This window comes from Medicago truncatula, chromosome 6 (assembly GCF_003473485.1).
Source record: "Medicago truncatula cultivar Jemalong A17 chromosome 6, MtrunA17r5.0-ANR, whole genome shotgun sequence".
Taxonomy (NCBI): domain Eukaryota; kingdom Viridiplantae; phylum Streptophyta; class Magnoliopsida; order Fabales; family Fabaceae; genus Medicago; species Medicago truncatula.
In genome coordinates, this window is record NC_053047.1 from 15,993,925 (window position 1) to 16,138,103 (window position 144,179).

Here is a 144,179-nt window from a genome sequence, read left to right on the forward strand (position 1 = left end):
TCGTTGCGACTCGACCGTTTCTATTGTACATGAATTAAAAGATGTGATACTCACATTGAGGGGGAGATGACGGCGCGCGCACGATCATAGTAAGTCTTCAAACCAAAAGGAACCAGGCGCCGCATGAAACAAAATGCATCAACACGATAAGGCGCCAGGAATTTACACTTACCAGTGCATGAAACAAAATGCATCGGGGCGTACAAAGCGAGCTGGGCGCCAGATGAAATAAAATGCATCAATGCGACCCAGACGAAACACCCGAGCAATCCTTCCCAATGTATCTTGAAATCAAAATGCATACAATCCAAAACGTAGCATGAAATAAAATGCGCAAACACAAAAGGAAAGGAGACGCTCGGGAGGTACAACATTTACTTGGGAAGATTTAATTCTAAATTGCAAATGCAGTAGGTAGATTGAGTAGATATACACATAATCCTAATCAGGATCACTGGAAGGCACTTGCTAGAGTAATGAAATATTTAAGAGGTGCCGTGAATTATGGTATTGAGTATAGTGGATTCCCCACTGTGTTAGAAGGATGCACCGATTCTAACTAGATCTCTGATTCAGATGAGACAAAATCTACTAGCTAGTGGTTATGTATTTACACTTGTTGGAGGTGCGGTTGTGTGGAGTTCATCCAAACAATCCATAATTGCTAGATCAACTATGGAATCAGAGTTCATAGCTCTAGAATTGGCTGGTACTGAGGCTGAGTGGTTAAGAAATCTCTTAGCTAATATTCCTTTAGGAATAAAACCAACTCCATCAGTGTCAATGCATTGTGATTGTAAATCGGCAATAGCCAATGCAAAGAACAAATCGTTCAATGGTAAGAATAGACATATTCAATTGAGACATAATGTGGTAAAACAACTGTTAAAAGAGGGAACAATATTGATCGATTATGTGAGGTCAGAAGTGAACTTAGCTGACCCTTTTAAAAAACCCTTGGGGAGGAAAATAATTTGTGACACATCAAGGGGAATGGGACTTAAAGCCACTCGAAATTAATAAGTGATAGGAACCCAACCTCTCTGATTAGAGATCCCATTAATAATGTTCATATGGGTAAAAACAAGTCACTTATTAGTTCTGCTAGCACTATACTATAAATTAGTTAATTAATTTTTAATTTTTTCCCTTCCCTATGGTGTGAGTGAGAAGTGCTATACACTATTATTGAGCAGATAAGCATTTGTACCTTTTAATGAGTTTCATATCTCTTATAAGTGGTGTATGATTTGCAGCATACACTTGATGAAATCACCTATGTGAGTGTCAAGTGGGGCCGCTTGTATGAGATCTTGGCAAAATCTCTAGAGCACTCATGAAATAATAAGGCACGCGCACGGCCTATTAGTGCACCACCGCGTTAATGACAAGAATTGTGGGGGTGTGATGCGAGTGGTAGACCGCTAACATACATAAGTGTCTTTGGTTCATATAGTTTGCTACACCAATTTCACTGTGTGTTAAGTACTATCATTCTAGCACTGGTTCATATATCTTGCTACACACCAGTTTGATGCATTACATCCAAGATGTAAACCCAAAAAGTGTTTTCTAAACTAATTTTTGAACTTTTGAAATATGTGGAGGATTGTTGTATTTTTATACTATTTGTTATATTTCAAAAGTTATAATTTTCATACTTTGTTTCATATTGATATGACCACAGATTAATTATGTCTTGCTTGGTCAATGAGTGAGTTAATTGCAAACGTCTATATGCCTATATTATTCCATTCCATCAGTTTTGTAAAATGGTTTTAATTTTTAACTTAGTTGTATTAATGGGCAACGTCTCCTTTTGGCATATATAGAAAAGCTCTTAACTATTCTTGGCTGATCAGTATTGAAACAAAACAATTAGAATTCTCCCTCACGTGTTTTCCATAGCAAAAAATATTCTCACTTTCATGCTTTTAGACATATACATACATAACCAATACAAAATCAATTTTCATCAAGCTAATGCACATCTTGGGTTTCATCTTCCTGATTAAATTATATTCTTGCTAGTTCTGTATCCTTGATTACTATCAAGAAGAGTATGTTAAATCATGGTGGGTTAGCGTATTATACGTGGAAAATCTTTGAGGACAGCGCGATCAGCGCGTCTCAGACTTTCTCCCCAATCTTGTTTTGCAGGTATTTGTAGCAGCATTTTCAATATCTACAACGTTTTGATAGTGCAAAAATCTGCTGAAATTGTTGAGCATCATACACTTATAATTTTTTATACACTTTCATATCCTAGAAATTCTAAATTCTTAAGAGTCTGATTTTGATTTGTATTGTGAACACCACTGATAGTATATCAAGTGTTCGAACCAAACATCTTTATGTGTAATTTTGTTTGTTTAGAAGTCTCTTGCTTTTGTGCTTAAGCATAGGAAATCTATTGCTTGTGTGCTTGAATATTTGAAGTCTCTTTCTTGTGTGATTGAGCATTTGTAATCAGATATTGATTTTAGTGAACTCTCCTTGGAAGTGCAAGGGAGGAATGACTACTTCCGGATTGTGGAAGGAACATGTATAATTGTTTGTGTCTTTCTATTCTCCTCTCTCTCTCTCTCTCTCTCTCTCTCTCTCTATATATATATATATATATATATATATATATATATATATATATATATATATACTTTATCCGTTGCATTAGACTTTGAACATTGCTTCAAGATCTGAACTCTATCAGACTCTGAACTCTGGACATAGTTTAAAAAGAAGAAAAAACTAACATAATTCAACCTTCACCAGCGACCACTCGTCGCCCTCGTCAATCTTGGGTGTTACATGAGGCACTGCCTCTGGTGGGAATTTTGCAGTTTTCGTCCTAATTTTGATCGTTCTTCCGTCTTGCAATGCCTTCGAACCTGAAATGAATTTTTCATCTTGTATTGTCTTCAAAAACATTCCATGAACCATTGATCTTCAATTTTCATATCTCTGGTTCTTCATTTGATGTCTTGTTTAGCTGGTTTACATGATTTCTCACTTAAAAGACTCAAAACCCCTATATAATTGCATGATTTAGAATAAAAGTGAGGTACAACGACTCGAATGAATAAGATATAAATTGTTCCTCAAACCATTGACAACTCCTCTAAATTACATATTATTTGCCTTCAAATGCAAAGAAAATAACTAAAAACATAGCCTAATATATCATATGGTGCTCTATCACCATTTCGAATCATGACCTGAACCAATAATGGGATCTAACTGTTGAGAATTTCGTTCAACATGTCCTTATTAGACAAGGAAAGAGGTTTACGTCTTGTTTTGTTGGTGACGATCATGGTGCTTCAATCCGTCGACATCACCATTTCTCTTAGCTTTCGTTTGAGGGTTTAGGAGTAAAGAACGATAGAGACACTCTCTCCATTTGACACTCATTCTTTTATTGGATGAAACTATTATATGATCCACCACTTTGAATGAAACATAGTTTTAAAGTGTAAAACTTATTTAAACTAATAAAAAATTGAGTGTTAAAAACATAATACTGCTCACAATACTCTCGTTGGAGGTAGAGTGTCAGATTTTATACGGTTAATGGTGTTTTACCCCCTGTAATATAGGTCATTTCGATTTTCTCCCTGTAAAATAATTTTTTTATTAACCCCCTGTAAAATATATTTTTTTGGAATACCCCCTAATAAGTAATAAAAAAACGAAAAAATTCTGCAAAAAAAAAAAAAAAATTTACAAGGAAAAACAGGGGTGCGTTTGATTTGCTAAAAAATGAAGGACAGGACATGACAACTTCAGTTGTCCAGTGTTTGATTTGTAAAATTGTTTTACCCCCCTTAATATAGGTCATTTCGATTTTCTCCCTGTAAAATAATTTTTTTATTAACCCCTTGTAAAATATTTTTTTTTTGGAATACACCCTAATAAGTAATAAAAAAAACGAAAAAATTATGCAAAAAAAATAAAAAATTTTACAAGGAATAACAGGGGTGCGTTTGATTCGTTAAAAAATGAAGGACAGGACATGACAACTTCAGTTGTCCAGTGTTTGATTTGTAAAACTGTTTCAGGTACAGGACAAACTAGATGTAAGGGACAGGACAAAAACTCATATTTTTGTCCCTCACCAAACCACAGTACAACTTTTTGTCCCACTTACAAGTTGTCTAAAATACCAAAATAGCATTCCGTCCCCTAAAAATCGTATAAAACATAAAATTATTCAATGTCATACAAATTTGTCCTGTGCTGTTATGCCTTGTGTTGTGTTGTTCTATCTTTTACTGTTATGTCCCGTACTTACTTCTTTGCAAACCAAACACACCCGAAATGACCTATATTATATGATAAAACACGTTTAACCCAGTTTTATATGGAGATTAAAAACCTGTTAAAAATGAAATTTGATTTATTACAAACATAAAAAATTTATTTTACCAAAAAAAAAAATCATCTCATAGATTAACAATTTTAGGGTGAATTCGTCATTTCCCTCACTCATCCGAAAACCCTAATAATAAATAAGTAGACTAACTCCCCTCCTTCAACTCAAACATCACACAAGAAAGCAGAAGAGTTCAGATCTTCGCCGCCGCCTACCTCCCTCTCCCTCCCATCTCCCCGCAAAATCAACAAACATGGTACATCTCCATTTTCTTCAACAATCTCATAATCTCTATCCTCCAATTCAAATCCATTTTTTTCAAATTTTTTAATGTTTTTTTGGATTTTTGTTTGAATTTTTGTGATGAATTTTGCAGTCTTTGGTAGCGAACGAAGAGTTTCAACACATTCTGCGTGTGTTGAATACCAACGTTGATGGAAAGCAGAAGATACAGTTTGCTATGACTTCAATCAAAGGTATTGGAAGAAGATTTGCTAACATTTGTTGCAAGAAAGCTGATGTTGACATGAACAAGAGGTATTATTTCATTAATCCTTTTGTTTTTCTGCTTTGATTATTTATTTTTGTTATTGTTATTGTTTATGAAATGGGTATTTTTAATTTTTTAATTTTATGATTTATACTGTAATGGGTTTTAATTTTTTAGTGTGATTTTTGCATTTGTTAGTATTTTTTTTTATTGTTTGGAGTTTCTTATTTCTAGTGAAATTGGAGTTCTTTTAACCTCATGATTTATACTGAAATGGATTTTAAATTTTAATTTTTTAGTATGATTTTAATTTTCATTTTAGGATTCATATCTTAATGAAATTGGAATTGGTTTTAAATTCTTCAAGTTTAATTAGTTTAGTGATTATTTGTATGTTGTGCAGAACTTCATGTTTGATTAGGTTTATACTGCCAAGGGATTTTTGTTGTTCAATTAGTTTTAAGGTTTATGGTCTACTGGCATTAATTTTGTTAAGTTGTTTAGGAGAATTTTTATGAAATCAACTTATGACAGTTTCATAAACTTATTTAAACTTATTTTTATAAGCTGTCCAAGATAGCTTTTGGAAACAGCTTATAACATATACAAAAACAACTTACCTTTATTCTATCATTTCCTGTGGAAATAGCTTATCATTATGATAAGCACTTGTACTATAAGCTTCAAATTAGCTGATTATCCACACAGGGCCTTATACTGCAATTAGGTTTATACTGCCATGTGTATTTTTTTTTCTTTTTAATTTGGATTTCATGATTAATGCTGAAACGGGTTTTAACAATTTTCAAGTTAAGTGATTATTTGTTGAATTGTTTTGATTTTCAGAGCTGGTGAGTTGACTGCTGCTGAATTGGAGAACATTATGACTGTGGTTGCCAACCCTAGGCAATTCAAGGTCCCTGATTGGTTTTTGAACAGAAAGAAGGATTACAAGGATGGCAAGTTTTCTCAAGTTGTTTCAAATCAACTGGACATGAAGTTGAGGGATGATTTGGAGCGCTTGAAGAAGATCAGGTGATTATATTTGTACATTCAATATTATATGATTGAATTGTTATTGTTAATTGATTAATATAATTAAATACAGAACTTTGATTGATCAGATATTCTTATCAGAAAGAGTTAATAGTCATTCTATACAGTTTGGAATTGTTGTTTTCGTTAGAATTTTGCATGTTTGTCATGTTTGTTCAGTAGTTTTGTGGTACTCATTAGTAATTAGTAATGAATTGCATTCATTTTTTATTTTCGTTGGCACAATCAGTTTTCTATTTTGATTTTCATATATTGTGCAAGAGGTTTTGTTATTAATCGATACAATCTGTTTTCTATTTTGATTTTCATTGTGTTTCTATACTTGCCTTCTCACCTAATATGAAAGAGCTTTTGTTATTTGTTTACGTCTTTGGAAAGCTTTTGTTGCTGCGATTGGTTGTTTATGTCCTTTTCATATTATAATAACGAATGAATTGTTTGGCTAACTGGTGCGTATATCATCATGTGGAATGGTACTTCTCAATCATGAACCATACTAAGTAAAATGTGTCTATCCGACATAGGTTGTTTTTTTGTTAAAGTTATCGAAACATGATTTTTTGATTGTTAAGGACACACTGTCCCTCCCTCGACTTTCTTTCCTCAATCAACTTTTTTCTGTTTCATTAGACAGATAGTTTATGTTTTGATTACACATGTGCACATAATTATTTGAGAAAATGGAAGGTATTGGATGTTTCTGCTACCACATCTGTTGATTATGTTTTGCATTTACTGAATCAACATTTCTCATTCTCATTAGACAGATAGTTTATATTTTGATTACACCACAAAAAAAAATGGTTTGTTGCCACTTCTGTAGTTTATGTTTTGCCAATAGCGATCGGATGTTAATACATTTGTCGTTGTTGAAGTTGTGTCGGTGCTACATAGATATATATGCTATCTTCCCAATTATGTTTGTTTTCAACCTGCACGACAACAATATCATTAGACCTTTTTTCATGTTTGATATTTTTTTCTGTTTTTGTTCTTTTCCACCATTATATTATCGATCATTTTGAGTTTTCTATTTGGGCGGTTCGACTTGATCCCGTAAGTGTCCAAGACAGGTTTTATTGATCAATTAAAATTTGATGTTTCTTTTAAAGATAAAAAATGTAAAATGAAATGAATAGTAAAAGACAATAAAAGAATAGACAATCCAAAAGAAAAAATAAGAAACAGATTTTATGTTTTCTTCTCAATTCTGTTATATGTGACATGTACACAAGAATAAACTCACTGTTTCAGTGATGCCAATGTTTTGCTGGGTAAATGGGAATATTAGACGAGTTAGGATTATGCATGATAACACTAGAGAGATTTTAAGATTTCGAATTAAAAGATGGTAAAGTCCAGACTTAGTTCGTTTGGTCATGTGTGTAGAAGAGACCTATAGATCCAGAATTAAGGAGGGTATAGATCAAATGAAAGGTGGTCCAATCGCTCGAGGAATATTTAGAAAAACTGTTGGCAGAACTAGTAAAAGTGATTTAGAGGCCAATGATTTTGCTCTATGCATGTCCCATTCTGTAAACTCCACCATGTGGAGTAAGTTATGTTGGTATATTTTGTGTTTTGACCCATGTAGCGAATCCCACCCTCTGAGATATTTTATGTTGGAGTGTTTTTGTTTTTGTTTTAATAACTATAAGCATATTCAAATTAGCGTCGGTTTAAATCTCAAGCAGCAATTCTTCAAGTTGGTTGGTAGTTTGTTTTGTAAATTTTCTGTTGGGATGGCATGAATGCGACTTCCTTTTTTTTTTTTTTTTTTTGTGTATACTTTTTTTGAGAATATGTTCCTGTCATTGTGTTTTATTGTCAGTATATCATAGATGTTAATAGTTCAATTTGAATTGTGCAGGAATCACCGAGGTTTGAGACATTACTGGGGTCTTCGTGTTCGTGGACAGCATACCAAGACTACTGGACGCAGAGGAAAGACCGTTGGTGTCTCTAAGAAGCGTTAAAGTGTTTCTGTTTTTGTTTGCAGAAGAGAAGTTATCAGGGAAAGAAAGTTTAAATTTCGTTTAGACATGTTTGCAATGTTTCATGTTTGTTATTTTCTGTTACAAAATTTTGTTGTTTCCATGACCTGGTGATGAGTTACATGGTTTTATAAGTTGCCAAGATGTTTAATAGGGATGTTGAAATTATTTATGTGCTTTTTAGTAGTGAGTTTTTGGAAGGAGATAATTGAAGTTTATCTATTATATTCAGATGCACTTAATATTTTTATAGCCTAAATGCTTGTCATAGCATATATTTGCTACTTAGGGCTGTTTGGACAAACAACTCATTTGCAGCTTATAGCACAAGTGCTTATCATTGCTTATGTATAACCTTTCATATGCCGTGTTTCTGGCAAAGGATAAATTATCGGTAGTTGTTAAGTTTTTATAAGCTATAATGGCGAGCTTGTGAAAATAACTTTAAAAAAGCTTATGAAAATTGTCATAAAGTTATTTAAATAAGTTGTTTTTGTATTTCTCAAATGAGACAATCCAAATAGGTCCTTAATTTAAGCTGTTTATGTAACCATATGGTTTTTTCAAGGAAAATTGCTACTTCTACAAACACGGTTTTTGAAGAATGTAGTTTTTCTTATACCTTGTCTCCAAAGTTGTGTTTCTAAAGGGAGCAAATTACATTGAGCCAATAAATTTTTTAATGTATATATATAGAAATATTTAAAAAATTCTGTTTTCAAACTATTCAAATTGTACATTTAAAACTTTGTTCCGGAAAAGTTGTGGGACTAGTGCTAATGACTCATTTCATGTTTAACTTATTTAGCTTTCAATAATATGAAAATGAATTTATATCTGTGGGCATCAATTTTTGGTAATTGGAAACAAAAGATGGAAGATAAGAGTTGAATGAGATTAGATAAAATGAGTTTTATAATTTTCCTACTTTTATTGTTTTGATGTGTAATTGTATTTTTTTTTTTTTTTGAAAGTATTGATTTAAATAAAGGTGGCAATAAGTCAAAAGCCACGACGTTGCAGCTATACAAGGAGGAGTTTCTCTAACCCACATAAAACTAGTACAAGATAGTAATGCAAATTTAGCTAAATAGTGAGCAGCTTGATTCATCTCTCGACGAACATGGCAAAATTAACCTTTGAAAACTTGAAATGAACCTTTTGCGGTCTTCAACGATTGATCCCAAATAAGAGAGTTGGCGTTGATTTTCATTGATGAAGTGCAAACGGAATTTTTATTTCCTTATCCTTAAGAAACAAACACTTGCATTGACAATTCTTTTAGCTCCATTAGAGAATAGTTTGGTTCGGTTTTTCAGTTTGGATGCCTCATGTCAACTTTCTTTCCACCAAGGTTGCTCAGCTGCAGAAAAGCTGATCGGGAGATAGCTCCTAATGGATTTGTGTCGTAATTGAGGGGGTCTTGAGCAAACAAGAGGGTTCTATTGTTCTAAAATCCGAAAGAGTCCGCTTACAATATGAGAACTCGCTCTCACTTATGCGTCTACCTGTCTTTGATGGTTTAATGGGGTTGGAAAAAGACAATAGTTTGCATCTTAACTCCTAGATTTCATGATCAATATTAGATGTCAAAGGACCTAACTTTATCAATAATCCAATCTCCATTGTGAGTAACTAACCTACTTGAAAAGCTTCAAGTACACAAAACAACGAAACACAAGAGCACCTCCAATTATGAACTTCAATTAATATTATCTTGTATGTTTCATTATAGTCACATCATTTGGGTCCCACTCAATGTAGTTTAAATTTAATTTTTTTTTGTTGAAGTAACTAAGCCGTATTGTATCTTGAATTTTAAAATATTCCTGTATCGATATATCGGTGCCGTATCGTATTATGTATCTAGGCTTCATAGCTCTCAGTGCATTTGATGTGCTAAAAAAATAAAGGACATAGCAAGACAACTTCATATATTCAATTACTACTTCCGGTCCTATTTATAAGAGACAATTTACTTTTTAGATACATTAAATAATTTATGTATTTGGTTTAGGTTTTTGATACATACATTATTCAATGTATCTAAAAAGTCAATTGTCTCTTGTAAATATGACCGGAGGGAGTATAAAACAGTTTCAAAGACATAACAAACTAAAAAGAATAAGTGACAAAACAAACAAACTAGAATTCATATCTCTCACTACACCACATCACAAATTTTTATCTCACATTCAAATTATTTAAAATATCGAAATAACATTTTATTCATAAAATATCGTATAAAACCAAAAATATTCAATACTATAAAAATTTATTTTTCTTGCGTTGTTTTACTATTTACAAATCAATTCCACCATTCATGAATCTAGGACTGTCCATATGTCAGTTTTCAATTTGAAAATACTAGCCGAAAAAGGAAGTTATCATCATAATCTCAATCATCACAATCCAGCAATTATAACCTATCTCTCACACAAAACATACCCACCATGAGTCCCTCTCTTTCCATAATCTCCCCCTTAAAAGCCGAATCAACAACAACCCTCATTCCACCACCACCGATCTCCGCCGATTCCAATGGCCAAGAAACGCAAGTCCGCCGCTTCAAGTCTCGACGAAGTCGATCGGACTATGTATGCTTCCTTCTCCACCGCTGCTAATTCTCTTTCTCAGCTTTACTCTCATGCCATGAATCATCAGAAGCTTTCATTTCATGCTGGTGAACGTAACGCTCTTGTATGGATACACCAAATCTCTCTTCTTTTGAATTGTTTTTATTTTTTAAATTATTATTATTTTTTAAATGTAATTTTTATTTAGTTGTGTTTGGTTTTATTTGTTTTGTTGAAATGATGTTTTTTTTTTTTTAAGGTTGTAATGTTGTTGGTCGAATAAAATGTTATGATTTCTGTAAGACTTTGTAAAAACCTAGTTCAAGCTGTGAAGCACGGGCACTCCTTGTATTAGATGACCCGGTGTCACCCACACATATAATTACACTTATAAAATGTGATTTTGATTTAGTTGTATCTGTTTTTATTATGTTTTTGTTTTCTGTAATGTTTTTTTTTTTGTTTGTTTGTTGTTTTTAAGTTTAATTTTGTTTTTTGTTTGTAATGTTAGCGCGTGTTTGTAAGACTTAGCTCAACTGACAATATCAAAATTGACAGGTAAGATGTTTTTTTCGTGGTTTATTCGGATTCAAACTCAACACCCCCTTGGTTGTATTTGGTTTTATGCAGGTTTTTGTTTTGTTTAAATGTTTTTTTTTTGTTTGTCATTTTTATGTTTGATTTTGGTGTTGTTGGCTTGGAACCTTGAAGTGTGCTCCTCTCAATGTCTTAGGTTCCCCGGTGCTAATTTTGGTGGGTTATTTTAGTTTCTTCAAAAAATAAAAAAGTTTGATTTTAGTGTTTATGGTTGTAATGTTGTTGCTCTAATAAAATGTTGTTAAGACCTAGCTCAATTGACAATACTGAAATTGTTAGGCCAAATATGTCTCATGATTAACCGGGTTCGAATTTCGGGATTCCCGCTCAGGTGTGAGTTTAAGGTGGTACCTGTTTGTCACTTGATCAAACATTATTTTGATGTTGTTGAATTTTCTCATGTAGTAGAGAAGAGTTGGTGGGTTGTGTTATTTTTTTGTGATTTATTTATGTTGATGGTAGTGTGTCGATGCTTGATTTTTTTTGTTCGGAAGTGTTGTTAAATAGTAGCTATAGCGGCGCCATACAGTATGGCTCTGCTATCTGACAACATTTTGTACTAAATAGTGTATTGCAGAACAATAGCGGTTTGTCCCATTAACATTGTGAAACACTATTTTGTTCTGCGCCCATACTTCTACAACATAGCAGCTATTGTTCTGCGATACACTCTTTAGTACAAATTGTTGTCAGATAGCGGATATAGTGGCGCTATAACACTATTGCATTGCAGAATTTTGATAATCCACTATTTTCTGATATCTGTGATTGTTAAATACCCATGTTACTCTTATTCTGTTCATGGTTACTCAATGCTTAGTCTTTCTCACCTTTTGTGTAGCTTAATTGGTTTTGTGATAGGTTCAAGTGATTATTGTAATTTTTTTTCTATCCTATTTTGCTTGTTTGAGCTCAAATACTTTGGCATTTGTCATTTTTAAGGGATTTTGAATTTTAGGCTTTGTTTGGGAGTTTGGAAAGGAGAAAAGGGATTTGGGAGGAGGGAAGGAGAGGGAAAGAGAGAAATTTTCACTTTATTTGAAAGAGTATTTTTGTAGAGAATGAGAAGGGAATGCCGATGATTTTTAATTTTGATAGTATTATAACAACATGAAAAGGATTTGAAGAATTTTTCCAAACCCTCCAAAAGAGAGCCTTAGTTTATAACTTGCTATCTCATTATTCTTTGCCATTGGCTCATGGATTGCTCGTGTTCTGGTTGATTCAGTATATTTATGTATCTAATCCAGGACTTGCTTTTAATATTGCTGTTTCAACATTCTATTGATAATTTATTAATGTTGAATGTTCTAATGATATCAGGAAAAACTTTATCAGTGGATTTGGAAACAAGAAGAAGGAGGGTCGAGGGTTGCAACAGTTGATGTAGTTAACTACATTCAGGTTAGTTTTCTATAGTATTATTCTTGTATCATTTATTTATGCATGCTTCTGCTGATTGGAAGTGGGGAACTATGTAAAAAACAAACATACAATACAAAACATATACGTATAGTACTGGTGGGCTGTACATAAACTTACAAGCCCTTGTGCACAATCGATGAAACATTTGCGTTTTGAGAGAGGTAGACTGCAACAAATGATCGAAATTATGGCAAGAAAGGGCATTATTGCAAATGTATCGTATTTGAACATGAAGCAGCTTCGCAGAGCTGGTTTAGTTCAAACTATGCATTAGTGTAATGTAATGGTCAGTTGTTTCAAAGGACAGCTGCAATTTCATGGAATAGCTTATATTTGTAAATTTGTTGGGAATATTTGGCTGATACAGCCACAAAAGTGGTTGTCGATGCCTACCATATGGTAATAGACTATTGACGTGATTATGGGCATGGTTTTCCCTTTTTGGTTGTCAAGTGGTTGTGGTTTGCCCTAATGTTACCTGTTATTCTGTGTAGTATTTTGATTGATGTTGAAAGGTTTTTATATTGGGAAGGCCCGGTGAATGAATCGGCTAAAACTTGAAGTGGGAAATGCATCTTGTTTTTTCTCATGCATAAAATATGTCCTGTTCCATGTTTCATTTTTGCAAACATGATTATTTGGAATGTGTTATCCTTTCGTGTGGGCTTGAGATGGTATAAATTGCCCGAGGGACTGGTGAACAGTAAATCATATATGGTAGAGAATACAATAACAATCTCCTTTCTCATACGACCCCGCCTGAAAACACTAGGATTTTAAAAGTTGTAAAAGATGCAACCTCTTGTTTCTCATTTCTGTTCCGTATCTTCAACTTTCAAATGCATGCCATTGCTGTCATTTTTTTCTCAGCCAACCATCTTCTGGCAACTTTCTCCGGTGAGAATCCTCTGATGGCTGCATCTGGTCAACTATGTTATCTTTTCTGTCTATTCGTTTCAATTTTTTTTTTCAGATTTGACACATGTTTAACAATTACATCTGATGAAAATCTACATTACATCTGATGAAAATCTACTATTTTACAAGTTCACCCTACTTTTATATTTGCATTTTAAAATTGATGGTATGAAGGGAAAAATGGAGGCATCCCATTGGATGCAAGTGTAAAACGAATTTATATTGACAACGTATGTTAAACCTTTTATTTACCTCTTTATTTTTAATTTAGATGTTAACCTTTTCTCTCCGTTGCTTCTTATTTTTCAGGATAACATATGCTTTTGTTGATTAAAATTCACTTTTTTTTTTTTAATCTTTTAACAAATTGATTTGTTCCCTATTTTCGAAATGTTATACCAATTCATCATTTTACCAGTTGCTGTTGAATGTGAGTTAAGCTGACCGTTAGCTATCTCGCATGGTGGCTGTTAAATGTCAAAAATGAATTTGAGTTGGGGTTCATCACACTAATTTTAATATTTTTTTAATGCTATTATTTTTTTCTTCATTTTTATTCCCTCATTGCTTCTTTTTAAATTGTTTTCCATCTCCTTCCTTTTCCAGCTCCTTTTGTATTTTCTTTTTGTCTCCTTCAAATTCTATTCTGTATTACTGTTGTGTGGCCGCTTTACTAAATAGAGAATAAAATGATTATATTTGGGGTTTAGGAAGACATTGACTCTGTATGTTTCATTTTAAATTTTTTTTTTTTTGTAGTATATTTGGCGCACATGTATGCTGTATTTTTATTCTACCTGCCAAATGAGGCCACACTATTCGCCATATTTTTAGACGGCGGTTGTTTGGCTGGCATCTTCCTTCGGCAATGGTGATTGTGATTGAAAATTCTCGGAAAATAGAACTATGGGATTGTTACTATTGTTTTCATTTTTCCATTTATCCGTATGGCTTAGGTTTTCCAAAATTGATGGAGTAAATCATATCCTATACTGGTGTGCATATGATACCCATTGATCCGCGTCCTAGGAGTATCTTCCAAATTTTTAAAACAGATTATTGACCGATACATTTAGGATACTTCATTATTTTGGGGTATAACTAAAAGATCTTGTAATTAAGCTTCATACAGCCTTGTTCTTCATCTTGTTGTGAGCATAAGTGAAGTACAAATTTCTCCATTTACTCTGAGAAGATCTAAAAAATGAGTCATGGTTGTGGGATATTGATGGATGTACATGATCTCTTGTTGATGGCAGTGATCATTTTCTAGAATTGCTAGAGTTGTCTTGTGGTGTTTCATTCGGGCTTTTTGGTCATCCCCCAAGAGTTGACGTCTCGACGACTGCATTCTCTGCGGTTTTTCATTTGGGCTTTTTGGTCATCCCATTTGTTGGTAGCCGTTTCTTAGACACCAACAGCCAGGATTTGATAACATTTGATAAGTATCTATGCACTTGAGGAATCCTCTCGTAGAAAATAACTATTAAGGGGGAAGATCATAATACACAAGCCCTTATCTATATTTTATATTTGATAAGAGAGAGAAAATATGCATTTAGGCTTATTGTTATGATTATGAATATGCTTTTGTATGATATGATAACCATCTGCATATATAGTTATATACTCCCTCTGGTCCTATATAGAAGAAACATTTAGGTCAACAAAAGGTGATGTATCTAGTTAAGAATTTGTTCCAAATACATCAACTATTGTTGACCCAAATATCTCTTATAAATAGGACCAGAGGGATTATTAATATAAAAAGTCATATCAAGTATCTAGGCGTTGTAGTTATTTTGTTATCTTTCAGTTATGCATTGTTAAACAAATAAGAGGGTGGTAACATAGAAGATGTAGCGTGACATTTGGGATGCCTAAGTAAATATATGATTAAAATTTTACTTCACCATTTGCAGAATGAGTTAGATTATTGTGGAGAAGAGCCATCCATGTCACCCAGAGCACCACTGCAAAACCAGCAGCCGCAACCAATGATGCCTGTCACCAGTTCAGGCTTTCCAGTCACTTCAGGATCTTCTGGCCAAACAATAGCTGGGGCCGGGCAAGGACTCCGCTCCGATTATTGTGAAAATCAGCCAAAGAACTCGGTGTTTTCAAATGCATTATCAAGCCCTGTTCGTCGAAATCTTCAGCTTTATCAAATTGGTGAGGGTGGAAATCGCAGCTTTCTGCACAATCAAAGCAGCGAATCAAATGCAGTTAGTTCCAATAATGATTCTGCCATGGATATGCATGCAGACTAGTCCTATTCTTGTCTATTGGTTTATCCATTAAATTTTTTATCTGATCTATCTTCTGCAAAAACTGCAAATGAAGCCAACAACCATCACAATTCCTTGTCCGGATTATCTTGCTCTTTGGATCGTGCAAGAAATGATAAGAGGGTGGAGCTAATTCTTGTTACATTTTTGGTATGCTTATGTCGACCGAGCGATTGGTTTGGAGTCTTAAATGTCCACTGTAAAGTTTTTCAATGCATTTATTTTATTTTGAAACTTTAGATTTCAGGGGTTGCTTCTCTAAGAAGTTTCCCTTGTAAATCTGTAATTTGTCCACAGATTCTATCCATATGGCAATTTACGGTTGTTGATGCCGGTTTTGCTCTTTGCTTTTTTATATATTTTTTTTTTTGTATTCTAAATTTCTTCAAGGGGGTTGATTTTATTTTGCCTGTACTTTTTAACATTAAGGGTTAATTTTGTTTTGATTTTTATATGTATTTAAATTGTATATATTTTTAATCTATGTATTAACGAAAATAGTGTTGTACTAGACCCTTGAAATAGCGGCAAATTAGGATTGAATATCAGTTGGATGAGCTATCCACATTTAGTGTCCGATATGTGTCCGATATGTCTTGAATATGATTACCTCAAATGAAAGTGGAAGGAACTTTGGTGACCTATGCGAAACTAAAAAGAAACCTATAGCTTGAATATCATATTTTTAAAAGTTTAAGTGATAAAATTGATATTTCAACTAGATTTGCCTCTTTGATTGCTGGGTTATTGTATTTTTTTTATTTTTTATTTTTTATGGTTAGCGTGGTTGAAATGCTGAAAAAATAAAAATAGAATAAAACCATGCACACTCAAATGACAACATCCAAGTTCAAACCCCGGAACCGGTGTCCCAGGTCGAGTTGGCTCTCTGAACTCGTTTTATGTGAAACACCTATTGATGTTATTTCACAATTTTGTCTGGAAAGATATGAGTTCGGGGTATTTGCGAGTCTAGTTATTTTGGTAGTGGCTCAAACTTTGCATATATTATACATTATCCTTAACCAATTGAGCTAAGGTCACGACATATTGCACAACTAAAAAACAAAACCATTTAATATGACATGAAGCAAAGAAAACAAAACTGCATTGCAATTATTATGAAATTAACATAATTAGAGACAAAAGTAGGACTATTTTGTTTCTTGCCATTGCTACCCTTTTATGAGTTTGAAAATAAAACAAAAACACACAGATTAAGTTCCATTTCTGGTTTTTGGGAGTGTGATGGCATGTAATAACTTCTACTTTGTATGTATTCTTACCATGCTATGTTTATAAATACGTAACATTTTTTGGTTCCACTTAAGAATATCAGAATATATCGAAGGAAGTAATGAAGTATATTAAAGCATATATGCTAGTTCAATTCTGGGTCTAGTAAAAGCCATCATTTTTTATTTTATTTTTTATAATTCATCAGAAATAAAGACATGAAGCAAGGACAATCAAGAAAAATAGTACTTCTAATAGCATTCTTAGTTCTATGCTGCTTTTCATCATTTCTTCTGGGAGGTATACTTATTTTTCTTTAATTTTATTCTTATTTTATGAAGTTTTGTATATTAGTTTGTCATCTTTACAAAAACAGTTTGTAAGGTATGCAAGTTCACTATTACATTATTTTTGTATAATTCTATTTTAAATAATTTTTACACACACATATATATTCAGTGACGGAGTCAGAAATTTTATAGAGCTTGGGCAAAAAAATTATCGCAAAATGTTACTTTCTTCCTGGGAATAATTTCACATTTCCTGCAGATAATTTCACATTTCCTACAGAATCTGCAGGAAATCCTAAGCAAAATCTGCAGGAAATGTGTTTCCTGCGGAATTTACATAAAAATCAGCATAAAAAACTAAAAGTTCTAGTAATGGCTAGGTTTGCTACAAAGAAAATTGGAGCTGAGCCTGAGCTAGTGTCCAGGCTAGCTGGGGGGTGGCTCCGCCCTTGTATATATTGTGTTTGTTGTTTTCTTCATTTTATATAAAAAAAACAAACATTTGTCTAGAAGTCCTAACTCAACTGGCAAATGCCGAAATTGCAAGACCTCGCATTGTGTGTGAGTTTATTTTTAAAAAAAGAAAAAACAACATTTTGGCAGTTTTGTAATTAACGTTCAAATATTGCAGAAGTGGAAATTATTTTTAAGCTTGTGTAACCTAGTTTTATTTATTTTTATTTGTAGCATATGCACGAAATTTGAGGATAGACTCATTTGAATTTCATGCAAGACATACGGGTAATGGAGGAGTTAAGCATGAAGATTATGTTGTCTCCACTATGGATTATGCAGCAGTTAAGAGAAAACCACCTATTCATAACTAGTGTATGTTTGATAAGAATGTTCGATTTTATATTTTTTTCCATTTGTAATTATTGTCTTTCAATAATAATTTGTTAAAATCAATGTTTATTACTATTTTGTATTATTATTTACGTAGAGAATAAACGTTACTTACATTGTATATATCCTTTTGATAATAATGATTAAAAAAAAATGATGAGGTTAAAATGTAAATTGGTTTAATTGTTATTATCTTGTTGGCTAAGTGTAGCCTTTAGGCTTCAGGCACTTTTGGTCAAAAAGTTTTATTTTATAATAAAAAAAATTACACTCGTGACATCCAGATAAACTTTGACTTAGTCAAAATTGATCTAGGGGGTCAAAATTGGAAAATGGACAATACTTAGGGGGCGCTTTTTTATTTTATTTTGTTAGGGGGTCAAAATGACAACTTCTTGAAATAAGGGGGGCCAAAACTGTTATTAAACCTTATAAGGTGAGGTTCGAACATGCAATACTCTTGCTCTTGATATATATTGTTTGTGCATTGAAATCTTTATATATTTTGTTTTTGTTGTTTCATCGAGGGGTGTTCAAAATCAAACCAATTCAATAGAAAAACCAAAAACCGAACCAACCTAAACCGAAACTGTAAAAGACTGTATTTGATTTGGATGTATTCAGATCACTTTTTTATTCAACAGTATTGTTTGGTTCGGTTTAAGGTTTTTATTTTACAACCCAAATCAAATCGAGCCAAACCGCAACTTAAGAAAAATGTTAATTGAACCTATGTAAAATAAACCAAGACTCATAGAAACTTTTAAAAATTGATATTTTTTTTTTTTATCTGGTTAAGTTTCTTCTTTGTATTTTATTTGAAAAATATATTTACGTATTACTTGAAATATTATAGAAAGATAAAATCTTAGTGTTTTACATTTCTTACATAATATAATTACTTTTTGTTCACGTTTTTAATTTTATTTATACGATTTGGTGAAAATAAAATTGTAATTTTTGTTGAAATTTAAAATATTGTCGGAAACATTGCTTGAAAATATGTTTTGTCATTGATTTTCAACTCGATTTTAATGTGGGAAACAAAATAATTATTGTCTCGAAAAAACCGCACCAACCAATCCAACCCAAACCGCGTTGGTTTGGTTCGGATTTTATTTAAAAAGTCAACCGAACCAAACCAAACTGCATGTTTTTTTATCTTGCGGTTCGGATAACCTTTAACCTTAAAACCGAATCAAACCGAACCAAACCGCACTACGAACACTCATGATTTCACCAATATAAAATGTCGTGTAGATATAGTTAAATTTAACTTAATTACTTTAAACTACTTTAATATTAAATTTAACTATTCTTGATATATAATGATTGTGTAAACTTAACTTAGAAAAGAAGGATATATACGGGAAAGAATTTTCATTCATTAACGACTTGTGGACATTAATTTAGTTCATCTAGTCCATAAAGTATATGAATGAAAATAAGAAGAATGTGATCTTCTTTTTTCTCCTCTAATCATTAGAATGTAATCTCTAAAATATATGAAATTTCTTTCTGTTAATGATTGTTTTTGAGGTGCTAGGGACTAATAAGACACATTTTTTCTTTGAATATAGTTGTATATTCGCGCAAGTATTTCGAACATTTGAATATAGTTGTATTTGTAGATTTATGTACTTGTTGTTTTATTATATTAACATAGATGTTGTGAGTTTGTTTGCATAATAATTTTTTCATTTTTAGTAAATTTGTTTTGCATCCATGTACTCTATCAATTTATTATACAAATATCAATTATTTTTAGTAAAAAAATACCCTGTGAAATTGTATTTCACGGGCTAAACAACAACCATATAGCACATTGGTTTTTGTTTTAAATATCATTTCCAAGCATACGTAATATTTGTCATGATACAAATTATCGTTGTCAACGAGTAACTTACATAATTTAGGACACATCTCTTGATATTATCACTAATACAATGAGCTGTGTATGTTAAAACTACCTCAGTCAAAGGTTTTTAAATCCATGGTATATCAATTCTTAATAATTCCTATGTTTTCAAGATTGTTAAGTATATATTTTGTCATTAAAAATGATAAAATATATATTTACTTCGTAAAAAAAAGTATATATATATTTCTCTTAAAAATAAATTAATTGTATATATTAACCGCTTTTAAAAAATAAAAAATAAAAAATAAAAAATTCAAAAAACATACACACATATATTAATTAATCTTGAGTCTTTTTTAACTATTTATTTGTTTCGATTATATAATAATATGAACACTTTTTTTTTTTTTTTTTTGAGGATTTTCGGTTTATATAACCTGGAACATTGTTTTGCTCAAAATTTCAAAACAGTTGTAGCATACATTATTTATAATAACATAATTGGAAATGACAAAAAAGTAAAATAAATGTAAATAGATAGACATGATACGAATTCTCGTTTTATTAATTGATCAATACTTTCATAGTACATATTCATTAACATAATACTTATTACAAGAAATTACTAGACAACTAAAACTAAAATTTTAGTGGAAGAAGATGGAAGGGAAACAAAGCTAGGTAAGGTTTGTTTCCTCTCGAATCCTAAAAATGGAGATGGGGAGGGTAAAGTAAAATCTGGTAGGAGAAGGAGCCTCTGATGAGAAACCTTACACACATGCAGAGCAAACTTACACCCAAACAAAACAAACTTACACTCAGGCAGTGGGTGCAAATTTACAAAGTGGGTCATTGCCCTTTGACCCGTTCATACTATCTCTAGATGATAATAAGGCCAAATACCTCTTTGGGTCCTTTAAGTTTCACGTTTGTTTTAGATAGATCCTTTAAATTTCTAAGGTTTCAGATAGGTCCTTTAAGATTCGAGTTTGTTTCGTATATGTCCTTTAAGTTTCTAAGGTTTCAGATAGATCATTTAATTTTCGAGTTGGTTTCAGATAAGTCATTTACATGCTGTAAAAGAGAACAAATAACTATGAACACTTATCTGGTAGATCTAAACATCAAGATAGATGTAATTTACTACAATGGGGAAAACCCAATCTCTTCAGGTTCCGAGTTATTGTTAGACTGTCTAGGTAGAAAGATCAACCCGACCAAATCAACCGCTGAGACACGTGGATAGTGGACGATGTTAAGTATCATCGTCCAATGACCGAATTAGATGGAAGCGTCTAATTCACCCAAATGAAGCTCAAGAGCGACGATGATGTGAGAATCATGTTCTCCTTATTTTACCAGTATAGTTCTAAATGATTGATCGAGTTGGACGCTTCCTTGGTCAGATCTTTTGAAGATATTTGAATTTTTTTCCGACCCAAGAACTACGAAGAAACCAGGGCTTTTATTAATAGACCATATAAAGATTTAATTTTGGCCGATCCATGACCCTTTGTGTGTGTGTGTGTGTGAGCGGGCGCGCGCGTGTGTGTTTTACTATGTTGTTTTACATTTTTGTATTATGTTGTTTAATTTATTACGTTGTTGTAATTGTTATTTTTAAGATATATCGTTGAAATTAAATTTTGTGTTTTAAGCCCCGTCAAACTCTCTAAGTCTCAAGTTTCAACATAATCTAGGCATGACTCAGATTATATAATCTGAATTTTCTTATAAGACTTTAAATTATATAATCCGAACCATCCAAGAATGTGGATTGTGGCATTACAAGGAATGTTTGGACGATTTGTGGTGTGTTAAAGGCATTATTGGTCGGTCTACACATTCTAAACGTTTCTTTTGATTGTAGTTACAGTCTAGGAACATTTTATGGCCATAAATAGCCTTCAAAATTTTCACTCATTCTTCACTTTTCTTTCATTCTAAAATATTCTTTCTTAGTTTTCAGTTGGGAGTGATTCTTGATACCATGTCCACCGTTGACCATTCATACGATCCTTGAAGTTGCTATGCAGTTTTTGTGGGGATCGTACATTTGTTAGTAGAGACCTTCATCTCAATTACAACACCATTTTGTGTTTCAGGATGTTTTAAATTATATAATCCGAACATCCTTCTATAAGAGTTTAGATTATATACTCTGAACGAAGAGTATTTTGGAGAAAAAAGTAGGACGCACGAGAAACACAAGGAGTGGAAAAAGTAAAGATCAAATTTTATAACATAGGAAGTTGAATCTGGGCCTAAATAAGCCCAAAAGAGAGTTCTGTAAGTCTGTTTGACTCTAGGATTTTGTTCCGAAATTTAGGGGCTTTGTTTAGTAATGGACCTTATTTTAATTTTAGTTGTTTTTCTTGACGATTGCTCAATAGGCCCCTCAAAATTGCTCTCATTTCTACAAAAATGTCGATCAAGAGTTACGATCCGATCGAAGTTTATACACCAAAAAAGATGATCGAGTGTGATGACCTAATTGATTGAACAATTTAAGAGATCTATTGAACAAACATTACTTTCCTTAAGTGGTGGCAAGTGGCCCAAATTCTATTTATGATCTATAGTCTTGTCATCACCTCTTTTGACGTCGCACAATGCACAATGCACAATTTTCCTGAAGCTATCTTCATCTACACATTGATGAATTCACAAAAGGGCTTTGTTGTCTTTCCTTTCTAATCAAGCATATATTTATACGTGGAAATCACCTTCATTTGCACTATCAAACGTTCGTAATTTTTTTCCCTTTATCACTGGTAGTCGCAAGGAAATTTCCATTGATGCTAGTTGAAGCAACCATGAATCTTGCAAAACCTTGGTTCTGTTATACCACTTTGTTGGAGATAACTGTTACATTTAGCTATCTCACATACACTTTGTGAAGATTCTTTAGGGAGAGTTAATTGATGAGAGATCAATTATTTTTTATTATGACTTATTATGCAAGTAACACTGATTATTTGAATTACATCACATTAATACAGTCCAAATTACAACAATACCTAAATCATTTGAGTGTGTTTTTGTGGATGGGGCGGTTATAGGATGTGTCGTAAGTGCAAGTGCTACAAGGCACTTGGCATAGGGCCTCAAACTTAGAGGATCTTCAAATTTTAAAAAAAAAAACTTGTACTTACGACAAAAATTTGTCACTTAATATCATTTTTTCTTAGATAAAAGTCTGAAAGACATCAATTTAATTTTGCTGTTAATTATGTATTGTACATTGATAAATGTTTATTTGTCTTTAGGTTAAAGTAATGTTTGAACCATTGCTCTTATATTTAACTACAACTTAGGTATCTGTCACTATAAACGGCGTTAGATTTTTTTTCTTTTAATTTTTATTAAATAAAAATTTGTCAAAATTATAACGGGGCCTCCGAATTCTCGGGGACGACCCTGATGAAGAGCATGAGTCGGAATCACATATTTACATTACACGTGGCTTTGCAAGTGCAATTTGGTATGGAGTATTTAAGTGGATAGGGGTGACGGTGGTGCTTCTCGGAAATCCTCAATTAGGCAAATGTAAGTATCTCTCACCGTTAGGCAAATGTAATATAATAAGGACCTAATAACAAAAAAATATATTAGTTGACAAACCCAAATAAATTATTTTTTCTTTATTTTAGTACATATTTAAAAATCTATCCAAATAATTTAGATAAGTAATTATAGTTGCTAAAGATTGCAAACTTAGATTAAAAGTATAATTAAGTAACGGATATACACAGAAGAAAATTAGCTTTGAGGTATAGTTTTTGTTTGATGGTTAAATCTTTGGTCCAATGGCTTTGTTGTTGTTAGCTTCTGTCCTATGATGCTTAATTAGTTAAGCTTTGTTGCTTCCTTCAAGTGGTTAAATCTTCCGTTATAGTTTTTTTTGTCAAATCTTGAGTTATAATTTACTCTTGATAGTTAAGTTTTTGCTGTCTAATTTGAACTTAGGTTGCTTACTTTCAAGAGTGGAGTTTTTTGGTTCATTTGAAGTGAATGTTGTGGAGACACTCCAAGATGTTTGAAGGGCTTAAAAGACGCTGTTTAAATACAAGTAGTTAGACTCATTATTTAGTTAGTATATAAGGTAGATAATTACTCATTTTGTTACAAACTTAACCATTTTTTTTTTATGGTGGTTGGGGTTTGAATCCCGAACCTTACATATATTATGCACTGTCTCTATCAACTGAGCTAAGCTCACAGGGACAAACTTTACCATTTTGTATCATTTCCATGATTTTTCAATACAAACCCTAATTTTTCTCTTCTTTTTCTATGATATCATGATTCTCAATAGTTGACAAACCCAATTACATTTTTTTTTTTTTAAATTTAACTACATGTCTAAAAATCTCCAAATAATTCATTGAAATTGAAAAGATTGCAAAGTAAGAGTAAAAGTATAATTAAGTAACATAAGTACAAGAAAGAAAAACAAGATTTTCTTTCCATAGCAAACTCAAGTACATATTGAACTAGTGAACCGTTCTTATTATTACAAGAGTCATACATTAAAACAAGAAACATTAAAACCCCAAAATACACCAAAAAGCCAACATCAACAACAAAATACTAGAAGAACAACACAAATAATTAACAAACTATGCCTCAAATTTAAAATTGCTCAATCAAGTCCATTCCCTCTTCCACCAAAGTAGACAAAACAGATTTCTTACCACCATTTACCACATTACATTTACCACGAATTTCACCTTGATTTCCAACCAAAACATTCAACTGACTCACCTTAATAAAAGCATTAACAAACTTCTCAAAGAACAAACCCTGATTAACAGCGAAATCATTAACCAAACCCTTCGTCCTCGAATCAATGTTCAAATCTTGGTCGGAAGTGAACAAACCTTGTTTGTTCATCAAATCAAGGTAGTATTTGTTGTCGAATGTTGCCGGGGTCCTTATGTCTAGGTTTGCAGTGTTACCTGAATTTGCATTAGGGCAAGTGTTTTTAAGGTTTTGAGCTAGGGTTTTGTCCAATGTAGGGTCCGCTGGAGAGAGTCTATTGAAGAATGTTCCACAATGTGCACGACCAAATGTGTGTGCACCTGATAATGCAACAACATCTGTGACATCAAAGTTTTGGGCTGCAAAAACTTTGAGTGTAACATCTGTTTTGTTGAATGGTTGGGGTAGGTTACTTGTTCCTTTTATGCTAAAAGATGTTCCATCTTTTCTTCCTAGTGGTACTGGAAAATTGGGTCCTCCTGACTGGTAAGGTAAAAGAGAGAAATCATGGTTAGAAAATGAAAAATTTGCAATTAAGAATAATATTAAATATCAGATTAGTCGGTACTTGGATCGGATACCGAGTTTTTTTAAGAAAAAGAATAATATTATATATTTGTTTTTTTTTTTTTTTACCATGATGCCAAATAGTGTTGGAATAGTATCAAATTTGTTCATCCAAATGCCATTATTTAAAAAAAAAATTAAAAACAAATATTGATAAATAGGTTTAGGTAAATGCATACAAGTGTCCTAAGGACATTCTTCGAGTGTCAGAAATAATAAGTTGATGATCTTGTAACTTTGAAACTTGTGTATTTAATGCATTAAAAATTGAAGTGTTTGATTTTTTAATAAATAGTTTACTACTCAATTCATTGATCAGTGGACGCTTCTTAGAACACTCCTTAACCAGACTCGTAATTTTTACAGGAGAAGAATTATTGTTGGTAGCAGAGAATCAAATGAAATCATTGAACTACTCTTTTGTAGACAATTATTTCCAAAGTTCAATCTTGCAACTTTTGGTGGTATAATCGATTTTAGACATCCAAAGTCCAATGCAAGTAGAAAAATCAAATACAAGCAGGCTTTTGAAATATGCTTTTCATTAATTTATTTTTGGGATAGAAGATGCTTTTGATTCTATATATTAGGTTTTATCTAGGATTAGCATCATTTTTCACATGTATCAACAAAAATAACTCAATCCTTATCTCTTTTCTTAAAGCTGTCTTCTAATATAATTATATTACTAAAAAGCTGTATTAGCATAGTCAATATAAAATATAACCTTTAGGTAAAGCATATTTAGAAAATTAAAACTAAGAATAGAATAATGTAAAAAGTTAACAATACTTTAAAGTTTGAGGATTAGAAAATGACAAAAGAGTTGTCAAACAAAAGAAAAGGTCAAAAGTTGTTAGAACAATTGTCTGAAAAATAATAATTAAAGTTTACTTTTGAGTCTTGCAACGTGGGTTTGTGCCTTTGAGATAATTTTTTTTTTGAAGATAATTAATATTCTAGGTTTCTAGCAAGACTTTGGTTGGGAGAAAAAACCTAAGTCTTTGATCAAGTGGCCTAATTTTTATGTGCTGTGAAAGAATATACTTATCTATCTATATATATATAATCATAAATTTTTTGAATGACTGGCCCCGCGTAAAATATTTTATAATGTTTTTAGCTAAATATTTTCCTCTAAAAAAAATTACATTTTGTTTGATTTTCTAAGTTAGCATACATTCGAGATAATTAGATTGAGCATATTGTTGAACATCGATTAAACACATGCATCATTGTCTATTGATATCAGAATAATTGTTTGTCATATCATGAAAGTCTAATATTTTATAGTAGACTCAACTCTATGTTCGCATTTTGTATATATCAAATGTTTATAACTCGATTATTTAACATTGTGAGAAAATGTTTGTCAGAAAAATCTTTGTCAATATTTTGTAATTAAAAAAAGACTCAAGTTTTTTAGTACCAGCGATCTTAATAAACTAATCATATTCTCTGGTATAACTTTTGAAAAACCGTTTCTCTTACTCTTATTTTGTTTTTACTTCTTCTCTTTAGTATTTTTGACAAAATAATAAGAGATAAGAAGAAATTGTTCAATAAATTATTATCAAATGGTTGTACCAATATCATTGCTTAATTAATATGTGTCAATCAAAATAAATTTTTAATTAGCTGCGTATTTTTTTCTTTCTATTCCTGTAATTTTTACCTACTGATCAGTTGTCGAATTAACTAGTGGGCATTAATATTTAAATCTATAATCTTACAAGTAAAACTCACTCGGTCACAATCTTGATTAAGTCTGCATCAACGGTACTATATATGTATAAGAAACTATTTTATATATTTATATGTGTGTGTGTTGTGACTAGTAGTGATATTTTATTTTCATGACAAGTGAAGTTTAGATACTACTAAAATGAATAATATTTTTTTTTTTTGGATTCACAATATTAATAACTTTTATAATAAACTTATAGTTAATAGCTATTTAATGTTACAACAAAGGTCTATGAAATGATACCACTGTCTCCTATTTTCTTTGAAAATAATATAAACTATACTCTCACCATAACTTCACATGACCTTTTTTTTTTTTTTTTTTTTTTTTTTCAAGTATTTTAGTGGCTAAAATTCACCCTTTTTAATGTTAATAAGTGGGATGTCCGAGGGTCAAACTCGGGCCTCTGCATATAATAATGTATGTCCCTGTCAACTGAGCTATGCTCAGGGGACACTTCACATGACTTTTTATTATATATATATATATATTATGAAAAAAGATAAAATTTGTTTAAAAAATTTGATGACCAATTTAATTTTTTTTGTTATTTTAATTTTTTTTGGTCAAATAGCCTAGTGGCTATAATTCACCTTTTTCAAGGTGAATAAATGGGGGTGTCCGGAGTTCGAACCCCGACCTCTGCATATAATAATGTATGTTTCTGCCAACTGAGTTATGCTCAAGGGGACTGTTAATTCAATTTTTTATAATAGTAATATATGTACAAAACATCAAAAACATGATTAGTAAGAAAAATAATTATGTACCAAAAAAAAGTTATATAAAATAAAAGTAAAATGGAGTATAGAGTTTACTAGGAAAACAGCTTCACGGCCAGCCAAGACAGTGATATCTGCACAAGAAACAATCCTTCCACACTCTTTATGGACAAGAGCCCTAATATCATCAATAGTTTTCAAAGCTTCTGTTCTCATGCCTCCATTTTGTGGTTGATCTCTTTCTCCTGGCTTTCCATCCAGTAGCACTGATCCATCACATCCCTACATACATATATATCAACTACTAAGTCATGCAAGAAAACTTTAGAATATAAAAAGTTGTTAGGAAAATTAACTAGATCATATACAAGTTTGTAATAAGTGAGATAATGTGTTTGTAATATCAAAAAAAGGAGAGTGTAATTAAAGGTGGATATAGTGGGGCACTCCAGAAGATAGGAGGGATCTCCACGAGAGAGGATCCACTCGCTGTAATAATATAAGAGTAATTAATAATATTAAATTTTAGGCTCGGTGAATAAAAATATTCAATCAATTACAAATCATTATTGTATGAATTTTCGCATAGATACAATATTTTTTGAAAAAGTTAAACTAACCTAACAAAATTCATATGGAAAATCAAAACTAAAAACTTGAAAAAAGCAAACTCCAAAATTTTAAGCCAACACAACTAAACCAAAATAGGTTAGTATATATTTCAAGAGTCAAAACATATCAACTAAATCCTTATTTTATGTTGATATTTTTTCCCAATGGACCCCACCATGGATTAAACCTTGGCCCGTATATATTTCGAGATTCGGACAATTGTTTCGTCATGTTATATAAGTTTAGTCTCTTCTACTAAACTCAATTTCAATTCAGTCTTTGTTATTCTTCACTTTAAATTGCACTTTAATATAATTACCTGAACAAAGCAATCATGAAAGAAGATACGAAGTAAGCCAGGAGCTTGGCCATTGTCTGATTTGAACACCTTAGTGAGATGTTTTCTCACAATGTTTTCAAGGTTAGGACATGTTTGGGCAAAGAAACCATAGGACAACCCTTTTACTGCTGGTGGGGCATTGGTTTGTGCCTTTGAGGCATGAAAGTATGAAGCAAATAGAATGGAAGATATCAAAAGAAAAGAGTAGAAAGAAGTGATGGAAGCACTATTCTTAGCCATCTTTGTTTGATTTCTTTGTGGGAATGATTTAAGATTACTAGGTGGGTAATTATTTATAGATAGGAGGTGGCGGCTTTTGGGTTGTGCCCAACACATGTTTTTTTTATTATTTCATAATTAAGTAGTAATAAAGTAGATAGTTGCATTAAATAAAAATAAAATAGTAGAAAGTTGCATTAAATAAAAATAAAATAGTAGAAAGTTGCATTAAATAAAAATAAAAAAGTAGAAAGTTGTACATGCATTTCGGAGAAAATTGTAGTACATATGTTGAGGTACAATAAGTTTAATTTAAGTTGTTGTTGTTTGAATGGCTCTGTAATTTCCCTGAAATAAATTATTGTAGAATTGCTTTGAGAAATTATTAATCTAGCTTATTGAGATAAGGACACATCCGTTTTAACTTAATCAAATTTATAAATTCATAACTAACACATCAGTTGCATAGTTCCTTCAGAAAAAAAAATTGAGTTACACAGCTAAAGGTCATGTTAATCCAATTTGATATTATTTTGAATGATTTGAATGCTTGCTTTAATTTCTTTTGAATAGAGATTGATATGATTTATAATGCTTGGATTGTACTTCAATAACACTATGGTATAAATGTCACATGATATTGACGAATCAAATTGTGACACATAAGTCGATTCAACAACTTTCATGGAGGCCATGATCCCCTTTAAAATTTAAATTTTGTTTAACAACTACATATTATTAGGGACATGGTTATTATTGTCCCTTATAAATAACTATATACTTCATGGCCATTGATTCAAAACCAACATACATATATGTTATGACTTTGATATAGAAAGAACTAATACAAACCCATTTTTCAAGTGGTACCATTTTGATTTTCACTTGCACACTTTATTTCCATTTTTTGACTCTGCTTAATGTATGTCTTTCCCATTCACTCGGTCTCCGCTTCCTTGAATCACAAGAGACACACTTGCACATAATTCTGAAAAATGCAATCACAAACACCTCAATGGAAGTCTTTTATAAAGAAATTCTATGCATTTACAACAAACTCTTTTCATTGTAAATATCTTTAGTCAGATTTATAGACAAATCCAGATTGACAATAGTTGCTTTTTCAAGTAATACTGGATTAATGGTAATGTAATAGTTAAATGCAAAATCATAAACTAAATAGATTTGTATGCATGAAAATAGAATATACACAAAAATATAAATATGGACCCTAAGCTATAGTAGTTACAAATCTCTACCCCAAAAGATGATAAGGAAGATGGAAGAATCGACTCTAAGGAGAGGAAGATCTTGTATGACAGGAACACAATGATTGATGCTAGTAAAAAATTAACCAAACATACAAAAGATAGAAAGCCTCCTAGGAGAGGCTGTCCAGCAATCATGAAGCTTATTTCTTGGTACTGTCCTGGTTTGGGGTACTTACGAGAGGTCAGGACCGTTAAATGAATCCTGTTAATTCAGAACCAAAATTTCGTGTACTTAATGGAGACTAAGTTTGCTTCTCGTGATCCAATCTACTCAATTTTGATCTCTATTGGTTCCTGAACCAATTGTTTTTCTGTTGATTGCAATACTACTAGTTGTGGTAAATCCACTACACATGTAAATCCTTCTAATTTTCCTAAAACACAATAATTTATTTGTAAAATTATATTTCATGTCAATTCTGAAAATCATTTGTAAATTTAATACTTTCAAACCTCCCATAAAAATTGAAATTAAACAGGTAAATGTTCCACATTGAATCAAACCATATGTAACTAGTTAGTTCAAATTTGAATACTGTGAACGTATCTTTATTTCACAGCATCAAGGCTAGTACATGACCCATTTTTTTTCCACTTTTTAAATCAAAAACTTCGTGCATATAAACTTGAAAAAAAATTATATTTTGTATATAGGAAAACAATATGCTTTTAAGTGTTCCATCATACGTTTTTTTACTTATAATTATTATAATTGTGTTTGTTGCTCTCTACTTTTTGAAAGATCTATTGAATTTGAAGGTCACTAGAAAAGAGTTGAAGAACACGTCTAAGGATAAAAAGGTGTTTTAGGTTTGTTACGTGGAAATCTTTTTTCTCCTTTGAAAACTATTTAGTAAAAACTAAGAGATTCATTTTTGAAACAATTACTATACAGTCAAAATTCCAAATTTTATTTTTTAGTTTGTTTACCGAATATTTGTTACCCTGTACCCGATATTGAATTTGCAAAAGAACATTTATACTTTTCAGTATTAGAAGCCATAATGCAACAAAATATACATTGAAGATATGGAACATGTATTTTTTTACAATCTTATAACCCATTTCATAGGGGTCTTTTAGCTTGTTTGAGTCTTGGAGAAAAAAATGTCCTCTTCAAATGCAGACACGCAATCAAGAAACTGCCATGTCATTAAAAATATCCACATTACAGTAGTCAGGTGGTAAGATTATCTGTCACATCAACACCTTCTATGTGACTGGTCTGTTGGAAGCTAAACAAAAGGAATAATCTCAAATTGCAGGCATAGTTTCGGTGTTAATTTTAACATAGGCATTTTTCAGATTTCATGTATATTATAGTAACAAATTTAACAATTAATCATTCTTCAATCAATCAAGCATATTTTTTAGGCCATTAATCAAATATGTTTTTCGTTCTATACCGCTAAGATTTAACATAATAATGATTTATGGAGAAATAATTCATACATTATTTTTGAGGAATGGAGAGATAATACATACACAATACTATATTTTTAAAACGATTTTAATATTCTTTCACGGTCTTATATTTTTAGTGCTTTAATATTTGCAATACCACCTAAAAAACAAGTATTGAGAAATCATTTAATTGATATGTTTTTATATTGTAATATCCTCATTTTTCTCATTGACTTTTTTGTTTGACCTGATCGTTAACTATTTTTATTTTTTGGAAACTTTCTTTAGGGGGGATTTTTTTTCACCTGGTCGTTGACTATTTTCTTTAGGGAACTTATTCATTGACTATAAATAACTACTCTGTAAATATCACTCTTTTATTTTTTACGAGAAATTCTCGTTATTTTGTAAAAGTATATTAAATAGTGCACATAGAATCATTTTACGAAAACAAATCATAATAATTATTGATAAAAAAAATTCTAATTATATGTAAGGGTAGATGGGCTTCATATGAGGATGAGTTTATTCTTTGTTGCAAATATTTTAGTAGGACTGGGCATGATATATGAAGCCGTCCACAACCCGAAATAGAGAAAGTCTTGCTTAGGGACAAACCCAAATGCAAAAATTTTGGACACACTCACACAAATGCTTATTTATTTATTTATTTTTTAAAAATTGGTGTAATGATGTTAAATGATGTGATTAATTTTATTTGTGTTTGCATCTACTTAGGACTTTCTCTCCGAAATAACAGAGTCACCTGCGGGTCTTTCGGGGCGGGTTTAAATCGGTCTCTGGTCAATAAATAAGAAAAAAAATGGGTTTTTTTGGGCTTAAATGGTCGAACCGGGTTATATTAAATCCAAAACCGGCCTAGCCGAAACCGACCGAAGATCCAACTAAGCCCAATAATTTTTTGTTACTTATAGGCCCAAAATAAAAGTCCAGTCCAACTGGATTATCCAACATATATATAGTGCAAGAAACCCTAGAAAGTAGATACATGAACTCACCACCACACCTCCATCATCTCTCTCTACCTCTAATCAGCCACCACGCTCAAACGTTCTCACACACAAAAAACTCTGCAACACAACACTCACTACACCTTCATTATCTCTCTCTGATTATCTTCTCTGATCTTGTCCGAAAAATCTCAATTTTTTTCTCAATTTTTTTTTGTCTAAATCTCACTTTTCGGAATATTCAACAAGAGAAGAAAAAAACTCAGTTTCAAGAATACTGGATCTAGATTCAAAAACATAAAAATCCATGACTTAAGTAAAGAAGTTGATTTACAACTTCTTTGGTTTATTGTCAATATCTTCATCTCTTTTTCCCGAGCCCTCAAAGCCCTCAATTCTCAACATATTTCAGAGCCTCATTTTTTTGAACTAAGGGTCGATCTCCAGTGAGTTAGTGTTTTGTTTTTCGCCAATACAACTTTCTGCAAGCTCTAAGTATTTAAATTTCTTATCATTTGCGTTTGTTAATTTACAGATTTTCTTGGTTGCAAATCTGGCGTTTGTGTAAATTTCCATTAACTTTTAAGCTTGAATATTTCAGTCTTCTTCAAAGATGAAATGATATTGTGAGTATCTTCTAGTTTTTTTATGTATGGATTATGTTTTTTTTTTTTCTTCTTCTTTTTTTTTTTTTTTTTTTTTTTTTTTGTTAGATTTGCTTTTTAAGTGTATTTTGCTTTTATTTGTTGTTGTTAACCATTAACGTATTAAAAAATCTATTCTTCATATCTAGGTGAAAATTATTTTAATCTAGATCATTTTATAAATTGGTTTGCTGAAAATGATAAAGAAGGTTCTAAAAGAAAATAATGAAATTTTACATAAACACATTTAGGTAAGATATGATAAAGGATCGTAAAAGAATCATTTAAATCAGTGAGTATGAAATTGAGAAATCTTCACCATGTTTTATCGCCACTTTTCCCCTTTAATAATAATATTTATAAGTGAATGAAAGTGCATTTTTTTTAAATAACAATGAAAATACCGTTTTTCTTTCATTTTTAACAAGTTGTTTGCTTAGCATAGTTAAATATAAGAAAATAGTCAAATGTATGATTACATATGTTTTGATTCAAAGTTTAGTTTGAATTATTATGGGAAGTTTGAAAATTATAATTTACGAATGATTTTTATTCTATCTTTTGTATGTTTTTCGAATTTTTGTCTAACAGCATACCTTAGTTTGTTGTCATACATGATCCATCTCCTTATAAAAATGACTCTTAGGGTCCATATTATCATTTGATTTCTTTTATTCATGTGCTTATTGAGCAGGTTTTTTTTTTATAGAGCCAATTCTCCCATCTTCCTTATCATCTATTGGAGCAAAGAGTTCTAACAACTATAGCTTAGGGTTCATGTTTATATTTCTGTTGATATTTTATTTTCATGCATACAAATCTATTTTATTTTGAGTTTAACTATTACATTAGCATGAATCGATTATTACTTGAAAAAGTTACTATTGTCAATTTGGATTTGTCAACAAATCCCACTATGGTCTTTACCATCAAAACAATTTGTTGTGAATGCATATATTTTCTCTCTAGAGGACTTCCATGGAATTGTTTGTGATTTCATTTTTCAAAATTATGTGCAAGTGTGTCTCTTGTGATTCAAGGAAGCGGACACCGAGTGAATGAGAAAGACATACATGAAGCAGAGCTAAAAAATGGAAATACAATGTGAAAGTTAAAATCACAGAGCTACCACTTGAAAAAAGGGTTTGTATTAGTTCTTTCTATATCAGAGTTAGATATGTATGCAGATTTTGAATAATTGTCACGAAGTATATAGTTTTTTTTATTAGGGACATGGTTTTTATTGTCCCTTATAAATAACTATATACTTCACCACCATTAATTCAAAACCAACATACATATATGTCATGTCTTTGATATAGAAAGAATTAATACAAACCCATTTTTTAAGTGGTAGCATTTTGATTTTCACTTTCACACTGTATTTCCATTTTTTAGCTCTGCTTCCTGTATGTCTTTCTCATTCACTCGGTGTCCGCTTCCTCGAATCACAAGAGACACGATTGCGCGTAATTCTGAAAAATGCAATCACAAACAACTCAATGGAAGTATTCTATAAGAAGTGATATACATTTACAACAAACTCTTTTAATTGTAAATATCTTTAGTCAGATTTACAGACAAATCCAAATTCACAATAGGTGTTTTTTCAAGTAATACTGGATTAATGCTATATGTAATAGTTAAATACAAAATCAAAAACTAAATAGATTTGTATGCATGAAAATAGAATATACACAAAAATATAAATATGGACCCTAAGCTATAGTAGTTACAAATCTCTACCCTAAAAGATGATAAGGAAGATGGAAGAATCGACTCTATAAAAAGCAACCAACTCAATAATATGGATCCTAAGCGTTGTTTCTATAAGGTGTAGAAGATCATGTATGACAGCAACACAATGAATGATGCTAGTAAAAAATTCGCCCAACATACAAAAGATAGAAAGCCTCCTAGGAGAGGCTGGTCAGCAATCATGAAACTTATTTCTTGGAACTGTCCTGGGTTGGGGTACCTGTGAGAAGTCAGAACCGTTAAATGGATCTTGTTAATTCACAACCAAGATTTCGTGTACTTAATGGAGACTAAGTTTGCTTCACGTGATCCAATCTACTCAATCTTGAAATCTATTGGTTCCTTAACCAATTGTTTTTCTGTTGCCTTAAATACTACTAGTGGTGGTAAATCCACTACAAATCTAAATCCTTTTAATTTTCCTAAAATACAAGAATTTATTTTAAAAATTATATTTCATGTCTATCCTGAAAAAACATAATAAAAATCATTTGTAAATTTAATAATTTCAAACCTCCCATAAAAATTGAAATTAAGCAGGTAATTGTTCCACATCGAATCAAACCATATGTATATTCAGGGGGGATTTTTTTCACTTGGTCGTTGACTATTTTCTTTAGGGAACTTATTCATTGACTATAAATAACTACTCTGTAAATATTACTCTTTTATTTTTTACGAGAAATTCTCGTTATTTTGTAAAAGTATATTAAATAGTGCACAAAGAATCATTTTACGAAAACAAATCATAATAATTATTGATAAAAAAAAATGCTAATTATAAGTAAGGGTAAATGGGCTATATATGAGGATGACTTTATTCTTTGTTGCAAATATTTTAGTAGAACTGGGCATGATATATGAAGCCGTCCACAACCCGAAATAGAGAAGTCTTGCTTAGGGACAAACCCAAATGCAAAAAGTTTGGGCACACTCACACAAATGCTTATTATTATTTTTTTTATAAAAAAATTGGTGTAATGATGTTAAATGATGTGATTAATTTTATTTGTATTTGCATCTACTTATGTTTTTCTCTTCGAAATAACAGAGTCACCCGCGGGTCTTTCGGGGCGGGTTTAAATCGGTCTCTGGTCAATAAATAAGAAAAAAATGAGTTTTTTTGGGCTTAAATGGTCGAGCCGGGTTATATTAAATTCAAAACCGGCCTAGACGAAACCGACCGAAGATCCAACTAAGCCCAATAATTTTTTGTTACTTGTTGGCCCAAAACTAAAAGTCAAGTCCAACTGGATTATCCAACATATATATAGTGCAAGAAACCCTAGAAAGTAGATACATGAACTCACCACATCACCTCCATCATCTCTCTCTACCTCTAATCAGCCGCCACACTCAAAAGTTCTCACACACAAAAAATTCTGCAACACAACACTGACTACACCTTCATCATCTCTCTTTGATTATCTTCTCTGATCTTGTCCGAAAAATCTCAATTTTTTTTGGTCTAAATCTCACTTTTCGGATTGTTCAACAAGAGAAGAAAAAGCTCAGTTTCAAGAATACTGGATCTAGATTCAAAAACATAAAAATCCATGACTTAAGTAAAGAACTTGATTTACAACTTCTTTGGTTTATTGTCAATATCTTTATCTCTTCTTCCGAAGCCCTCAAAGCCCTCAATTTTCACCATATTTCAGAGCCATCATTTTTGTGAACTAAGGTTCGATCTCTAGTAAAGTTAATGTTTTGTTTTCCACCAATACAATTTTCTTATCATTTGCGTTTGTTAATTTACATATTTTCTTAGTTGCAGATCAGGAGTTTGTGTGAATTTCCATTAACTTTTAAGCTTGAATATTTCAGTCTTCTTCAAAGATGGAATGATATTGTGAGTATCTTCTAGTATTTTTATGTATGGATTATGTTTGTGTGTGTTAGATTTGCTTCTTTAAGTGTATTTTGAATTTTTTTTTATTGTTAACCATTAACGTATTAAAAAAAATCTATTCTTTATATCTAGGTGAGAATCATTTTAATCTAGATCATTTTATAAATTGGTTTCCTGAAATGGAAAAAGAAGGTTCTAAAAGAAAATAATGAACTCTTACCTAAACACATGAAATTGAGTGATTGACAATATGAGAGATCTTCACCATGTCTCATCGCTACTTTTCCCCTCTAATAATAATATTTATGAGTGAATGAAAGTGCAGTTTTTTTATTTAACAATGAAAATACCATATTTATTTCATTTAATTAAATATGCACTATTTATTTAAATGAATTTTTAACTAGGAATTATTCATAAGGTCAAAGAGTAGTTCTAATTATTTTCTAGTTTCACTTGCAAATCTAATTAATTACAAATCTAATTTCAATGTACGATGAAAGGAAAAGACTTGAAGCGCGTGGCTGTATTTTTGTTGGAATGGAAAGTCATGTGTTTCACTAAAATGTAGCTTTTAATCACAACCATTAAATTAGATCCAATGAATATAAATGACTCATTTCATCCCTCTTTATAACCACCTCTCTCATTTGATACATCCCATATATATATAAGGAAACACTACAAGAAAAACTGCATTTTGCGACACTTCATCTGCGACCCTTAACTTACAACTGCCTCAAAATGCATTTTTGCAACGGTTGTTGCGGCTGTTTTGTGAACCGTCGCGAGTTTTATTTGATAATCAATGACAAGGCGCGTTATAATTTTCATTCCCCGCTTAACCAAAATTTCACTCCCCCCTTTCTCACTTTCCCAAAACCCCCAAATCCTTCTGAAGAAAAAAACCACTCATTATTGCTCACTCCCCCAAATCCTAACAGATTCACAAATCTTTCCCCCAAATCCTAACAACAGATTCCCCCAAATCTTTCCCACTCGTTTCTCACTCCCAATCGTTGCTCACTCAATCGCGATTCACAGATTCTCAGAATGACAGATTCACAAAACCTAACATGAGATTCACAAAACCTAACCCCCAACAATCACAAGGACTGAATCGTGATTTGGATTCAATCAATTGTGTTTTGGATTCACTCAATCGTTGCTCACTCAATCGCGTTGCTCAGTCAATCGTGTTTTGGATTCACTCACTCAAACGGTCAAATCGAAATTCAAACGGAACTCAGCTCACCCAATCGCAGAATCTTCTCACTCACTCACTGAATCGGTGCTCAAAAGGTTCTCACTCACTCTTTGTTCTCCTGAATCGTGTTTAAAGAATTTTTGGATAATTTTTGTTTTTATTTTTTATTTTTTAAAGAATTTGGCTTATATTTACTGCCACTAAAAATCTGGGAGCCTGATTTTTTGGTTTGAAATTAGATTTTACCACCACCCACTATTTTTTCCTGTTTTGGATTCAGATTTCATATCAAATACTACATCTATAAGCTTATTGAAGGCATACTGTTACATATCAAGTTAAGATTTTATTGTTTTTCAGATAGTTTATTATTTTAGGTCAAAATGATTTTTTTATTTTTAAACCCATTTCGTTTTTTTTCTCTTGTTTATGTTTTTTTTTATCTTCATTGTTGTGTTCTTTTGTTTTATTTGACTGAATCAGTACTTGTATGTTGTGGTCAGATTTTTTTTGTTTCAAAAACTTTAACAGAGTTATTGGTCTTCAAAAATGATCACACTTCATTGATGTATTCTTTTGTTTTATTTAAGTGAATCAGTACTCATATGTTGTGTTTAGAGTTTAAAGTTTCAAACATGATGATCGTAGTACTCATATGTTGGCTTATAGTTACGACAGTAGAGGGGAATGTGTTATTTGGTAAGTAAGCCATAAAAATTTGAGCATGTGGCTTATATTTACTGCCACTTAAAAAGGAAATTCGACTTTGCAGCAAGCTAACTAACTACAACTTTAGTTTTTGGTAAAAGTCATGTGTTGTAAGATTCATATTCATGTTTAACTTTATACTTTAACTTAGTGTATGATATGTTTATACTTTATACCCAGTTCTCTTTGAATTCTATTAATCTTTTAATGTTTAGTAACTTAGAGAGTTACTGTTCTAGTAAAAAATAAATCATAACAAAAATAATATTGAATAATTGTAAATCTCAATTTGTTACGAAAATGCAGTTGCATATGTATCCCTCCCAATCCCTGTTAACTGAATTCTTTATGAGTGCATATCATTGTGTTTGACTGAGCTACTGTGTATGATACCATCAATAGTTGATGTGATGAATTGGGTCTGATGTGCATAGTATGAATTGGGTATGATACCATTAACAGTTGCATAGTATGAATTGGGAGAATTGATATGTAGATGTGTTAAGGGTCTGATGTGATGATAATATTTCATCACTTAGCAGGTTTTGTTCCTAAACTTCATATGTCAAAGATAAATACATAGAATATTTTTAATAAATCAATATATTTATGCAGCATACATAAGTCAATTGAAATATTTGTTCAACTCAACTGCTTCTTTCAACTAAGCATCTCTCTTTCTCCTTCTACCGGCCACTGGAATCAACTATATTATGTTTATGGGTTGCCTATTCCTTAGGACAAACAGAAAAAAGAAGGACAGGGAGTAGCATCCAGAAATATGAATTAGATCCAAACCATTCAATCTATATACAATCCATAGTCACTCCTTCCTTTCCTAGCAGATCTGTAGATTGCTGCCAATTGTGCATATACATTGAGGAAGATAAAAGACCAGTTTAAAATACGAGAATCACTGTCTGATATATCTACAATAGAACTGTAAAATAACAAGTTAGAAACTACAGAATAGTGAAATTGAACTGTTTTATGAATCACTTCATGAACCACATCTGTTACTTTATCGAGAGGCTATAGTCTTAGCTTTGGCTTTGAAATGGCAATGTAATGTTAACTTTTGCAATATTAACAAAAAAAAACTGGACAGAAAGATGAGCCTCGAAAAGCTGCCAACAGGTGTAGTACGAAAAGCTGCTATCTATATCTATTGTTTACTTTATTTGAAGTAATATGCCCCTGTAGAGTTTGCCGTTTCAAAAAACCGCAAAGTAGGAGTGTAATGTTCGACCACCTAAAGTGGTCACCATTTCCAAAGGGGTACACTGTTTGGCTGCATCATGGGGAGTCCTTGGGAGAAACTAGTAGCGTCTCAACTAGTACTATTCCAAATATAGGTCAAGACACGGTGGTTGTTGAAGATCCTATTCAAAACATGATCAATGATGCGTTTGGAGTTGATAGGGATCAGACAAATGAGGAACCCATTGCATCAAATGAAGAGATTGATCGAGATGAAGATGTGATACCAAGTGTAAGTGAAGAAAGGAATGAAGCCAAAGAATTCTATGAATTAACTAGAGATGCAGAACAACCTTTGTATGAAGGGTGTGCAAGATATTCAAGATTGTCTTTTTTGTTAAAGTTGTATCACATCAAGTGTTTGTGTGGGTTGAGTGATAAGTCGTTGACAATGATTTTAGAGCTATTAAAGGATGCATTTGAATTTGCAAGTATTCCAAGTTCGTTCTATGAAGCAAAGAAAACAATTACAAAACTTGGTATGAATTATGTGAAGATACCTGCATGTCCCAACGATTGTATGCTTTATTGGGGTGAAGATGAAGAGAGGGAGACCTGTAAAATTTGTAACACTTCAAAATGGAAATCAGGGGAAAAGGATTGTGTTGTCAATAATCGTAAAAAAGTTCCAGCAAAAGTTCTTCGTTATTTTCCATTAAAACCTCGATTGAAAAGACTGTTTTTTTCATCAAAGACTGCCGAGGATATGAGATGGCATGCAATTGATAATAACAACGACGGAATGATGAGGCATAATTGATATACATTTGAATATATATGATTTTTCTTGTTTTGTGTTAACTAACAATTTGCTTTTTTATGTTTATGTTGTAAGTCAAAGTTTGTTGTTGATGATGATGGAGACCATAAAAAATATGTTATCTCTAGCCTTGGAAAGAAATGGAGGGATGGAAAGTCTCGATTGTTTAATAAACATTACAAATGGGAACTCACATTAGAGGAGAATCTCAAAAATCGTCCAAGTTTTATTCACCCAGATCATTGGGCTGTTTTTGTCAATTTTAAGAGGAAGGCTGAACAAGTGGTAAATTATGGTTTCATTTGTTTATTGTTTAAGCTTTTAACTGAAGCGTGTATAAAAATTATTGTTTCAATTAATGCAGGCGATTGCACAAAAAAATACAAGAAATCGGGAAAAGCAAAAAACTCCTCATACACTAGGAACTGACTCGCTTGCGATCAGAAAAGATGAGTTGGTATGGTTCACTCACAGATGAGTTTATCTTTGATATGTTGATTTTTTGTGTATGCAATACTCTGTAATTAGTGATCTCATCTGGACGTACATTATAAGACTGTTTGGAAATGAACAAGTAATTATTATATGTGCTTACTTGTAGGAATTGAGATATGGTCGAGAATATAGCAGGGGAGATATGTATGCTGTTTCGCATAAAGATGCCAAGGGAAAATTTGTAAATGAATATGCAAGGCAAAAAGCTGTAAGTAACAATTTCTTTTCTGCACAATTGAAAAAGAGGTCATAATACCTCATAGCTCGCCTAAAATGAAATGTTTACATTATCACTGTATTATTGCCTAAAGAGGTCATAACATTGAAAGTTTATGTTTTATTTAATTTATGAAATATTTGACATTATCACTGTCAAAATTTGTTGATGGTCTGTTTTATTTACTTGTTTCATGAACTGTTGTATATGCAGGAACTATTGCAAGTTGAAATGCAAAACACTCAATGTGAGAATGAAGCATTTTTCAAAGTGTTTGGAAAGGAACATGCTGGATATGTCCGTTCTATGGGGCTTGGGATAACACCATCTCGAATCTCTAGTCGCTCTACTAGATTAGCCTCATCTTCCATTGAGACTAATGAGAAAATGTTGAAAATGCAAGCTGAGATTGATTCTCTTAAGGAGAAGGCTTCACAAGTTGATTTCTTGAATGCGCAAGTTGCTTTTTTAATGCAAATGCAAGTGCAAAATTCTAGAGACAAAGAGGTAACTTTTACCAAACTATTGCAAAAACATCTTCTCTTTTAAAAATAAAATTAGAAGTTGATATCTGCAAGAGTCTTTAGACTTGTCTTTGTATAACTGCTATGACTGGCTTATTTTTGTCACTACTGAATGTTGTGTTTTTAACTGTATCTTGACACTTCTGATGCTTTTTTTGAGCAATACAAGTACTCGAATATTGTGCCATTTATCGATATATTTGATATCTCTGGTGTTTTTTTTTTTCTTTTCAGTTTCAATATTTTGCGTTTCAATTTACTACTAATCATTATCTTATTTTTTTTCCTTCTTTTCAGCCAACAAATTTAGAAACAAGAGATGGTAGACATTCATCTGAGTCTAGCCACCGCCTTGATGATCACTGAAGCAACATCACTAGGGAACTTCTAATTTTGCTACAACTGTTTTTTTATGGACTTATAATTTTGCTACAGCTGTTTTGAATGTTCAGTCACTAGTGTTTCATTTTTTGAATGTTTAAACTTGGCACTGTATATATTTTGTTTTAGTTAAGTTGATGTATGGATCAAACTTCTTACTCTTGAATTTATGTATATTTTGCATTTTAAGTCTTTAGTAATATATTTTGAGATTGTCTTCAAAATCTAGAGAATTTTTTTTAAATCAGGGCATATTAAATTATATTTTGAGATTGTGACTTTTAAAATATAAATAAATAAATTATACATTTGCGACTGTTCAAACAACTGTCGCAGTATATTAAATTAGACATTTGCGGCAGTTAGCAACCGTTGCAAGTCCCTTGAAATCCATGTGAATCTCTTCATTTGCGACAGTTGGCAAGTGTCGCAGTGCCTTTTGCGGCAGTTGGTGTGGCTGTTCTATGAAGGGTCACAAAAGACACTTGCGACCCCAACATCCGCGGCAGTTGGGGAACAGCCGCAGTTGTGCATTTGCGACCCTTTTAACCGTCGCAATAAGCCATTTTAAATGTCGCAAAATGCAGTTTTTCCTGTAGTGAAAGCAAAGGTATGAGAAGGGGGAGGGGAGGAATGTTATGTTGTAGTTATCAAAATTAATCATCATACTAAAGATTAATCCAAGGGACATGATTTAACCCTATCATCTCTCAAAATAAAACTCATCTAATTTGATATGCCATATATGTAATGCCCTATTTCCCGACGATAATTATTAAATAACAAGAATATCTTTAATAGTAAGGATGTTACAAAACTCGATATTATATAAGAAAATAACAATAAAATGTTTTCTTTTAAAATAAATTCACTGGAGAAGAAGAAAATTACTCACTGGTCACATTAATAAATTCATACTTGCTGTTCAATAATCATAAATAGGAAAATAAAAAAATTTCCAAGATTCAACTCAAATTGGAATTAAAAAATAAAATTGTCAACCCCAACCCTAGTGTTACAATATCAGAGCTTGTAGTGACTACATTCTTATTCAACTACTAAATAACAGAACTAACGGAGGGCACCCCCTCATCTCCACCTTCTAAAACGTCCCACAACTACTCCTTGTCAACCTGAGTATCTGTACTCAAGGTACAAGCACCATACAGAAAACAACACAACATAATAAGGGGTGAGAAATCCTGTCGTAACATCTATACTATATATAAAGAAAATAACCCTTTTCAGCTCTTTTGGAATGTCTTTTTCTCTTTCTAAAAATGCCTTCAATTTTCAATACAAATTACACATGTAACAAATAGATAAGAATAAATTTAAATATTAAAAAAATGTAACAAACACGATATATATATATATATATGTCTAGTTTTTTCCTTTGTCATTTAAAAAGCGTAAAAATTAGATGAGTATATTTATACTTACTTTTTTATTATCCCAATCATACCTTTAAACAACTTTTTCTATAATAAAGATGGTTGTTGGTGTCATTAAAAAAAATAAAAAAATTCTTCTTCTTATATTGTTGGTTTCATTGAAATAGATAATAATAGTTAGTTTGATTTGTTATAACTTGAAAGCAACAAACATTTATATTTTAGTTTTAATCAAAATCAAGATTTCATAAAAAAAAAAACCGTTCATAATTTTCAAACGTTGTGTAATAAAAAGAGTGGAAAGAAGGGCACGTGTGTGCCCGTCTTTTCACTAGTCATAATAGGAAAAATATGCATATTAAATAAATATTAAAATTATATAATCTCCACCATATCTCCACTCTCATTAGTTATTACGCATAATTTATTCTTTTCACATATCACAACACATCATTTTCAGACTTAAAAACCACCTAGCACAAACATCATCATATACATCCGTATGACCTCTTCTATCGACCTATATGAATGTGGTACCACACCTACTCTTCATTTCTCCGGAGTTATGTTATTGGACTTTCACTACATAATTTGCCAAAGGTATATGTTATTGGACTTTCACTGCATAATTTGCCATATGTATATTACTGGAATTTTCCCTGCATAATAATGCAAGATATCATGCTCTAGACTCTAATGGAAGCATAGAATTAAAATCAACAAGTATTACATCTATACACTCAGCACATAATCTACATATTAATGCAAGATTCATCCTACGATGCACGACTCTAATGCTAGTAAACAAAACATCATCTCCACTCTCATCATCATCACAGATAAACATCATCACTCTCATCATTGTCATAAATTAACCATCAATTCTCTCATAATCACAACATCATAGACATTGATGACAGTCCGTCATATCATATTTTTAGAGTCTTTTTAATTAAGTTTTAATTCTATTTTTATTAGTTTAGTACTTAATTTAGAGATAGGAAATTGAGGATCATGACTCATGAATTAACGTTCTTTTATCGCTTCCGCGGTTATTCAATCGGTTTAAGAGATTAAAAGGTTATAACCTAGGAAAGGGGTTTGAGTCAAGAGATTGATCAAATCTACTTAGTTAATTTGTCGTAAGGATTGAATAGTAATTAGTAATAAAGGGAGGTAAACTACTCATATAAAACAATAGGGGATTCATCGGCTTAATCATCCTTCTCAAATCATATTTCAACAACTTATATTTACTTTTTATGCACACAAATCTACTGCCTCAGGCACTTATAAAATTTACACATCCTAGATATTAACTTTATTGCTAAGTTGAGATTAACACAGTCCTCGTGGATACGAACTTATTTTATTACTTCGATAGTTTTAGTACACTTGCTAAAAGTCTATCAAATTTTTGGCGCCGATGTCGGGGACTGTTAAATCATTTCAATTTGGCAATTTTGTTTTTATTTAGGATTTCTGTCATTTATATTTTTTTTTGTATATATATATATATTGAAAGAAAAATGATTTATGCTCTTCGTTTTCTTCTCATTGTACTTTGCTACTAAAAAGTTTATCCAAGTTTTGTAGTTATGATAGACAGGTTACGCCTCTATGACACAGAAAAGATTTGGTCGTTGCAGTATGAAAAATATATGCTATCTTTGAAGATCAAATGTCTGGACAGTAAAATCTCGTTATTAAATGAGAGTTGTGGTCGTTGTGAGGCGAATCAATTAGGTAGTGATTGTGAAGGGAAGAAAGAGGTGATCAACATCGATTACAATACTCAACTTCAAAATATTTTAGATGATTTCTTGGTGTCAAATCAAGTGTCATTTGAGAAGTTTGATGTTCAGTGTGGTGATCTTGATGAGAAGACACATGAGTCTCAAAGGAAGTTGGTTAAGATGGAGACAAAATGTCACAAGGTTGTGGTGGAAGAAAGTCCCAAAGTGAGGAGTGTTGATATTTGTTCGAAATCTGAACCAACGGAGGTTAAGGAAATAATTCGTGTGCAAATGGATGCACGTCCTTCTCTAAGGTGGGAGAGCTTAAATTCCAAAAGATCAAAATTGAGTGCATGGGAGTATCTGATTCTTTGTGCTAAGTTCATGGAATTCCTACCAAACAAGAGGAAGAAGAAGGGTGATTTATTTCTTGTATCATTTTTGCCACCCTAACAGTGTTGAAGCGTCAAGCTCAATGACGTAAAAGAAAGCGCTTGGTGGGAGGCAACCCATCGGATCTTAGATCTGCTCAGGTATTGTTTTTATTTTTTTTATTGCATTTTATTTTACATATTAAAAAAAAAAAAAAAAGTGGAAAGATGGACGAAAAAAAAAAATCAAAGTCCACATCAGTTCTTTTACAATCACTCGTATTTGTCAGATGTCAATTGTGTCAGTTGAACTTTTAATCATTGTGTTGTTTATTTGGATAACTCAGTTGTACCCCATGTTATGTAATTGAATATGAACTTGTTTATTATTGACGAATTTGTTTATTAGTTGACTTTTTCCAGTTTAGTAACAATTGCTTGTTCAAGTGGTATTCCAAAAGTTCATAAGGAGGTAGTGACTTGTATTTCAAAGGCGAAGTGTACGACATGTGTGATAGGTAGTCACAACTCCCAGAAATCTAACACTGTAAGGTTCATGGCCAAATTTTATTTTTTCAATTTACTTATATAGTGTTCCATGCATTTACATTTCTAGAACTTGCATTGTTTCTTTACTTTCGATTGATCTTTGTTATATACACACTGAGGCAAAAGTGCTTGGTCATGTGAGCCTTTTGAAGCCTACCCTGATTTTAATTGAAATTTTATCCTCTTTTTAGCCAAATTGAGCCGGTAGGTCTAGATCTTTTTGTTCGGTGACAAACTACATTACAAGCTTAAAGACTTTTAGGATTTATCCCAAATTGTTTTTCTGAGTTAGGCATTGTAGAATATTGCTAAATAATAAGTTTGGGGTTGCTATTGGAATTTACAACCAATTAAGTTTGGGGTGGGGTACTAGAGATAAAGAAAGAACATTATCATGAACAATATGCTAAAATGGTGTATTCAAAGAAGAAGAAAAAAAAATGAATAGAATGAAAAAGGGACAAAACATTGAAAATTCGAGTAACTTCACACTCGATTGTCCCAATTGTTATAAATAATCTCTAGTACCCGTGCAAGTATTGTTGTTCCAAAGGTGAATGATATATTGAATTTGTGCTTTAACTTTTGTAGGAGTGCCTAACTCAAAATTTTGTGTAGCCTACTTATCCAAATATTATCGCACCTTCACCTAAGCCTCGTTATAACCATTTAAGACCTCAAAGTGTGCATTGACATTGATTTTGATTGACGTTTAGAAACTTTTCAAGCGTATGATAATATGTAGACCTGCATGTCGACTGTGTGTGAACCCTTATCAAATTGTTGAGTGGAGTTGTGTATGGTGGATGCAAGCAAGTCAAACTAGCTCATTTTTAGTTAGTAGGGAGATGAACTTTTGGGTACTATCGCTTGATCAGGTAATTGCTATTTTACTATCGATTGTCAACATTACAAGTGAATTCCTTGAGGACAAGGAATGATTCAAGTTTGGGGTTGTGATGACAGTCCGTCATATCACATTTTTAGAGTCTTTTTAATTAAGTTTTAATTCTATTTTTATTAGTTTAGTACTTAATTTAGAGTCCTTTTTAAATAAATTGTCATGTTTGAATCAAGTATTGAAATGATTAAAATTGGTGTTTATTATCATGATTATTGGTAACATGATCAAAGAAGAGTAAATCAGGAGGTGTCAAAAAAAGAAATGCTTTAAGAATTCATTAACATGCTTATTTTGATCCAAGAGAAAGAAAGAAAAAACGTGACATGCATCATCAATTAAGAAGGCAGCTAGGTCACAAGGATTATAAAAAGAGCGACTCACGCACAGAATTAAGATTTCACGTTGGGGAAAGTGAGCCGTACCAGGAGATCACAATTTTGGCCACATGGTTTTGGGAAGATAGAGCCGCACAGTAGAAATCAGCTAGGAAGCACATGATAATTGGAGGACAACAACAGCACCGTGAGATATAAACTGTGGAGCAAAGCCGGCAACGACGAAACTCTATCAGTTTATTTTTTTTATTAAATTGTTTATTCGTTTGATCATGTCTTGCTAATTTCCTTGTTGATTAAGCCATGATGAACCTATTGTAATATATGAATCAGTAGTTGATACTCTCTTTATTATTAATGTTATTCAGTCTTTATTCAGAATTACTTGTTCATTGCTTTTCAGATAATTGCTTTGTATGACTATTAACCCTAGCTTCGTGCAATTACATGAATTGATATTAGGAATTGAATGACTATTAACCCTAGCTTTTAATCCTGAAATAGTAATCCTGTTTGATTCAACATAGGAACCTAGAGATAGGAAATTGAGGATCATGACTCATGAATTAACGTTCTTTTATCGCTTCCGCGGTTATTCAATCGGTTTAATTAACGTTCTTTTATCGCTTCCGCGGTTATTCAATCGGTTTAAGAGATTAAAAGGTTATAACCTATGAAAGGATTTTGAGTCAAGAGATTGATCAAATCTACTTAGTTAATTTGTTGTAAGGATTGAATAGTAATTAATAATAAAGGGAGGTAAACTACTTATATAAAACAATAGGGTATTCATCGGCTTAATCATCCTTCTCAAATCATATTTCAACAACTTATATCTACTTTTTATGCACACAAATCTACTGCCTCAGGCACTTATAAAATTTACACATCCTAGATATTAACTTTATTGCTAAGTTGAGATTAACATAGTCCTCATGGATACGAACTTATTTTATTACTTCGATAGTTTTAGTACACTTGCTAAAAGTCTATCAGACATCGTCATTCTCATTGTTATTATAATATAACATCATCATTTCCCATCGCGGTAATTTCTATAAATATATATATAATATTAACCGTCATCATTCTTTGTCACAGTTGTAGGACTCCTCATCATTACTCTCTATCATCCATTTATATCACCACTTTATCTCTTCATTAATCCACACTTTACGAGTGACTCATTCTACATCAACATTCCTTTATTTTATTTTATTATTCTTCTCAGAGAGGTACTCTATTCTCTTATCTATTCTAGGCCCTCTATATACTTTATTCTGATACCATACCCTATTCCTAATTCTTAGTCTTAAGATATTTACTTGTTCATTATCATTACATATAACGTCTTCTCTCTTTACAACTAGATACTACTTCACCATCGTCATTAACTCCTTCATACTTATTCTTCTCAATAAAACCACTGTATATCTTATTACTTTGTTCTCATGTTCGTAGTCATCTATGCATCGTCCATTCCCCTTGTCTTAAATTTGGTCTAATTTAGAGTTATTATCTCACCCTATCATTAATTTTGACTTCAACAACTTTCCTCACTACGACTCCATTATAATTCATGGCTTTATTCTCTTGACATCGGTCATTATTATCATCGTCTAACCTTATAACTAAAATCTCTTATACTTCTCTTGCTACTTAACTACTTCAGCGTTTAAATTCGTCTCTAATTTGGGGGACTTATATTTATCCTAGCCATCTTGAATTAAACATCTCCCTTGTCTTTCATCTTATCATTGTTTTTCACTGCCTACGGTCTGTCCATCTTTTAAAAATCATTAAATTCACTTACAACGATATCATTGGTTTATGTTTTAGAATCGCTATTATCCTGAGGTAATAACTTCTATTTATACCTACCCACACTTCCCCATTTATATGCAGAGTTTAAGGACCTTTACTTTTAATCTACACTCTAACGCTCACTGATGCTCTCATAGATGTTTTGGATTCCACTAGAGGGGTTACGCTGAAAATTCATGGAAAGCGCAGCATGATCCACATGCTGTATTTCAATCATAACTCAAGTTATAAAGGTCCTAAAGGATCCCTACCAAAGATAATTGAAAGGTAACACGAACGTGCTCTCTGGGGGCACGACCGTGCACCCCTAACACAACAAAAACATCGACTGATGGGCACGGACCGTGCCTACAAGTGGCACGACCGTGAATGGGTGTCAGGTACTAAAAATCGTAGTTTTGCTGCGTTTTTGCTTACGGGGATCCTCCCGAAACCCCGTTTTCGACCTAGAACTCACGAAATTTGACGTTAAACTTCACCCCATGATTACCATGCCATTCAAACACGAATTCTTTATTAACATATAGGATTAATCATTCTATTTAAGGCTAAAAACTCAATTAAAAACTTAAATTTGTTTCCTCAATTCTCATCTTTCAACTTCGCATTTTAATTCGTTCGTCAACGATCTCTAATCACAATCTCATATAATAACAACAACGGCCTACCCTAAACTCTTTATAACCCCACAATAAAAACATAAACCCTATATATGAATAGATTCTACCCCTTACCTTAAATTCTTCAGAAGTTACGGCTTCTTGGCTTTCTTCTTACTATCCTCTTTTCTTGTTTCTAAGTTTCAGCAAAAATGATCTTCTGATTTCTGACTTTCTATTTAAATTAGGGAAATTGGTCCATTCACTTAAGACTATCTTTCTCTCATCTTCTTATCATAAATTTACTTCCACCCTCCCCCACTTATTTATTACTCATTTTTCCACACCTCCTACTTCTATTATTTCATTTAATTCCTCTCCTCATCATATTAATCCTCATATTACATCATTACTCATCAAAACTCTATTTCTTTGAACATAATATAATACTAAAGAAAAGTGCATCATCATAATCATAACTAAGACTCAACTTATTTTAATTTTATTATATTAATTAATTAAAAATTTGGGGTGTTACAATACACTCACATATACATATATAGACACACACACATATATACATACATCTCCCTCTTTTTTTTCCTTAAAAAAAAAATATCTCCCCTTTCTTTCAGCAAACCCTTATCTAACTTCTCTCCAGGAACTCACCCACCGCCCTCACCCTTTTATTTAAACCTTATATTTTCAAGATATATTTTCATTGGTGGTGGGATGAGTGGTGTTTGGCCCTCAACACCATCATGTTTCCAGATCGTCTGTCGGCCCGTTTTGTTTCATTATATTTGATGTGTAGGGTTGGAGTAATTAACTTTCGATGTTGAATAATTATGGGATAGTCAAAGGTGTTGGTTGTGTCACCGCCACCTTGTTTGTATAAAACTAGTGAAGTCCATCGCAGCTCCGAATATCACTATGGTTACTTGTTGTTCATATGGCATGTTCTTGATCAAGTGGCGACTATTCCTTGTTGATCTGTTGGTTATGGGATCTGAAAGGTGGCTTCAACATAAACTTTAACTAGGATCTAGGTTTCCTGGTTTTATGGGATAGTTCAACAATAGGGCTACGGGATCTTGGTTCTAGTTGATCATGTTGAACCTCCGCCTCTTTCTATAGTGGTTGGTTTCTAGTTTTATTGCTTCGTCCCAAGAGATCCGAAAACCAACTTTTGGGTTGAGGGTTGTCTAAGCATAACTTTTGGTTTCTTCCTAATAGCCTTAAATTTGTTGGCCATAAATGGTTGATGATGCTTAAAGTTGTCGGGTTGATGTACTGGGTTGTCTCGGTGTTGAGGTCAAGTTCATTCGAATTTATCAAGATAGGGGCCCGACCCTATTCGGACCACTCACCATATTTTTGTGCAGTTTGATTTCGAGTACACATAAGCCATTGCGTTATACAAGTAATGTGTGGTTGTTTGTTATGATTGTGTTGTATTAACCATTTTGGTTTTTTTTTTCTTCCCGCAGGGTCAGATTTTATGGCCATTAATTTATGTACTCCTTATATTCATAGGATAAGGCTGCAGGATCAGTCTCCGAAATGAGTATAGATAAAGAAGAATTTGAGGATCAGTCTCTAAAGAACAAGTTGCTGGCATCTTGAGAAAGCCATTCATATTGGTCCTTTTAATATCTTGCAAAACAAGCTTGGAACAATTAAGATTTATTCCATCTTGAGGGGACCGTTAAAAGATAATTAGTTAAAGTTATAGATGTTATTACTTATATAGCAAGTAACCGCGAGAAATGCAACTTATATTACCGCTGTAACAAAGTTAGTTAGTTCCATTGGTTAGATATAGTTAGTTAGTAACGGTAGTTGTGTTAAGAGTTGTTGATCACACAATCTATATAATGTCATGGTACCTCATTGTAATACTCAGATTTTGGGAATAGTAAAATTCCCTCTTCTTACATACTTTGTCTTCTTCATAGCTATGTATTGCAAGCTTATTTTCTACTTTCATGGAGTTTGAGATCAACTCTTAACACACATATTTTAAAAAATCACATTGGGTATAAGAAATTGATTAAAAAAACATAGCTTAGGATTCCTCTTGTTTTTTTGAACAAGTAAGGACTTCTCTTGTTCATAGATGAAATTACAAAATACATTTGAATCTCACACATAACTGCGAGATCATAGGTTTGAACTGGAATGAAGATGTTCAATCAAACAATATCAACATCGAAAATTGAGCTAGCTCTTATTGACGGTACACAAATAAGCTTTATCAAGATGGCTTACTTTGTGTTTACAACATTGCACTTAGCGCGAATTTCACCTTGATTACCCGTCAACACACTCAATTGACTCATCTTAGTAATAGCAACGGAAAACTTCTCAAAAAACAGCTTCTGATTATTGGCAAATGAAGTGACTAATCCCTTTGTTCTCTTATCATTGAACAAGTCTTGGTCAGAAGTGAACAAACCACGACTATTCATTAATTCAAGGTAGTATTTGTTATCAAAAAATGTTGGTGTTCTCAAATCCAAGTTTGCTGTATTGTCTGAGCTTGCATTTGGACATCTAGTTTTGAGGCTTTTGGCTAAGGATTTTTCCATTGTAGGGTCCTTTGAAGAGAGCCTCTTGGAGAATGTGCTACAGTGTGCACGACCAAATGTGTGTGCACCTGATAAGGCAACAACATCTGTGACATCAAAGTTTTGTTCTGCAAATGTTTTGATTGTTTCATTGGTTTTCTTAAAGGGAGATGGAATTTTTGATGTTGCTTTTGTGTTGAATGTTAGACTATCTCTTCTTCCAAGTGGTACTTTAATTAAAGGGCCTCCTGACTGAAATATTCAAACATTAATTTTTATATGTAAAAGAAGAAAAACATAATATAAAGTTAAAATTAAATTAACGACCAACATTTATAGATGAAATATGTAGAATCTGTTATAATTTCTTACTAATCAATTTGTAATGAAAAAAGAGAGATAATTAATTTAATTTTAGCTAGGATGATAGTATAGTTTAAAAAACAATTATTCTATCTCCTTTGAGTAGAAAAAAGAGAGATAATTAAAACTAGTTCATAGAGATAAAAAGTTAATGGTGTTTTATCCCCCGTAATATAGGTCCTTTTTGGTTTTTCCCCTGTAAAATATTTTAAATAAAGTCATTTTTTTATGACCTATTAGGGGGGTATGCCAAATTTTTTTTTTTACAGGAACGTAAATCAAAAAAAATATTTTACAGGGGAAAAACAAAAAATGACATATATTATAGGGATAAAACACCTTTAACCTTAAGATAAATATGTCCAATTCAAACTCATTAAAATTGTTCTTACTTGGAAAACAGCTTCACGAGCAGCTAAGACAGTGATATCAGCACATGAGACTATCCTTCCACACTTGTTGTGCACAATACTACGAATGTCATCAATTGTTCTTAATGCTTCCTTTCTTATTCCTACATTTTTTATTTCACCCTTTTCATCTTTGCCTCCTTTTGCATCCAACAAAATTGACCCATCACATCCCTACACATATCAAAGTTCATCACTCATGCATGGAACACGTTTTTTAATATATATATATATATATATATATATATAAAAGGGCAAACGGCAACCCGGTGCACTAAAACTCCCGCATATGCGGGGTTCGGGAAGGGGTCCCACCATTATTGGTGTATTGCCTTGTTTTTTACACAAGAGGCTGTTTCCAGGACTTGAATCCGTGACCTTCCAGTCACATGACAACAACTTTACCGGTTGCGCCAAGGTTATCCCTCATTTTTTAATATATATATATATATATATATATATATATATATATATATATATATATATATATATATATATATATATATGGTTTTGCTAGAAGCCACCCATGAAGGTGTCTTTTAGCAACCCACACCTTAAGGTATGATTTTCACCTTTTAGTTATAATTTGCTAAAAAACACCTTCATAAAATTAGTTGGTGTCTTTTAAAAAATGCTCATAAAAGGTGTCTTCTAGTAAAACTCATATATATATATATATATATATATACCGCATGACTTAGGCCTTTTGGTCTGCCAGGAGACTAATCTTCAAGTCGACACAAATGCATCAAGTTGTTTTATTCTTTACAAGGGTTGAGCTCCCTCTCAAACCTCAAATCAACGACTGCAAAAGTTGAACTTAGGTTCATTTTTTGTGAGACTAATGTTACAAACTCTACCGTTGGTTATCTTAGGTCTAATCTTGATTATTAGTAAGTCTAGTGTTTTTATTGAGAGCTATATAGTATAGGGATACAAGATGCATATAACTTGGAAGTATGGTATATTTTGAACTAGATGGTTACAGTTACTAACCGTTACAAAGCAATCATGGAAGAATATACGGAGCAAGCCAGGGGCTTGGCCATTGTCCTTCTTCAACACCTTTGAAAGATGGTCTCTCACTACAGTTTCAAGGTTGGGACAGGTTTTGGAGAAGAAAGAAAATGAGAGTCCCTTGACTACTTGGGGATGAGCTTGTGCCTCAGAGGCATGAAAGTGAAAAGCTAATACAAGAGAAGAAATAAAAAACAAAGCATAAGAATAAGTGTCAAGGCAACAAAACCTTGCCATGTTTTTACTCATTTAGTGGATGGCGACTTGAGATTACCAATTCAGATTATTTATAGAAAAATTGGGAGCCTCGTACTATGTTCCTTTTTTGGTGGTGTCCGGGGTTTGAAGCTCAGACTTTGCATGTATTATACATTGTTCATACCAACAGAGTTAACCTCACGTTGACGTATCCTATGTTCTAAAAAAGGCGTTTTAAATTTTTTGGTACAAATTAAAAAATTATTAATTAATTTCATACTGTTAGTTCTTGGTTAACCCGTGCAATGCATGGACGTAAAAACTACTATTTTATATATGATGTTCTTTTTTTATATTGCAGAAAATTATTTATTTCGTGTTTTCTTTCCTTTAAATTTGTCAATGTTTTTTTATGCCGCAATGACACATATGTCTTCTTTTTTTCTTCTTCTAGATTTACCGATCGTACCTGATTAGAAGGTGACTACCAGTTCAATATCGTACAGTGGTTGAATACCTTAGTTGTTGACTGGAACGACAGGGGGAGTGTACCTGCAAACACTCCTTGCTCAAGTAAGGTATGAGATCAGAACGAAAGGATAAGAGAGTGAGTAGATTCCAACAATGGGGACTGCTAAGAGTCCCCTTTATATAGAGGTGCGTGTTTGCAGAGTCGTTGTAAGGCACACATGTGTTTGGCAGATTACGGAATCATGAGAATTGTAACTGTTGAGGAGAGGTTTGTGGGAACATGGAAGGAGACATTACTGACTGTTTGAATCACTCTTCGTTGGCTCCGAGCACCCTCCTCGCGGGGAGGGGGTATAACACACTTGAACCCCACAAGAAATATTTAATGCAAATAAATTAATTAATCAAAAGAGTTCAAGATGTTACTTCTTCATTTTCTCAAAACATGTATAATTCGGTTTTCATAAAACTCGCAGTGGAAAACAACATCATAAATATCTCAGCAACATATAACAAGAGAGCATATGATAAGATCCTTGTGGAGCGAGAGGGATTCACTTTCAAAGTGGAAGTTCAATATGAGAGGAGACCGTTGTTTTGCCATCACCGTTACTCTATTGGACATAATATCTCCACTTGTCGTTGGTTAATTCCTCAACCGCCAAATGATAAAAATGATCGTGGTAAACAAATTATTGTCGTTGAGGCAGCGCCCCCTAAACCATCTCGAAAGCAGAATGATGGGGGAGCTTCCACTTCAGCCAATGGCAGTACTTGTACTTGGGTTCCGGTTCCGATTACTTCGACAATTACTACCTCTCAGAGAGTTCCAGTTACTTCTGCCTCTGCAACATTGGCTTCGACTTCTATGGCTATCCCGACTTCCATTTCGTCCCCTGCTATTGCAGTGGCTACTTCTCAGATGATGGTCCCTGTGCCCAGGACGTCTTTGTCATCAACATCTTTTAGCTTCCCATTACACAACATGTTTGATAGTATTTCTAGTGAGAAGTTGCCAGAAGCTACACCAGTGATTGAGTTTGTGTCCCCAGTTGCGCACGATGACGTGCATTCCGAGAGAGTGGAGCAGTCGCATCCGACATCGCGGGAGGAGGTGCAGATCCCAACGGTTGACGATGTTACTGCTACGCTATCTTATGATGTGGAACATAATCATTCGACCCCGCGGGAGCTGGTGGAGAGTCCCAAGGGTTCCCATGAGCATGTTCCACATTCATCCATTGTTTAGCATGATGACATGCATGATGTATCTGTGGAATCGATACAGGTTCAGACATATAATTTGGTTGAGCACGTTGACGTGCATTCTGTTCCACAACGTTCCCCCATGGCTGCGTGTTCCATTGATAAGTCTTTAGTGACCCATGAGGCTGTAGAGAAACACCTTGAGGGGTCTAAAGAGGTTACGCAAAATCAAGATGTGCATGTGGCTGTCGAAATTCAACAACAAGAAGTTCATCCCAGCAAAAATATTCAACATGGTTTAGACTTGTGGGATTGGGTTCGTCAATTTGATGAGAGATCAACTGCCGAAAACATCACACCGGTCCTAACAAGGAAACAAAAGCAGAAATTAAAATTACAGCAAGTCGTGGGGAAGCTGTAACGCCCACTTTGAATTATTTGATTTATTTGATTGTTTAAATAGGTTTAGAGTATATTTATATGATTTATGTGATTAAAATGATTATGTGGTGTGTGGTTATTTATTAAGTGATGTTATTTTATTTTAATATTTAATAGGATAAGATTTGAAGATAAAATAATATTGAGATGAGGGACTGTTTTGAAATCTATAAGAGTTTAGTGGAATAAGTGGAAATAAGATAAAGAGGGTTGAGGAAATAAATAGGAGAAACATAGGTCAGAAAAACATTTCACGTGAAAACAAGCCTTTGGGGGAGAAAAAGGGAGAAGAGCCAAGTGAAGAACCGGAGAGATCGTAGAGCTTCGTTCGTCAGAATTAAGGTAAGGGTGGGACTAACATTCAATCTTCTTAAGCCTGTGATTCTGATAATTAGATTTAACATGTTGGAGGTTTAGTTTGAGAATTGGGAATTAGGTTTTCCATTGTTGAGTTTGATTAGAAAAGTGTAGAAACCATGGTAATTGTGTTAAGAATTGATGTTCAGGTTGTAGAATAATCATAGGTTAAGTTTCCCAACAAAATTGAGAGTTTGTGTTTGAGTCTGGTGAATTAAGAGTGATTCTTAAGTGAAAAACGCATTGTTAAACTGATTTTTGAACTGCTGTGAAGCTCAAAATCTGCCACCGAGTTTCCAAAATCGGCCACCGATTTATAAGCTGATTTTCTAGCTTTGGTTCGACGAAAATCGGCCCCCGATTTGTCAAAATCGGCCACCGATTTTCTGGCAGGCAAATCTGGAAAATATTCGTAATTTTCACTCTTTTTTGTTTTGAATTTGCTTTCGGTGTAAACATGAAAGTTGTAGATAATTAAGTTAGCTTTCCAGTGGCTTTGGTTTGACTTGAAAATGATGTTTAGTTTTTGAGATATGATGAAAATAGTCCAAGGAGGTCTTGGTGAAATCTTAGGAAAATTCAGTATAACCTTTTCTAATTTAATCCAAAACTTATAGAATAATTTCAACCCTCAAAACTAGAAGTACTATGAGTTCAATTAAGGTGTTTAAGAGTATTTAACCCATGTTGTGAGTTGATCATTGGGGTAGGGATGGAGGTTGAATATAACATTACTGAGGATCTGTGAAGCTGTTATAATATGATTTAATGTTGATAGTAATGTAATATATTTGTATATGCATTATGTGAATTATATAAGATGTTTAAGTTGATGTTGATTATCATTTGATGTTGTTATATCTCAAGATGTTTAAGTGATGCCTATGTTGCTGTTGTTGGTTATGTGAAATATTTATATGCCTTATGTGGAAAATGTATGATGTTTAAGTTGTTGGTGATTTTCATTAATATTGTTATGTTGCGAAAGAGCGAATGAACCAAAGTAGTTAAAGAACTTAAGATGAGTGTTAGACAGTAACATTAAAGGTATAAAAAAATGAATAAAGAATATGATTGTAAACGATGAGAAGATCGTTAAGACGAAATGTAAGAGAAGGTAAGGAGTTGTATATTAAGGACTGAAAAACATAACAGGAATGATGATAGCGATGAATAAGAAGAGGATCGATTAGCAGGGAGCAAGATGCATAGGAAAGAGGATAAGAGGTAGTAGTTGTAATGATGACAAATATAATAACGACTGGTATCAAGAGAATGAAACCTCGAATTATAATGAAGTATTAGGTTAGATAATAACATTAAAATTAAAATGAAGTTAAGATTAGCGGACGAACGATGTATAGATGACGACGAACGTGAGAACAAGTAATAAGATATAAAGTCGTTTTATTGAGGAGAATAAGTAGGAAAGAGTTAATAACAATTGTGAGGAAAAACCTAGATATATAGAGCGGAGACTTTGCATGTAATGATAACGAATAAGAAAACAACTTGAGGCCAAGAATGAGGAATTTGGTATTATATTAGGAATAAAGTTTATAGAGTCTAGAATAGATGAGAGAATAATGTATGTTCGTAAAATGAATACTAAAATAAAATATAGGGAAGTTGACGTAGAATTGAGTTATGCGTAAGGGTTGGATTAGTGAAGAGATACAATGGTGATATAAACGGTTGATAGAGATGAATAATGACGAATCCATAATGTGACGAAGAGTGATGACGAAGATATTATATATATGTAATTAAATAAATACGATGAGAAATGATAATGTTTATATGTTAGTGATGATGAGGATGACGATAACTATATCAGTATGATGATGAGAGTAATGATGTTTATCTATGATGATGATGAGGGTGGTGTGTGTGTGTATATATATATATATATATATATATATATATATATTGACTATGAGAATGACGACGTATAATTATGATGATGATTTGAATGATGGTGTCTAACATACATTGATGATGAGAATGACGATGTTGACTTATGATGATGATGTGAATGATGATGATGTGTTTGTCTTGATGTCATGCATAATAGGAAGAGTCCGAATTTATGATTCTGATTTGTTGATGATGTTATGATCTTTTAATACTTGTAGAGTCTGTCTCATGCATGCATATAGAGTCGTGTTTAGGAATCATGATGACGAAATGACGATGAAATTCCAGTAACATATCTCTGACAAATTATGACGATGAAAGTCCAGTAACATACCTCTGGCAAATTATGACGATAGGTGTGGTACCACAATCATATAGGTCATTAGGAGAGTCCATATGCATATATATGATGATGTTGTATTGGGTGTTTGAGTGTGAATATGATGTGCTGCTGTGACTTGTAAAATGAAGAGATTATACATAGTAACTGTTGAGACTGATGAGATAGTGGAGACTATATTCTTTTGATATTTATTTAATGTGCATGCTTTTCTCTATTATTTTATTATGGCAGGATTTCTCACCCTTGATTATGTTGTGTTGTTTCTATTATTATGGGAAGATGTTTATGATATGATGAATTATGATGTTATATGATGATGATGATTAGGTTGTGTTGTATATGATTATTATTATTAAGTGATGATTATGTTGTGTTGTATATGATTATTATTATTAAGTGATGATTATGTTGTGTTGTTTAAGTTATTATGAGATGATGATTATATTGTGATGTTTATGTTATTGTGAGATGATGATTATGTTGTGTGTTAAAATATGATATTTATGAAGTGATGATCTATGTTGGTTATGATTTGATTATTATGTGCTATATGATGATGTTTATAATATGATGAATATGAAGTTAATAATGATTAGAAGTTGGTTGAGTTATTAAGAAGTATTACATTAAGAATTATTATTACTAATAGATGAAGTTTAAGTTGTTAAATGCATTTGATGAATTATATGCTTAATATTATTGTTTCTGAAATCTCACCCCTTCTGCTTGAAATGTTGCTCTTCGTATGAGTAACTTGCAGGTGATCGAGTTTAAGTTTCTGTTAGATTGCTGTCATGGGTGGATTATCTCTCACGTGTGTCTTTAGGTGCTCTGATACGTAACGGGATTGGGAACTTTGTTATTGTTTTTTTTTGTTTTTGTCAGGTAGCCTAGTGGCTAGAAATTCACTTTTAAAGTGAATAAGTGGGGTGTCCAGGGTTCGAACCCCGGCCCCTGCATATAATAATGCATTGTCCCTGCCAACTGAGCTATGCTCACGGGGACTTGTTATTGCTTTTCTATTCCTTACGTATTACTTAATGAAGATTATGACTATGTTTTTAGGTTGGACTTTTATGAGATGTTTTAAATGAGGCCTTCGTGCCAAAGACTATTTTTAGATGATTGAATAAATTCCGCTGCGAAGTATTAAATATTATGTTATTGAATTTTGAAAGATAATTAGTTAATTATTCTGTTTATGATTTTAAGAAAAGAAGTGTGACATTCCGTTTGTAATGATTACTCTGATTATTTAAATGAAATTTTTATGTTGGGAAAACGGGGTGTTACAGAAGCAGGCTACTAAAGCCCGTGCTAGGGGTGATCACTCTACAAATGCTCGATGAATTTTCTCTATTGGAGTGTTAGAGGGTTCAATTTGGCTGTTTTCTCTCCCTAATGACTTGAAAGTTGATTTCTTTAGGAATAGATATGATTTACCAAATTTCAGATTTCCATAGTCTGTTTTTGGGTGTTTTTTTCTATTGGCTTCTGTTTTTTTCTTGCTTTCTGTTTTTTCTTTGGAGGGATTTGGCCTATTCCCCCCTCCTTTGTAATTATTTTCCCCCCTTTTTTAATAAAAATTTAGAGTTTGGCGGCATAGGATGGAAGTTTCTCGAGGTGTCAACCAAGTTGGGATGTCGATGTTGCCTCTTGTCTGTCCTCTCTCCTTGCTTATCAAAAAGAAAAGTAAAATAATAGTACAAAAAATGTAGGTAAAACGCAAGAACTTATTTATTCCTCATCCCCTTATTTTTATATTTTTCTCTATTATCTGTTATTTTTCTTGAACTTATCACTCCTTTTTAGCACGGAGAAATCTGTTTCTGGTGTTATAGGAAAACAAAACAAAGTTTAGGAATTGATATACAATTGGTTATAAACTCACACACACAAGTGGAGGTACCAGGGTTCGAACCTCGGTTATGGCATCCGGCCTAACAATTTCGGTATTTTGGCAGTTAAGCTAGGACTTGTGGATGATACAAGATATATCCATTGACAAAGTGGTCAAATTAAAATGTTTCATGTTAATAACAACTCATTACATGTCTACACAATGATGGTTGTGATAGGAAAAGTAAGGATAACTTGAATACTAATTGGCTCTAGCCTCCAGATGGATTAAGAACCACAGCCAATTTACTTTCCCATGAAGGAGGAGGAGGGTGGTATTTCCATTTTTTCAATTCACACGGGTAGAGTATATAAAAGGGTAGAAAAATGGTGAAATGGGAAAGTATGGTGTCAATTGAAATGATGGAAAGCTCTTATAATTTTGAAAGTGAAATGCAGAAATACGACACTATTAAATTGTTCTCCTTTCCTTTCTGTATTGGTTTGGTTGGTTATATTTTGCAAACCTTCACCTACCTCTTTTACAGTTTTATTGCTTATTTTTTCTTTCCCTCATTTTCTTTCATTGTTATCACTAAATTCAAATATGAAGACCATTTTACTAAATCGTATCATTCTTATAGCAACTAACAAATCAAATAAAAATATGAGTCAAATAATTATTTAGAGTTTGGTCATTAAAAGAGTTGCAATATTGTAGGTAACATCTTTGTAGAATTAGACAGTTGGATTTGTTTAATTTTTTGTATTATTCAATCTAACCACACTTCTCTGCAACAATCATTTTTATGTACATCATTTATGTTATGAGTTGGACTTCATTTTTCTTCTTCTATTGATTATTTCCAACATATTTCCAACATGTTCCCTTCACTTTCAATGCATTTTTCTTATTTGGTTCAAACATTGCTGAACAAAAGGTTGTAAATGGAAGCCAACTTGGCTAGCCATATAAGAATGGGATACAAATATACCAATCAGTTTCATTTATGCTTTTGAAGGTGATGTAATGTTAGAATGTTGAGGTAAAGGTTTCTTCTAATTGAATTTATGAGGCTCTTACTCAATTATTGTTGAGTTGTGCACAAAATGTAAAGTGGTCATGGGGTGTTACACCAACCGTGCACAAAGTTATGTATATATATCTAATAGTTTTGTTTGTTAGTGACATCTATGTTGGATGTCTATTATCATAGCTTCTCAACACAACCTTTAAAATCTAAAATAATTTAAATTTATATTGTTTGAGTCTTCATTAGTGTCTTACTTTATTAGGTTTAAACTAAAGAAGTTTTGTTTTGGGGTCTATTCACAATGTTCAATTCAAGAGGGTCATGCCAAAAGTATGTGATTTGTTTAGTTAAATAGTTATTCTTTAATGTTGTACATTTATATTTGTATAATTTGGTAGTATATTAAAATATATACTTCAAATTCTATTAGGCTATTAGAAACTGTGTGAAAATTTATTAAAAAAATTGTAATTTAAATCATAATCAGAATTATGCAAAAAAAATGTTATTCAAAATTTATATACATTAGTGCAGTAGAAAGAGCGAACACGGGCACTCAGAAAGAGCGAACACGAGCACGGGAGTGTCCGTCTGAACGGTAGTTTAAATAAATGCATTAATTCCTAAAGTTAAAAAATATATAAGTATGTTATTTCCCGTGCTTAGCAAGGATATCGTACTAGTTACTATCACTGGTGAGTTTTTAGATTTAGGCCTTGTTTGTTATGCTAAAGGAACAAACATAGCAAATTGTTATACTTAAGAGACAATTAATGATGATTTTTAATATGAGGAAAAGTTTATTACAAATCCAGAAGAGCCAAACACTATTTAATAATTGGTTGATTTAAGGAACAAAAATTCTGTATAAATTATAGTAATAATTGATAAAACTATTTGTTACTTGTGAAGAGTATCGTGGAAGAGTATGGCTGAAATTGTTAAATTTGTTTATGTTATGATTATCCTCTTTTATGTATTTCTTGTTTCAATGAACATTGATGGTAATACATTTTTTATCCATTTTAAATTTCGTTGTTTACTTTATAAATAACATTTCATCTCATTTTAATTATATTCTTTTATTCTCGTTTTGTATCAGCATTTGATGGGCATGGTGGGCCTCCATGTACAAAAGTTTCTGATTGTCCACCTAATTTGGTTTGTAAACCTGGTTATAAACTAGGTTGTAGTGCAAATTACCAATGCATATGTTATATGAAAATGTCATTTTAAATTCCCATGTGATTATGCATTTAGGGCTGGACTTAAGAAAGTACAAAAATGTCCTACTAAAATATTTCACAAGCTGTCATTTAGTTATAATGTTGGTATCGATTAAGTTTTTGTACTCTATGATAATGGTAATAAAATAAAATAAGGTAGAGAATAATAAATAGTTTTTACCTTACTTGTAATTATATAGTTTAATAAATATGTCGTAGTATTGATACCATTGTGATTTTTTTCGGTATTTCATATGCTATAGACTAATGTGTGATTGATATACTTTGATATTGTAAAATCAAATGGTTTATCATAAGAATTACAAGTTTTGAGTACAAAAGAGCTAAATCTTAATAGGGGGTATTCCAAAACAAAAACATTTTACAGGGGGTAAATCAAAAAAATAATTTTACAGGGGAGAAATCGAAAATGACTTATATTACAGGGGGTAAAACACCATTAACCCTAAAATCATCATCATAATCTTCATTAATAATAATCTCCTCAAAAAAACAACAAGGTTTCAATTTCACGTTTCACATAAAAGACGGATAACTACCCACATCATGACATTAACCCAACCAACAATGATTCATTCTTATTTTACCATATCATCATGAAGATAAAACCAATTGCAAGTTATTCGGTCATGAAATCATATTTTAACAAAGTTCATCTATTTTCACCACTTTCTACATCTTCTAAGCAAGTTAACAAAACAAGGTATACATGTTCAAACAACTCAACAAAGCATATAAACTAGTCACATATGATCACAGTAGCTTACAATATACACAACATAGGCCATTTCCCATTAATTCCAAAATTTCACTAAGTTCGTCTCATTTTATCATTTTTACAAAAAGAATTTCATTTTCAAAGCAAAACAAAGTTAGAGCTCATGTAAACCATCCAAAACCATTTCATAAATCATGGTTACAGTAAGCAACTCAAACCCCACCTTCTTTCCTTTGAGAAAAACGAGTTTCGGAAAATTATGCGTTCTTGAGCATTTTTACAAAAGTTTGATTCGATTGACAAAACCAAGTTCAATTTAATTTATTTGATGTTTCCAAAGGTTTAGAAAGCATAACAACAGTTGAATACATCAAAAAAATCGGTTTGAAAAGTCCACATCAGCCCCAACTAATCGCACGGATCGAACGTCTAGCTTGCCTTAATCCCAACAAATAGGTAGAGGGGACTCGAGAAGCCTAATCGCCACTAATAATCTGAATTAACCCCTTTATATTTTAGCAATTCATACCAACTGGTTGACCCTATAAAATCATACTTGTAAACCCCCACCCCTTAATGTGACTGATTTAATAGGTTTAACTAATTGCCTTATCGAAACGAAAATCCATATGAAAATGATCTTACTTACTTTTTAATTACTTAGAATTGATTCGGTACATTTTCAAAATTTTGTCGTCAACTGCTTATAAGGAGTCAAACCAATTTAGAACAGTTTCTTCAGGTTTTGGTATACTAGACTTTGCACCCGTGCTGCTGCACGGGTCATATACATTGAAAAAAGTATTTAAATGCAATATTAGATAGCTAAACAACTTGGATGAACAGTATCAAAAAGATACGACAAACTAAATAAAAATATCAAACCCCAAAGAAAATAGATGTTTGACTCGTGCTATCAGACGGGTCTATTAAAAAAAAGTAAACATCCTATTTTACTTGTACTTGACCCAACCACATCATAGTAATTACATAAAGGAGTGTTATTTGAACAACCAATTTGGTGACAACTTATTTGACAATCATACTTTACAAAGAAAAAAGTGGTATTGGCACGGAAACCATAGCAATAAAGAGATAAAGTAAAAAAATAGTGTGAGTATGAGAGAGAAAATTGTTGCAAAAGTTGTCACTAAATGTTCAAATATCATTTCTCAATTACATATTAACGTATCGAAATTGTTTCATTGATTGTCAAAACGGTATAATTCATAATTCATGTTGCTACTGTAATACACAGCCTATTGCAGCCAACACAGAGGCACTACACAGCCTACTGCCCCTCGAGATAACATGACAAAAAACAGAAACACCTCGACAAAGTCCACCAAAACTATCACTATTTTATCATAACTTGTTGTGCAAAATATGAACTTAGTAAATATGAAGGGATGATTCAAGTTCTGCCACATATAAGTATTTAGCAAACCATCCATTGATATTATTTAGTAAACTACAAACATGAATATAACTAAAAACAAAAACAATTATCAGCAACGAAGGAAATTTCACAGGTTTGGAGGAGCTAGAATAAAAAAACTTTGAAAATATATAACAGGGACCTAATGAAACAAAGTGCATGTATTTCAAACCATCCATTGATATTATTGCATATCTAGAATCTAATATATCATTAGAAATTAGAAAATATAATTTATGTAGAAGTATTTTAACCTTCAATCAAATGAATGAAAGATTACATATAGGAGAGCCCCTTGGACACAAAGATAAATCCATTAGCATTTGGTACTTTATAGTTAAATCTTCAGAAGAGGCGTTAATTGTCATTGTGCGCGGTAAGTTTGCATTGTTCAAAACATATTCTGCAAAATGAAGCTCACACTTCATACCTTTAGGAACAATTTAGGAACAATTTGTGGTTCTTCCCAATCGCCCTCATCACTGCCATGTCCATAAAGTTGTCAACAACCACAGAAATGCATATTTTCACCAGCATATTTTTTTTTTCCTGGCAATACTTGGGGCACGGCTTCTGCTATGCTGAGACTTGAATCACTTGACAAACCAGAAAAACCATAACCATCCACAATACACGACTCTTCATTCTTCGAATATGCAATTGGGCTTGTTAACGGATCCACAATAGAGCCTGACAATTGACCTTGTGTCCCACCTATATTTCCCACTTCAAAACTTTTACTTTGCAGAATTTATGGATTTTTAATTTGGCAGTCAATGGTGACTCACATCTGCTGTGAAACAAATAATCAGACATTATAGAATTTAGATCTATTGGAACGATATTTCATGTGAGCTTCTGCTATGAGTAATTTGAGTTATTGTGTCCTTATTGTAATTGATCGGTGAAGTCCAATTAATTGAGTGTGTCATGTAATGCTTCATCTTTAGTTATTGTTTCTGCTCAATTAATTTTTCGAGGTTTTTACACATGAAATTTAATGTAACTTTTCTTATAAAATTAGTTTATAATCTCTTTAGAAAGAAGGATGATGGAGAAGAAGTCACTCAAGCAGAAATGTTTATCGAAACACGTCAGCCTCAAAAAGGAAAAATAGATGAAGAAACAGAGGCAGCTATTGTATGCTTTTTCTTATTATTCTAATTATTCTTATTATATAATTTTAACAATCTACATTTTTTTATCCTTACAATTGATTTTTTTGTTCTACATATCAGTTCAAACTTCAAGATTCAATCCAAAATTGCAGTCAGCCTCCAGACCAAGCGTTTCAAACTTTGTTTGGTAAAGAAAAACCTGGTAGAGTTCCTTGTTTTGGAAGAACAGCTACACCATCGATGTTAAGGAAAAATGAAGAAATTGCCAACATTAAGAAACACTATGAAGGTGAAATGACTAGCATGAAGGAGAGGATGGAAGCATACGAGTCATTGACAAAGAAGAGGATGGAAGCCTATGAGTCACTTCTAAAATGTGTATTAGTGCAACAAAATCCAAATTTAAGTGATGATGATGTGGATAACATGATGGGACATGCTTTGGGCATTGCAAATAGTGCAGCACACCATTCGTCTATATCAACCCATGTTCCTGAAAAGGTATGATATATTAGTTTGACGTACTTTATTTTAAGGTTAGATAATTGTTTAGTAAAAGAATGGTAAAAGACATTACTTATAGAATATTAATGTTTTGGTACTGAGAATGTTGAATTTTGGACATTCTTTAACGGTTAATGACATTCTATATAGAATGTTAATTAACTAAATGAATTCGATAGTTTTGAATAATTTAAAAAAAAAATATGTTGTTGTAACTAAATTTTGGACATTTTATGCATCTATCTGCTTGCTTAAGTGATTAGTAATTTTGTGCATGATAGTATATGAGTTGATTGAAGACACAATAGATGAGTATTGGAGGAATGATGTTAGTTAGTGAAGCTTTTGTTTGTTTGTTTTAGTTGTGTTCTTCTGCTAATGGTGCACTTTATGTTCTTCTGAAATTAAAATGAAGTAATGTCTTTATTATGGTCTTTGACAGGGGTGTATCTATAATGCTCACACATCATTTTAGTCTCTAATATTTTGCACTATATTCTATACTTCTATACCAAATTGTATATGTGAACTAAAATGCAAATAAAATACCAATTGAAAGATATAAAATAAATTAATAAAAAAATTAAAAGATTAAAAAACATTATTTTTGCATTTATTACTTCTTTATTTTTTGTTTTATTTTTATTAACGTAATTTTTTTGATTGTTACAGTTTGGATCCGAAGATTATCTTCAAGAGGAATGAAGCTAGTGGATTTTGCACCTAATACTTGTTTTATGTTTTGGAAATACAAGAGTTGGTCGTATTTTCATTTTTGGAATCAAAAACTTAGTTGTTTTTTCTTTTGGAAGACAAGACACTTGGTTGCTAGGTTTATTGTGGAACCATGAATTGGTCTTTTGTGGACGTTACTGAATTTTGTAAAAGATGATTTTATCTTTGCTTGGTTAAATATATATTGTAAGACATTACTATGTTAATTTATGTTCCTTTTTTAATAATTTTTTAATTATGTTTATTTATTTTAAGAAATATTTATGGAATAAAGGCACAAAAATAAATAGACGATGTTATGGCCTAAATATTTATCAAAACTTTAGTCAACGAATGACTTATATAACTAAAAAGGAAATACCTAGAACTAAAAATGGCAATAAAGCAATTCTGACTCTAAGGTTTAGGCCACAGTTAAAAATCAGTTACCACGGTCATAAAAGCGTGGCCTAATGTTCAGGTGACACCTAATCTAAATCAAATGCCAAATATCCGTGGTTTAAACTAAGCCATAAAACCGTGCCCTATTGATGTACCTTAAGCCACGGTTACTAAAATTTCGTGGGCAAAGGAAAAAGTCCGTGGCCATAGGGAATATGCCACGGGCGCATAAACCACACTTGAAAAATAATGGCCAAACCGTGGTGTAAAGCTTTGGGCACGGATATTCTGGCTTTGGCTACACTTTTTGAAGTCTGGCCTAAGTTCAAAAATGTTGTTGTGACAAGTTTTTTTTTTTTTAAACAAATCAAAATGAGATATATTAAACCAACATGCTACTCCTTCGTCACAAGGTGTGTCAAAGAAGATAGAAAATAATGATATTAGTGTCTAAAACAGTAGTGAAGCATTAACCAGCACCCAAGCACAACAAGTTGTTTGAAACGAACTTATATTATTATTTGTTAAAGGATAAGAAAGACAAAAGAGTTAAATCTCCAAGTTCAACTACAAGTTTTGAGTATCATTGTTATAATATATACTTAAGACTTTAAATGGAAACATAAAGTCATTTTTTATGCATGTTTATACTGACTCTTTTATAACTTAAAGATCCATGGACTTTAAGATCACACTCAAATAAATGCATAAGAATTCTTTTCGATTATAATCCACATTAGACAGTTGACAAGAAATATGAATATACTTTTCTATTTTCCAATTTTAATTATAAACTTAGTGATGAGTAAAATAGCAAGTGCACGGTTCTACCCAAATAGTAATAAAGAGTATTGTTCCGATAGGAAGTTATGAATTCAATTAACTCTTAACAATGATTGGATTGAAAGTTTAAGATTAAAAAGTTTGGATTTTGTTTTTAAAAGAAAATATAATAATAAAAATAAAAGAGCCTTGGGATTATTGGTCGTCGTGGTGACAAACCCTTCACAAATCAAACCTCAGATCTAGAACTTTATATTAGACCTTCTTTCTAAAGAGAAGTTTTTCTTTAGCCTATCACATCTCCTTTCGATCTCAGTGAGTGTGTTTCTCTATCAACCACGCCTATTTTCATGGTTGATTGCTATTGAAAATCTTGAAGATCGAAACATTATTCTCAAGGTTAGCTAGACTATTTTCATGTTTCGCAATCCTTGTCTATATTCACTTGTTCCAATATTAAAACTTCATCTTTCGATACTTCGCTTAATATTTATGATGAATTAATAACAACTATTAAACTTCATCTTTTGATCCTTCGATTAATATTTGTTATTGATTATAAGAATGGTGAAATAGATTAGAAATTAGGTTTATATAAAATTAGGGTTTAAAGCTTGATTTGATTAGGATTATGTCATTAGACTTATCCAACATTCCCAAGACAAGAAGTGTCTACTCACTCACGTTCATTTCGTTATGCAAATCTTTATGATAAAAATGCTGACGTTGGAGTGCCACCATTGCAATAATAATGTTCATATTCATCATGAAGAAGAACACAATATGTTGAATGTTATATGAGAAATCCCACCATATGTATTTTAAATTAAAACAACAAATGCACTAGTAATAACAAGTTAAAGCTGAATCAATGAAATCAAGCAAGATACAACACAACTAATGTTTCTTTATTCCTTTCAACTCCATCCGGAGAGGGTCTATCTCAACTTCTAATAATGAGGTTTCTTCTTCCAAATCCTTAATCTCTTGCTCCCTCCTATAGTACACATCCGCCGCTATTTCGACGTTGAAATTCTTCCACTTCGAGGTTTTCTTAGTTATTTCAGCACGTATCTTCATTATGTCTGTCTCCTCTTGAAGGCGGATTTTGGCTGTAAACTGGCAAATAATTAGAGTTAAACAGAGCTTAGACAAAGAACAAAAATCAAAAATCAAAATTATACCTTGGTGCTACTGCTAGCATAGCTATCTCTTGAGGTCTTGCTCATGTCTTGCTTAGTTTGTATGGATAAGCAACCTCTAACTCTAAGAAACAAATAGCACGATGAAATATAGTTGTTATGATCTTAACATAAGTTAAATAGAAAAAGTGTATGTTAAATTACAAAGGTGATAAAAATTCATTTTAAATGAATTGATTTTGTACATTTGACTTTAGTTAAAAGTAAGCCGGCTATCAACGCATGTTTGGTTTTATTTTTAGAGGGGTCATAATTGAATCTGGAGATGTAAAATTAGTTTTGAAATGTTTGCTTGCTTTCAAAGAGAATTAATTTTTGCTTCACATTGATTCTACTTGAAGTTAGGATTTGTAGTTTTACCTTTAATGGGAAACAACTTTCTAGAATCAATTCACTCAAAATTAATGTTTTTGCCAGCACAAAACCAAACATACACGAAGATGGTTTATAAATGGATTAAGAAATAAATTTAGGTATAAAAATCATATTTAAAATTAAAAGTGATAAATCCTAACTTCAAATTAAAATCAATAAGCGACATCAAGAGAAAAACCAAAGCCAAAACATAAGAACTCACCGCCTTCTCTCACTAAACCAACCACCGCCTCTCAACTCCTTCTCGAAACACCCTCTAAAACCTTCATTCCAGATGTAGATCCGACAACAGGTGGTGCTCGCGTCGCTTCACGACGACACCACCTCTTCTTCCCTTTTGAATCCAAACGGTCCGCGTTTCAACCCTCACCGCCGGTGAGAGGTTCATTGTCTGCATCACCCTCCATCGTTGGTCACTCGCGAGGCGAACAAGAACACTCGCCGTGGCAAGCGATGATAGACAAATCTACGGGAAGAAACCTGTTTTCACCCAAAAACCCCAATTTCAACTACCCAAATCCCAAATTTGACAGGAAACATTACCTATTGTAATTCTCTAATGGCCTCATCTATTTATAATCACTAACTGAGTTTGTTTCTTACTTAATCTCTCTCACATGGTTACTATCCGCACCTCTATTTTGGTTATTCTTCTTGTTGTAACTACATCGTCTTTCTATTCACACCTCCCTCTGCTTAAATCATTAAAACACTACTCCATTCTCAAACTACACCTCTTTCCTATCAATTTTACTAATCCACTTCCGTTCGCACTCTACTTTCTTATTCTTTCTAAAACGCTATTTTCTTTCTAAACATTATTTTCTCTTACGCTTTAACTGACTAACCAACCTATACTTTCTCTTTACATATTCTCCAATAAATACAAATAATTCAATTAATATTATCTAACAACAAATACTAATAACAACATTAATACTAATATTATATAATAATAATAATAATATTAATAAACTAATATTAAAAATTGGGGTGTTACACAACCAAGAAAGTATGCAAATTACAGCGATCAATCTATGGATTGAAGCAAGCTTCCAGAAGTTGGAATCTTCGTTTTGATGAAACAGTACAACAGTATGGATTCATTAAAAATGAAGATGAGCCTTGTGTTTACAAGAAGGTTAGTGGGAGCATAGTCTTATTTCTAGTTTTATATGTGGATGACATATTGTTAATGGGAAATGACATCCCTACATTACAAGAAATCAAAACTTGGTTAGGGAAATGCTTTTCTATTAAAGACTTAGGTGAAGCCTCCTATATATTAGGAATCAGGATCTATAGAGATAGATCACAAAGATTGCTTGGCTTAAGTCAGGGTACATATATAGACAAAGTCCTGAGACGTTTCAATATGCATGATTCCAAGAAAGGATTCATGAGGATTTTAAATCGCAATCTGGATATGTGTTTTGCTTAAATGGCGGTGTTGTGAGCTGGAAGAGTTCAAAGCAAGAAACAGTCGTTGATTCTACAACAGAAGCCGAGCATATTGCTGCATCTAATGCCGCAAAGGAAGCTGTTTGGATTAAGAAATTCATTTCTGATCTTGGAATAGTTGCAAGTATTGTGGATCCCATTAAATTACTATGTGATAACAATGGAGCAATCGCACAAGCCAAAGAACCTAGATGTCACCAGAAATTCAAACACATACAAAGGCGTTATCATCTTATTCGAGAGATTATCGAAAGAGGAGATGTTAAAATATGCAAAGTACCAATGTAACACTCTCATTTTATTTAATTAATTAATAATTATTATTGGGTGTTTAGAATATATTTTATATGATTATGTGATGTTATGTGATTTATATGATTAATGGTGTGGTGTGTTGTATTAAATGACTGTTATTAGTATTTAATATAATAAATTGAGTTAATATGATTATTTTGATGATTAGGGTTTATTTATGAATTAATTAGAATTTATGGGTAGTTAAATGAAATATAGGGAAGTTACATTTTGGGAGTTAAGAAAAGAGAATATCAGAAAAATCAGTTTTACGTGAAAACATCAACTTTTGGGAGAAGAGGGAGAGAAGAGCAAGTAGAGCCAAGAATCGATTTTCTGTGCATTTCTTTCTGCAAATTAAGGTAAGGGTGAGGTTTACTTTCAATAGTGTAGATTGAAATTCTGAATTGTTGCTAACAAGAGGGTTTGGGTGAATTGGGGGAAAAATGGGTTTTGATTATGAAATTGAATAGAAAATGTATAGTAATCATAGGTTTTGTAATGGAATGGTGTTCTAGTCGATTTTAGGAATGGATAATAATGTTGTAAACAGTTTTGGGGTTTGAATTGGGAAAAATTGGGATTTTTGGAGAAAATTGCAGAATTTCACGAGTCTGAACTGACATGATCCGCCTGGCGAAGCATTTTCGCCTGGCGAAATTTCGCCATTTGCTCGCCCTGGCCAACTGTCTGGCGAGCTGCCTTGTAGAATTCCCGAGAGTCCCCAGATTTTATTCGCCATGACGAGTAGGTAGTTCGCCTGGCGAGAAGCCAACATTTTGATGAATTCGCCTGGCGAGAGCAATCTTCGCCTGGCGAAATTACCCAGATTTTCTGAGTTGTTTCTTCTGTTGATTTATGTAATATTGGGTGACTGGATGTATGAGCATGATTATAATTAATTGTGCATTTCCTGTAATTGTTGGATTGTTGTTGATGGTTTGTTGTTGATTGTGATGTATGTCTATATTTAATGAAATCATACATAATGTTGAGTTGTGGAGTCGTAAGTCACATACATATATGTGCATTGTTGAGTTGTATGTAGATATACACAAGCGGAGTCAGTTGCATAATCATAAAAGCGGTGAGGGCTTATGCCCTGGAACGCCTTGTCGTTCAAAGCGGTGGAACACATTGTTGTTCAAAGCGGTGTTTAATGGTGAGGACTCATGTCCTGAAAAGGAATGCTTTAACCATTCTATTAGCGGTGAGAGCTTCGGCTCTGATATGGTACCATATGCATTTTAGAGGAGTCTTAGCGGTGTTGTTGTCGGGTTGCATGAGTCTTTGGTGCATTGGTTTTAATTACCATATTTGTTGATGTTGTTGAATTATGAATTATATATTTTATGCTATATATTTATTATGATGCTAGGGTGTTAGATTCAATTGATGAATTTACTATCTATTATTATTGTTGTGAATCTCACCCCTTCTGCTTGAAAATGTTGCCCTTCCTATGGGTAACTTGCAGGTGATTCTGAGTAGTTGGTGGTGGCTCAAGTGTCGTGTCTAGGGCTCTGATACGTACGGGATGAGATTTCTTGTTATTATTTTCATTCCTATGTATCAATTTTTGGAACATAATGATGTAGCCCTTGCATGGATTATGTATTTATTTTTGTGAGGTTTTTATGCCAAGATTATTTTATGGAGAACTTAATAGTTGTTAATGTTGTTTTTGATACAAATATTCCGCTGCAAATTAATGATGTTTTGAAGGATGTTTACTTAAATAGTTTTATATTCTATTTAAGGAATTTTGAAAATGTAGTGTGACATGCCCGTTGATGATGAATACTCTGATGTTTAATTATTATTAATTATATTTGGGAAATCGGAGTGTTACAACCAACATTAGACAATATTGCTGATCTACTTACTAAAGCTCTTGCCCAGCAGAAACATGATGGTCATACTAGATCTATGGGTATTAGGTTTATGCCTAATTGGCTCTAGTGCTAGTGGGAGATTGTTGGTGTAAGATCTAGAGGCCAATATTTTATGTTAAACTTATCTTATGTATTATGACTTTAATTATTGAATAATATATGACACTCTTTATTATATTTATATAATTTTAATAAAGTCCTTAGAATAGATAGTTCGTGTAATAATATATAGGCTTAATTGCATTTTTGGACCCCTATCTTTCCAAAAGTTGCGGTTATGGACCCCTAACTAATTTAACTACAAAACAGCCCCCTATGTTTTGATTCTTTGGCAGTTTTGGACCCCCAGTCCATTGTTGACTCGGTCAACGCTGATGTGGCATCCTAAGTGAGGTGCCACGTGTCAATTTTTAATTTTTTTTTTGTCTTGGGGGTCCAAAACTGCCAAAGAATCAAAACATAGGGGGTTGTTTTGTATTTAAATTAGTTAGGGGTCTATAACCGCAACTTTTGCAAAGATAGGGGTCCAAAAGTGCAATTAAGCCTAATATATACTACAACATTTTTGAGTTTAGACCACACTTAACTTGACCACAGCTAAAAAAGCATGGCTTAAAACATGAATACGCCAGACTTTTGAAGTGTGGCTTAAAAATTGTATATACAATACACTTTATGATTTCTATCAAAACAACGTGGTCTATTCAATTCTAATAAACCGTGCCATGTAATACTTTAGACCACAACTTTTTCAAATATTAAAACCGTACCATACTTTGGTATCCACAATTGAGCGGGAATGAAAATAAATGAGAGGTACTTTTTCAATTTTGAGATCTGAATCATTTTAAAAAATAAAATAAAACATTTTTAAAAAATAAAATAAAACATTGTTTTAACAATAAAGTATATCATATTCTTTCACAAACCCTCTCTCTATTCACAAAAAAAAAAAAAAAAAAAAAAAAACTCTCTCTGAACCCTTTCTCTCGCTCTCTCAAACCCATTCCTCCCAACCCATCGAACTAACCTCTCGGTCGCGAACCTCTCCGACAACAGTCGACATCGGCGTCTCTTACTTTTACCAATCCTTCCTGATTGCTTTGAACTTCCTTAACAACAACAAAATCACACATGCAGATGAAGAAGGAAACTGTTTCTTTCTGTGTTGAATTTCTAGAGGTAGGTTTTCTCTCCCTCTCTCTCTATATTTGATTCTTAATTTGGGGAAAACAAAAATTAGGGTTGTTCAGTTTTTGTTTTGAATCTGATTTTAAGGAATAAGGTTCAGAATGAGTTTTAGATTGTGTTTATTTTCTCTGTTTATGTATGTGTTAGGCTCAAAATTGAGATGCTTGTTGCAATATGGATATTGTTCTCCTAAAGTGCTTCGAATGCCAACTAACTTTGTTTAAGACATATATATAAGTAATGTAACATTTAGTGAGTGTCCATAACATGTCCCACCATAACATCAAATAAGTCCCCTAAGCTTTAACTTCTACATACTTTAGAATCCACTCATGTAATTAACTCCTAAACATATATGATAGAAACTGCTCAAAAATAAATTTAGGATCCGTGTGTTTTGGATTTTTTTTGGAAAGAAATCCTCTTTGTTTTTATAATTCAGTGTTTGTTTTAAATATTAAGAAAATCCATGTTAAAATAAATCATTTTTAATCTATGAAACACGGATACATCTGCATGTCGCGGTGTTCGACACGTGTTGGATAACTTTAACAAGTGTCCTAAATATATTTTTTCCTTGCTTTGAGACTCCTTGACCCATGTCTGACACCTATACAACACTCATACGAGGGGTGTCAGACAACTTAGACAAATGTATGTTGGAAGAAAAAAAGAAAAGAGGTGCGACTATTACATTGAATACATTCCAACATTTATGTATTGTAACATGAATCTTTACTTTTTTGTTCTCTTGTTTTTTCATATGCTGGAACTATCTAGAGTTTATACTTGTTGTTCCATTCTTTTTGAACATGGTAGGATGAGCCACATGCATTGTCAACATTGAGTCCAAAGTGCTCTTGTTTGAGGGGTGTGTTTTCTAAAGCAAAGCTATAATCATTTCCTCCTCTCTGTCCTATCTTTGATTCATTTTCATGTCGTTTTTCATCTTGAAGTACACCTTTTGTATTCCTTTTTTTTCTTCCAATAGACATTGTCTAGAATTTGAATTTTCTGTTTTCATAAGAGTTTTAAATCTTTAAAGAATGATATTTAGTAAACAAACGGAAATTAGCTTAATCTTTTTCTCAAAAATTTCAAGAAAATATATAGTATTGTACCCCAAGAGTACAAATAAGATATATAGTGGATTTGAGATGTATACTTTTTTTTTTATTTGTATTAACCTTAGATACATGATTCAAGCATACACCATACGCCGTAAGGTTATTTAAGACTGAATTGGAGTTAAATGTTGATTTGTAGATAATTTTGTTGAATTTTAAATTATGTATAAGTTTACTGATCTTGTGAGTTATGTATAAGTTATTGAGGAAGCTGTGAACTATTATAGGCAGCTTACCATCTACTTATATATTGTTGGTATGGGTAAACTCATATGGTTTCTTTGTTTTCTTGTACGGAGTATATTAATGGAAGAATGATATGAATCATGATGAAGATTTGAATCACGTTCAGCTCTATTAAAAAATTTAGGAATTGAAGTATGTGCCTTGAATTATTTAGAATGCAAATGAGATGGAAAAAATTTGAGGATTGATCGAACAATGATATATCTAATGGAATTAGTTTTTTTTTTTTTTTTTTTAATAATATTATGTGCATTTGATTAAGTTCATTGCTCTTCAACTTATAGTCATACTGGTTATTTTTTAATTTCATTGTTCTTGTTTTATTTTTACTAACATAATCTTTTTTTTACAGTTTGGACCGAATGATTATCACCAAGCGGAATGAGGATAATTGAATGCAAGACTCGGTTGTATTTAATTTTTTGGAATGCAAAACTTAGTTGTTTTTTAGACTTAGTTATTTGGTGATTATGTTTGATCTATATGAATGATGAATTGGATTTTTGTGGATGTTATAGGATTTTGATAAGTTGAATTTGTCTTTTCTTTGTTAAAGACATATTTTAAGAAATTATTGTGTTGATTTATATTCCCTTATTTTAATTATTGTTTATTTATTTTAAGCAATATTAGTAGATACAATGCTTACAAATCTATAGCCTTATATTGAATTATACTGGCTATTCTCTCCAACAAAATAAAAATAAAAAATGATGTTACAACAAAAATAGATGTATAAGCGTGGTATGAGGTACATGCAGTAGGGCAGGTACAAATTAATAGCTACTGTACCATAAATGAGTTTTAGATCCATGGTCTAAGGTTTAGGCCTCAGTTTTGAAAGTGCAACCTATCATGAGACATTTGCTCCGATTGCAAAAATGGTCACTCTTTATACCTTCTTGGCAGTGGCATCAATTAAAAAGTGGGAAGTTCATCAAATGGATGTACACAACGCCTTTCTCCATGGTGACTGGGAAGAGGAGGTGTATATGAAATTTCTTTCAGGTTTAAAAAACACTAACCCAAATCTTGTTTGCAGGTTAAAAAAGTCATTGTACGATTTAAAACAAGCTCCTCATTGTTGGTTTGCTAAGTTAGTGACGACATTGAAGCGATATGGATTTATTGAATCCTATTTAGATTACTCACTCTTTACTTTGCACAAGGGATAAATACAGATCAACATGCTAGTTTATGTGGATGACTTGATTATTGCAATGAATTATATTGCAGCCCTGAAAATTTTTAAAGCTTACTTAGGTGTATGCTTTCATATGAAGGATCTAGGAGTCTTAAAACAAAAAAATTGGTGCTGGAGGTAGCTCGTAATCACGAGGGAATTTATCTATGCCTGCGAAAATATGTCTTCGATATTATTTATGAAACAGGTTTATTAGGCGCCAAGCCTGCGGATTTTTCAATGGAACAACACCATAAGCTAGCATTGGTTTCTGGTACACCAATTGAAGATCCAGAAGCATATCGAAGACTTATTTTGTGGTTGATTTACTTGTCTGTGACTAGACCAGATCTTGCGTATTGTGTACATATTTTGTCTTAGTTTATGCAGCAACCATGTGAAGAGCATTGGGAAGCAACCTTATGGGTTTTAGATATTTGAAGAAATACTCGGGCCCAAGGTATTGTACTTCAGTTTGATAGTGAATTGAAACTAGAGGGATGGTGTGACTCGGATTGGGCGAGTTGTCCCCTTACGATACATTCTTTGACCTAATGGGTGGTGTTACTTGGTCTTTCTCCGGTGTCTTGGAAAAGTAAGAAACATCCAACTTTGTTGTTCTTCTGGAGAGGCCGAGTATCACTCTATGGCGATGACTACATGTGAATTAAATGGCACAAGCAGTTACTTGGTGATATGGGAGTTATTTATTCCAAAGGGATGCGATTATATTGTGATAGTAAATCAGCGTTTCATATAGCACAAAACAAAGCATATTGAAGCTCATTGTCACTTTTCCCGTGATGGCTGGAATTATCTGCCCAATGTATGTTCCTACATCGGTACAATTAGCGGACGTTTTTACAAATGCCTTGGGAAAATCACAATTTACGTTCCTCATTCTCAAGTTGGCCATTGGAGCTCTTCACACTCCAACTTGGGGGGGGGGGGGGGGGGGGGGGGGGGGGTAGGGGGGTGTTAGGATTATTGAAATATTATTGAGATTATGGGTTGTTAATGATTGTTGCAGTTACCTTATATTTAGGTGTAGCTTGATTGTAGGTGTGACTAATTGCTGGAATCTCTACGGCTCGTAGATGTGTAACATATGATAGTAATGTGTGTGTGTGTGTGTGTGTGTGTGTCTATATATATATATATATATAGTGGTCCTGATGAATGCATAGAGACACACAATTCAAAGAATTCTTTTGTGGTGAAACTTAACACATTGATATACTCAAGAGACAATTAATAATAATTTTAATATTAAGAAAAGTCTTTTACAAAATCAAAACAGCCAAACACTATTTAATAATTGGTTGATTTAAGGAAAAAAAAGTTCTTTATAAATTATATTAATAAGTGATAAAACTATTTGTTACATGTGAAGAGTGTCAGTATGGCTGAAATTGTTAAGTTGATTTATGTTATGATTATCTTTTTTTATGTATTTCTTGTTTCAATGAACGTTGATGGTAATATATTTTTTATCCATTACAAATTTCGTTCTTTACTTTGTAAATAACATTTCATCTCATTTTAATTATATTCTTTTATTCTCTTTTTTTATTGCAGCATCAGATGAATGTGTAAAAGTTTCTGATTGTTCACCTACTAAGTATTGTTTACCTGGACGGAGAATGATCTGTTCAAAGGGTAAATGCAAGTGTTTAAGAAACATGTTCATTCCTATTCCCGAGTGATTATGCATTTACGGCTGGACTTAAGGCAGTACAAAAACGTCCTACTAAAATATTTTACAAGTTGTCATTTAGTTATAATGTTAGTATCAAATAAGTTTTTGTACTCTAAGATAATGATAATGAAATAAAATAAGGCAGAGAATCATAAATAGTTTTTACTCTACTTGTAATTATATAGTTTAATAAATATGTCGTAGTAATGATACCATTGAGATTTTTCTCGGTATTTCATATGCTATAGACTATAGTGTGATTGATATACTTCGATAATGTAAAATGTGTTGGATATTTGTATGTTGGTTTCTTTTTTGCCTAAAACAAATATTCAAGTGAGATGTTGGACACGATGTGCCAACATCGTGGCATGGTTCAGTTGACCTGCACATTGCCTTGTTTTTCGCACGCGTTAACTTTTTTAAGGAATCCACGCCTTTACTCTTGTTGGTCAAGGTGCGTGCTTTTAGCACAGAATCAGATCGTTTTTGATTTCCTAAGAATGTGTTATCTACTTAGAAAAGTTTGGAGGTGATCAGGATGTTCCTAATAATGTGCCTACATATTAAGAGTTTCCTTTTCTAGTTATGGTGTTTTGTGAAATGGATCACCGATTGTTCTGAAGCCCAACAAAATGTACTGACCCGTATTGCTTCAGTATTTAAACAAGACTGGAAGACCTAAAGGATTATTCCAGCCGACATTTTGAATAATAGATTGTTTAGGATTTTGAGTCTGTTAGTTGTGAGCCTTTTGTGTATCATCTTGATGCATGTTTAGGATTGTGCTTGAGTTGTAATTTGTGCACTACTCTAGAGCTTTTAAGCAAAAAGTTAGGTATTTTGTGAACTACACCAAATCTGTGAAGCACGGTGATTAGTTGTTTGTGTTTGAAGGTAACTTTATTTGATTGTGTCTGTAAATTCAGAATCATAGAGGCAGTGATCATTTGTAAGGGAGTGAGATGAGATCTCAAATCTAGGAGTTCCTATGTTGAAGTCAGTACGGGTAGGTCCTAGGTCATATAGTGCAAACAAGGAGTTTGCTGAGAGCTATTGAATAAGGACTACACTAGTGGATTTCCTTCATGGCTTGGTATCCACCAGAGTAGGTGACATTGCACCGAACTGGGTTAACGAACTCACTGTGCCATTTTCTTTCTTGTCTGTTATTTTTTTTTTGTTATCCTTTTTATCTGCTAGCTTAATGTTCTGATCATCTTATTCAACATCTGTTTTCTGTGTAACTGGTGTTTGAACATCGTGTAGAATATCTTAAGTCTAATGTGCCAGAATTTCAAAATGAAATAGTTTATCATAAGAATAACAAGTTATTTTAAACGAACATATAATATAATTTGTCGAAGGATAACAAAGACAAATGAGATAAATCTCTATATTCAAATACAAATTTTGAGTATTATTGTTATAATATATACTTAAGACTTTAAATGGAATTATAAAGTCATTCCTTTATGCATGTTTATACTTAATTTTTGGTAATTTAAAGATCCATTCAATTTAAGATCACACTCAACTAAATACATAAGAATCTTTTCGACTACAATCCACTTTAGACAATTCACAAGAAATATGAATATTATACTCTTCTATTTTCCAATGTCAATTTTCACTCGGAAGACATTACTCCAAGCATAGTGAGTTTAAACTTAGTAACATAGAAAATGTAAAATAGTTAACAGATTAATCCAGTCATTCCAATCGTACTATGCTCGAAAAAATCATCTCAGCTATGTATACATTCCCGACGGTACTGACCCGTATGCTTCAGTATTTAAACAAGACTGGAAGACCTAAAGGATTATTCAAACTGACATTTTGAAGAATAGATTGTTTAGGATTTTGAGTCTGTTATTTGTGAGCCTTTCGTATATCATCTTGATGCATGTTTAGGACTGTGCTTGAGTTGTAATTTGTGCACTACTCTGAAGTTTTTAAGCAAAGAGTTAGGTAGTTTTTGAACTACACCAAAGCTGTGAAGCACGGTGATTAGTTGTTTGTGTTTGAAGGTAAATTCATTTGATTGTGTCTGTAAATTCAGAATCATAGAGGCTGTGATCATTGTAACAGTCTGATATCGCTAGATTTATTTTTAATTGTTTTAATATGTGTTTATATGTGCTTGTGTGTGATTATTTATCATTGGGTGCATTTTAATGGATTTTAGTGTGTAAGGGCATTTTGGTCATTTTGTAAGTAAGGGTAATTTAGTAATTTCATGGTGAGGATTATTTTTTTAGTGTTTCAAGTGAGAACCATTATTTTACTAAGTTACTAGTGTGCCAATTAGTTGTGAGCCGGTAAGTGATCGTTGTTATTATTTAACCGTTATGTGAGTAGAAACATTTTAGAATTAGTGATTGAGTGAGTTAAGCCCACTAAGGCGTTAGGGTTAAGCCCATTTGAGATGAACCTATATAAACTCTTGTCTTTAGAGAAAATAGGTTTTCATTTCATTTCATAAGAATTTTGAGAGAGGTAGAGAGAAAGTTCAAGAGAAGAGGAAAATGGTTAGAAGGGAGAAAGCTTGAAGACCCAAGAGGTGATAGAGATTTTAGGAGCTAAATTGAAGTTTTTGCTAGGATAATTGCTAATTGAGGTAAGGGGTTAAATTTCAAGCATAATCACTTAGTTAGTTTCTTCTCTCTTTTTCTATGCATAAGTGCTTATTTGAATAAGAGATTATTGTGAACCCAATCTTTGAAATTCGTGCTCATGTTGTAGTGATATGTTTGAGTATGTAATTTGATGTTGATTGAATTGTTGATGAGGAAATTGCATGTTTATGATGTATATAAATGGGTAGTTTGTGAATTATGTTCAATTGATGAATTATGACATGTTGTTGTTGAATTGTGATAGAATGAATGATTATAAGTTGTGGTTGTAGTTGATTATTGATGATAATCTCATTTCATGACTCGGGTATGAATTATATTGAGTTGTTGTTGTTGAATTGTGTTAAATTGGAAGAAATGAATTGTGGTTGTTGTTGTTGAAGACTTGTTGTTTTAGGAAAATCAATTCAAACAATTCCATAACTTATTCAAAATTCCACGAAACGAGTGAGTTCGACATGTTAGAGCCTCGGATCATTTTTGACGATTAGGGGTTTTAAACATTCGATTTTGGGGTGAAATTGGCGAAAACCCGCGGCCGAAACACGCGAAAACGCGCATCATGGAGCACCGCGCCTGAGTATGGGTGCTAGGCGCCCATAACTTAGAAAGCTAGCGCTAGGCGCTGCACCTCTAGCGCCAGGCGCTCAAGACAGGACAACGGGAACGTTGTTCCGTGTTCGGGTGCTTGGGGGTGGTCGTGTAGGGGTCCTAGGCGATCGTTTTGAAGTGTTCTTTTGCTGTTTTCACTTACTTTTCTACTGGAACAAACTTGGCTTTATCGAAACATAGATTTTCTATATGGTTTGAAACTTGTATTTGTGTCGTTTCAGTTTTTCGGATTTTGTCGAAAATGAGATTTTATAAACAAAAAGGGTTGCAAGCTTGGTCTACAGTTCATATGGACTTAGGCAATGGTTGTGAAGTTGGTACAATGTCTTAATCATGTCAAACTTGATTTTCGGGTGGGATTGTGTAATGTGTAAACTTTGTATTTTCTCATTAGCTAATAGTTCGTAAGTGGCAAATTCATACTTATATGATTGATTAAGATGGAATTGTAAGTTTTGAAATTCGAATAAGTTACCTAGCTTTGAAAATTATCAATGCTGACCGTTTTGCCACTTGATACGAACTTTGTCGTAAGTGATTCTTTAAAGTCGTTTACCTTATAATCCTTTGAGTGGACGTAAATACTTGATAATGCAATTGTTTTTGAAGTTGATCAATGTAATTGGAGGTGTACTTTTACATTGTATTGGTGTATGTATATGTTGAGTAGTTTTGCATTATTGGGTCTTTACTTGTATGTCCATGCATCATAGTCATATCGAGTCATATGAGAAATGTAAAAGGAGGTGTACTTTTACATAGTTGATTATAAGAGGAGGTGTACTCTTAGATAAGATGTGTGATTGACATCTTGTTGTTGTTGATTGGTACCACATGCATGTATGTGTCGGAATTAGGCGCATAGCATATCTGACATGAGTTGTAATTGTTGCATGTGAATGATGATTGTTGATGATAAATGTGCTTCATGAGTACTTATTCATGATATTTGGAATTGTTATGTGAAGGTGTATATTGAATCAAATGATTATGTTAAGTACTTGGAAACTTGATTTAATTCATATATGTTCATATTTATTTTATTGATTATGATTGATGTAAAGCTTACCCCCAGAGGTTTTGACCGCCTACATGTCTGTACGGATGAGTAGACGAAGTGCATGATTAGTTGCTTTTGTGAGTTGCTTGGATAGCGGGACCTATCTCCATTATCGTTTCCTTAGAGTCTTAGGATAGGCTCTGATCTAGGATGTCTGTCTTATGATTATTCTAGATTATTTATTTATGTTGTGGAGATTTGCCCATTTGTCGGGATTTCGAGAATTTTTATGATGTTGTATTTTGATCTCATGGCATGTAGACTTTTAAGGTGTATGGTTTATATCCGCTGCAACTGTTAAGAATTTTTATATATGCCTGTTGTTTGGATTTTGTTGATGACGTAGCGTCTATTTCTTGAATATTTATATTATTCCCGTGTTTTATCGCTTTAATAGAAATAGGGCGTTACAAGTTGGTATCAGTGCCTGGTTAGTCTTGCTCGGACTAGTATTCGTTTAATTTCCTGTTTGTACACGAATGGTAATGGATTACCTTCGGTACTTGTTTTGTTATGTTGTTATTTTTATCTGTTGGTTGGTTTGTGTAGAAGTGAGATGACTGGTGGCAGAGATGATGCTGCGATTGCACAGGCTTTGGCTGCAATGGCCCGGGTCTTGGCTCAATCCAATGAGCAGGCGGCGATTGGTCTTCGGAAGGAGGGAGAAGTAGAGGAGCGGAGGCTTGATCGTTTCTTGCGAAACAATCCGCCAACGTTCAAGGGAAGGTTTGACCCGGAGGGAGCGCAGACATGGGGTCAAGGCATGGAAAGGATCTTCCGTGCTATGGTGACTAGTGATGATCAGAAGAGCTTTCGAGGTTTTGTCCGTACATTAATAAGTACTAGGAGTTCCTAGGTTGAAGTCAGCACGGGTAGGTCCTAGGTCATATAGTGCAAACGAGGAGTTTGCTGAGAGCTATTGAATAAGTACTACACTAGTGGATTTCCTTCATGGCTTGGTATCCCCAGAGTAGGTGACTTTGCATCGAACTGGGTTAACAAACTCACTGTGCCTTTTTCTTTCGGGAGTGGTTATGGTGCATAAGGATTTTCCTTATGCACCCTGCATAAGGATTGCTAATAGGGCCCATTAATAGTAGCCCAACAAATTTTCTGCTTCCTACACCCCCAAAACAGAAAACAAGGAAAACTGGCAACAAAACAAACGTATTCATTCATCAAAATTCATTTCTTCAACAACCACCACCATCGAAATCTCACCGGAAACCGTCGTCGTCGCCGTTATTAATTTGTTTTCATAATGTTCTAATTAATATTTGTCTATTTTCTCACATTAGTAGTGATCATTGGCCTGATTAGTAGCCTGAAGCATTTACGTGAATCAGAATTTAATTAATTTACATTTTTTTTGACAATCGAAATTTCAGTTTAATTGTTCACGTAAATGCTTAAAATCATTTTAATAAAACAAAGAACATGATTCAGTGGAACCTATTTGGAGAAGAAAAATGCTCCAGTTCAGAAATTTTTTACATTAACATGTAAAAAACTCAACATGTCTTAAATAAAATGAAAACATGTAATAAAAAATGAAAACATGAAATTATGCCAAAAACCATTTTGCTGTGGAAATGGTTTCTGTGAGCTGTACTCCAAAACCATTGGATGTACTTAATGGTTTCCAGCAGGTGAAAAAAACTAAGGACCTAGAGTCATTGCCATCATTCAGTTTTGGACTGACACAATTGGAGGAGGGGGAAAGAAATGGTTACTGTGAGTTGTACTCCAAAACCATTTTGCTGTGGAAATGGTTTATGTGAGTTGTACTCCAAAACCATTTTGCTGTGGAAATGATTCATGCTGATAGTACTCAATGTTACTCCCCTAGCAATGAAGAATCATGGAAGTCTTTAGTCTTTCAATCTATCAAAGAGATTGAAGATTTTTATGGTAATTATGCATATAACACTGGATTTTCTATTAGGACTATGTTGAAGTCGAAGATTAATTCACAAAATAAGAAATCAGATAAGGTACATTATGTTTGTAACAAACAAGGTTTCAAGAAGGGAAGTTTGCTTAATCCTAACAACAGGCCAACATCAAACAGTCCACTGGTTATTGAGTTTGTGAAAGTGAAAGAAAAACCTGAGGAAAGGGTCGGTTGTAAAGCTGGAATATATTTGAAGCTGGATGAAGTTTTGAATGTGTATAAGATTTATAGATGGGATGTGGCTCACTGTCATCCATTACATAAACCAGAGCATTTGTGTTATCTGAGATCATTTAATTAGGTATGGTTTTACATAGAACACTATCAAAACCATTATACCATACTTATGGTTTCAGTATTCCATACACCTAATTTTGATCAAATTTTAATTAAATTCAACATTCTTGGGCCTAAAATAACTGTTTATTGATAGACCCGCAAGTGCACGGAAATATCGGTTTTAGTATAAAAGATTGTCGAACCACAGAGACCAATGTCAAGTACCGTAATTAATTGTTACGTTGTTTATCTAAGGCGATGCCAATTAATTTGGTTGCAAAAATGGGAAAATAACTTGATTTTAATTACTTTTAAATGACGAGAGTCCGGAATATAATTCGTGTCGTCCGTTGATGCTTGCTAAATTGTATTTTATTATTGTAACATGACAATATTATCACGTGTAAAAAGAACAAATTTAAAGGCACCGTCGACTTTCGTACGTCCGATACCGTATTTTAAACTCACAAGCTTCAGCTTTCGCGTGTACGACCGCAAGTTTAAAATAGCCTTTTTGAAAATTTGAAATTTCTAAATTAATTAAAGAAAATGCTTTCGCTGTAATTCAAAATCAATTCCTAAAAATTCTACGGTCAGATACATGTTTCACTCTTTCGATATGAAACCGATATCACTGTATTTCAACTTTCATTGTAAATGTTAATTGTTTAAAATCAGAATTTTTAGACTTAAAAAATAATTCCTGTTACAATTTCTAATCATACAAATTAACAGAGCATCATTGGTACGACATTCATCACGTTCCGGACTTTATGAAAATCTACTCAGACATAATGGTGATAATAAATAAACAATTGTTCATATTATGCATGGTAATTGAAACAGGAAAACAAAAGAACAAAGTGAATAATTAGAAAATAAAGTAAACCGAACCTGCAATCAGATGGACACTTTAATTGAGTATAATTCCACTGCTACTAATAATTGAAAGCTAAGCCAATTCAAATAAACAGCCGCAACACACAGTATGAAATAACTTCTTGTTTGTAATGGATATGCGCAGCTACAGTAGCAATTTGGAATTGGAATGGAAAAGAACAACAAAGAAACGGCAATTGAGATCAAATAAAAATAAGGACTACTTAAATAAAATTGCAATTCACAAAGGTTCTGAAGTTGTAAGAATTGTATGATAGCTAAACAAAAGCTTGAATTACATAAGCAGTTTCTAAATAACACAGTTTCTCTCTAAAAAGCTTGCCCCTTTCAACTGAGTTCTTCAGGTCTATTTATAGGGAAAAATCTCCTCTGAAGTGCTTCTGATCGTGCTTCTGCAGGTGGAGCGAGTGGGAGAGAAAACTGGGAACCGTTTCAGATAATGGGGGAGACTGCTTCTTCCGAACCCGTGACGGACGTCACAGGGTGTGACGATCTGCTCGTCACGGGGTGGTGACGGTCTGGGCAGGTCGAGTTGGAGGGTGACGATCAACACGTCACAGGGTATGACGGCCGTCACCCTGAAGCAGAATTCCTCAAGACTTCTTTCCTTCTTTGTTTTCTTACTGAATTCCGTCATTTTTGCGCATGAAGGCCTTTATTGCTGTGTACCTGAAACATAGCCATACAACCCAGCATAACATAGACAAAACCAGAGAGTTTAGGCCTAAACTACACACAAAACGAGCTGAAATGATGTTGTATTTTCCATGTTATCAAACTCCCCTATACTTGAACCATTGCTTGTCCTCAAGCAAATTTTAGCTTGCATTATCAGATAAATTGCAGCAATTCATACAGTCAGAATTTAAGAAGAAATAGCATCACAAGTGGTTGCAAGTGGTTTAAGAGATCGGAATGATTGAGTGTTAAAACTCTTGGTACTAAAATCAACTCTAAAGACATTGTAACAACACATACCGCATTAAGCGGGCAAAGGTCTCCCTCCTAACATACAAATTCAGATCATGCCATTGTACCTTAGTCTCTAATATGGGCTTCATTCATCCTCTTTCATTCTAGACAATCACATTAAGACCCTTTATCTTATCACACACATGGTAGGAAAACCGGTTAGCGTCTTTTTAACACATCTTTCTTTGAATTTGCACATTTTGCGCATAGATGCATTTATGAATAGATAATCAAGGTTAGCTAGTTTGCCCCTTTTATTTTCAAGGTTAACCATTATTGGTCCCTTTATTAAATTTGCGCTTATATTCATCGACCAACCTACTTAACGTGTGATTTATTTAGATGGTGTCTGACTGGCTAAATGAACTACTTGAGGATAATGAAACAACAGTTAGAGACTATGGCACAATAGGTATCTAAATTTGCATACATAATTAGGAGACCAAGGGTGTGGGGACAATATCAATTTAGTCAAAGTTAGTTTTACCAAATTTATTTAACACACAATCTCTCTAACTTCGCAAACCAATTACTTCCTATGTGAACTAAGCACTTCTTTCAAAGAAAAAATTCCATTGGTTCAAGAGTGGGAGAATCGAATAATTCATAGCAAATACATAAAGATAGTGACTCGACAGTGCATGTAGTTGGCAGTAACCCTTCTTATTACCAAAGGAAAATACTAAAACTAGAAAGCAATTAAATTAATTGAAATAACTAAAGAAAAGAAAATAAGTTTCCTCCCCCACACTTTAACCAGACATTGTCCCCAATGGTCTGATAGTAGTATGAAAAAGAAAACATAACCTGCTCAATCGTCCTCGGGGCTGTTTGGAGGTATACCCTGTTGTGTCATCCAAGTGAACATCTGGCGTATCATGTGGCTGTTGACACGCATAAGGTGGTCCCGTTCTGCTTCACGGTCATTCCTCTCTTGTTGGGCTGCACGAAGGTCTGCTACCTCATTACGTAGAGCGTTAAGCTCATATTCAATACTGCCATGGGAAGTAGCGGTACCTGCAAAATAATCAGAGTGGAAATGGGGGGTAGGGGGTGGGTCAGAGTGTGTGTGTGTGTGAGGTGCACCGGACATGTGAGAATGAGGTGCATGTGGGCGCGGGGGAGAAAGCCTAGTTTGACGCTCGATCTCCGCATCGGTATCCTCTCCTTCCTCATCCGGGAAAACATAAATCCAATTTTCCTCATCCCTAACATCGGTAATGGTGGGATTTGGAAGCTTAATACGGTTCTCGACCTTATTACGGATCATTAAACAGAACATCTCACCCTCTCTCTTGACGAGATTTTGTGCGAGGCACGAGCTCAAGTCAATCAACGTGTTGCCCTGCACAGGGGATAACGGTACGATACGCTCACTAAAACCTAACGCATAAGCGATCGAGGTGATGAGGCCACCGAAAGCAATGGGTCCATTACCGGAGGTGGCCATTTTGAACATGTGAGCGAGCATAAAAGCCGCAGAATTAACTTGCTTGCGAGCAAAAATACAATGAATAAAGTAGAGTTCTCTTAAATTGACTACCCCCGTGCTATCCCCTCTCCCAAAAATAGTGTGCGCGAGTACTCTATGAAAATAGCGAATGGCGGGGTTATGGATGCGGGACGCTTTATTGCCTTCTGCAGAAGTGGCCAAAGCGCCCGTAAGTCTCTTCCAAAACTGACCGTACTCAGTAGTCCAAGGTCCCTGAGATGGAACCCCATCCAAGGATTGAAGGGAGGTCTGGAATTGAAGCAAATTTCCTATTTCATTATGACTAAGCAAGAAATCCTGGCCAAACAGTCTAAAACTAGTGCCTCCGAAACCTTTACGAACTCTCTGAGCATAAGTGTACTTAAGAGAACTAAGAAATTCTAGAGTGATGCGCTCATACGTCGGGTGCCGCAGAGTCAAAAAGTGACCCCACCCGATTTGATTAAACATCCAATTTACGCTATCAAATAATCCTAAAGTTCTAAGACAAGTTTCATCAGCATACCTTGTCGCCGTGATTGTGCGTTTGGACAGCTTTTCGAACAATTTTTGCTGCGCTTCATCCTTAAACTCAATTCCCATGTAGTCAATGCGTGGATTCCGAGCAGCCATGACCGGAGCAACGCGAAATCGAACCCAACAGACAGAGACTCTGATGCAAACGGAACTGAGGAACTCACCGCACCATTCAGACAAACTTTGCGAAAATCAACAAGAAAATGGGTCAAGTTTTATGTGCTGGATTTGGGATTTTTGTGGTAAGAATGTGATGAGAGGTGAAAGAGTTTGATAATGGATGTTGCATGCAATGGGAAGAAGAGAAAATGAAAGGGGAGAAGAAAGAAAAGGGTATGATTGTGAGAGAACGATGGAAGAAAAGAAAATGAAAGGGTGTTAAGTGGGGGGAAGGGTGCGGGACCCACGGGCTGTTCAAATTCTTTACAGGATGACGGGCGTCACGAAATGTGACGGTCTAGTCGTCAAACAGAGTAAAGGGCGTCACCGAAAATGACCAGCAGACCGTTGGAATTCATGACGGTCGTCACAAACGATGACGGTCAACCCGTCGTTGACTTTGGGAAAACGCTAAACCTCACTCAAACGATTGAAACTTATTGAACTAAAAACAAGCTGGAAGAAAAAGAGAAAAACAATGGGTTGCCTCCCATGCAGCGCTTCGTTTTATGTCGGTAGCTCGACAGTTCAGAGTAGCAATATTCAAGGAGGACACATAACAAGATTAGCGACATGTCCTACTTTCGCTGCTGGGTGGTAGTGTTTTAATCTTTGGCCATTCACTAGGAACTTACCAGTGGATTCGCTCCAGACCTCAATGGCACCTGATTGATTTACTTTAGTGACTTCAAATGGTCCACTCCATCGAGAGCGAAGCTTTCCAGGAAAAAGCCTTAGCCTAGAATTAAACAGCAACACTACCTCACCTTCATTAAATTCACGTCTTATAATGCGTCTATCATGCCATTTCTTTGTTCGTTCTTTATAGATCAAGGCATTTTCATACGCATCGAGCCGTAACTCCTCTAACTCATGAAGATCCAGCATCCTTTTCTCCCCAGCTTCGCTATGATTCATGTTTAGGGCTTTGATGGCCCAATAAGCTTTATGCTCGAGCTCAACCGGGAGATGGCACGATTTTCCATAAACGAGCTTGAAAGGAGTAGTGCCAATGGGTGTTTTAAAAGCGGTCCGATAAGCCCATAATGCATCGTTCAGCTTCAAGGACCAGTCCTTTCTTGAGATAGAGACAGTTTTCTCTAAGATTTGCTTAATTTCTCGATTAGAGATTTCTGCCTGCCCGTTCGTTTGGGGGTGATAGGGAGTAACTGCTCTGTGACGTACCCCGTACTTTGTTAGGAGATTCTTAAATATTTTAGAAATAAAATGAGATCCTCCGTCACTGATGACTAGTCTGGGGACACCAAATCTTGGGAATATAATGTTTTTAAACATCTTTACCACTACTTTTGTATCACAGGTAGGAGAGGCAATGGCCTCGATCCATTTTGACACGTAATCCACAGCAATGAGTATGTATTTATTTCCCATAGATGAAGGAAAAGGACCCATAAAGTCAATTCCCCAGACATCGAAAACTTCCACCTCTAGGATAAACTTTTGTGGCATTTCATTCCTGCTAGAGATGTTTCCGGATCGCTGGCACCGGTTGTAACGCCCACTTTCGTTTAATAGTTATTTAATCGAGTTTAGGCAATTATATTATAATTATATAATATATGCATGATTTTGATATGTTTTGATGATATGATTGATGACGTGATAAGTTATGAGTTTTGGAGGATTTGATTATGATATGAGATTTATTCTATTGATAAATAGAATAAAGATTTGAAAATAATATAAAATATTTAGTTGAGGGTTGTTTTGATATTTTAGATAGTTTTGGGGGAGAAATTGAGATAAGATAAGTAATTAGGAAGAGATATAAATAGAGAAGACCTAATTGTTAGAAAAACGGATTGTACGTGAAAACTTTTGGAAAAGGGAGAAAAAGCTTTGAGAGGAGCAAGAGACCAAGAGGGCTGCGATTTTTCTTCATAACCAGGTAAGGGTGGGACTAATAACTCAGTAGCATTAACCTCTGTAATTCTGATGATTAGTTGACATAGTTAGGATTGATTTAGAGAAGTTTTGGAATTAGGTCAAAACCCTAAGAATTGAGAATAAACGGTAAAACTTGTTTAGATTGATGTAAGAATTGTCCTGTAACCTTAGAATATGTTTAGGATGAATTCTGGAATCAAAACCAAGCTTAGAACCATGTGAAACGTCGGATTTTTGTGTTTTTAGGAAGCCTGGCCGTAGCGACATTCATCGCTCGCCACGGCGAGCTATGATCCTCGCCTCGCGAGTGATGAAGATTCATCGCTCGCCACGCGAGCCTTTCCCCTTCGCCTCGCGAGTTGTCTGGTGCAACTCGCCATGGCGAGCAACCTTTCCTCGCCTCGCGAGCTTAGGCAGAGTGCATGTCATATTTCGTGTTTCGACCTTTTTAGTTGGACCTTGAGTGCCTTTGAGTACCTGAACATACCTAGTATTGATTAGGGATGATTTTAGGACAGGATTGAACCCAGAACAACATCAGTTTGGGAGATTAGTGTTACTCGCCATGGCGAGTAAGTACTCTCGCCTCGCGAGTACAACCAGAAGGTAGTTGCTTGAGTGTTTGTGCGATCTGTGTCGCATGTGTTGATCAAGAGTGAACCCCTAATTGGCATTGAGACCTAGTGATGATGTTTACTGCAGCCTGTAGAGTTGTTTAAGACTATATTGATATTAATTGAGTATGAACTAATGTATTGTATATTCATGCAAGATATGAAGGTTTGATAATAATGCAATTTATGTGCTATTGATATAATGATATCGTCTTGCTGTGTGACTTGTTTATGCTGCTTCTGTTATTTAACTAAGTGCATTGTATATGATAATGTTTAGCTCCAAATTATTGGATGCATGTTGATTACGATGATTACGTGTTCTGTTCATAAGTGTCCATGCATAGCATATCATTGAGCTTAGTCCTCACCACGAATATTAGGAGCTTTGTCCTCCGCACGTTTTATAGGAGCTTTGTCCTCCGCACGATTAAAGTATATTAATACTTATGATGACGATTGGTACCACATGCATATAAGGAGTCTAGGAGCATTGTCACATTGTCATGATTAAGATGCCTTGTTGATGATGAATGGATATGTGATTACGTGATAAGTGTTCATTGATTATGTTATGTTGTTTATAATGATTGGATATATGATTACGTGATAACTGTTTAGCATTTATGCAAAGTTAAATAAGAAATGATTATGTTGTTAATTTATGATTCTCAATTACATTGATTAATGTTATTGTATTATGAAATCTCACCCCTTCTGCTTGAAAATGTTGCCCTTCGTATGGGTAACTTGCAGGTGATCGTGCTTAGTGTGCAGTTGCCGTCGTGAGTGGCCTTGCCTTCACTGTGTCGTCTAGGTCGCTCTGATACGTAACGGGATGGGGTTATATGCTATAACATGCTTCATTCTCTTACGTGGATAATATGTTATTTCTATTATGTTATGGATTATGAACTATTTTTGATGGGGCCTACGTGCCAAACTGATTTATGATTTTTGAATTAAATATTCCGCTGCTATGTTAAAGATATTGTGAAGGTTAAATTATTATTTAACTGTTTATGGATTACGTTTCTATGTGATATCCCGTTTATGGTTTTTACTCTGATAATTGTTTATGAAATTTGTATATTGGGAAAACGGGGTGTTACAATTGGTATCAGAGCAGGTCGATCCGTCCGGTCAGTTAGAGAGTCGTGTCGAGTCTTAGTAATATTTATATTACTATCTTATGTTGTTGTTGCTACTTTTGTAGAATCTCAGAAATGGCTGGAAGGAATGATGCTGCGTTAGCTGCTGCTCTACAAGCTGTTGCCCAAGTTGTGGGACAACAACCTAACGTGAATGCTGGTGCAAATGCTGAAGCTAGGATGTTGGAGACGTTCATGAAGAAGAACCCTCCGACTTTCAAAGGACGTTATGACCCTGATGGAGCCCAGACGTGGCTTAAGGAGATCGAGAGGATTTTCCGGGTTATGCAGTGCACGGAGGATCAGAAAGTGCGATTTGGTACTCATCAGCTGGCCGAGGAAGCTGATGACTGGTGGGTTGCTCTTCTGCCTACCCTTGGGCAGGAGGGAGCTGTTGTGACTTGGGCTGTTTTCAGGAGAGAGTTCCTGAGAAGATACTTTCCGGAAGATGTTCGCGGGAAGAAAGAGATCGAATTCCTTGAGCTGAAGCAAGGAAATATGTCCGTGACAGAGTATGCTGCCAAGTTCGTGGAGCTGTCTAAGTTCTATCCGCACTATACTGCTGAGAATGCTGAGTTCTCGAGATGCATCAAGTTCGAGAACGGTTTGAGGCCCGACATTAAGAGGGCGATTGGATACCAACAGCTGAGAGTCTTTCAGGATTTGGTTAATAGCTGCAGGATCTACGAAGAGGATACGAAGGCTCACTACAAGGTAGTGAATGAAAGGAAGGGCAAGGGACAACAGAGTCGTCCTAAGCCGTACAGTGCCCCCGCTGATAAAGGGAAACAGAAGATGGTCGATGTTAGGCGGCCTAAGAGGAAGGATGCTGCAGAGATTGTGTGCTTCAATTGTGGTGAGAAAGGCCACAAGAGTAACGCCTGTTCTGAGGAAATCAAGAAATGTGTCCGGTGTGGTAAGAAGGGTCATGTGGTGGCTGATTGCAACCGTACAGACATTGTTTGTTTTAATTGCAACGGAGAGGGTCACATTAGTTCACAGTGTACTCAGCCTAAGAGGGCGCCGACTACTGGTAGGGTCTTTGCTTTGACTGGGACTCAGACAGAGAATGAGGATCGTTTGATCAGAGGTACTTGCTATATTAATAATACTCCTTTAGTTGCTATTATTGATACTGGTGCTACGCATTGTTTTATTGCTTTCGATTGTGTTTCTGCTTTGGGTCTTGATTTGTCTGATATGAATGGAGAGATGGTTGTCGAAACTCCAGCTAAGGGTTCGGTGACTACTTCTCTCGTATGTTTGAAATGTCCTTTGTCTATGTTTGGTCGTGATTTTGAAATGGATTTAGTTTGTCTACCTTTGAGTGGTATGGATGTGATTCTGGGTATGAACTGGTTAGAGTACAACCACGTTCTTATTAATTGTTTTAGCAAGTCAGTGCATTTCTCTTCCGTCGAAGAGGAAAGTGGTGCAGAGTTTTTATCTACTAAGCAGCTGAAGCAACTGGAACGCGACGGTATCTTGATGTTTTCGTTGATGGCTACTTTGTCTATTGAGAATCAAGCAGTGATTGACAGGTTACCGGTGGTGTGTGAATTTCCTGAAGTTTTTCCAGATGAGATTCCTGATGTGCCTCCAGAGAGAGAAGTTGAGTTTTCTATTGATCTTGTTCCTGGAACGAAGCCGGTCTCGATGGCACCTTATCGTATGTCTGCTTCTGAGTTATCTGAGTTGAAGAAACAGTTGGAAGACTTGCTTGAGAAGAAGTTTGTTAGACCAAGTGTTTCACCTTGGGGAGCGCCGGTTTTGCTAGTAAAGAAGAAAGATGGTAGTATGCGGTTGTGTATTGATTATCGACAGTTGAACAAGGTAACTATCAAGAATAGGTATCCACTTCCGAGAATTGATGATTTGATGGATCAGCTAGTGGGTGCACGAGTTTTCAGCAAGATTGATTTGAGGTCAGGTTATCACCAGATTAAAGTAAAGGATGAGGATATGCAGAAGACAGCTTTCAGAACGCGTTATGGTCACTATGAATATAAAGTTATGCCTTTCGGTGTCACCAATGCACCTGGAGTGTTTATGGAGTATATGAATCGCATCTTCCATGCATTTTTGGATCGGTTCGTAGTTGTGTTCATCGACGATATTTTGATTTACTCCAAGACTGAAGAAGAACATGCCGAGCATCTGAAGATTGTTTTGCAAGTGTTGAAAGAGAAGAAACTTTATGCCAAATTGTCTAAGTGTGAATTCTGGTTGAAAGAAGTGAGTTTTCTAGGCCATGTTATTTCTGGAGATGGTATTGCAGTGGATCCGTCTAAAGTTGAAGCAGTATCACAGTGGGAAACTCCAAAGTCCGTTACTGAGATTAGAAGTTTCTTGGGTTTAGCTGGTTACTATAGAAGGTTTATTGAAGGGTTTTCTAAGTTAGCTCTTCCGCTTACGCAGTTGACTTGTAAAGGTAAAACTTTTGTGTGGGACGTCCATTGTGAGAAAAGTTTCGGTGAATTGAAGAAGCGTTTGACGACTGCTCCAGTGTTAATTTTGCCGAAGTCGGATGAACCTTTTGTGGTATATTGTGATGCGTCCAAGTTGGGTTTAGGAGGTGTACTTATGCAAGAAGGTAAAGTGGTAGCTTATGCTTCAAGACAGTTGAGAGTTCATGAGAAGAATTATCCTACGCATGATCTCGAGTTGGCGGCGGTAGTCTTTGTATTGAAGATATGGAGACATTACTTGTATGGTTCGAGATTTGAAGTGTTTAGTGATCACAAGAGTTTGAAGTATTTGTTCGATCAGAAGGAATTGAATATGAGACAGCGAAGATGGCTCGAATTGTTGAAGGATTATGACTTTGGTTTGAATTATCATCCAGGTAAAGCTAATGTTGTTGCAGATGCCTTGAGTAGGAAGACATTGCATATGTCCGCCATGATGGTCAGAGAGTTCGAATTGCTTGAACAGTTTAGAGATATGAGTTTGGTTTGCGAATGGTCACCTCAGAGTGTGAAACTGGGTATGCTGAAGATTGATAGTGAATTTCTGAAAAGTATCAAGGAAGCACAGAAAGTTGATGTAAAGTTTGTGGACTTGTTGGTTGCTAGAGATCAGACTGAAGACAGTGATTTTAAAATCGATGATCAAGGTGTGTTGAGATTCCGAGGAAGAATTTGTATCCCAGACAATGAAGAGATTAAGAAGATGATTCTTGAAGAGAGTCATAGAAGTAGCTTGAGTATTCATCCGGGAGCTACGAAGATGTACCATGATCTAAAGAAGATTTTCTGGTGGTCTGGTTTGAAACGAGATGTGGCACAATTTGTGTATTCCTGTTTAGTTTGTCAGAAGTCGAAAGTTGAGCATCAGAAACCTGCTGGGATGATGGTACCTTTAGACGTGCCAGAATGGAAATGGGATAGTATATCGATGGATTTTGTGACGAGTTTGCCGAATACTCCGAGAGGGAGCGACGCAATTTGGGTTATTGTTGATAGGTTGACGAAGTCAGCTCATTTTCTACCTATTAATATTAGTTTCCCTGTTGCCCAGTTGGCAGAGATTTACATCAAAGAGATTGTGAAGTTGCATGGTGTTCCTTCGAGCATTGTATCAGATAGAGATCCAAGATTTACTTCTAGATTTTGGAAAAGTTTGCAAGAGGCCTTGGGTTCGAAGTTGAGATTGAGTTCGGCGTATCATCCACAGACAGATGGTCAGTCGGAGAGGACAATTCAGTCGCTAGAGGATTTGTTGAGGATTTGTGTTCTTGAGCAAGGAGGAACTTGGGATAGTCATCTTCCGTTGATCGAGTTCACTTATAATAATAGTTATCATTCTAGTATTGGAATGGCACCGTTCGAGGCTTTGTATGGTCGGAGATGCAGAACTCCGTTGTGTTGGTTTGAATCAGGAGAAAGAGTGGTCTTAGGACCAGAGATTGTTCAGCAAACTACTGAGAAAGTTCAGATGATCCAAGAGAAAATGAAGGCGTCGCAGAGTCGACAAAAGAGTTATCATGATAAGCGTAGAAAAGATCTTGAATTTCAGGAAGGAGACCACGTGTTTTTGAGAGTCACTCCTATGACTGGTGTAGGACGTGCTTTGAAGTCAAAGAAGTTGACCCCGAAGTTCATTGGTCCGTATCAGATATTGGAAAGAGTTGGAACGGTGGCTTACCGAGTGGGTTTACCGCCGCATCTTGCGAATTTGCACAACGTTTTCCATGTGTCGCAACTTCGGAAGTATGTTCCGGATCCATCTCATGTAATCCAAAGCGACGATGTGCAAATTAGAGACAACCTTACGGTAGAGACTTTACCGTTGAGGATTGATGATCGTAAAGTGAAGACGTTGAGAGGCAAGGAGATACCTCTCGTGAGAGTCGTTTGGTCGGGAGCGACTGGTGAAAGCTTGACGTGGGAGCTTGAGAGTAAGATGCTGGAGTCTTATCCAGAGTTGTTTGCTTGAGGTAAATTTTCGAGGACGAAAATCTCTTAAGTGGGGGAGAGTTGTAACGCCCACTTTCGTTTAATAGTTATTTAATCGAGTTTAGGCAATTATATTATAATTATATAATATATGCATGATTTTGATATGTTTTGATGATATGATTGATGACGTGATAAGTTATGAGTTTTGGAGGATTTGATTATGATATGAGATTTATTCTATTGATAAATAGAATAAAGATTTGAAAATAATATAAAATATTTAGTTGAGGGTTGTTTTGATATTTTAGATAGTTTTGGGGGAGAAATTGAGATAAGATAAGTAATTAGGAAGAGATATAAATAGAGAAGACCTAATTGTTAGAAAAACGGATTGTACGTGAAAACTTTTGGAAAAGGGAGAAAAAGCTTTGAGAGGAGCAAGAGACCAAGAGGGCTGCGATTTTTCTTCATAACCAGGTAAGGGTGGGACTAATAACTCAGTAGCATTAACCTCTGTAATTCTGATGATTAGTTGACATAGTTAGGATTGATTTAGAGAAGTTTTGGAATTAGGTCAAAACCCTAAGAATTGAGAATAAACGGTAAAACTTGTTTAGATTGATGTAAGAATTGTCCTGTAACCTTAGAATATGTTTAGGATGAATTCTGGAATCAAAACCAAGCTTAGAACCATGTGAAACGTCGGATTTTTGTGTTTTTAGGAAGCCTGGCCGTAGCGACATTCATCGCTCGCCACGGCGAGCTATGATCCTCGCCTCGCGAGTGATGAAGATTCATCGCTCGCCACGCGAGCCTTTCCCCTTCGCCTCGCGAGTTGTCTGGTGCAACTCGCCATGGCGAGCAACCTTTCCTCGCCTCGCGAGCTTAGGCAGAGTGCATGTCATATTTCGTGTTTCGACCTTTTTAGTTGGACCTTGAGTGCCTTTGAGTACCTGAACATACCTAGTATTGATTAGGGATGATTTTAGGACAGGATTGAACCCAGAACAACATCAGTTTGGGAGATTAGTGTTACTCGCCATGGCGAGTAAGTACTCTCGCCTCGCGAGTACAACCAGAAGGTAGTTGCTTGAGTGTTTGTGCGATCTGTGTCGCATGTGTTGATCAAGAGTGAACCCCTAATTGGCATTGAGACCTAGTGATGATGTTTACTGCAGCCTGTAGAGTTGTTTAAGACTATATTGATATTAATTGAGTATGAACTAATGTATTGTATATTCATGCAAGATATGAAGGTTTGATAATAATGCAATTTATGTGCTATTGATATAATGATATCGTCTTGCTGTGTGACTTGTTTATGCTGCTTCTGTTATTTAACTAAGTGCATATGTATATGATAATGTTTAGCTCCAAATTATTGGATGCATGTTGATTACGATGATTACGTGTTCTGTTCATAAGTGTCCATGCATAGCATATCATTGAGCTTAGTCCTCACCACGAATATTAGGAGCTTTGTCCTCCGCACGTTTTATAGGAGCTTTGTCCTCCGCACGATTAAAGTATATTAATACTTATGATGACGATTGGTACCACATGCATATAAGGAGTCTAGGAGCATTGTCACATTGTCATGATTAAGATGCCTTGTTGATGATGAATGAATATGTGATTACGTGATAAGTGTTCATTGATTATGTTATGTTGTTTATAATGATTGGATATATGATTACGTGATAACTGTTTAGCATTTATGCAAAGTTAAATAAGAAATGATTATGTTGTTAATTTATGATTCTCAATTACATTGATTAATGTTATTGTATTATGAAATCTCACCCCTTCTGCTTGAAAATGTTGCCCTTCGTATGGGTAACTTGCAGGTGATCGTGCTTAGTGTGCAGTTGCCGTCGTGAGTGGCCTTGCCTTCACTGTGTCGTCTAGGTCGCTCTGATACGTAACGGGATGGGGTTATATGCTATAACATGCTTCATTCTCTTACGTGGATAATATGTTATTTCTATTATGTTATGGATTATGAACTATTTTTGATGGGGCCTACGTGCCAAACTGATTTATGATTTTTGAATTAAATATTCCGCTGCTATGTTAAAGATATTGTGAAGGTTAAATTATTATTTAACTGTTTATGGATTACGTTTCTATGTGATATCCCGTTTATGGTTTTTACTCTGATAATTGTTTATGAAATTTGTATATTGGGAAAACGGGGTGTTACACCGGTCACATTCTGAAACGAAAACATGAACATCTCGAAAGATGGTGGGCCAATAGAGCCCAGCTTGAAGAATTTTTGCTGCAGTTTTCGATCTACTCATGTGTCCTCCAACGGGAGAGGAGTGACAATGTGTGACGACACTCTCAATTTCCTCTTCTGGAATACATCGACGGAAAATACCGTCCACTCCTCTTTTGAATAAAAGGGGATCATCCCAGTAGTATTGCTTAAGATCGTGGAAGAATTTCTTCTTTTGTTGATAGGTCATGTCGGGAGGTAGAATTCCAGCAACCAAATAGTTTATGATATCAGCGTACCATGGGGTAGCTGTATTGCTTAGAGCACTTGCTTCTTCTGGTATCTTTTTGATGCCTGAACTTCCCTCTTCTAGAAAATCTACAAGGTGACCGTATCTAGGTGACTCCGCTTTCACAAAAGACACCAATCTTTCGTAGGGAAAACAGTCATTTATGGGTATCTCCTCCAACTGACCATCCTGAATTCTTGACAAGTGGTCCGCGACTACATTTTCAGTCCCTTTTTTATCGCGGATCTCCATGTCAAATTCTTGCAGTAACAATATCCACCGAATCAGCCTCGGCTTTGCATCCTTTTTGCTAAGCAAGTACCTGATAGCCGCATGGTCTGTGTATATGATTATCTTCGATCCCACTAGATAGGAACGAAATTTATCAATCGCAAAGACGATGGCTAGAAGCTCCTTTTCAGTTGTGGCATAGTTTATTTGAGCTTCATCGAGGGTCCTACTCGCATAGTAGATGACATGGAGTTTCTTATCTTTTCGCTGACCTAAAACAGCACCTACTGCGTAGTCACTAGCATCACACATAATCTCAAAAGGTTGACTCCAGTCTGGAGGTTGCATTATTGGGGCTGAGATCAATGCGTGTTTTAACTGTTGAAAGGACTCAAGGCATTGTTCATTAAAAATGAACTCAGCGTCCTTCATCAGAAGGCCAGTCAATGGTTTGGTAATTTTTGAGAAGTCTTTGATGAATCGTCGATAAAAACCGGCGTGTCCAAGAAAACTCCTAACTTCTCTCACAGTCTTGGGAGGGTGTAAATTCTCAATAACTTCTATTTTTGCTTTGTCAACCTCAATTCCTCTATTGGATACCACATGTCCAAGTACTATGCCTTTCCTGACCATAAAGTGGCACTTTTCCCAATTAAGTACTAGATTGACTTTCACACACCTCTCCAGAACTTTCTCAAGATTACCAAGACAGTCTTCAAAACTAGACCCACACACAGAAAAATCGTCCATGAAAACTTCTAGAATATCTTCTAGGAAGTCGGCGAAGATTGCCATCACGCACCTTTGGAATGTGGCGGGTGCATTGCATAGTCCGAATGGCATTCGCCGATAAGCAAATGTTCCGTAGGGACATGTGAATGTGGTCTTTTCTTGGTCATCCGGGTGGATGGGGATTTGAAAGAATCCCGAATAACCATCAAGGTAACAGAAATATGAGTGCCTTGCAAGACGCTCGAGCATTTGATCAATAAACGGGAGAGGAAAGTGATCCTTTCTAGTAGCTGTGTTCAACTTTCTGTAGTCGATGCACATCCTCCATCCCGTAACTGTCCGTTTGGAAATTGACTCACCTTTCTCATTTTGAACTACAGTCATCCCGCCTTTCTTTGGCACAACGTGCACTGGACTTACCCACTTGCTGTCGGATATAGGATATATGATCCCAGCATCAAGGAGTTTCATAACTTCCTTTTTGACCACTTCGCTCATAATGGGATTTAGCCTTCTCTGATGCTCTCTAGAGGTTTTAGAGTCTTCTTCGAGCAAAATTCTGTGTGTGCACACAGATGGGCTGATCCCGGTGAGATCATTAATCTTATACCCTAAAGCATTAGGATATCTTTTTAAAACATTGAGGAGTTTACGAGTCTCTTCCTTCCCTAACTCTGCGCTAACTATCACGGGGCGATTACGCTCTTTATCTAGGAACTCATATCTGAGGTTTTTAGGAAGTTCCTTTAGCTCGATCTTGGGGTGATCTGGCTCGGGAGATGGGTCAGTGATTTGGTCGAGGCATTCAAGAATGCGAGAAATTTCGGCCTCCTCATCACTTACTTCTTCCATCTCTTTTACTTCCTCGATCGGATTTTCAATTGTTTCCTCAGATGGTTCATCTTCAGTTGAAAACTCCTTGATACATGCATCTATTATGTCAACAAAACAGCATGTATCGTTTATGGAGGGGCTTTTCATGAATTGAGATAAAATGAACTCAATCTTTTCATCGCCAACCTCAAAAGTGAGTTTTCCTTTCTTGACATCAATGATGGCACCTGCGGTGGCCAGAAAAGGTCTTCCTAAGAGGATAGGAGTAAGAGAGTCTTCACTAATGTCCATGACTACAAAGTCAGTGGGGATGTATAGTTGACCGATTCTAAGAGGGACATCTTCAATAATCCCGACTGGATGTTTAATCGAACGGTCAGCTAATTGCAGAGACATTCTAGTTGGTTTCAACTCCCCTAGGTTTAGCTTTTTACAAATGGATAGTGGTATCAGGCTCACACTAGCTCCTAAATCACACAAGGCTCTATCAATGATGTGGCTGCCTATAACGCAAGGAATTGAAAAACTCCCTGGATCTTTTAACTTAGGTGGCATCTTATTCTGAATAATAGCGCTGCACTCCTCAGTAAGTGCTACGGTCTCATTATCATCAATCTTCCTTTTGTTAGTCAGAATTTCCTTTAAGAATTTGGCATACGAAGGCATTTGAGTAATCGCCTCCGAAAATGGAATACTGAGATGAAGAGATTTTAGAAGTTCTACAAACTTCTTAAATTGGCCCTCAGTTTTAGACTTCGCGAGTCTTTGAGGGTAAGGGATTGAAGGTTTATAAGGTGGAGGAGGTACATAAGGTTTTTCTTTTTCTTTTTCTGTTACCTCCTGAGACTTAGATGTCTCTCCGATGTCAACTGGCTCACTCACAGGGTCTTTAGTCTTTCCTTCGTCTCGGCTCCTAACTCTCACAGCAGCAGGTCTGTTGTCTAATTCTGTTCCACTACGTAGTGTTACAGCATTAACATGTCCCTTAGGATTTGGTTGCGGTTGGCCCGGAAATGTTCCGGCTGGGGCAGCTGTTGCTGCTTGTTGTTGGGCCACTTGGGATATTTGTGTCTCAAGCATTTTATTATGAGTGGCCATGGAGTCAACTTTGTGCGCCAACTGCTTAATCAATTCATTCGTATGAACGTTTTGGTTCATAAACTCCTTGTTTTGCTGAGTTTGAGTTAAAACAAAGTTTTCCATCATGAGCTCCAGGTTAGACTTTTTCGGAGCAACAGGGGCTCCTCTTTGTCCTTGGAAACCAGGGGGTGTTGCAGGTGCAGGACTCGGCGCAAAGGTAGGATTGTTATTTTTGTAAGAGAAATTTGGGTGGTTTCTCAATCCTGGATTGTACGTGTTAGCGTACGGGTTTCCTTGCGCGTAATTCACTTGATCAGTTTCTGCTAACAACAGACAATCGACAGCAACGTGTCCTGGGGTTCCGCATATTTCACAATTAGGAGTTACGGCAGCAACAGTAGCTGGTGGAGCGATTTTTAGGTTATCCAACTTATGGAACAACGCATCCACTTTGGCGTTCATATGGTCAAGGTTACTGATTTCATGCATACCTCCCTTGGATTGAGATTTCTCTACAGGAGTGCGTTCGCTCCCCCATTGATAATGGTTCTGAGCCATATTCTCAATAAGCTCGTATGCCTCCTTGAAAGGCTTATCCATTAGGGCTCCGCCAGCTGCGGCATCAATGGTCATCCTCGTATTATAGAGAACGCCATTATAAAATGTGTGAATGATCAGCCATTGTTCTAATCCATGGTGGGGACAAGCTCTCATTAATTCTTTGTACCTCTCCCACGCATCAAAAAGTGACTCGCCGTCTGTCTGCCTAAAGCAGGTAATTTGGTTCCTAAGCTGGGCAGTTTTACTAGGAGGGAAATATCTTGCTAGGAACGCTTTTTTCAATTCATTCCATGTCGTAATGGAATTTGACGGCAGAGACTGCAGCCAAGCTCTGGCTCTGTCTCTGAGGGAGAAAGGGAATAAACGCAGGCGAATGGCTTCGGGAGCGACGCCATTGCACTTAAGCGTATCAGCGAATTGCACGAACACGGATAGGTGCAAATTCGGGTCTTCCGTGGAATTACCGGAAAACTGGTTTTGTTGCACGATTTGCAACAGTGAAGGTATCAACTCGAAGTTGTTAGCCTGAATCGTCGGGTTAACAATACTTGAGTGAGGCTCGTCCTGGGATGGGACGGCAAAGTCCTTAAGAGGACGGTTCGCGTTATGAGCTAATTCCATTTCAGCGTGAATTCGTTCAACTTGGCGTCTGATATGTAAAAAACGTTCGATTTCGTCGATTGGTCGCTCTAGATTGTCCTCAGAGGATCGAGTACTTGGCATATAATCGACGAATAGAGATAAAAAAGAAAATAAATGCCTTAGTCTATACGGTGTAACAACGGTGTTACGATATTGCCAATTTGGTCCCCGGCAGCGGCGCCAAAAACTTGATAGACCCGCAAGTGCACGGAAATATCGGTTTTAGTATAAAAGATTGTCGAACCACAGAGACCAATGTCAAGTACCGTAATTAATTGTTACGTTGTTTATCTAAGGCGATGCCAATTAATTTGGTTGCAAAAATGGGAAAATAACTTGATTTTAATTACTTTTAAATGACGAGAGTCCGGAATATAATTCGTGTCGTCCGTTGATGCTTGCTAAATTGTATTTTATTATTGTAACATGACAATATTATCACGTGTAAAAAGAACAAATTTAAAGGCACCGTCGACTTTCGTACGTCCGATACCGTATTTTAAACTCACAAGCTTCAGCTTTCGCGTGTACGACCGCAAGTTTAAAATAGCCTTTTTGAAAATTTGAAATTTCTAAATTAATTAAAGAAAACGCTTTCGCTGTAATTCAAAATCAATTCCTAAAAATTCTACGGTCAGATACATGTTTCACTCTTTCGATATGAAACCGATATCACTGTATTTCAACTTTCATTGTAAATGTTAATTGTTTAAAATCAGAATTTTTAGACTTAAAAAATAATTCCTGTTACAATTTCTAATCATACAAATTAACAGAGCATCATTGGTACGACATTCATCACGTTCCGGACTTTATGAAAATCTACTCAGACATAATGGTGATAATAAATAAACAATTGTTCATATTATGCATGGTAATTGAAACAGGAAAACAAAAGAACAAAGTGAATAATTAGAAAACAAAGTAAACCGAACCTGCAATCAGATGGACACTTTAATTGAGTATAATTCCACTGCTACTAATAATTGAAAGCTAAGCCAATTCAAATAAACAGCCGCAACACACAGTATGAAATAACTTCTTGTTTGTAATGGATATGCGCAGCTACAGTAGCAATTTGGAATTGGAATGGAAAAGAACAACAAAGAAACGGCAATTGAGATCAAATAAAAATAAGGACTACTTAAATAAAATTGCAATTCACAAAGGTTCTGAAGTTGTAAGAATTGTATGATAGCTAAACAAAAGCTTGAATTACATAAGCAGTTTCTAAATAACACAGTTTCTCTCTAAAAAGCTTGCCCCTTTCAACTGAGTTCTTCAGGTCTATTTATAGGGAAAAATCTCCTCTGAAGTGCTTCTGATCGTGCTTCTGCAGGTGGAGCGAGTGGGAGAGAAAACTGGGAACCGTTTCAGATAATGGGGGAGACTGCTTCTTCCGAACCCGTGACGGACGTCACAGGGTGTGACGATCTGCTCGTCACGGGGTGGTGACGGTCTGGGCAGGTCGAGTTGGAGGGTGACGATCAACACGTCACAGGGTATGACGGCCGTCACCCTGAAGCAGAATTCCTCAAGACTTCTTTCCTTCTTTGTTTTCTTACTGAATTCCGTCATTTTTACGCATGAAGGCCTTTATTGCTGTGTACCTGAAACATAGTCATACAACCCAGCATAACATAGACAAAACCAGAGAGTTTAGGCCTAAACTACACACAAAACGAGCAAATGATGTTGTATTTTCCATGTTATCATTTATCACATTTGTTTTTATTTACAAAACCATTAGAACCATGTACCAATAATAATTTCATCTAAAACCATTACACCATAAGTATGGTTTTACATAGAACACTATCAAAACCATTATACCATACTTATGGTTTCAGTATTCCATACACCTAATTTTGAGCAAATTTTAATTAAATTCAACATTCTTGGGCCTAAAATAACTGTTTATCACATTTGTTTTTATTTACAAAACCATTAGAACCATGTACCAATAATAATTTTGATCAAAACCATTACACCATAAGTATGGTTTTACATAGAACACTATCAAAACCATTATACCATACTTATGGTTTCAGTATTCCATACACCTAATTTTGAGCAAATTTTAATTAAATTCAACATTCTTGGGCCTAAAATAACTGTTTATCACATTTGTTTTTATTTACAAAATCATTAGAACCATGTACCAATAATAATTTTGATCAAAACCATTACACCATAAGTATGGTTTTACATAGAACACTATCAAAACCATTATACCATACTTATGGTTTCAGTATTCCATACACCTAATTTTGATCAAATTCATCGAAATTCATAAACATCTTTTGAAGCATTAACAAGATTCAGAAATTCATAAAAATCATAAATTTGTTCAACAATATTTGTTTTTATACAAACTCAATAGAAAAAAAAAACATTAACACTAATCCGGTGTTAGCTTTTGAAGCAATTCTTTGTGGAAATGGTTTCTGTTCCAAAACTATTTTGCTGTGGGAATGGTTTCCAGCAAGAACAACATGAACAATATTTTACAGCAATTCATTTTTTGAGCTATCACTACAAATTCATCAAACACTTTTACAGCAAACAATCATCAAATAAAAATTTCCAGCAACAATCTTTTTCTTTTGATTTCAAGAACAACATTATCTCCATCAATATTTTTTCCTTATCTCACAAATAACAACAACCTTTTCAAATCATCATCATCTAGAATAACACAACAAATCTGAACTCAAGCAATCAGAACACAATCCGAACCGGATCTGTACAAAACAAAGCCGGTTCTAGATCTAGAAGAAGAAGAAGAAGAAAGGAAAGGTAAAACCGTGATCTATTTTTCTAGATCTAGAACAAACCGCTGAGTTTTCGAAAAATCTAAGGCCATATTCATAACCAGCGCGAAAAAGGATGTCGGAAAGTGTCTTCAGTTTTCAAAAAAAGGAAGTTGAATTTTCCGGCACGGTGGCGCCGCCCAGTAGGGCCGGCGACCACCGCGCCGGCGTTTTAATGTTGACCGGAGAAGATGACCTTTGTTGCAGAGCCTCTCTCTCTAACATAATTTAGAGAGAGAAGCATTTTAACTTATGTTTCACTTATACCTCTTTCTTTATTCCTTGATTTGGTGTAGTTTGAGAGGAGAAGCCTATGATTATTACACATGTACACTAGATCTGATGGTTGTGAATGATTTATGCACGGTGCATAAGGATTTCCTTATGCACCATAACTTTTGCCTTTTCTTTCCTGTCTGTTATTTCTTTAGTTATCCTTTTTATCTACTAGCTTAATGTTCTGATCATCTTATTCAACATCTGTTTTCTGTGTAACTGTGTTTGAACATCGTGTAGAACATCTTAAGTCTAACGTGCCAGAATTTCAAAATGAAATAGTTTATAATAAGAATAACAAGTTATTTTAAACCAACATATAATATAATTTGTTAAAGGATAACAAAGACAAATGAGATAAATCTCTATATTCAAATACAAATTTTGAGTATTATTGTTATAATATATACTTAAGACTTTAAATGGAATTATAAAGTCATTCCTTTATGCATGTTTATACTTAATTTTTGGTAATTTAAAGATCCATTCAATTTAAGATCACATTCAACTAAATGCATAAGAATCTTTTCGACTACAATCCACTTTAGACAATTCACAAGAAATATGAATATTATACTTTTCTATTTTCCAATGTCAATTTTCACTCGGAAGACATTACTCCAAGCATAGTGAGTTTAATTAATAACAGAAAATGTAAAATAGTTAAAAGATTAATCCAGCCATTCCAACCGTACTATGCTCGAAAAAATCATCTCAGTTATATATACATTCCCGACGATACAACATCTATGTTATGATGTAGTAACTATACCGCATGTATTTGGATTGTCCCTATGAAATTGGAAGCACAACTCTAATAATAAAAATAGGTCCCTAATAAAATAAAAACACAAATATTCGAAAAAGAAAATTGTTGTGATTCTTTGAATCAGCTTTTCAAATTGACTGGTTAAATGATTATACAAAATTGAATGGTTTGATAGCATTGAATTCTTGTCCAAAAAGGAGAACTAAAGTCTATAGGATAGATGAATGTTGGATTGGTGGTGGTTACAGGTGCATGTGGCGGTGGACGGCTGAGAGATGGAGGTCGGAAGGGAACGCGAGAGAGGTTGAGAAGATGAAAGCAGTAGTGTGATGTCGGAAGAAACAAAATCATGTTTTTGGCTATAATTTTTTTTTGAGGTCCGTCACTTTTGAAATCCCAATTCGGTTGAGCTGTTTGCACTCCCGCAAGGATGGGCCTGACTTTAATACATATATAAGTATAAGTTGGGAGGGATTGTAACTCACTCTTGCATCTTTTAACAAAAGGGAGTGTAATTTACTAAAAAAAAGGGTATAATTTTCTTTGTCTTCATTTGAACAGACCTTTCTAACTTGAAGCCACTTCGCTATCCAAATCTTTATGATAAAAATGCTCACTTTGAAGTGCCACCATAGCATTACTAATCTTCATATTCTTCATGAAGAAGAACACAATATGTTGAATGCTATATGAGAATAATATCTCATCACAATACATCACCAGATTCTATATTGTGTGAGTATATATATGGGTTAATTCCAAGTTGTTTTTGTGGTAGTGGGTGATGTGTAGTCCATCTTACGTTTCAATGATTAAGAAATTCTTCTACATATGAAATCATTGGATTTGTAAATCGTAATTGTTTGGTTGCTTCCATGACCTTAATGATTCATTGCGAATTGAGAGAAAAATTATGTTGGAGGAAATTGATCAAAGGAAAACAAGAAACAAAGTGAGAAATGAATTATGTTGGTAGTTATTAATCACACATAATTAATTTTTGGAAGTTGTTAGTAATCTTATGTGGTTGTTGTAATCTATCTATATTATCTATCTATCTTTGCTATATTTCAAACTAAGCTTGAGTTATTCTTATGCAAGTATTGCTATGAGATGACATGTCTAGATGAGCTTCAATTTCTCATTCTCTATTGAAACATGAACTAGAACTATTACCTCTAATTCATTATCTATTATTGACTAAATCAATTTAATGATTATTGGGCTATATTATAGTCGATAAGACCCCTACATCGCACCGGTTGAACGTCTAACTTGCCTTAATCCCAACAAATAGGTAGAGGGGTTTTGAGAAGCCTAATCGCCACTAATAATTTGAATTAATCCCTTTATATTTTAGCAATTCATACCAACTGGTTGACCCCATCAAATCCTATTTGTAAACTCCCCACAATGTGACTGATTTAATAGGTTTAACTAATTGCCTTGTCGAAACGAAAATTCATATGGAGACAATTTTACTTACTTTTTAACTATTTAGAATCAGTTCACTGCACTTCTAAGTTGTAATCTTTTTCTTTTTATCTTAATATATTAATTAGATGATCCAAATGATATGTGGTGGTCTTGGATGACCATCTTAACTGCTATTCCATTTTGTCATGTAATGTCTTTGTACTCTAATTTTTGCAACAAAATAATTACTATTTTGCCTTTCCTTATCATAAAAGCGTATAAAATAATGGAAATTATTTAGTATAAAAAATTAATTCCTATTATTAGCGAGTTTTTAAATCACCTCTTTCTTGAGTATGCTAAAGGAACAAACATAAAAGGTTAATATACTTAAGAGACAATTAACAATGATTTTAATATTAAGATAAGTTTTTTACAAACCCAAAAGAGCCGGACACTATTTAATAATTGGTTGATTTAAGGAAAAATTTTGCTTTATAAATTACAATAATAAGTGATAAAACTATTTGTTATATACGAAGAGTGTCGTGGAAGAGTATGGCTAAATTTGTTCAGTTTGTTTATTTTATGATTATCTTTTTGTATGTATTTCTTGTTTCAATAAACATTGATGGTAATACATTTTTTATCCATTTCAAATTTCGTTCTTTACTTTGTAAAAAACATTTCATCTCATTTTAATTATATTGTTTTATTCTCTTTTTTTGTGCAGCGTTTGCTAAGTGTATAGAAGATTCTGATTGTCCACCGTCTATGTATTGTGAACCTAGTTTTTTTTTATGGTGGTTCGGGTTTGAACCTAATTTTAAATCAGTTTGTGTTAAATGGTGAATGCAGATGTTATATAATATTGTCAATTTCTATTCCCACGTCATTATGCATTTAGGGCTGGACTTAAGAGTGTACAGAAATACCCTACTAAAACATTTTACAAGCCGTCATTTAGTCATAATGATGGTATCGAAAAGTTTTTGTACTCTAAAATAATCGTAATGAAATAAATAAGGCAGCGAATAATAAATAGTTTTTACTTTAATTTTATAGTTTAATTAATATCGTAGTATTGTTATTGATATTCTGGCACGTTAGACTTACGATGTTTTATGTGATGTTTCAACACAAGTTATACAGAAACATATGTTGAATAAAATGTTTCGAACACTAAGCTAACACAAGACAAGAAAAAAAAGCAAAGCACGAAGTAAAAGACACAGTGAGTTTGTTAACCCAGTTTGGTGCAACGTCACCTACTCTGGGGGCTACCAAGTCAGGAAGGAAATCCACTAGTGTAGTCCGTATTCAATAGCTCTCAGGAAACTCCTCGTTTGCACAAATGACCTAGGACCAACCCGTACTGACTTCAACCTAGTAACTCCTAGATCTGAGATCCCATCTCACTCCATTACAACTGATCATAGCCCCTATGATACTCAAATACAAATACAATCAAAATGAAGTTACCTTCAAACAATACAACTGAATACCGTACTTCACAGCTTTGGTGCAGTTTACAAACTACCTAAATCTTTGCTTAAAAGCTTCAGAGTAGTGCACAAATTACAACTCAAACACAGTCCTAAACTGTACAAGGAGAAGGTGAAAAGGTATCATGACAAGCGGATTGTGAAACTAAACTTCGAGCCCGACCAAATGGTGTTACTTTTTAACTCGAGATTGAGATTATTTTCGGGCAAGCTCAAGTCGAAGTGGTCCGGTCCGTTCTTGATTAAAGAAGAAAGGCCTTATGTAGCGGTGGTGTTGGAAGATCCAATGACAACGGCCGACTGGACGGTCATTGGGCAAAGATTGAAGCCCTACATTAGTGGTGAAGTTGATCGGAAAACGTTGACAATTTCACTAAATGATTCGTGATTTCTTTATGAAAAAGGCATCGAGCTTATGACGTGAAACAAGCGCTTGCTGGGAAGCAACCCAGGTTTGTAAGTCATTTTTTTTGTTTAATTGCATGTAGGATTTAAGTCATAAGCATTACAAAGCCAAAATGAAGCAATTTAAAAAAAAAAAAAAAAAAAACTGCATCCAAGGAATTTCGCTATCAGCCAAAAAACCACAGAGAGATTTCGCTAATAGCGAATTTGCCCTTACCAGAGAGAAGAAAAACGGTTCCCAAGGGTATTAACTCCCCTTAACTCCTCACAACCACTCATTTCCACCCTTATCTCACTTTTTACGGTTTCCTCTCTCTCACTTCTCACAAACTTCTCTCAAAAACTTTGTCTCTACACCCAAACCCCAAAACTCAAATCTCATTTCTTTTGGTCAAATCAAGTCAAGTTTTACACACTTTGCATCAAATTTTATCTTGCATTTGCATCAACTATTATTGAACAGGTTTGATTCTTGTTTCCTTACCTTCTCTTGTTCTAATTTGAAACATCCATGTTTTTAGCATTTGTTCAGAAAAGGTTAGGTTTAGGGTTAGAAAACTTTGATTGATTAGAGACTTTGTTTCACTAGGAGTATAGTGGTAAAAATGAACCGGAATCACAATCTAAATGCCTTGAATTTCATCTTTTGGAAAAATTAAACCCATATTGTTTGTTTTGAAAAATCAGGGTTGTGTATGATTCTTGAGCAAAGTTGTGATTTTGATTCCCTTTTCATGCCATTATCGAGTTTGTAGAGACACATGGGTAAAATTGGTGTTGAAATATGCTAGATTGTGTGAAAGTTTGCAGGAACAAAATTTCAAAATTCTAGAAAAAAGCAAGTTTCGAAGAAACTCGCTAATAGAGAAATTTTCTTGCCCATAGCGAGTTTGCCCAGATTTTGGGTTGAAACTCGCTATTAGCCATGAATTTCGCCAATAGAGAGTTTCATATGACCGCCACCGGTTCCAAACCAAAAGCCCCCATAGCGAATTTGCCCAGATTTTGGGTTGAAACTCGCTATTAGCCATAAATTTCGCCAATAGAGAGTTTCATATGACCAACGCCGATTCCCAACCAAAGGCCAATATGCCAGGTTCCTCAAAATGGACAAGTACAAGACCTGGCCTAGGAAAATCTTTGACATTAAACCAGATGGTGAACACCAAGACATCCTTCACATGTTTGTGGACTGCAAGTGGACCAAACTCCTTCAACCTTACACCAAGATTAACCTGGACCTTTTGAAAGAGTTCTATGCAAATTTTGTCCTTAACCACCACTGTGAGGGGCAAAACCATTTGCTTTGACAGAGATGCGATTAATGATTTCTTGGGAAACCACCTCACCTTACCTGAGCCCGAGGACCCAACCATACCCACCCTATGTGTAACGCCCGTTTCAATTTATTAATTATTTAATTGAGTATAGATGAGTTATATTATATTTATATAATATATGTGTGATTTATGATAATTTGTGATGATTTAGATGATTCGCGATAATTTGTGATTTTATGAGAAGATAAGACTTATTTTGTTGTTTAATAAAATAAGATTTGAAAATAAAATAAATATTGAGTTTGGGGGTTGTTTTGAGATTTTAGAGAGTTTTGGGGGAGAAAAAGAAATAAGATAAATTAGATGGAGGGGGTATAAATAGGGAAACCGTAGTTTTGGAAAAACATTATGTACGTACGTTTTTGGAGAAAAGGGAGAAAAAGCCACAGAAGGGAGAAGACCAAGAGAGGGCTCCGATTTCATCATTCTAAGGTAAGGGTGAGACTAACGATTCAGTTTTATTAATCCATGTAATTCTGATAATCAATTTAACAAGTTAGGATTGAATTAAGAAGTTTATGAAATTAGGGTTAATAGCTGAAATTGATGATCCAATGATGATAAGTTGTTAGATTGATGTAGAAACTATCCTTAGGCCTTAGATAATGATTATGATGTATTCTGGAATCGAAATTAGGCTTAAAACCATGAGAGTTGATGATTTTTTAGGTGAAAACTGCATTCTGCCCGTAGCGACATCGCTCGCCTCCCGAGTGATGATCCTCGCCACGGCGAGTGATGAACTTCATCGCTCACCTCGCGAGCCATACCCTTTCGCCTCGCGAGTTGCACGATGCAGCTCGCCACAGCGAGCATGACCAGAGAGCATGTTGAATTTTGTAATTTTGACTTTTGAGTTATACCTTAGATGTTTTTGAGTGCCTGAAGATGTTTAATAAAGGTTAGATGATAACTTAGAATGAGATTGAACCTGGATTAACCTAGAACAACTATTGTTGGGAATCTGACTTGTACTCGCCATGACGAGCAGATGCTCTCGCCTCGCAACCACTTCCAGAATTGAGTGCAAGTGAGTTTAACGCGATCTGTATCGCATGTTTTGATTAGAGATGGACCCCTGGGTAGTAATGAGACCTAATGATGATGTTAGATACAATCTGTAAAGCTGTTTAAGATGTGTTGATGATAATTAAGATTTGGTTTAATGTATGTGCATTACTTGAGATTTTATTGAATACTTAAGATGTTATTGAATTGCATTTGATATTATAATGTCATGCTGTTGTTGTGATCTGCCTATGCTACTATTGTTATTTAACTAAGTTGCATGAGTCTTTATAAGATGAACAAGATGATGTTGAACCTCCAAATTATTGGTATATAAAAGAGTTGATGATTGAGATTTTTAAGAGAACGAGTCCATGCATTAGCATACATTTGTTGGGGGCTCATGCCCTAGAGCTTAGTACTCAACACGATGGAGCTTTAGCGGTGGGGCTTATGCCCTGTATTGGTACCACATGCATATGAGATGTCTAGGTTGCATAGTCGCATTGTCGAGTCGAGATGTTGAGATGTTATGAGATTTATGATGCTTTAATGAAGTGATAAATGATATAATATTATCTGTGATGCGATGATGTTTATGATGCTTATATTGATGTTCATGTTGTTAAATATGATTGTTGAATTATATTGATTAATATTATTGTTTTGTGAAATCTCACCCCTTCTGCTTGGAAATGTTGCTCTTCGTATGAGTAACTTGCAGGTGATTGAGCTTAGAGTGATGTGTTGCTGTCGTGAGTGACTTATTCCTCACTGAGTCGATTAGGTTGCTCTGATACGTAACGGGATGGGGTTTATGATTGCATGCTTCATTTCCTTTACGTATTGACTATGATATTTATGATTTGAGTTATTTAAACTGAATTTATTGAGATGTCATGATGAGGCTTGCGTGCCAAACTTATTTATGATTGATGAAACAATTCCGCTGCGATGATTGAAGTATTTTGGTTGAAAGTTAAATTGTTATTTAACTATTTATGAATATGTGAAATGTGATATCCCGTTTGTGATGTTTTATTCTGATTATTGTAAGAAATTTTTAAGTTGGGAAAACGGGGTGACAGAGCAAAGCTAGGTATCTAGAATAAGAGGAAGATTGAAAAGGTCATCCTACTCCTAGGTTGCAGGTACATCAAGAGTGCCGTTGGGAGAGCTCACAAGGCTTTATATGCTGACATGAATGCTAATTTCAGTGTTGTGTTCAAGTTTATAGTGCACAATGTGTTGCCTAAAAGCCATACTTCCGACACTACCATGAAGGTCACCCCATTGATCTGGTGCATTATGCAGGGAACACAAGTGGATGTTGCTCGACTCATTGCAAATGAACTAAAAAGTGTTGCCCTTAAGTGTGCCACTGGTTCCAAAGCTAGCCTCAATTTCCCTGGTTTGATTATGAGCTTACTTATATCCAAAGGGGTGGAAATCCCTGAGCCAGCTGATGAGGAGATTCAACACCCTATAGATGATACCTTTATCTCTAGCCTGGTTAAGAGAGAAAAGAGAACAACAGACTACCATGGGTCTTCTGATGATGAGGCAGACACTAGTGCTGGTATTTTTGACTTCTCCTCTCTCCAATCTTTCATGGCCGAGCAGAACCAGCACAAGCAGTTAGTACGGGACTAGAATAGTTACATAATGACTCAAAATTATGTCATTTACCGGAGCAAACATGGAATCCACCAGACTGTTCATAATGCTTATGTGCATCCAGGAAACCTCGATTACCCGGTCATGACTCCCGGGATGTATCAGGCTTATGTTGGTTGGCCTGAGGACAGGTCAGGACCTTATGTGGGGGCAGTAGATGAGGAAGGCACATAGAGTGATGCTGGACCAGCTAATGAAGATTATGTCATGTAGTCTGTACTCTTCGAGCACTTGGGTTTTAATTTCTCGACACTTTACTTTCATCACTTTGTTTTAAGTTTTATGGTTGTTTGGTTTAACTAATATTGCTTTGGATGAAAATTTTCGTCTACTTTTGCTTTAGTTTCTTGAAAAGAAAATTGCTCATGAACATCAATGTTTGAAGTGCTCGAAAAAGATAAAAATTGAGCAAAAATCAGGTGTGTGATAATGATATTATTTGTGAGAAAGCGCAAAGCCAAGGTATCGGTTTCCTATTTTTCTAGGTATTTTCTAGAATTTGAAACTAGTACTTTGCACAAAATGTATCTCATCTAATTCTTTTCTACATTTTCTTAATCTTTTTCTTTTTCAAAAGTACAAGATTTTGCAATTTTCTACATTATAAACACTTCAATGTTGTCAGGTTACTTTAAGATTCACCATCATATTTAACATATACAAATGCCAATGAAAATTTAGTCTCATGTTGCACAACATCTCCTTCAACCTTTACTTCAACTTAAGCTACTTGAGCTAACCAATACCGATGCTACGAAAGATAAATCAGATTATTTTTATCTTTTTAATAAGAACTAGTTACAAACCCGTGCTTCGCACGGATTGAATAACGTATTTTTTAAAAATTTAGCTCCGAAGGAGAAATCTTATAAATTACGAAAAATTGTTGTTCTTTATAAATGTGAAAATCAAAGCTGCGTAAACCAAAATTTTGCAACACAGATCCTAAAACACTACATAAAAAATAACATAACAACTATTGTAATCTCTTATTCCTTAAAGTTAACCTGAACGCAAAATTTTGCCCTGGATTTAACCTAACTTCTTTGCTTAATTTTACTGTATTAACCCTATTTAATTTAATCAAAATGTTAACGTTAATTGTTAGGGAAATCAAAATAAACAAATAGCTCCTGATTTTTCTCCTTAATTTTACCAAACAAATTTCATTAACCCTAGATTTAATTTATGTAAAATGTCATCTCTTATCTCTTATCTCTTATCTTCTTATATATTAAAGTTAACCCGTAAGCCCTAATTTTAACCTAAACCCTATTGCATAATTTTATTGTTTTAACCTTAATGTTCACACCTAATCTCCTATTTTCATGAACAACCCTAATGCTCATACCTAATCTTCTTATCATCTTATCTTCTTATATATTAAAGTTAACCCGTAAGCCCTAATTTTAACCTAAACCCTATTGCATATTTTACTGTTTTAACCCTAATGGTCACACCTAATCTCCTATTTTCATGAACAACCCTAACAAACAGTTAAATGGTATCATTTACGGTAAAGGCCAAATATTCGATAAAAGGAAAATTATTGAAATAAAATATTTTACATGTTGAGGTTAAGAATGAGCTATTTTTAGGTACATAATATAACATTAACATATAATTTTTACAAAAGAATGAAGTAACATTTTGTCAAAAAAAAAAAGAAAAGATGAAGTAACATAGCAATAATATAACATTGACATATAATTTTAACAAAAGAATGAAGTAAGACACGATTGATAAAAATTAATATTTTTAAGGTGAATAAGTGTGGTGTCTGAGGTTCGAATTCCAACATCTGCATATATTTGGGACCACATATTTTATTCTCTTTGATATGCATTGAGATTTATTTTTGTCTACTACATCTACAATGTATATGACCTGTGCGGCAGCACGGGTGGAAAGTCTAGTATTTATAAACGTTAACCCGTGACGCAATATTAACCATAGATTTAACCTAATTTTTTCGTGTGACTTTACTATATTAACCCTAGATTTAATTTATGCAAAATGTCATCTCTTATTTCTAAATGTTAATCCGTGACGCAATATTAACCCTAGATTTAACCTATTTTTTCGTGTGACTTTACTATATTTAACCCTAGATTTAATTTATGCAAAAATGTTATCTCTAATTTTATCCTAATTTTTCCCTCCACACTTTTGCAGCGTGAGTTGAAAAGAGGTGTTTGTGAAATAAATTGTCGAGAAGTAATTTTTTAAAGTAACATTCAACAGCTTCTGGTCAAAAGCTCATTCCATTCAATTTTATGCGTTCAAAAAATGTTCTTTTTTTAGTAAGTACTTAATTGATATTGTGTTTGGCCTAACTTCTCCTTAAAAATGTTGAAGCAACTGAATTTGGGAGAAAAAATTTAAAAATAGTTAAAAATATAAAAATTGAAAAATAATTAAAAGTTATTAAAAATATAAAAATTAGAAAATAATTAAAAAAATTGGTTAGGGGCAAAAATGGAAATTCATAGGCCAACGTTAAAAAAAAAACTCAACAAATTTGTAATTTACCAAATTACCCTTTATAGGGGCAAAATGGTAAATTCAAGGGACATTTCTTTTAATATAAGTATATAGATATAGATCACATTTTTACCTATTATTTTATCATAAGGAAAAAAAATCGATGGGATGATGATGTACAAGTCGAGGATAAGGAAGATCTTAGGACATACAGAGCTTAACTTACCTCAAATGATCAATACCACAAAAGAATATATCCTTTGAAGGGGCTAGCCAAGCTCGAATATGAACATAGACGATAAAAGATCGTTCAAAATTGAAGAATGTAAAAAATAAAAATTATTAATTCTAAGTATTTGATCTAGTGGTAAAAAAACAAATGTTGGATACGGAGGTTTCAGATACAAATCCTACTAGTGTCTCTCAAATGAAGTAAATGAAAATTACTTTATTTACTTCATTTAACCCCACTAGTGTTCTTTAAATTCTAAGGTTTTCTTTGTAAATAAAAATTACCTGACGAGCAGCTTCTCGTGCCGCGAGGCCGAGGATGTCAGCACACAAAACAACCCGTGGACACTGCCTACAAATTACTATTATACCCTTATTTATTGAATTTCATCCAACTAACTACTCCACTAACTACAATTAATTACTTTCGTAAAAATCGTACACAAATCTTAGACGACTATTATTTGGAGACGGATAAAGTATTTAACAAAACCAAAAAAAAATATAGTATTTTCCTTGATGATTTTACCTAGGAAAAGCAGTCATGGAAAAAAAGCCTCAATTGCCAGGAGCTTGGCCACTATCTTTTTCAAACACATCTTCAAGATGGAACCTTACAATCCTTTCAACCTTAGGGAGGACTTGATAATTTCTCAGAGGAAACAAAGACTAAAGAAGCTAATAGAAAAGAAATAAAAATCAATGAAGAAGATCTACATTTACCAACCCTTACCTTACCATTTTTGGTTTACTAATTAGATTGAGTTGAAATCAGCACAAAACTTGCATGATATTTATAGATGGATATTGAGCGCTAGTGGTCTCTTTGCACAATATGGGGCACATGCTTTTGAGATTTGGAATAACCAAAAATCAATAATAAGATGTTACAAGTAACTCAAAAATCAATAATAAGACTAATTTAAGAAATCTGATAATTACAAATAAGTGAAGTTTGCGTTAACTATATTATTCTAGAATGCACAAGTTGAAGGACCTTTTCTTCAAATATCATTTGCGAAAGTTATTCAATAAATCATGCATGTGAGACACTATATATTATTTTGTGATTTGTCACCACGAGGCTTCCATAACGTGTATGTACACTTATACATTAATAGATGATATAGTAGCTATTTATGGACCTAGTCTTATTTTTTTGGCCGGGGTTTGAACCCCAGACAATGCATATATTATGCATTGTCTATATCAATTAAGCTAAACTCACGAGGATTACTCTTATATTTAATCATCCTAAAATTGTGTAACAAAAAAAAACCTAAAATTTCATACATTCATTCTACACTTTTTATTTTCTTTATCTTTTTATTTCTATCACATCAACAACATATCACATTTACAACATTGCTCTTTCTATTTCCTTCTCTCTCAAATATTTAAATGATTTTGAGTGTTTATCAATCTTTTTTCTTTATTAATAGATCCTTGCGAAACATATTTAAAAATTTCATCAAGAATGCTTGCAACACTTTTGTTTTGTAATGTTCACCTGAACATTTACTATTTTATTGAATGATCTCAATTTCGTTCTATACTTAAAAATAGATTTAACATAAGATGATAAAACAGACATAAATTCGTGAATTTCACTCAATAAGATAATCAGCAGTGATAAGGGGCGTTCCAAGCAGTTCTCTTTTTATTAGATAACCTTAACCAGTAATGCAAACAAGTGGGTGGGAAAGTAATTGGACCGAATCGAAAAACAATATAAAAAAAACCCAATAAGGAATGAGTCGACTGTACTTAAGGATTTTTTTATCCCATTCTACTTTTCTCTTGCATGTCTTTCAAAATACTCATTTTCTCCTTATTAGAATTTTATAATCTAAAACGTAGTTTTATATAAGTTTCGGATTATAGAATCTGAAATCAATCAAAATATAGAAGAAAAAAAATATTCATGTCATAGTAAATTGCAGTTAAGCGTTCATGATTGTGTGGTGTGATGTGCAATAAACCAAATACACCAACTTATAGATGTATTGAGGACCACAAAAATTCATGTCTTTTACTACTTTAGATTAGATAATATGAATTGTACTAAACCCGCAATAAATGTCTTGTAAGTACAACTCAGTTTGTAGTTGCAAAGACAATAATATGTAGGGGTCGAAGTTCGAACTCCACACCTCTACCCTTAAGGTGTGTGTATCTACCCATTGTTGGTGTAAGCCCTAAAAGCAAATAGTTTTATATTAGACTTATGTTTTGATTCGTGACTTTTATTATTAAATAATATGAAAAGTTCTTTATTATATATTTGAATAATGTAATGTTAAGTGTGACTTAATCATAAGATTATATTAACATAAAACCAATATTCTAAAATTATTCGTCATTAAGATTCAATTGAAATTGGAATAATAATAATAATAATAATAATAATAAAGCGTGAAGACTATTATGTATAAAGACTGATGACCACATCGTACAATTCATGGGTATGAGATATCATGTATATGCATAGTGATGACAATAAATAATATAGGTCTTTAGTCATCAATTAGTATCATTTTAGAAGTGGAATATGAAGTTTTATGTTTGTTGTGGTCTAGTTTGTAAAAGAATTCATTCAAGAAGTCAAGAAACCATGGAAATGCACCTGAACTTGACTACTATGTAACAATGTTAAGCTTTTTACAAGTTTATCATTAATTAAGTTTGGGGAATAGTCGTTACGGACATTCTAGTGAGAGAAAATGGAGCAAGAAGTGAAGAAATCAAGGAGTCGGCTACTTTCTACCTTGCATCGTGGGCTACGATTCCCGCATCGTGCGAATACGATGGAAATCTAGGAGAACACTATTGTCTATCTCACAACGCAGGCTATGAGCCTCACATCGAGAGATAGAGCGATAAGGTTAAAAGAGACACTCTCTGCCTACACTCAAAATATCATTAGAATGTTGCTTGATTTCCAATCGATAAAAAAATATCTTAGTTCTCTCGTTATGCTCATCTCAAATTCATTTTGCGTAAGGTTTAAAAATTCCATACACATCTTTTTATTTGTTGAGCCAAAAATATATATTATCAACATAAACTTGAACTATCAATGTATCAAATTGATTGGATTTTGTCAAAAGAGTAGTATCTATTTGTTTTCGTGAAAAACCATTTTCAATAAGAAAAGAGTTCAAGAGCTCAATTTATCAAATAGAGCTTTTGGAGCTGGTTTGAGCCCGTATAGAGCTTTTATTAATTTGAAAACATGGTTTTGTTTCTTTTGATTGATGAATCCAGGTGGTTGATGAACATAAGCTTCTTCATTCATAAAACTATTTAGATAAACACTTTTAACATTCTTTTGAAATAGTTACATACACTTATGATCAACTTATACATGTTAAATTATTATTTCTTATTAATTTGCTACTTGTGTAAAAGTGTCATCATAATATATATCATCATGTTGATTGTAGTCTTGTGCCACAAGTCTAGCATTATTTTTGATCACTTTATCTTCTTCATCAAACTTGTTTTTAACACCCATCTTGTTCTGATGATGGTTTAACTATGAGGATTAGAAACAAGGTTCCAAACATGATTTTTCTCAAACCTAGACAACTCTTCTTTCATTGTCTTTATTCATGATTTATCTATGATGACTTCATCAATGGCTAAGAATGAGATATCATGGACATGTTTGATTCATATATGAAAGATCTTCAATTTTCGATCTCATCATCAATACTTCCTATGATTTTCTCATGTGGATGATAATCTACCAATCTCCAACTCTTTGGAGGATTCTTTTTTTGACAAAGTTGATGCAAGATTATGATCATCCTTTTTTGGAAAATGTTTTCGATAGAAATTATTCACTATGAATTTAAATTTAAGACGAATGTGAATTCATTTGTGTAAGGTTTTGAGTTCCTTAAAAAAAATGCACATTCCCTATTAAAAAAATTAGGGTGTTAGATAGTACCACCATGAAAACGAACCTTATTTAATCACAAGGATTAAAATATTTAATCAAGAAGATATATTAAGGAGATGCATCTTGAATTCAAGACCTACAAAAAGAGATTATTAAAAGGTAAATGAAGTACTAAATTTATAAATAGACTTGTGTGCACAATGTGGCTTTCAATACTCTCATTAGCCACTTATTACACATTACATACATCAGAACTTATAACAACACAAACAATAGTACTCTCTCTTAAGCGACCCTAATTACCTACTTAAGCCAGTAGTTTTTCTCAATGGGATTGGAAAAATTATTATTAATTTTTTAGGTAAGCCAGGAATGTGGACATGCATCAAGAGGAAACAACGATATCCCAACTAGGTTGGCACCTCGTGAAATGACGATGACATGACAATTTTATAATTAATCTACATGTTTGCTACAATTTCCACGACCTCTTCCACCACAGTTGCCACCTTAGATTTCCTATTATTTGGAGCAAAACATGACTTACGAATTTCTCCTTGATTTCCGGTCAAAACATCCAATTGACTTACCTTAACAAAAGCATTAGCAAATTTGTTAAAAAACTCTTTCTGGTTTGAAGCAAAGAGGTTAACAATCTCCTTAGTCTTAGGATGACTTGCCAAATCTTGATCAGATGTAAATACACCCTGGTGATTCAAGAGGTTAATGTAGTACATATTATCGAATGTGTTTGGTGTTCGAACATCCAAATTAACGGCGTTGAGGGATTCCTCATTCGGACATGTTGCTTCAAGTTGTTTCTTGAAATTTGGTTCGATTGGTGGGTCGGAATCAATGACTCGGTTGAACATTGTAGGACAATGAGCTTGACCGAAAGTGTGAGCACCGGATAGAGCAACTACATCGGTTGCATCGAATTTTTTTGATCCGAAAACGGTTAATAGTTCATCTGTTCGTGCAAATGGTACCGGGAGATTATCTGGTGAGTTTACACTGAAGTTTAGGCTGTCTTTTCTTCCCAATGGCACGTCAATATCTGGGCCTCCAAACTGTACAAATTCAAGGGAAGCAATTCAAAGAAGAATTAATTTGTATCCACTATCAAAAAAATAGTTTTTATAGTTTCAACCAATTATAATTGTCATATTATGAGATCTATATTATTTTAAATAAACCGAAAAAAGAAACAAAAGAGAGTGAACAAATAAATAGAAATTACTTGGCGAACAGCTTCGCGTGCAGCAATGACGAGGATATCTGCGCACGAGACAACCCGTGGACACTGCTTACGGACTATAGCACGAATGTTTTCAATGGTTTGAAGAGCCTCCTCCCTTAAAGCGAAGTTGGCATCATGTTGTTTTTCGTCATCTTCTCCATCAACACCATTCAACAAAATAGACGCATCGCATCCCTGTTTCACTCCAAAAATCAACATTTAATTTTTTTTTTAATGGCACAAATCAACATTTAATATTTTCAATTACATAGAAATAAAAAAAACTATGTAGGATATTTGACCTCGAGATGTCAGCTCAATTATAAAATTTAAATCTCATGTGAAACAATTCCACACACAGAAAAATATGCATGGAAATAAATGGGTACATAGTGTGAAGTGTGAACTCTGAAGGTAAAAAAAGTTAAAGGCAAATTTTTATTATTCTTGTTTATAAAAGATTATCGTTTTTCCTTGTTTATTAATAGGCTTAACTGAGTTTTGGATTTTCTTCAAAATTAACTTAATTCTCAATTCAAAAATCGAGTTTTTGTCATTTTTTTACCACTTGTGAAATATGTTGTGACTACTCTTGGATATTGTTTTTCTGATGTGTTGTTGGGTTGATATCACCGATATGTTTTGGCGCCTTTTGTTTATTAACTTATGTATCCTTTCAATCTTAGCACTTCTATATGGTTGGATTGTTTTGTTAAATTTAATTCTACTTAAGCTTCTTAAAAAAAAATATAAATCCACATTAATACTTTTGCTCTCCTCCATTCTTTTGTTATACGATTTTCGAAACCATTTAATAAAATGGGATCTGTCTAACTTGGACTTGATATAACGGTGGATCAACTATTGAATCATTTTTTAGAGGTTCATAATAGACACGTCGATAAAAAGAAAGTAAGGTTTTGAGAACAATCTTAAATCATACCTGAGAAAAGCAATCATGGAAAAAGAGTCTGAGTATGCCAGGAGCTTGACCACTATCCTTTTCAAAAACATCTTCAAGATGTTTCCTTACAATCCTTTCAATCCTAGGACATGACAACCGATAGAAATCATAGTCAAGTCCCCTCACAGCAGGAGGCCTTGCTACTCTCTCAGAGGAAACAAGGATTAGAGAAGCTAATAGAAAAGAAATAAAAAGAGATCTACTTGCACTAACCATAGCCATGTTTGGTTTACCTAGAGTGACTTGATATCAAAGTTAAACATATGCATCGTATTTATAAATGGAGATTGAAGACTTGTGGTCTCTTTGCTCTAGTTTTCCATAATAAAATATAGGGGCACATGTGTTTTAAGATTTGGATCATACATCAACTAAAATTTAAATTAAGATTTTGCAAATCAATAATGATATATGTACATACTTAGGTGCGATCATACCAGCAGTAATACATCAGATCCCATCAGAACTCTGCAGTTAAACGTGTTTGGACGAAAATGGTACTAGAATGGATGATCTCATGAGAAGTTCTTGTGTTGCACCTCTCCCACCTCCCTCATAAAAAAGATATATGTACATGCTTAATTTTCATATGCTTATTCAACACTTCAGTTTCTTTTTATTTCACTTCTCATCATATTATTAACATATTACTTCTATCATATCATCGTCATTTTATTCTCTCTAAGGTGTAGAATAGATATAGATGTTTATGAAACATTTCCTTTGCAAATTAAGCAAACTAAAAAATCTATAATAAGACTAATTTAATTTTTTTAAATTATTTACTACCCAATCTCATATCAATTGTTGTTTAATGCTATGCATATTTTTTATATAAAATAAAATAAAATCACTGAGTAGTATACCAATTTTTATGATAAAATAAGCTTTAGGCCATATTAACAAAATAGTTAACAATTAGTAAAAGAAAAGTTAATGAAAAGCGAAGGAGTTACTTGATTTTCTTTTTGGTGCAAGTTAATTAGATTGATTTAAATACAATAAATTTGTGAAAGAAATTTTTTTTAGTGAAAGACATGATTAATATATTTATTTGTAAAAAAAAAAAAAGATTATTTAGAGTATATTTATTGATATGTACTTATTGTTGGTTTTGGAGTAATGAAAGGTGACATAAATATTATATTTTTTTTTAGCAAAGCAGAGAAATGTACAATATAAGAAGGATAAGAATTAAAAATACGGTGATTAACCTAGGAACAGGCTGCCCTAGCTAAAGTATGAGCAATCATGTTTGCTTGTCTTCTAACAAACTTCACCTCGAAATTGGAATGTAAATATAATTGATAAATAATATTATAAGCAACAGCATAGAATTCCGAATCACCATGGCCCGAAGACGATAGCGTTTGCACTAGAGTAGCTGAGTCGGACTCGAAGACAACCTTGTCTCATTTTTTCACGTCAGCAAGGCGAATGGCATCGAGTAAGGCTACTGCCTCCCCCTCCAACACTATCATATTTACCCGCTGTCATCTTGTTTGAGCCCGAATAAATTGTCCACTGAAGTCTCTAACACAACACGCAAAAGATGTAAGATGGTTACCGACATGAAACGCGGCTAAAATATTATATTTAAGAATATAAAAATGACATTCTTATGTGAGCATCTTTTTTATTTTCGTGTTACTTTGCTTATTTTTCTATTTTAAAAGTTAGGTTTATATCCTTGTGATTTTGATTTTCTCTCTATAAATAAATTTATGCACTTAGTTAAAAAAAATAAATATAATTAGACTCTGTTTCGATTGAGTTTATGAAATAATTTATGTAAATAAATAAGTTTTTATTTTAATTTAGGGTTAATTAAGTTTTTGGTCCCTATAAATATCTGCAGTTTTGTTTTTAGTCCCTATAAAAATAAATCACACTTTTTAGTCCCTACAAAATTTTCCGTTAGTGTTTTTAGTCCCTGTTAAATTAAAATTTGTTTAATTATGCTTAAAATATTAAATTTTTTAATGATTTTTTACATACTTGTTTAAAACATTATAAAAGGTTCCACCACCATAAATTAGCTCAAAATTTTATTTTTAGGTCCAAATTTTTGTTAGTTTTATCTTGAATTTTTTGTGTTTTAAAAAAATTATATTTAATTCATTACATGTTAAAAAATTCTGTTTTTTTTATAAAAGAGATTATTATAATGTTCTTAATATGTCTGTTAAAAATCATTTAAAAATATAAAAGTTTAAGTATAATTAAACAAATTTCAATTTAACAGGGACCAACACATACTTTTAGTCCTTGTAAAATTAAAATTTGCTTAATTGTGCTTAAACTTTTAAATTTGTAACATATATTTTTCACATACTTACTTAGAATATTATACAAAGTTCCTACGCAAAAAATTAACTTAAAATTTTATTATTAGGTCCAAATTTCCATTAATATAATCTTGAAAATTTGGCTTTTAGAAAAATTCATATTTAATTCATTACATGTTAAAAAATTAAAAAAATTTACAAAAGAGTGTCTTACTATGTTATGAACATGTATGTAAAAAATCTTTCAAAAATTTAGAAGTTTAAGCATAATTAAACAAATTTTAATTTAACAGGGACTAAAAACACTAATAGAAAATTTTGTAGGGACTAAAAAGTGTGATTTATTTTTATAGGGACTAAAAATAAAACTGTAGATATTTATAGGGACCAAAAACTTAATTAACCCTTTAATTTATAAGTTTTAACTAACGAAAATTGTATCTTCATAAATTGCTTTTTCATAAAATACTTTTACAAACTTATAACTAATACATGAAAACTTATATTGTATAAACTAAAGAATAAGTTAATTTAAGAAGACCCTTAATATGATCCAAATAAATATTCTAATTGAAATACTTTCTATGAGACAGTGGGAGTGATAAGTAGCACGTTGATTGGTCCAATTCGGTGGCGCTGAGTTGTTCTGTATGATGCATGGCAGATCAATGAGATTTGTACTAATTATTATATTATTTGTTAGGGCATGCATAATTAGTTAATTGCTCTACCCAATAATATTTATATGATAAGGTAAGATATCTCTTTTAAACTCCAACCATGAAAATGTATTAGTGTTGAATTTTTTGATGAATTTTATCATCTATAAAAGTTTTATTCGGCTAAAAAGATTAATCTTTAAAGTTGTATGCATAAGATAAGATATATATATAGTCCACATTAAAAAAAAATAGAAGAGGGACTTCTTAGAATAGTCATTTTTTGGCCAAACATTTTAAAATGACATTATTTTGCATATTTTTAGGCATAATAATGCATATTATAATACATCTTAAAATAGTCTTCAGTTGATCATCTGATTTGTCAGCAAAGCATCCATAACGTACATGTATACAGACATTAATCCATGATACTATTATATATTCATCCTCGCCAAACACCCTTTGAAATTTTATCAATTATTAATAAAGCGATCCAATAATCAATGATCTGAGAAATTTTACTCTATGCTTTATATTTAAACTTTCACCCCTACATTCTTTACTGATTTGACCTATTACTCTGTCTAAAAGCTTAGTCTGTGTTACAAATTTCAAATAGAGCCCATGCATCCATTTTTCTTTCTTTTCAATTTGTACAACATACTTAATGTAGAGATAAACATTAATTAAATACACATTAAATTAATAAAACACAATCGTAAAATTTATAGATGGATAGAAACTCAAGAATAGTCATGTCTGATAACAAGAAGGATTTCAAACTTAATCTGATATAACCATACTTAACCTTATGCATATTAGTACCAAGCCTCAAAAGTTTGCACAAATCAAATAACAATATGGGTAGTTAATGATAACTTAACAAGCTTTCAAACAGTAAGAAACTGAAAACAAAATCAGCACTTAAGCAGAAAAAATGCATAAAATCTTCAATATGATAAAAATAAATCACCAACTTAATATAAGAATTTGAGGAGCTTTTTTTTTTTTTTTTTTTTTGTATTACTATATAAATAATAAATGTCGAGAAATGTAATATACTCATATACAGGTCGGTCTGATAGGCCTGATATAATTTTTATAAGTCTAAGCTTAGCCCATTTAAATTATTAGACTTTTTAAAAAGCTCATGCTTGACCTATTTATTAAACGAGTTAGGCCGGGCCGGACTTTCAGTAGGCCGAACCATAAACCCATGACGAGCGGTCTAGCCTATTCCCACCCTTATGATCTAGTTCGCTATTCGTTATCTGAAAATTGTTTTAAACATTTATAAGTTTAAGATTTATAGCGGAAAACTCTTTATTGCCTTTTCTATTTTATGTAATTCTACTGAAAACTCATTTTGTCATTTACAATGATGGGTATTGCAGTGGTATGGATCTAAAAGGTCCATCCAGTTATTCATTAAAAGGGTCCAATAACAAGATCCATCAGAAATAAACACAATAAGTCAAGATCAATCAAGATATCCACCTCGATAAGACACATGACATCATACATGAGTCAACCTCCTCCACCACCTTAGGAATCACCTCGTACACCGACATAGCGCCTTCACGCTCCATCGCCTTAAAGCATAAATAATCAATAACTGAAGAACTACTAGGTTGTTCCTGCATATTGGGATCTCACTTGAACCATATAGACATGTTCATCTACCTTAAATTTTGTTACACTCAGATGTGCATGAGTTAGTTATACTCATTGGGGACTCATTTAAACCATATAGGCTCCCCACATATATGGGTGGTTCATTACTCTGATATCTGGAGTAACCTCGTAACAAACCATACTAAAGCTAAGGAGAGAAGATTTAAACCAATAAAGAACTCTTTATCAGATCAACCACATAAATAGAAGGCATCGCACCCCAAGTACAATAATTCCACTTTTATCATCACAAAAACTCATTAACCAAGTCCATTTGCTATCTGCTGGCACCTCGTCGGACTTGATTTTCCAAGTGTCTTTTGCAAGCATCCGCTTTAGTTTTTTGAAAACCAATAGTGTTTTTTTGTTTCATTTTTTATTTTGTTAATTTACTTTAGTTTACTAATTTGTTTTTATTTTATCCTTTTTTTTCTAGTTGGGCCTGATGAAAAGGACGAGATATTAGGCTTAATCATGTAGGGTGCAGACACAAAGAATTTCAAGCATGACGAAATCAATTACACCATGATCAGCCTTGTCACACCACAAATTAATTTTTACTTCATCTCTTTCAATTCTCTATATTTAATCTAGTAGCGATGACAATCAAGATTTTTGGTCATTTTGTACACTTGTGATATTTTGGTTGGCCAATGTCACATGACATTGACACCCCAATGTCACCAAAGTGCTACCCCATATAGGGTGCAGACACAAAGAATTTCAAGCATGACGATATCAATTACACCATGATCAACCTTGTTACACCACAAATTAATTTTTTACTTCATCTCTTTCCATTCTCTGTATTTAATCAAGTAACAATAACAATCACTTTATTTTTAACTCCAACCATCCTAACTCATAAGTGAAGAAGTTAGGGTTAAGTCATATAAGTAGTGAGTGGAATTTTGGTAAATATGAGTACTGAAATTCTAAGTATATAAACCAATCTTGCTATCATTTTATTCATTTTCACAAGCTAAACATTCTTTTCTCTCTCTAACCTTCGAAAATCTCAAAACGCAATAATATAGCTTACGTAGTTAACATATATGAGTTTGATTGAGATAAAATTCAAACATGAATATAGTCTCTCACTACATAAAAGTGACATCATTTTCATTTTTCATATGTTTAAAAATATACATTTTTTATGGTGTCATATGCGTGTGATAAGATCAGAGCCACAACTTTTAGTACCATAAAAATAGTGATTTCAACTTTCTTCCTCTTCCTAATTGAATACGTGATTTCACATATTTTCTGTTTTCTTTCATCTGTTTTTATATCGATGTACTCTATCAATTTTTTTGTGAATAATGTACTTTATTAATTTGAATGAATGAATATCGTTTTTTTTTATCAAAAAAAATAAAAAAATTTAGTGCCATCTCACTCTGACTCCAAAAATGGAAATAATCTATCAAAAAAATATAAATAAATTTATATATAAGGATCTAAGATCATTGATTTGTTTCCAACAAAAAAAATCATTAATTTGTACAAAAGTGTTAAATAGTACTCCATCCGTCTCACAATTATTGTTCTTTAGCATTTTTTTTCTTAAAATAATTGTCACTTTATAATACCGATGCAACATTTATTATTTTTTGTACTATTATACCCTTATTTATTGAATTTCATCCAACTTAAATACTTCACTAACTACAATTAATAAGGGTATTTTAGTAAATGCCACTAATTTTACCATTGAAATTAACTTAATTAATCATTTTCTTAATAATCGTGCACAAACCTTAAACGACTAATATTGCGAGACAGAGGGAGTAACAATTATCATAGACATTTTGAAAAGTTGAAAACACAGTAATTGCTTACGAATTATATAAATCAAGACTCAAGCAGATTCAACTTTAAAAGCGCTCCAAAGCATACTTTAAGTAAGATATGTTTAAGCAAAATTTCTATTGAGATCGTTGATCTTAAAAACTTCCCTGACTCTCCTCCATCACCACCCATATCTTCATCTAACGCACTCGATCATGTTTCTACCAGTCCTAATCTTCACCACTCTGCCCAACACCACCAACACCAAACTACTTTGTTGTTACAAGAAGCTCAAATACACACCCATGAGTCCCCTCAAATCACTACCAGTGTATAGCCCCAACCTAGCATAGTTGCGAGGGTTCTTTGACCGTTACCTGAACCAAACACCCTTGTCGTTCCCAAATGTAGCAAGGCTCTTCCTTGGGGTCAGTTATAGAATGACTAATTGCATCTAATTAGCTTTTGAATAATGCTAAACTTCCCGAAAAAATGTACAGCGACAAATTCACGATGGAATTGGCTTGTTGCAACAAAAAAAAAAATAGCACCATATCCTCCTGTATTCCACTAATACCGGACTTTACACCAATGCATATTAAACACATGCATTCGTGAATTTTCAAGAGGCAATTTGTCGCACTATATAGCAGCGCTGTTAACTTTTTATTTCCATTACGAAAAATTTATCTCTAATTTTGCAGTTAAATGTTAACAAAAGAAAAAAACAAATTTGCTTTTTTTTTTTTTTTTTTCTATCTCAAATATTTATCATAATTTCAACTTTTCTTGGTAGTACTTTTTTATTCCCATCTCTCTCCCCTTACTTACCATTATTTCAAATTTTCTAGTATTTATTTTCTTACTCTCATTATTTATTTCTACACATAATTCCTAGTAGAAAATGTTGTAATTGGGACAAAATTGATAGATAGGAAAATAAATAAAAAATTGTCTATAATTTTTTCGGAATGTGTTAGAGACCGAACAATTTTGTATATTTGTCTCTAATATCTGTCGTTATTTTAATTTTTTATGGTAATGCTTTTTATAAACTCATTGCTACTTCAATTACTCATTTACATGTTATTATATAATGTGCAAGCATTAATGATTATTTTTACCACTTATAAATTTGTTATTGATATTTTCTTTTTAATTTTTAAAGGCTTGGGGCCAAACTTACAATTTACCATTGATATTTTATACAAGCTTTTTTTTTTTGTTTTGGCTTATTTTTTATGGGACTGATTAAGTATGGAAAAGGGAAGTGGAGCAAAAGTTCAAAGCACTATTTAGGCAACAAAACACCATAACAAGTTTAGAATTATGCTACTATATATAGCTTCTTCCGGTACATGTCTCCGTGAATTTAGTTCAGTTGATTTCATTGTCTCTCAATATGTAGATTGTGTGTTTGGGTGTCCATGGACTATTTTCCTTTGCCTTTACTGCGAGAGAAAGCATTTCAAAGAGTCTACCTAATTGTTCCAATGAATAATATAAACTGAAAAGGTGACCACCAAGAGTGTGCAGGGCCGGCCCTAGGGCATATGCCGGGAGTGCAACGGCCTAGGGCCCATGTCGGTAGGGGGTCCAAAAATAAAATTTAGCTGGGGGTGTGTATATAGAAATATTTGGTTTTTTGGGGTTATATATAGTAAAATTCTCTAAAAAACCTCAAACATTGACATGATGAAGGGTTTGGCTGAAATTTGTTAAGGTTTTTGGCCCTTTTGGCGTGATTCGCTATATATACCCAATGTAGCACGAAATTTCTATATACACCCTCCTATAAAAAATTTGGTTGTTCTTAATAATGTGCTCAAATATTTATTGACGAAGACATTGGTGATATTTTTTGGGCACTTTGTTCATAATAATGTGTCTCACTGATATTAAAAATATCGATGATATTTATTATCCAAGAAATTGAGATAATTTTCATAACAAAACAAATTCTATTTTAGTTAAAAATATTGCATGTGCTATTGTTCTCTACTTCTATGGTATTTTATTTTGTTTTGGTGTCTATAGAGTATTTGATTTATTTTCAGATGTTGTCTAACAACATTATTTGGTAATGAAAAGCGAAATAAAAAAAACGAAATAAAGAGCTAATAAAAACACAACAATGAGCTAAAAAATTTTATGATGTATTTTGTAAGGGACCCTTTTCTCATATTATGCATAAGGCCCATAAAACTTTAGGAACGGCCTTGAGAGTGTGTAGAAATTCGTTGGTGTGCATATCATCATTTGATGTTGTAAACTCTTGGATATCGATTTTGGTTTTCACTTATTGGAAACATAAAAATCATGTCCAACAGTTTTCCATTTATTATTCCTCTTAATTGGTCCACTAGAAATTATTGTTGCTTTAATTAAAAATTGGTTCAATAAATGTCATTTTACTTTTACAATGCAATACTAACTCTCTTTCGCTAATTCTACCCATAAAATATCGAGTTTGATTATCATAAATTGTCAGTATAAAATATTTTACACTGTCAACATATCACAACCAATCATATACTTCAATTTTAGTGATTAAATTAAAAATGATTGACTTTATAAATACGTTTTACATGGTTAATATATATATATATATATATATATATATATATATATATATATATTGGTAGTGGCCGAAGTTTGAACCCACGACATTGCATATTTTATGCATTGTCCCAATCAACTGAACTAATCTTATTTGACTTTATAATTTTCAAGTCATTATAACGATTATGTATGACTTTATAATTTTCAAGTCATTATATTTCATTTTATATATTTTTTACAACAAAAAAAGTCAATGGTTAATAAATATAATATTGAGAAATTGCAACATTCTTTAATTTACTTTAAATTTTTCTTCAGCTATATGAAAAAACCCAAAATTAATATTTATTTTCAAAATAAGGGAGTATAATGACATAATCAAAATGAGAAAAAAAATGAGGAGTGATAAAAACAATATTTCTTCAATGTTTACTCTCTTTTTTTTAGTCAACATTATGTGACTCCAACACTTAAAAAATTGGTCTCAGATAAAATAACGAGATTAATATATAAAAAAAGTAAGTGGTACAGTGAATATTGAAAAGAATTTCTTAACTCTCATCATATTTGAATTTATTGAACGATATATGTGAGTCAAAGAAAACAGATGAAACCTGCAAGAGTTGCAAGATTAATATGATGATTGCATTTTTGGACTCACTCACAAAAGATGGGTTATGGAAACTCGTGTTGTCACACAAAATACGCAAGTCAAGAGATGATTCTAAATTTATGAGTACACTTTTGCCAAAGTTAAAAAACGTATTGTCCACCTAAGCTATTTCTTTTTCAATGGTTGAAAAGATGTAATTGAACTGAAATCAGCAGAAAATTCAACATAAATTCAATGTCTATTACGATTAAAGTTGAAATCCAAAACTTACAATTTTGAATTCACTCACAAAGAGGATATACAAAAAGAAAGTCATGTTGTCACACACAAAACATCTTGGACATATATGTCCAACTCAACTTTTTCAGTTTCATTGTAGAAAAATGCGCGCACGCGCCCACACACACACACATATATATATATATATATAATAACATTTGTTGGGAAATTTAAAAAGGAAAATTTATTATGGGAATTGTGTATTTAAAACTTTGAAATCAAAGAAATTTACTTTTTTACGTAAAACTTATAATTTGCTTCCTTTTTTATTTCTTAGCAAATGTCCTTAAAATACTTTTTAACACGACCCTTATATAAAATATACAATTTAGTTTTATGGAAATGCCATTAAAAAAACAACTTTTTTTATATCTTTATTTTATTTGATGAAATAATAATTCTAACATTGTAATATTCAAGTAATATTTTTTTACAACTCTATATATTATTTTGTGGATGAAAATTTGACCTGGTCATGTTTTATAATTAAGTAGAAAAGATGTTGATTTAGTTTTAATAATCTAGTTTATGAAGACAAACAATATATTAGTTTGTCCCTATGAACTTAGTTCAGTTGGTAAGTACAATGCATAAAATATGTAAGGTTCGGGGTTCGAACCGCGGACACCACAAAAAAAAAAACTATATATTAGTTTGATACGAAATGAAAACATGAGTATTGTGACATCATTCATATGTGTTTGGAACGATAAATTTTTTTTTGTGTCATATGTGTACGATAAAATTGATGTTTCGTAGTGGATTGTTGAATCGTGAGCTTTCGTTACCATCTCACCCTGACTCCAAACATGCAAATAATTTATCAAAGCAATGCTAAAAATAAAAATAAATTTATATTTAAGTGGGAGTGAGATCATTAATTTGTTTTCACCCAAAAAATCATTAATTTGACCAAAAACTATAAAATTGAGACAATTTTTATGGACATTGTGGTAAATTGAAACAAAATAATTGCTTAGGATTTCTATAAATCAACACTCAAGAAGTTACAACTCTAAACACACTCCTACGCATAGTTTGAGTAACCTACCTTTACTAAGAAAAAATGCCCATTGAAACCACTGATCTTACAAACTTCCTTGACTCCCCTCCATCACCACACATATCTTCATCTAATACATCAACGATCCTTAATTTTGACCATGTTTTTACCAATCCTATTCTTCACCACCATGTTCAACACCACCGACACCAAACTACTTTGTTGGTACCACCAACAACTCAAGGATACACCAATGAGTCCACTCGAATCACTACTGATTGGCCCCAACCTGCCACGCATGGTCGTAGCCTAATTGCTAGGGTTCTTCGACCATTTCCTCGATCAGACACCATGCCATTCCCAAATGGTTCTAGGCTTATGGTTCCTTGGAGTCAATTAGAGCATGAGTAATTACATCTCTCAACCTTAAATCTTTTTTTTATTGTTATGATTTCATTTATGCAAAAATAATAAATTTTCAACGACAGGAAAATGCAAAATTTGTCTCTGATTTTTCATTAAAATGTTAAAAACCTCATTTTTTTTCTTTCCCTAATATTTGTAATTATTTTAACTTCTTTATTATACTCTTTATACTCTCATTTCTACTCCACTTATTGGCCATTATTTCCCCTTTTTTTTTTCTTTCCCTATTATTTCTACTTACTTATTAGTAGAAATAGAGATAGAAATTAAAAAAAAAAAAAAATTGAATATACTTGTCAATAAGTGTTACATACGTCAAATTTATTGGTCAGATTTTATTTTCGTCCCTAATATTCGTTGTTATTTCAATTTCTTCTTTTGGTCAAGTAGCCTAGTGGTTAAAATTCATTTTTTTTCAAGGTAAATAAATGGGGTGTCCGGAGTGTGAACTCCGACCCCTGCATATAATAATGCATATGTCTCTGCTAACTGAGGTATGCTCACAAGAATTTATTTCAACTCCAATTAAACCTACATAGGTTATTAAATAATAAATTTTGGTCAGAAAAAGATTATTAAATAATGTGCAAGCATTTATTATTCAAATTTGTATTTAATTTCAAAATCTTTGTGACCAAACTCACAATTTATCATAGATATTTAATTAATACATGTTTTTATTTTATTTTTGTCTTAGCTTATTTGTGATGGGGATGATTAAGTATGGAAAAGGGAAATGGATCGAAATTGCTAAGAACTTTGTATGCAACAAGACTCCACAACAAGTTGAAAGCTATGCTACTAGCTTCTTCAGGTACCTACCAGACACATATGTGCATGGCTTAAGCAAAAGGAAAAGGAACAACATGACTGTTAACAATGATCATGCAAAGGAAACTCTCACTCTTTTTCCAGAAGTTCCAACATTTTATGGAGGAGAAGCTAGCAGTAGCAAGAACACCAACAACTATGAAGCAAGCACTTCCATGACTCTTCATGTTGGTGATGGAGAAGTTGATGTGGAACTTCGTTTCGGTTTAAATTAGTGAGACTTTGAAGCATAGGTGTCATGCATGCATGGACAAATTAAGCTAGAATCTCTCAACAACTAGCTCTAGTATATCTCCATAATATGTGTCTTGTCATTTTTTAACCTTTTCCTTTTTTTTCTGTTTTGTTTTGAATTTGGCTGTTATGTTATGATGTTGCGGTTTTTATTTTATGTTATAATATTATGCATGTTGTGTCTTGCTAGTTTTACTCATGAATATTCTGTTCAGTTACCTTGATTTGATAAAATATCTTGGTCAAATGTTGTGTTCACCAACATTGTGATCCTTGATATTATAAATCAGGGGTTTTGCTAAGAAGTGTTTTAAAAATATTGTTTAAGAAATCTACAATAAAAATTTTGTCTTTGAAAATACAAGTCAAACATATGTAAAATCATAAATACACAATTTTCAATATAAAAGTTACTACTTTTAGATGCTTGCATTTGTTAGCATTTTTTCTAAAAAAAATCGTAGTCAAATACTCCCTCCGTTTCATAATACTTGTCCATTTTGGAGAATAATTTTGTTTCATAATACTTGTCACTTTCAAGTTTCAATACAACATTAATTATTGTCTTGTCAATAATACCCTTGCATATTTATTGTAGAGAGAGAAAAAATATAATCAAATAATAAATGGTTAAGGGTAGTATAAAAAACACACACATAATTTCATCAAAAATAACAAAATTTATTTGGTTTCTTGGTTGCTGCAATTTCTCTAAAATGGACATGTATTTTGAAACGGAGGGAGTATTTTATACGTAGTTTTGTATGTTTTTTTCACTTTGGATTATGATATTTATAACACCTCATCAAAAACCCTTATATATCATTAAAAAAATAAGCTTATAAGAAAATTCCATGTCATTGTTTATTAAATTTTTTATAAAATGAATGGTCTAGAATTAAAGTTGAATAAAAAATTCAACTCAAAATTTTTATAGGGAGTGTCCCACATTAAAACCTATTTAAAGAGCCTATAGAATTTATAGGGGTGTCCCGCATAAAAAAATTTCAAGCATATTTTATTGAGTTAATTTATTTTTTTTCATTCTACTTCTTTTTTTTTTTAAAAAAAAAAGGCTAAATATGAGTTTTTTTTACAAGAGGCTAAATATGAGATGTTTTGTCCGATTTTTAAACATTTTACGGCTGCACTTGGACATCAATTATTTTGCAACAATAAAAGCTCTAATTTTGTGAAGGATTAAAATTACCATTAAAATTTTATATCGATTAAACTTAAAAAAATGTGATTTGTATGATTAAAAACTATTTAATCCGTTTTATGGTGTATGATCCGTATTATGTTAATTGTTATTTTGAACGAACACAAGGCTTTGTTGCTGAAAAGACGATTTTCATCTTATCCATGATAAATGTGGTAACATGAATTTTGTTCATAAAATCCTTTGGGAAAAAAATTCATGGATCATTAATATGATTGATAGTATTGTCACAAAGAAGAAATTGAGTACGGGTGTTATACTAATTTTTAATGCTGGTTAGTAGCCTTTGAATCTTTATGTCGATATCATTCTTTAGGTGTAATGTAATTTGTAATCATGAGTTATTTGTCATTTGTTTAATATCTATTGCATGTTGTATGTTTATCTACTTTGTTGTTTTAATGATTATATCAACTTAAATTTTAATGTCATTATTTATTTTGTACTTAAATTTAGAGCTGTCAAAATGAGCCGGGCCGTAAGGGCCGGCCCGAAAGCCCGAATAAAATGTAGGGCTTGGGCCGAATAATTGGAGCCCGAAATTGAAGAGGGCTTTTTAGCCCGGCCCGTAAAAGCCCTTGGCCCGTTAGGGCTAGCCCGTCCGGGCTGCCCGGAAGCCCGCAAAAAATACAACTTTTTTTTTTTTTTTGTGGTCTGTGTGTGTGAGAGACTGATACGGGCCCGGGCTGGCCCGTTAGCCCGGCATATTTATGTATGTTCCGTACTTAAAAGAATGGAAAAGGGAAGAAAAAAATACGGGCCAGGGCCGGCCCGTTAGCCCGGGAGCCCGTATAGGGCCGGGCTCGGGCTCATTTTTTGCAGCCCATATTCAAACCGGGCTTTTTAGCCCGGCCCTTAAAAGCCCTTGGCCCGGTCCGGCCGAGCCTAAACGGACCGGGCCGCCCGTTTTGACAGCTCTACTTAAATTACATCATTCAATAATATATACATTAACCCGTGCGGTACGCTACCGCACGGGTATCACACTAGTTATTCTTCATTTCTCTTCCAATTACATCACTAATATATCATATAACTCTCTTTGATTCTTTTATCTCTCAAGTGTAAAATGAGTGTTTGGGTGTCTTTGAATTATAATCCTTCTTTGTCTTTCCGAGGAGAGAAATTGTTTCAAGGAGTCCACCTAATTGTTCTAATCTATAATAGAAACTGAATAGGTGACCACTAAGTGTGTAGATCATTATTTGACCACTAGAAATGATACTCTCAACAACTAGCTCTAGTAGATCTCAACCACTATAAATGATAGTACTCACTTCATTTCGAAATTACCGTTGCTTTGTATTAAAAATTGGTTCAATATATAAATGTCATTTTACTTTTACAATGCGATATTAATTCTCTCTCGCTAATTCTAACCATAAATTACCGAGTTTGATTATTATACATTCTTAGTGTAAAATACACTGTCAACATATGCAACTAATCATGTGGTTCAATTTTAGTGATTAAAATACAAGTCAAATTCTTAATATTCTAACGATTAAAAATGATTGACTTTATAAATACTCTTTAAAGTGGTTGACCAAAAAGCCATTCTTCATATACCTCAGCTCCAAGAATAGAAGTGGTTCGTTTTGTTTCTATACGCAATTCAATATTTCGTTTGTGTTCTGGCGATTTCTGATGTGAATTCGGCGGGTGATATATACACCATGGTGTATGAATTTATAATTTTCAAAATAACGATTATGAATTTATAATTTTTAAAATACATGGTGTATGAATTTAATCTTATATGACTTTATGAATTTCAAGTCATTATAACGATTATGTATGACTTTATAATTTTCAAGTCATTATATTTCATTTTATATATTTTTTACAACGAAAAACAATCAATGGTTAATAAATATAATTTTGGGAAATTGCAACATTCCTTAATTTATTTTTAATTCTTCTTCAGCTATATGAAAAAACCCAAAATTCATATTTATTTTCAAAATAAGGGAGTCTAATGACATAATCAAAAAGAGAAAAAGAAAAAAAAGAAAAAAAAAAAAGAGGAGTGATAGAAACAATATTTCTTCAATGTTTACTCTCTTTTTTTAGTCAAATTTATGTGACTCCAGCACTTAAAAAATTGGTCTCGGATAAAATAATGAGATTCATATGAATTTAATTCAATAAAAAAGTAAGTAGTAAAGTGAATATTGAAAAAAAGAGTTTCATAACTCTCATCATTTTTGAATTTATAGAAGGGTCAAAGAGAACGGATGAAACCTCCAAGAGTTGCAAGTAGAGCTGTCAAAACGGGCGGGCCGGCCCGTATTAAAAATTATAATTTTTTTATTTTAAAAAAGTACTATAAAACACTGCTATAATTTTTTTATAAATAATATTTTTAATATGTTTAAATAATGTCTAGCACAAAAGTAAATTGTAAATATTTTCGTACAAACGTCGTAAACTAAAACGACGAGGAAAATGATTTTAAATAAATTAGATATGTTATGGCTATAGATATTTATATATTCGATCTTTAAAACTATAAATAACGAAATGAATAAATATAATTTTATATTACATTTATATTTGTGTTAATTCATTGAATTTTCATTTTTGTTTTTTTACTTTGATAATCAACTAAGTAAATAATTATTTGAAAAATATATATAATTTATAGAATTTTTTTTGTTATGCGGGCTAATGGGCTACCCGCGACCCATTTGGGCAAGCCCTAACGGGTACCGGGCTTTTAAGGGCCGGGCTAAAAAGCCCTATTAAAATTCGGGCTCAATATTTTAGGCACAAGCCCTATATTTATTCAGGCTAAACGGGCCGACCCATACGGGCCGGTCCGTTTTGACAGCTCTAGTTGCAAGATTAATATGATGATAGCATTTTTGGTCTCACTCACAAAAGATGGGTTTTGGAAACTCGTGTTGTCACACAAAATACGCAACTCAAGAGATTATTCTAAATTTTTTAGTGCACTTTTACCAAAGTTAAAAACCGTATTGTCCACCTAAGCTATTTCTATTTCATTGGTTGCGGAAGATCCAACTGAACTGAAATCAGCAGAAAATTAAACATAAATTTAATGTCTATTACGATTAAAGTTGAAAGACATCACTTACAATTTTGAATTCACTCACAAAGAGCATATATAAAAATAAAGTCATGTTGTCACAGACAACATCTTGGACATATATGTCCAGCTCAACTTTTTCAGTTTCATTGTGGAAACACACACACACAAAGGTAAAAAAAAAAGTTGTTGGGAAATTTAAAAAGCAAATTTTATCTTGAAAATTGTGTATATAAAACTTTGAAATCAAAGAAATTGACCTTTTTTACCTAAACCTTATGATTTGCTTCCTTTTTTTTTATTTCTTAGTAAATATCCTTAAAACACTTTTTAACATGACCCTTATGTAAAATATACAATTTAGTATTTTGAAAATGCCCATTAAAAACCCACTTTTTTTATATATTTATTTTATTTGACGAAGTATTAATTCTAACATTGTAATATTCAAGTTATATTTTTTTTACAACTCTATATATTATTTTGTGGATGAGAATTTAACCTTGTCATGTTTTACAATTAAGTAGAAAAGATGTTTATTTAGTTTTAATAATTTAGTTTATGAAAACAAACTATATATTAGTTTGATATGAAATGCAAACATAAGTATAGTCTCTCACTACATATAAGTGACATCATTCATATGTGTTTAAAAAGATAAAAAATTTGTCGTGTCATATGTGTACGATAAAATTGATGTTTCGTTGTGGATCATCGGATCGCAAGCTTTCGTCGCCATCTCACGCTGACTCCAAACATGCAAATAATTTATCAAAGCTATGCTAAAAATATAAATAAATTTATAATTAAGTGGGAGCGATCATTAATTTGTTTTCACCCAAAAAAATCATTAATTTGAAATAAAACTATAAAATTGTGACAATTTTTATGGACATTTTGGTAATTTGAAACACAATAATTGCTTAGGAGTTCTATAAATCAACACTCAAGAAGTTTCAACTCTAAACACACTCCAAAGCATAGTTTGAGTAACCTACCTTTGCTAAGAAAAAATGCCCATTGAAACCACTGATCTTACAAACTTCCTTGACTCCCCTCCATCACCACACATATCTTCATCTAATGCACCAACGATCCTTAATTTTGACCATGTTTTTACCAATCATAATCTTCACCACCATGTCCAACACCATCGACATCAAACTACTTTGTTGGCACCACCAACAGCTCAAGGAAACACCCATGTGTCCACTCGAATCACTACCGATTGGCCCCAACCTGCCACACATGGTCGTAGCCTAATTGCTAGGGTTCTTCGACCGTTACCTGGATCAGACACCATGCCATTCCCAAATGCATCTAGGCTTATGGTGCCTTGGAGTCAATTAGAGCATGAGTAATTACATCTTTCAACCTTAAATCTTTTTTTTTATTGTTATGGTTTCATTTCTGCAAAAAAATGTCAAATTTAAAGACAGAAAAATGCAAAATTTGTCTCTAATTTTTCAGTAAAATGTTAAAGATCCCCTTTTTTTTTTCTTTCCCTAATTTTTGTAATTATTTTAACTTCTTTATTGTACTCTTTATACTCTCATTTCTACTCCACTTATTGGCCATTATTTCAAATTCTCTGGCAACGATTTTCTTACGCTCACTTCTACTTATTTTTTAGTAGAAAAACTTGAAATAGAGATTGAAATTAAGAGATAGAAATAAAAACAATTTACTATACTTGTTAATAAGTTTTTTTTAAGGATATACTTGTTATTAAGTGTTAGAGACGTCAAATTTAATTAGAGACGTTAAATTTAGTGCCTTTGGAGGGAGGTAAATATAATTACATTTGTAAGTGTTCATTGAGCCCGAAGGTCTTCCCTGCCTTAGACTGGGGCACCATCCCCTCACCCAAAAAAAATTTGTAACCAAAAAAGAGACGTGAATTTTATTGGTCAGTTTTTATTTGCGTCCCTAATACTCTTTGTTATTTCAACTTTTTAATGTAATGCTTTCTATACTCTCGTTTCAACTTCTCTCAAAAAAAAAAAAATACTCTCGTTTCAACTCCAATTAAAACTTTATCGGTTATTAAATAATAAATTTTGGTCAAAAAAAGGTTATTAAATAATGTGCAAGCATTTATTATTCAAATTTGTATTTAATTTCAAAAGCTTTGTGACCAAACTCACAATTTATCATAGATATTTAATTAATATGTTTTTATTTTATTTTTGTCTTAGCTTATTTGTGATGGGGATGATTAAGTATGGAAAAGGGAGATGGAGTGAAATTCCTAAGAACTTTGTATGTAACAAGACTCCACAACAAGTTCAAAGCTATGCTACTAGCTTCTTTAGGTACTTACCAGACACATATGTGCATGGTTTACGGAAAAGGAAAAGGAACAACATGATTGTTAACAATGATCTTGCAAAGGAAACTCTCACTCTTTTTCC

The 144,179-nt window shown here is 33.4% G+C and overlaps 6 protein-coding genes, 3 long non-coding RNA genes, 1 other non-coding gene and 1 pseudogene across 12 annotated transcripts; 8 read left to right on the top strand and 3 right to left on the bottom strand.

Annotated features, from left to right (window-relative positions):
• Positions 1–4,470: 4,470 nt before the first annotated feature.
• On the top strand, positions 4,471–8,154 carry LOC25496287 (40S ribosomal protein S18). Its single transcript, XM_013596567.3, has 4 exons — positions 4,471–4,628; positions 4,749–4,909; positions 5,709–5,897; positions 7,789–8,154. Exons 1-4 carry the CDS (start codon positions 4,626–4,628, stop codon positions 7,892–7,894), a joined length of 459 nt encoding a protein of 152 aa, XP_013452021.1. The 5' UTR covers positions 4,471–4,625; the 3' UTR covers positions 7,895–8,154.
• Positions 8,155–10,289: 2,135 nt separating this feature from the next.
• On the top strand, positions 10,290–16,166 carry LOC25496288 (uncharacterized). Its single transcript, XM_013596568.3, has 3 exons — positions 10,290–10,612; positions 12,409–12,489; positions 15,351–16,166. Exons 1-3 carry the CDS (start codon positions 10,454–10,456, stop codon positions 15,696–15,698), a joined length of 588 nt encoding a protein of 195 aa, XP_013452022.1. The 5' UTR covers positions 10,290–10,453; the 3' UTR covers positions 15,699–16,166.
• Positions 16,167–24,359: 8,193 nt separating this feature from the next.
• Positions 24,360–28,973, bottom strand: LOC25496290 (peroxidase 12). The gene is made up of 3 exons (XM_013596571.3): positions 28,681–28,973; positions 27,846–28,031; positions 24,360–25,196 (listed from the first exon to the last, which is right to left on the bottom strand). The coding sequence occupies exons 1-3, from the start codon at positions 28,939–28,941 to the stop codon at positions 24,585–24,587; spliced, it is 1,059 nt and encodes a 352-aa protein (XP_013452025.1). The 5' UTR covers positions 28,942–28,973; the 3' UTR covers positions 24,360–24,584.
• A 9,509-nt stretch (positions 28,974–38,482) lies between these two features.
• LOC112422574 (uncharacterized) lies at positions 38,483–42,568 on the top strand. 2 transcript variants are annotated; one of them, XM_024785741.2, is made up of 5 exons: positions 38,483–41,040; positions 41,120–41,212; positions 41,357–41,458; positions 41,681–41,974; positions 42,289–42,568. In XM_024785741.2, exons 3-5 carry the CDS (start codon positions 41,393–41,395, stop codon positions 42,355–42,357), a joined length of 429 nt encoding a protein of 142 aa, XP_024641509.1. In that variant the 5' UTR covers positions 38,483–41,040; positions 41,120–41,212; positions 41,357–41,392; the 3' UTR covers positions 42,358–42,568. The 2 variants fall into 2 exon arrangements, 1 of the variants encoding a protein (XP_024641509.1); XR_005646649.1 differs by lacking the exons at positions 41,357–41,458; positions 41,681–41,974; positions 42,289–42,568 and having other exon boundaries at positions 41,120–41,149.
• Positions 42,569–52,133: 9,565 nt separating this feature from the next.
• On the bottom strand, positions 52,134–54,692 carry LOC25496293 (peroxidase 12). Its single transcript, XM_013596574.3, has 3 exons — positions 54,424–54,692; positions 53,410–53,601; positions 52,134–52,906 (listed from the first exon to the last, which is right to left on the bottom strand). Exons 1-3 carry the CDS (start codon positions 54,679–54,681, stop codon positions 52,352–52,354), a joined length of 1,005 nt encoding a protein of 334 aa, XP_013452028.3. The 5' UTR covers positions 54,682–54,692; the 3' UTR covers positions 52,134–52,351.
• Positions 54,693–75,350: 20,658 nt separating this feature from the next.
• On the top strand, positions 75,351–77,552 carry LOC112422627 (uncharacterized). The gene is made up of 2 exons (XR_003013110.2): positions 75,351–75,583; positions 77,318–77,552. It is a non-coding gene; the product is annotated as an uncharacterized lncRNA (long non-coding RNA).
• Positions 77,553–79,484: 1,932 nt separating this feature from the next.
• Positions 79,485–80,148, top strand: LOC25496298 (uncharacterized). The gene is made up of 2 exons (XR_003013061.2): positions 79,485–79,626; positions 79,727–80,148. It is a non-coding gene; the product is annotated as an uncharacterized lncRNA (long non-coding RNA).
• Positions 80,149–104,578: 24,430 nt separating this feature from the next.
• Positions 104,579–104,684, top strand: LOC112418183 (small nucleolar RNA R71). Its single transcript, XR_003008433.2, has one exon. It is a non-coding gene; the product is annotated as a small nucleolar RNA R71 (small nucleolar RNA).
• A 6,187-nt stretch (positions 104,685–110,871) lies between these two features.
• On the top strand, positions 110,872–115,666 carry LOC112422585 (uncharacterized). 2 transcript variants are annotated; one of them, XR_005646645.1, is made up of 3 exons: positions 110,872–111,001; positions 111,101–112,324; positions 115,350–115,666. It is a non-coding gene; the product is annotated as an uncharacterized lncRNA (long non-coding RNA). The 2 variants fall into 2 exon arrangements; XR_003013034.2 differs by lacking the exon at positions 115,350–115,666 and having other exon boundaries at positions 111,101–112,422.
• A 7,441-nt stretch (positions 115,667–123,107) lies between these two features.
• Positions 123,108–125,360, bottom strand: LOC25496303 (peroxidase 12). The gene is made up of 3 exons (XM_013596584.3): positions 125,108–125,360; positions 124,165–124,359; positions 123,108–123,994 (listed from the first exon to the last, which is right to left on the bottom strand). Exons 1-3 carry the CDS (start codon positions 125,348–125,350, stop codon positions 123,386–123,388), a joined length of 1,047 nt encoding a protein of 348 aa, XP_013452038.1. The 5' UTR covers positions 125,351–125,360; the 3' UTR covers positions 123,108–123,385.
• Positions 125,361–125,551: 191 nt separating this feature from the next.
• LOC112416154 (uncharacterized) lies at positions 125,552–125,670 on the top strand (annotated as a pseudogene).
• The last annotated feature ends 18,509 nt before the right edge of the window (positions 125,671–144,179 follow it).

Bases quoted from the DNA above. Each gene is read 5' to 3' on its own strand.
- LOC25496290 (XM_013596571.3), bottom strand. From the start codon at position 28,941: ATGGCTAAGAATAGTGCTTCCATCACTTCTTTCTACTCTTTTCTTTTG. The intron at 28,032-28,680 runs GTAATTATATTA...ATATGTATGTAG, and splicing joins TTCATGATTGCTTTGTTCAG to GGATGTGATGGATCAGTGCT. The intron at 25,197-27,845 runs GTAAACTCTATA...TTACCTTACCAG, and splicing joins GCCGTGAAGCTGTTTTCCTA to TCAGGAGGACCCAATTTTCC.
- LOC25496287 (XM_013596567.3), top strand. The intron at 4,910-5,708 runs GTATTATTTCAT...TTTGATTTTCAG, and splicing joins GATGTTGACATGAACAAGAG to AGCTGGTGAGTTGACTGCTG. The intron at 5,898-7,788 runs GTGATTATATTT...TGAATTGTGCAG, and splicing joins GAGCGCTTGAAGAAGATCAG to GAATCACCGAGGTTTGAGAC.
- LOC25496288 (XM_013596568.3), top strand. From the start codon at position 10,454: ATGGCCAAGAAACGCAAGTCCGCCGCTTCAAGTCTCGACGAAGTCGAT. The intron at 10,613-12,408 runs GTATGGATACAC...TAATGATATCAG, and splicing joins CTGGTGAACGTAACGCTCTT to GAAAAACTTTATCAGTGGAT. The intron at 12,490-15,350 runs GTTAGTTTTCTA...CACCATTTGCAG, and splicing joins ATGTAGTTAACTACATTCAG to AATGAGTTAGATTATTGTGG.
- LOC112422574 (XM_024785741.2), top strand. From the start codon at position 41,393: ATGTATGCTGTTTCGCATAAAGATGCCAAGGGAAAATTTGTAAATGAA. The intron at 41,459-41,680 runs GTAAGTAACAAT...TTGTATATGCAG, and splicing joins AATATGCAAGGCAAAAAGCT to GAACTATTGCAAGTTGAAAT. The intron at 41,975-42,288 runs GTAACTTTTACC...CCTTCTTTTCAG, and splicing joins AAAATTCTAGAGACAAAGAG to CCAACAAATTTAGAAACAAG.
- LOC25496293 (XM_013596574.3), bottom strand. From the start codon at position 54,681: ATGGCAAGGTTTTGTTGCCTTGACACTTATTCTTATGCTTTGTTTTTT. The intron at 53,602-54,423 runs GTTAGTAACTGT...TGATATGTGTAG, and splicing joins TCCATGATTGCTTTGTAACG to GGATGTGATGGGTCAATTTT. The intron at 52,907-53,409 runs GTAAGAACAATT...TGAATATTTCAG, and splicing joins CTCGTGAAGCTGTTTTCCAA to TCAGGAGGCCCTTTAATTAA.
- LOC25496303 (XM_013596584.3), bottom strand. From the start codon at position 125,350: ATGGCTATGGTTAGTGCAAGTAGATCTCTTTTTATTTCTTTTCTATTA. The intron at 124,360-125,107 runs GTATGATTTAAG...GGAGTGAAACAG, and splicing joins TCCATGATTGCTTTTCTCAG to GGATGCGATGCGTCTATTTT. The intron at 123,995-124,164 runs GTAATTTCTATT...GAATTTGTACAG, and splicing joins CACGCGAAGCTGTTCGCCAA to TTTGGAGGCCCAGATATTGA.